General features: G+C 31.8%; 14 protein-coding genes and 1 non-coding gene across 17 annotated transcripts; 9 read left to right on the forward strand and 6 right to left on the reverse strand.

The window, feature by feature from the left end:
• Positions 1-1,986: 1,986 nt before the first annotated feature.
• Positions 1,987-3,780, forward strand: Bm10575 (Uncharacterized protein; the record flags this gene model as incomplete). The annotated part of the gene is made up of 1 exon (XM_001901679.1): positions 1,987-3,780. One exon carries the CDS (start codon positions 1,987-1,989, stop codon positions 3,778-3,780), a length of 1,794 nt encoding a protein of 597 aa, XP_001901714.1.
• Positions 3,781-5,702: 1,922 nt separating this feature from the next.
• Positions 5,703-8,492, reverse strand: Bma-glrx-3 (Uncharacterized protein; the record flags this gene model as incomplete). Its single annotated transcript, XM_001901678.2, has 9 exons — positions 5,703-5,846; positions 6,337-6,416; positions 6,527-6,611; positions 6,709-6,849; positions 7,015-7,094; positions 7,224-7,308; positions 7,531-7,656; positions 7,951-8,131; positions 8,437-8,492. 9 exons carry the CDS (start codon positions 8,490-8,492, stop codon positions 5,703-5,705), a joined length of 978 nt encoding a protein of 325 aa, XP_001901713.2.
• Positions 8,493-11,674: 3,182 nt separating this feature from the next.
• Bm10574 (Uncharacterized protein) lies at positions 11,675-15,413 on the reverse strand (the record flags this gene model as incomplete). The annotated part of the gene is made up of 6 exons (XM_001901677.1): positions 11,675-11,980; positions 12,150-12,332; positions 13,145-13,283; positions 14,347-14,491; positions 14,726-14,892; positions 15,166-15,413. 6 exons carry the CDS (start codon positions 15,411-15,413, stop codon positions 11,675-11,677), a joined length of 1,188 nt encoding a protein of 395 aa, XP_001901712.1.
• Positions 15,414-27,840: 12,427 nt separating this feature from the next.
• On the forward strand, positions 27,841-30,716 carry Bm10573 (Uncharacterized protein; the record flags this gene model as incomplete). 2 transcript variants are annotated; one of them, XM_043082007.1, is made up of 7 exons in its annotated part: positions 27,841-27,943; positions 28,354-28,523; positions 28,589-28,714; positions 28,877-29,023; positions 29,487-29,555; positions 29,873-29,942; positions 30,166-30,716. In XM_043082007.1, the coding sequence occupies 7 exons, from the start codon at positions 27,841-27,843 to the stop codon at positions 30,714-30,716; spliced, it is 1,236 nt and encodes a 411-aa protein (XP_042937941.1). The 2 variants fall into 2 exon arrangements, with proteins under 2 accessions (XP_042937941.1, XP_042937942.1); XM_043082008.1 differs by lacking the exon at positions 28,877-29,023.
• A 1,984-nt stretch (positions 30,717-32,700) lies between these two features.
• Positions 32,701-32,806, reverse strand: Bma-mir-5845. The gene has a single exon (XR_006228204.1). It is a non-coding gene; the product is annotated as a pre-microRNA Bma-mir-5845 (primary transcript).
• Positions 32,807-46,528: 13,722 nt separating this feature from the next.
• On the forward strand, positions 46,529-54,322 carry Bma-lmd-3 (Uncharacterized protein; the record flags this gene model as incomplete). Its single annotated transcript, XM_043082009.1, has 16 exons — positions 46,529-46,633; positions 47,282-47,402; positions 48,335-48,492; positions 48,761-48,897; positions 49,119-49,251; positions 49,488-49,551; positions 49,782-49,849; positions 50,537-50,651; positions 50,770-50,809; positions 50,928-51,035; positions 51,149-51,270; positions 52,069-52,220; positions 52,888-52,991; positions 53,342-53,505; positions 53,740-53,900; positions 54,080-54,322. The coding sequence occupies 16 exons, from the start codon at positions 46,529-46,531 to the stop codon at positions 54,320-54,322; spliced, it is 1,995 nt and encodes a 664-aa protein (XP_042937943.1).
• Positions 54,323-62,691: 8,369 nt separating this feature from the next.
• On the forward strand, positions 62,692-67,365 carry Bm4262 (Uncharacterized protein; the record flags this gene model as incomplete). The annotated part of the gene is made up of 5 exons (XM_001901674.1): positions 62,692-63,784; positions 66,022-66,197; positions 66,316-66,410; positions 66,658-66,834; positions 67,137-67,365. The coding sequence occupies 5 exons, from the start codon at positions 62,692-62,694 to the stop codon at positions 67,363-67,365; spliced, it is 1,770 nt and encodes a 589-aa protein (XP_001901709.1).
• Positions 67,366-69,498: 2,133 nt separating this feature from the next.
• Positions 69,499-76,015, reverse strand: Bm8636 (Uncharacterized protein; the record flags this gene model as incomplete). Its single annotated transcript, XM_043082010.1, has 8 exons — positions 69,499-69,838; positions 69,926-70,098; positions 70,466-70,559; positions 70,725-70,837; positions 71,046-71,171; positions 71,576-71,683; positions 71,930-75,790; positions 75,935-76,015. 8 exons carry the CDS (start codon positions 76,013-76,015, stop codon positions 69,499-69,501), a joined length of 4,896 nt encoding a protein of 1,631 aa, XP_042937944.1.
• A 2,401-nt stretch (positions 76,016-78,416) lies between these two features.
• Bma-cyp-42A1.1 (Uncharacterized protein) lies at positions 78,417-82,325 on the forward strand (the record flags this gene model as incomplete). Its single annotated transcript, XM_001901672.2, has 11 exons — positions 78,417-78,579; positions 79,043-79,247; positions 80,127-80,205; positions 80,347-80,525; positions 80,670-80,796; positions 80,934-81,009; positions 81,085-81,188; positions 81,264-81,372; positions 81,446-81,574; positions 81,831-82,004; positions 82,141-82,325. 11 exons carry the CDS (start codon positions 78,417-78,419, stop codon positions 82,323-82,325), a joined length of 1,530 nt encoding a protein of 509 aa, XP_001901707.1.
• Positions 82,326-84,902: 2,577 nt separating this feature from the next.
• Positions 84,903-88,848, forward strand: Bma-cyp-42A1.2 (Uncharacterized protein; the record flags this gene model as incomplete). Its single annotated transcript, XM_043082011.1, has 11 exons — positions 84,903-85,065; positions 85,529-85,733; positions 86,613-86,691; positions 86,833-87,011; positions 87,156-87,282; positions 87,420-87,495; positions 87,571-87,674; positions 87,751-87,859; positions 87,933-88,061; positions 88,354-88,527; positions 88,664-88,848. The coding sequence occupies 11 exons, from the start codon at positions 84,903-84,905 to the stop codon at positions 88,846-88,848; spliced, it is 1,530 nt and encodes a 509-aa protein (XP_042937945.1).
• A 1,043-nt stretch (positions 88,849-89,891) lies between these two features.
• Bm10571 (Uncharacterized protein) lies at positions 89,892-93,829 on the forward strand (the record flags this gene model as incomplete). Its single annotated transcript, XM_001901670.2, has 11 exons — positions 89,892-90,002; positions 90,106-90,285; positions 90,396-90,540; positions 90,741-90,958; positions 91,066-91,164; positions 91,501-91,625; positions 92,084-92,261; positions 92,465-92,568; positions 92,861-93,113; positions 93,345-93,512; positions 93,695-93,829. The coding sequence occupies 11 exons, from the start codon at positions 89,892-89,894 to the stop codon at positions 93,827-93,829; spliced, it is 1,716 nt and encodes a 571-aa protein (XP_001901705.2).
• A 1,012-nt stretch (positions 93,830-94,841) lies between these two features.
• On the reverse strand, positions 94,842-110,603 carry Bma-soap-1 (Uncharacterized protein; the record flags this gene model as incomplete). Of its 2 annotated transcripts, none has more annotated exons than XM_043082013.1 (44): positions 94,842-94,998; positions 95,249-95,444; positions 95,712-95,937; positions 96,124-96,269; positions 96,490-96,592; positions 96,752-96,814; positions 96,953-97,075; positions 97,368-97,469; positions 97,580-97,704; positions 97,785-97,891; positions 98,063-98,166; positions 98,305-98,394; positions 98,476-98,583; positions 98,701-98,882; positions 99,169-99,343; positions 99,662-99,796; positions 100,114-100,314; positions 100,634-100,810; positions 100,975-101,142; positions 102,278-102,514; positions 102,769-102,893; positions 102,959-103,040; positions 103,440-103,589; positions 103,837-104,031; positions 104,316-104,370; positions 104,451-104,596; positions 104,979-105,162; positions 105,327-105,388; positions 105,900-106,066; positions 106,160-106,269; positions 106,338-106,590; positions 106,680-106,792; positions 106,895-107,008; positions 107,089-107,224; positions 107,435-107,584; positions 107,969-108,120; positions 108,264-108,379; positions 108,472-108,638; positions 108,751-108,928; positions 109,201-109,350; positions 109,717-109,825; positions 110,020-110,123; positions 110,238-110,345; positions 110,475-110,603. In XM_043082013.1, 44 exons carry the CDS (start codon positions 110,601-110,603, stop codon positions 94,842-94,844), a joined length of 6,180 nt encoding a protein of 2,059 aa, XP_042937947.1. The 2 variants fall into 2 exon arrangements, with proteins under 2 accessions (XP_042937947.1, XP_042937946.1); XM_043082012.1 differs by having other exon boundaries at positions 108,472-108,644.
• A 945-nt stretch (positions 110,604-111,548) lies between these two features.
• On the reverse strand, positions 111,549-112,339 carry Bm2176 (Uncharacterized protein; the record flags this gene model as incomplete). Its single annotated transcript, XM_043082014.1, has 2 exons — positions 111,549-111,938; positions 112,280-112,339. The coding sequence occupies 2 exons, from the start codon at positions 112,337-112,339 to the stop codon at positions 111,549-111,551; spliced, it is 450 nt and encodes a 149-aa protein (XP_042937948.1).
• A 577-nt stretch (positions 112,340-112,916) lies between these two features.
• Positions 112,917-114,330, forward strand: Bm10570 (Uncharacterized protein; the record flags this gene model as incomplete). The annotated part of the gene is made up of 5 exons (XM_043082015.1): positions 112,917-113,064; positions 113,238-113,302; positions 113,633-113,755; positions 113,915-113,995; positions 114,145-114,330. 5 exons carry the CDS (start codon positions 112,917-112,919, stop codon positions 114,328-114,330), a joined length of 603 nt encoding a protein of 200 aa, XP_042937949.1.
• A 1,998-nt stretch (positions 114,331-116,328) lies between these two features.
• Positions 116,329-119,932, forward strand: Bm10569 (Uncharacterized protein; the record flags this gene model as incomplete). Its single annotated transcript, XM_043082016.1, has 7 exons — positions 116,329-116,343; positions 116,825-116,990; positions 117,363-117,543; positions 118,010-118,143; positions 118,758-118,953; positions 119,403-119,508; positions 119,804-119,932. 7 exons carry the CDS (start codon positions 116,329-116,331, stop codon positions 119,930-119,932), a joined length of 927 nt encoding a protein of 308 aa, XP_042937950.1.
• Positions 119,933-122,779: the final 2,847 nt, after the last annotated feature.

Raw genomic sequence — 122,779 nt, forward strand, 5'->3', positions numbered from 1 at the left:
CCATCATGGATCATGTAATCACTGAGAAACAAACAAATTTCTCATACTCCACGATCATCTCCTTAGGATTTTGTAAAATTTAAACTCACAATCGACAGTTTCAGCACTATGTCATCACCGTTCTTTATACACAGTTTTTATTTCCAGCTAATATTTTGCAAGTTAAACTGTCAAGTTAATTAGCCTAAAGATAAAGCAATTTTCAAATCATTTTTCATTCTACTTAAAGGAAGTTGGGATAAGCCAATCAAGAGAAACACAAATGGGAGTAATCGCAAATTTTATCGGCTTCTGATAGAGGAGCTAAATGTTTTGCATTTATTTGAACTAACAGCTATTAGTATACATATTTTTATTTTGAACTTAATTTTGTGTCATTGTGCCATAGGTTAATTTAATGTTATTTATAAAGAAAATTAAGTTTTTCTTCACTGTCAACGGTAATTTTTAATCAGTTGATGATGTAAAAATCATTTAAATGATTATTTTTCTTAACATATCTGAATGATTGCAAAACAGTTATTATCGATTCATTTTTTTTCATTTATTTCATTTCAAGTAATTTTTTTTTTTTTTTTTGTTATTTAAAAAGGAAATGAAACTTAGAGATTTACCGATCATCATATTTATTCATTATCACTCGTTATTTCTGATCTCGAAGAAAGGCAATAATTTTAGTCTGATTAAAGCTGAATTGCTTATTTCGTTTTAGCTTATCTTGCTGATAAAAAGTAGAGGAGAGTAAAAGGAGTTCCAAATTAAGAAAGAGACATCAAACACGCTACGATTTATTTTGAAAGAGTCGGAGAAATTTCCATATCTCCTTCGTACCACGTTTCCTTGCAATCACTGTTCATTTATGACCCATAAAGTTTCAGATGATGCGAATTAATGCTGTAGATAAATATCCATTGCTAGTAGTATGCGAAGACATCACTGGTACTGATTTTAGATGTTAAAATCTTTGTCGTTTGAAAAAATCTTCAAACAGACGAGCATTTCCAGTGGCAGATATTGCAAAATTACTTATCTGGAAAGGTTTTTTTGATATTTATTTGGTTATTTCAATTTCGAATCTCTTCAAATTCCGCTTAAAATTTATAACAAATATATGATTGTAATGGTGATGGGAGATTTGTGGTGAAGCAATCATTCTATTCAGTTATTCAGTGACCATATTAGAGTGAAGTTTTAGAAATTGCAATTTTTTTTTTGCATTTGACTCTTTCACAACTCTCAACCAAAGATTAACTTTATATAATTTATAATGCATGGTTTGCTTCCTGAAAGTGGATTTTTTTTAAAGCGATAACAAGATGCTGAATTTTTGGTAAAATCAAATCTGTCAATGCATATTTGCTATATTTACCAGCCTTTGCCATTCTGCGACAGCTTACTTCTTAAGTTTTTCATTTTTCTATTACGTTTGTTCTTTTATCCACAAACATGCCTGAAATTTTTAATTTTACTAAATTCCCATTTACAGTATTATCATCAATACGGCTTTCAAAGCTTGTATAATTAGATTGTCATTCAAAATTTTCAAAAATTTAATTTTCACGATCTAAGAATTTAAAGTCGTCTATTGATTTAAAAAATAAAATTCTCCACGCTTTTAAAATGCTTAATCTTCAAAAAGCTCCATCAAAGCTAAGCGTTTGCAATTCGAGAATTTTAAAATTTTTTACCGAATTTTTTTACCCTTTGGATTGCATTTTTTAATTTCTTTAATAAGCAGATGTAGAATTTCTTATTTGTTAATAATTGCAAGGCTTCATATTACAGTGTAAAAGATATATTTGTTAATGTCTTATATACTGTATCAAAAAATACTTTAATATGCGAAGGTAACAATTTTGAAGTTTTACGCCATCTCCAAGCGGTGCCGTTTCAATGTAAATTTGGAGGAATTTTTAAAACATTAAGCAAATAACTTCCAGGTGATTAAGAATTTCAAGAAAGAAGAAAATCCACAATTAATTGATAATGGACCAAGGCGGCTCAAGTTTACCATTTAAACCACCTTTTATAATGTCACGAAGTGAACTGGATCCGAATCCGTATGGAAATCGAAATCCATCGTTTGGTGGTAATAACTTATATCAGATTTCAATGAATCTGAGAGAACATATTCTTATAGATCCATTAGGTGGCTCTGCATCGAGACTGATGAGACCTTCAAAATGTCATGAACCCAGTCCTGAAATATGCCTTATCAATCCTAAGTTGCACTTGCTCAATGATTCGTTGGTTGTAATCAAACCTCTCCTGTCATCAGATTTACTAAAATCTCAGATAATAGAGAAACTTGCATCACCTTCAAATCTGACAATTGAAAAAGAAGCCATCTTCAGTGGGACAAACATTAATGCTATAAACAATCATATCGAAAGAACAGTACCCAAAAAACCTCTTATCTTATTGGATGGACAAAATCAATTTACTAGTGGTTGCAAAGCGTTTCCGCTGCCGGCTGTACAAACTTCAGGAAAGATCAGTGATAGAAAAGACGTCACATCCGAATCTTCTCTAATAAATAATACGACAAAAACTGATAATGAAATTATTGTGTTAAAAGCGAAAATTGATTCTCTCTATTCAAAATTGAAGGAAATTCAACAGAAACACCACAATACTGTTCAAAATTTGCAAGAAGATGAGGAAGGTAAGCTCGGCAATAACAACAACAGTATCGTCAATGTTAATTATGATGGAAGTGAACATTTGAAAATTAATAATGAAACTGAAGAATCTATCAGCTGTACAAATAAAACAATTACTCAGGTTTATCAGCATCATACAAATAGTAATCAGAATAAAGGGATATTGAAGCAGCAGAATAATGAAGACACGATGAATTCTATGGAACAGAAAAAGTTAGGACTATCGAGACAATTGTGCTGTACATGGGAAAACAATGATCAGTTTGGGAAAACAGAGTTAAGAGTTTCCAAAAAGCCCTTAAACTCGTCTGAAACTTTCCAAGAAAAAACATCAGGTGAAAAGGAAGAGGATGCAGACATCGTTTTGATGGACTATTTTAAAGAAACGATAGAAAAAGAAATGAAAAATAATGATCAAAATCCAATGAGCAACCAAATTGGCGAATTCAATTCCGCAAATCCAGTTGAGCCAAACAAAAACTATGACGTTGGCGGATTGCGATCTTCCGAGAGAACGTTGCAGCAAGCGGATAAATTAAAGGATCATCAGTACAGGAATAGTGCTTCCTATAAGCTGGGAACAAAGGATACGATTATTGCAATGAAACGAATCCAAGAATTCTGGAATGCCACATATCTCTCACCTTGTATCAAAAAAGCAAAGAATCTGGACACCAGTATTCAACATGAAAACGTAGTTCAAAATATTAGACCCTGCTTTCCTCGAGCTAATTATTCCACACAATCACCAACCGTAGGGATTCAACAACCGATGTCCGGTTTTCAACTTCCAGTACGATTTGGATCAATGCTGTGCTTCCCTAATTTATCAATGTCTGCAGAAAACCATTCATATTTTGCGAATCCATACAGTTCGTTCTCACAATCAGAACCAGCTCCGTTCTTGACACCTAGTCAACCATTAAAACAGTCCTTACCAACGATGACTACTCCAATACAGGCTTATCAACAGTATCCAAACCCTTTGCTGAATGTGCAATTTTCATCAGTTGATAATGCAGTAAACGCTATTCCTAATTGTCCAATCAGTTACTTACTGCCACAGAATAACTCCATGAACGAGAATAAACTGTTACTTAAAAATGGGTTAGTTTAATCACTCCAAATTCTTAAAAATGAATCCAAGGATTTCTACATTAATTTAAAGATTCTAAAACTTAAATTTTGAACCATAACTGGTTTAAAAGAACACAAGAATCTATAACAAAAACATATGGAATATAGAAAATAGTAATATAGAAGTTTCCACAGCGATTAAAAGTTGAATTAAAATTGCGTGATAACTTGTAATTTCTTGATTTGATCCTATCTGATCCATTCAAAACGAAGAATATAAATTATCCCAAAACCATCATATCATCAGTTCCGAAAAGACAAGCCTTTCATGTTGACTACTTCAAATGAGACTTACTGCTTTAAAATTTCTGTCTTTTGAATTAGGTCTTAAGCTAATCACCTTATTTTAACGTCGCATTTCCTTGCAACAAATTTAGGAGATAGTAGTTAATTTAAATGGACAAAGATCAAGAGTGTGAAATCTTTTAGAAAAAATCTTGAAAAACTTGCTTGCGGCATTAATTCTAGAACATGAAATTGCTTTTACAGCTCAAGAACCCTCTCCACTCGTTCCAGCTGCCAATATGCCAACAGATGCTGGTAGATTTCATAGTTTAATTACGGAAAACAAAAAGCTATTTGTAACTGGAATTGATGTAATAGAAATCATACCATTTAAAAAAAAAAAAAAGACTTCATCTAAATATGACCTTAAGATTAGAGAGAAATCATTAATGAAATTTTTGAACATTTCTGAAGCTTTAACTTGAACTCCTCAAATGTGGATACTTCACATTCCATAAATTGCGCCAAGTTCATATAAAATTAACTCAGAAGTTACTTGTTTAGGACATGGAAAAACAAAATATTAAAATATCAAACTTGAAAACACTGCCAAGAAACGAAGAATTACAAATTCCGAGTACATGTAATCTTCTCGCGATCCCTCAGGCTACAACGATGAACAATTATAATTCCTATTATTAGAAATGTTACTGATATGCTTTATAAAGTTCTCTTGATAAATTGTTTATCCACCACTTGAGATTGTGTTACAAAATGCTCTGCCTGTATGTTAGGGCGAATACTTCTCGAGATATTGCTACATTTAAAAGTTACTCCAACCTAACTCTGTTATTGCTTATCATATACTATATCCACGATGACCAAATAAAAATTTAAAAAAAACATAAAGTTACTGGCAGAGCAAATGTGCTTTATGCAATACATTTCAGATAAACAATCGCGAAAATCAAAAAGACTTATACCAACGGGTGCTTTTTCCCCTTTCTTTTCCGAAATTACGCAGTAAAAATTGCAAACAATAGAGGGTTGCACAATTTTAGCACTTTCGGAAGCCCCAACACACACAATGGTCAAAAAATGTTGCAAAAATTTGAGAAATACCTCGTAGCCGTGCAAATTCATATTTCTGATATATACCAGCGAAGAGTTATCCTTTTGTAACAGTGATAAGTCAAAAATATCTTATACTTGATGATTTAATTTCTGGTGTTACATGCAGAAACTTTGGTAAGCTCGATCAAGTTGCTAAAAATAATTTAAAACTAAAATCATAAAAACTACTCCAACTCGTGTCATCTTTAGGACAGAATAGGTTCTGTACATATAAATACCGAAAAAGCATGCATTGAGAATCGTTTCGTGTTTTGTGGACATATGAACTTTGAAAGACCAAAAAATGCAAAATTAACGAATCTGTGAAGTGAACGATAGTTGCAGATATTCGCATGTTCCTAACCAACAAAATACAAGGCTAACTACAACAAAAGTGCATTAGAAAAATGAACAGTGTAGAAATGCAACTTTCATTCTTTAAAAAAATAATTAGCAATGAACATACAAAAGGGGAATCCTTGTTATATTTCCCCCATATATAATATAACAAGAACAGTTCATCAACATTAACGTACAGAACTAATCAATCACTTCATTTTTTCATCAGCTCGATTTAGGTATTTTCTCCACAAAATCAGGATTCTTCAACTCCTCTGTAACCACATCCAAACCACCGATTAGTTCACCATTCAAATACAGCTGCGGATAAGTTGGCCAGTTGCTATATTCTTTCAATCCTTCTCGTATCTAATTCCAATATTAGAAAATAGAGGATATTAGAAAATATCATAAGTGATAAATCAATAAATCCTGCTTGCACTGTTCAGTCTAATGCATAAAAAAATCATAACCATAATAAAGTTAGATACATGATTATTATACTCCAAATCGTAACATAAAAGCCAACAAATGAGATGATGCAAGCACTTAAATTTATATTCAAAAAGCTATCGTCCATTTACGAAATTTTTCTAAATTTCCACTTTACAGTTATTACAATTAAAGAATCAGTTTGCTTGACGAAAGTGTCTGCAGGGATTGGGCTCAGACATCGATTTACTTTCGATGAAGAGAGTCTTCAATATTTGATAAAATACGAAAATTTCGAAGCCACCACGAAAAAAAAAATAAAATCATGAAATTTTTTTTTTTTTGAATCAACATCAGCAGTAAAATGTCAAGTTTCTTTTTAACAAATATAACGAAAAATCAGATAACTAAAAGCAGAAAGACGTACCTCATCATCTTTAAGGATATCAAAATATGAATACTCAGCGTTAATCCCAGCTAGCAGTTCAATAATCTTCTTGCTGAATTCTGCAAATCGAAGAGGGGAAAATTGAAACCACAAATGCTCCTTTTTTAAAAATACATCAAGAATAATTTGTCGCGTCAACTATTAGAATTTAGAAAATAACAGAGCTTACTGCATTGAGGTGCTTTAGGACTTCCTTTCATGAAAAGCATTAGAGGAGCCTGATTGATTAATGCTTTTAATCTTTCATTGCTATTCTGAAATAACTATTTAACTTAATTAGAGAGAGAAAATAGAAAAAAAGGTTGCTAAATAAGACTTGGCTTCAGAAATGAATTTGTGACAAAAACTTACCTTCAGTTTCGGCAATTTACTGCGAAAGTCAGGATCATTTAACTCTTCTTTGAGAATATCTAGGCCACCAATAAGTTCGCCATTCAAATAAAGCTGTGGAAATGTAGGCCAATGGCTATATTCTTTTAATCCTTGTCTCACCTGCATTTTTTTTAAAACAAATGGTATATAACTCAATATGTATTATTTTTTTTTTTTTTGTTATAAACTATAGAAATGTTCATAACAATAATAATAATTACTATTATTATTAAAAGACAACTGGACCTAACAAAACTTTTGTTACGGGTTAATGAAAAATATTACCTCATCGTCTTCCAAGACATCAAAACTTGAAAAATCTGCATTTACCGCACGTAAAAGATTAACAATTTGACTGCTGAATCCTTAAATGGATTTTAAATTAAAATTGGCACAGTAGAAAAGTCTTTTCGAAGACTAAAAATCCTCGCGAATATAGATAATCAACACATTTTTCTAAATTCTGCAAAAAAAAATTATTTCTTATAACAAACCGCATTTTGGGTTATCTGGTGTTCCCTTCATAAAAAGCGTAAGAGGAGAGTGATGGACCAGTGATTTCATCCTATTATTCACATCCTGAAAACAAACAAATTAAGAAATGCTTATGCCTTACAAGGTGGAAAATTAGCTAAAAGAATGCTAGATTACAAGAAAGCAACATAAAGCATTTTGGGTCTATTATTCCATATCGTGCTTTTACGAGCTGCAAAGGAAGAAATCTACATACACCATAAAAGAAATGAGAGATGTAGAATACATAACAACTTCTGATAATAGACGAATTTGATGCAAATTTACATTTTTCTCATCATCGATTGGTTTTGTTGTCATGTTAGTAACGCCTTCAACAAAATTGTGCTTAATGATTTTTATTCTTAATTTAGCCGGATCGAATCCTTGTAAACGATCGACTTCCTTCCCTTTCTGAAATTAATCATTTCTAAAAAAAATAACAAGGACAAAAACTTTACCGTTAGGAATGACTATCCCGCTGTATTCTTTATTTGTCACAATGAATAAAATGGAATAAATAAAACATGCAGCAAACTTGAGATTTGAAACTGTATCATCATAATTTGAAATTGGATGCTGAGAATAACAATAGCTGAATAATAATTTTTCAGACCCAGTGTGCTACATTACTAACTCCTTACTGTGAAATAAATCCAATGTATGATTATAAATGGCGAATAAAATCATTTACTAAAAATTGGAAACCTTAAAAAACAGAACGGTTGGAGCTGCGACAATTTTATTCGCAACTGATATTCCGGCAACTTCTTCTGCTTCCACTACAGCAAAATCAAAACACTTTAGTTCATCTTTAAATTCTAATAATAAATTATTGAGTTGCTCACATATTTCACACCATTTTGCAGAGAAATGCACTAGAGCATATCTGAAACACATGCTTATTTGTTTTTAAAAGATTTACATCATTTAGAAAGGAGATCATAAAAGGGATCATAATTTCGTTAGTCAAAGAGATTTGCAAACTTACGATGCTTAGGAAGTTAACAGCATGTCATGTGCTGTATATACTTGATGATATTATATCAGCAACATCATTCCAACAAAGGGAAAAAGTTTAGCTCGCAAAGTGGTTAGAAATGGAATGAAATTTCATAGGTCAAAAAGGCGTCACTTACACCATGTTATCGGTTAGGTATAAAACTAATATCGGAAAATAATGATGGAACGAACTCAGTCATTCTGATGAATTGATTGAATTCATCCTCGTTTTTTAATAGTTTTGCCATATCTTGATCTGAAAAGCAGCATGTTATTATGAAACCATTTCAACGATTAGAATATCATTTTCAATAAGAGAGAACGACACTTCCAAAGCGCATAAAGCGTCTCTGGTCAAAAGGTGATTCCCCCACAAATGCAAGTTCCACAAATCCATGCTTAAACTTGCTGACCGAACCACTCTTGCATGATCGGTTCAATTATCTAATGTCCACAAAGCCGCTTCGTATCAATCACATCTATACGAGAGTATTATCACAGAATCTCGGATGACCAACACTAGCCTCTATCATGTGACCAGAACTACCCGCCCGGCGTCCCCTAATTATACGAAAACTTAGAGGTTTACCCAGACATGCACGATCATCTTGACCCCAAGAGAATGTTCCAACCCACCCGGTCTTCCTTTCCTCTTTCAAAGTAGCATTTGCCACTCTCTTCGTCTGCATTGCCTCATCTCCTTTCGAACTATTTTCATGTTGTCCCCAAGTTATTTGCCTCCCCCATTTCATCTCGATTCTCCCAGCGCAGTGTCCTTAAATTCTTCTCGAAGTTCTTCCATTCTTCTTTTCCCTCTCATCTCTCCCAGAACATTCGTCATTCTATTGAGGAATCGCAAGCAGAGCAGGATGTGCCGGAGAAGAGGGAAGGAGTGGAAATCGTTACCTGTCGTAGGTAAGGAACAGGTAAACCAACGAAGAAATTTCCTTGTCCTGGCAAACACATACTATAGTAGAGGAAAGTTACAGTCAATTCTCGTGCTATAAAATTTTCAAGCCTTACTGCATTACTTTCACTTTCAATTGCAATTGCACGTGTCAGGCGTGGATGACACGAAAAAGTATGCATAACGGTAATTAGGCACCTAAATTAAAATCTTTGTCATTTATGATGAAAGACTAAGATACAGTGGTGAAACATATCAATTACAATAAACCAGCAGAAGTACCATCCAATGAAGTTATTCATTAAAAAGAGTTTTAACGAAGAGGAAGAAGAACTATACTAACAATAAGTATCATTGATTTACTGTTAATTTGTTTCTTCTTATCCTTCTAATCTTTCTGCTTTAAGTTGGATTCAAAGTCGTCAAGATTTTACAGCTATCAACCGATCAATCTATATGCTTTCCTTACTCTGTAGTAATTAAGAATTCAGAATTACAATCATCGCGTCAACAATTTGAATTGGTACATGCAAAATATTAAGATTTATTAATGTTTGATTAATTCTAATATTTTTGGATGCTTAGAACTTTGATAATCCAGTTACTTTTATTGTAGAAACAAACCGAATATTGTTGCTCGCTATTGATATACTCGTTGAAGTTCAAATAAAAGTCCCAAGTTTGACGAACATCATTTTTGTCAATAGATGCAGAAACTTTTTCCGCGATTCCAAAACTCATAATGAAGCAAATATTTGAAAAAAAAGCGACATTTGAAATTCACGAAAATATAAAATATTTATGAGTAAATATTTGAAGTCACATGTGTCACACAACTGGCTTGATGTCTATTACGTTAAATCTTTATCAATTGTTTTCGATATGATGTTTATCACTTTAAATTACTTCCTGTCCCCTTTTTCTTTTGTTTATATTAGATTAACGTTATTACCTTGTGATGATCTCTGAAATTTAAAAATGATTTATGTTTATGAATCCCATATATATATATAATGTAAACACATCAGATATCAACCATTCATTTATTCACTCATTTCCAATTTGGCTAATGTTTCTCCGTTTTCCTTTACAGTAAACTTCTATTATTATACTACTTTATTCGTTAATAAAAAGGTTGTAATATTCCTATGTCACTTTACATTATCGACAACTTTACTCCAGAAACGAGAAACTAAGAATCTCTTCTAAAGAAGCCATTAGCTCTTATAGAAATTCTTGCAAAACAAAATCTAAAACTCTCTACAAATTACTTATTAGAATGACTGAAATGAATGAAAATATGAGCAATTGCTGAGGGACAAAGAAGAGATGCATGGAAGTCATCAAGGATTAAATATCTATGACAGTCTCCTCTTATTCATCTCTTTTCTATTCTCAATTATCACTTGGCCAAATTACCGGTTGGCCTAATTTTACTGATCTCTTCCATTCTGATGATAACTATCCTCACTTTATTAGACCGCTAAAATTAAGCTGCAATTAAGATGAAAAGTAGAAAGTTGAAGTGATTATAAAGTTTACAATTAGACACACACAAACTGCACATATAAAACTAAATGAGCTGATTCATCGGATGAGTTGGATGATAGTTGGCCTATTTCTGTAGCCTACTGTGCCTCTTCGTTAGCTAAATTTTCTTCTTTTTCTTTTCCTCAAACCATCAAAGATGTCAAGAAAAAATATCAAATTGAGAGTTTTTGAAGAAAATATTGTGCCAAAGAGTAAAATTGCAAGAATAGTTTTTATTAGTTTCTATTCAAAATGTTTTGGCATTTTTATTTGCTTTTGATAATTAGACTAAAGAACTATACGCAGTAAATTAAAACGACTTTTACTTTAGGGAATTTTTATAGTGACAGTCTTTCCGAAAAAATCGTTTAAAAGTGGATTTGTGGTCACTGTTTTACACTTTGTTCCATACGAAAATGAGCAGAAATTCTTTATTCCAACTAATTCAAACAAATTACAATTATCTCCGAAAATACAACATTTAAAACGACACTTTATCTAATTGAATTCAAAACATACTACTCATTGATCACAGACAATGGAAAATGTTGCGAAAAAAGAGGTTATTAAATTATTACCCAAATCCATTAAATTCTTTTGATAATCACTGCAGTGAAAGTACCATTAGGCTCATTTTTAGTTTCATAAATTAACAATGATTCCAGCTAATTAAAATCTTCCAAAGCAATGTGTTAGTCAATGAAATTTCAGAAAATTACTCATTTCGAAAAAAGTCCCTAATCGAAAAGACAAAGCTGTTTAAAATCAAACGACAGATACGCTCCTCCATTTTTTTTTTCACTTGAAAGTAAGTTTTTTTTTTTTCACTCAGATTGTTTCAACATAATATAGCATATTATGAAATATCTTTTTCAGATATTTCATTAACAAAATTTGCTTTTAATTTAAACCATTAATTTTTCTTATCCTACAATTAAATTAACTCATCAGTTCCTATTTCGGAAAGCTTTAAAAAACACGTCTCCCGACAGTTCATAAGTCTTTTTGAGAAGAAATACCAAGTTGGAGCCTAATTGAAACTTGACATTTCGTTGTGCTTAAATAAAAATCCTTAGAATTAATGGTAACATCAACTGTGTTTGAAAGGTTGTATGAACGGGAAATATGTGTCACCACACCCGGTATACTCAGTAGTTCGACAATACTGTTGCCTTCATTCTGTTCCGGTAATGCTATACAACCGAAGTCCCAGTCATATACTGTTTTTCTCCAACAACCAACAGCTGCCATGGATTGAACACTATTGGAAAATAACTCAGGATACCGAATTTGTAGTGCCTGGAAAGAAAAAATATTAAATAATCTTGATTTCTTCAACAAAATCTTCTCGAATTTTGAAATTAGTTTATCATGAATTTAAAGTTCTTCCAAGACATGTAATGATTAATTCACAGCTGAACAATTTTTTTATTAAAAAAAAACTAAAAGCCGAAGCTTTAAAATATACATTAATCAAAGTTATGACTCCATCAAATGTGAAATTAGTCCGGATATTGCGAAAAAGAATCTTTTTGGGTAACTTCTCCTGAACGGCCCACCGATGCAGTGAATTATCAGTAAATCGAGAGAAATATACGGGAGTTGCACTGCTCAGAATCAACTCCTGACACTCCGACATTGCTTCCAAAACCTTAAAGAAAATTATCTCGCATATAGCAATGAATTATCAGTAAATCGAGAGATATGCACGGGAGTTGCACTATTCAGGATCAACTCCTGAGGGTCTGTTATATAGCAAGCATGAAAATATTAATTGCAATATTAACGAAATTCTGACTTTAGATTAGGCAGTTTAACAGTCTTCGAAATCTGTTGGAGTGCTATTGCTTAAGTTTCAATTGGTGATTGATCTAATGGTTTGGATAAACATATCAATTACATAAAAAATCGATAAGTCAATTTGTAAGAAATTTAAAATCAAAGCATCTAAGTTAAAGGATAAGAGAGATTTTAGAGTTAATTTCATAGATAACAACACTGTAAATGTGGAAAACCGTTTTAGAACAGTGGATGGCATAGATTTTTTAAACTGACATTGGAATTTACGGTCAGAGATTAAGAAAATGACCAATTGCAGTGGTTATTACATTTAACATTTGCTGTGAGAACAAAAAACAATATTTAAGATAAAAAGAATAGATTAGTAGTTTTCAGACTAAAATATAGTAAATATTTTATATATTCATCGACGAGCAGCTATAAATTCAAAGTTCTCAAAGTTTTTCTATTGGGAATACAATCATATAATTTAAATTTTAAGACTGGAATAAACCGTTTTGCTTTTACGTTAGAATTGGATAGAAATGAGTAATAAAATGAGAAATATGAAAAAGAAACTATTTCCAACCAGAAATATAAATTTCAGATTTTAAATTCCTGATTTTATCTTCTTTTCCTATCTGTGAAATAAACAATTTGAATTTAATCAAAATTAGTACTAACCAGATCATCGAGAAAACACTGCTCGAAATAAGAAAGTTCAATGGTCAGTCGTTGACAATGTGTACGTATCAGTAATTCATATAAATACTCCAGCGGTAATCGAAAATGACATAATGTGAACACTAAACGTGTAGCATTGCTGAAATTCAACCAAGAAAACTTTTCAAAAATACATTTCTCAAATTTAACTACAAAAGTTAAAATGAATGCTTCGTTTCATACAAGCAACGATTGAAAAGTCACATCCAATCTGTTTCTCTCATTGTATTTGTAATTTCGTTTCCTTTTTTCTGTTGGATATCTTGTGAGAATATCAATTATATTTTTGGCTAAGTGAAGAAAAAGAGAAAGCGGAAAGAAAACTAGCATTCCTTTTGGAATTTTAGAAAGGCTTTTTTTTGGAAGATTAGTAAGCAATATTTAGAATGCTTAAATTTCCCTTTGCTTTCAAACAGCTGCAAGACAAGGACCACTTCAGTTATTCAGCAATTAAATTTTTCAATTTATTTACAAATCAGTAGAGCTGCTGGTTGATATATTTTTTTCATCTGGAAAAAGAACTACCATCATGGATGGCTGATATCAGCAATGAACTTACTATCCAAATCTCAAGGCCGGTCTTGCTATAGTCAAATTTATTTGTAGTATTTGTAGGCACTTTGAACTTACAAAACAAGATTTTTTTAAACTGCTTCAGAAAAACATCTGCAAATGAATTTTTTACCTTTTCAAACTCAAAGTTTGCATTTTTGAAGTTCCTCATCCAGTTTTTCAATACTCTTTAGTTGTCATTATGTTTTTGTGTTTATTTTTGTTTACAGATATAAAGTTGCTGCGCAATGCGATCTTTTTTTTTGAATTTTCATTCATTATCTAGTATATTGTTCCTAAACAATTCTTAAAAATATTCTAATCCCAATAAATGGAAGAAAGCGACTTCAAATAAACAACTATTTTAACTTTAAAATTGCAGAAAGTTCTTAAAGGAGAAACAAATAGCAATTTTAAAATTTTCCACAATAAAAAAATGCAAGTAATCCTTTGAAAGTGAGACAATTAGAGAATAGCTTCCTTTCACCTAAATTAACAATGTTTAGTAGCATCCTAAATTCTTTCGATACAAACAAAAATATTTAAAAAAATAATTTAAATTATTAGCTTTAATTAATAAGACAAAATTGTTGAACTAAATATGTACTTACTCAATTCTGACCCAACTTTTGCACAAGCTATTATATAAATCAGTAGTGATGGCAATGCCCGAAAATGAAAGTATGCCATGAATGTTTGCTTCCTTGAACTGTTGATCCAAATAACTTAGCAAATTTTCTGATAAATCGTTGCGGTCTATGAAAGTTTTCATTAAATTATGAGTCAAAATATTATTGATAACTTATCTTTTTCACTTTCTTTTTTCTCTTACGTTTTACAAAACTCAATGTATAATTCTTTTTAATGATTGTTAGTCTTTTTAAGCTTATGAAATGTATGGCTTTCAGCCTGCATGCATCAATAGACTTGCTAATCTTACAAAAATTTTGATCCTTTTCTCTTTTTGATAGTAATATAATAAGAACTAACCACCAGTGTAATCCTCATCCTTAAAAATTTCACGATATTTCACTACGGAAGGTGTCTTCCGAGTGAATTTCACAAATAAACGTCTTCTTCTACTTGCTTTCAAAACCAACGATGTTTGCAACCGTCCAAATGGTCGAACTCGTTTCTCACAACCGCACATGCCAATCCTTAAAATAGTATTAGTTAAGATTAAAACTCGACAATCTATCTAGTAGAAATATCAGTAGATATGATCTAGTAATATCAATAGACATTAAATGACCTGGTCAACCAACTATCATCAAATTATGCTTCAAATTGAGAATTGAAAATAGGAAAAGTAAGAAAAACAAATAAAAAATAAGACATTATTATTACTTAAGATAATAATTTGCTATTATTATTCAAAACTTATCTTTTCTGGTTTCAAACTCAACAAACTTTCGAAATTCAACGCTTACCCCATTTCCATTACTTCCGGTCGACACAGTAAATGAACATTCCGTCTGACCAATCTATAAAATTGTTTGTTGACACGTTGAGCCTGCAACAACTCCGGATGGCTCAAATATGAAAGTACCCGATAAATTACGGATTCTGGAAGACTTGCTAGCTGTATACGGTAAGTGATATTTGCATCTGAATCTGAACTCCTCATGTTCATGAATGCCACTGATGTCGACGGAATTCCTGATGCTTCCGAATTCATCTGAAACTTCAAACTTGTAATTTTTGATCAGTGCATATTAAATCAAGCATCCGTACATCTGAATGCTTCAGAAATAAAATCTAACAATACATTTCCGAAATTACTTTCCTAACACTATAATTTAAATGGATGAAAAATTCATTCAGGAAATCAAAATTCCTGGAAAGAAGTAAACGATTAGATATTTTTTAACTGAAAAGGATATGAGTGGAAGGATGTCACCTGTGTTCAATAGCATGACAGCAGGTGTTTGACTGCTATAAGAGATGAACACAGAGGGAAAGAGATTGTTGATATGTGTCGATAACAAGTGTACTAGAAGAAGACTACGTAGGGACTCTAAAAGTCGAATGTTGTTAACCAGAGAAGTGACCCGGAAATAAAGAAACGGCAGGTGATACATTCGGTTCAAGAATTTCGAGAGCATGGCGAAAAACTGGAAGTTGGAAAGTGTAGTAAGTAGGTCAGGAAGTGATGGAAAAAGAAAAGGTAGCGGATAAAAGTGAGGTAGTATCATACAATTGGTAGTATCTACCAGAGTATTTTAATCCAGAATGTTAAATTTCATTACTGAAATCTTGCTCTCTGCTCTTGTTTTGGGCTTTTCTCTTACTTCCTCTGATTCAGATTCTCTTCTTGGAACAATAAATGAGTATAAGGAAGAAGAATGCTTTCTTTATAACTATGAAGAAATCATGAGGTTTAAGGGAGTGTGAAAAAAGATCTTAAAATTTAGAAGAAATGTTGATTAGACTTTAGAAAAAACAAAATAATTCAAAAAAGATGATTAAAAGTTATCAGTGATGAATAAAAACACATCTTTCCAGTAAGACAAGACAGGTCTCTTCTAAAGATGTTTAAAAAGAAATGATATAAGAAGCGTAGTATCTCTATCAGATGGATATGAAATAGGAGACCCATCAACGGGACAACGATTTCAATGTCAGTTAAAGTAATTTTAGATTGTCAATCAATGTGATTCTGGGAGCACAGCAAAATACCTGAGCTTTAACCGATATGAGTGATGGCTGTGTTGATAGGATCGTAGGAAGAAGTATTTTGAAGTATACAAATCGATCGGTATCTTTAATATTTTATAATTCTGACAATCAAAATGCTAGAAATTGCTTCGTATTTCAAAATTATGTCAACCACATACGGAACTTTCATGAGAATCTAAAAAGTATATACATTCCACTCTTCGTTTAAAGCATGAAAGTTAAATCTGAAATATAAATTAAGATAATACTTAGTATGGTTTTGAAGAATGGAGTAAGTAAATGAAAGAATGAAAGAGTTTTTAAGAAATAATCACTTGGAACAAATGCATTTTTAACGAGTTGTGTTTTGTCTGATAGCTGAAAAATGATGCTTTACACGAACTATGTTATAAGAAAAAGAACTGTATTAGAAAAGACGAAGAAAACAGCCAAGGAAGGCATTTGAAATAATAATGATGTATTTGTAGATATTTCCATTACGGACGTCAGTCAAAAGTTTGGCAGTTCTGAAAATCAGACGTCAATTACAGCTATAAAAGCATAGCTTATGGTCAAAATCACAAGGTGTCAAAAACAAATTCCATTTACGATAGCACTATAAAAAGGATGTAATATTTGCTTAGCAATTACTACATAATCGGTAAATGAAGCAAAACAGTTTTGTCGAGATAAACTGGTAATTACAGTCATGATAACATGGATGTTATGGAAATGATAGATTATGACCTTAAATTGAACTGCTGTATATTAGCTCAAGATTTTCGCATCATGCTGTTTTTTGAATTTTCTCTTCTCTCATATTGAAATTGTTCATTAGGATTCCATTTTATTTATTAGTATATGAATACATAACAATGAAAACTGTCCACAGCAAGAATCATCGCCAGACTAATTTTCAATTTTGAAAAATTCTTGATGTGGAGCTTTGTTCAATGAGGGATTTCAGTTTGAGAGTAAAAGACGAACCGATAAAGAGTCATACCTCTTTTAATACAATGAATTTAACAGATTGCTTTATTTCTCTTTAATATCAAAGCACAAAAGTAGTACTAATGACTGTTTTATTAAATATCTACAAGTCTACTGGTTATTATGTTAATGATAAAGAGGAGAGGAGAAGAGAAATCTTCCCATCATATTCTTTCTTCTACATTTTCCTAATAAATGATCAACGAACTGGCTAATCGACCTTGGCGTTAACAGTGCTTCTGGAGTGTAATCCGGAATGAATGCAGTAATGGACAGAATGAATGACAGGGATAATGGCTTATCATCCTTATCATGCACATTACCCTCATCTACGAGATATTTTTTGTCTGCTGAGAGGAAATTTCCATATTATTAAAGCAATTGCGGAAGTCAAAAGTTGAAAAGATTGAGATGAAATGTAAGTCCTATTCTTTTAGCAACAGTGCTCCTCCATATTATAAATCATGACACATATTGCAAATTCTAGTAGTGGTGCAAAATGTTTACGAAAACTTCAAGTATTCACTTAATTTCATATCCAAATCTACACATATGTCTCAGAAAAATAGCCATCGATAAATTATTGAGTAAGTTGTGTTATACTTACGAATAAAATTAATTCTTCAAATAATATTGCTCTTTTGGTGAAAAGAGAACAAAAAGGAAAAGTGAAGAAAGAAGAAGGAATTAGTTTGCAAAATTTAATTATAAGTCAAGAACTGAGGAAACACTAAGACTAAATGGTTTATAATGATTGGTTCATAATATAAAATTTTATGATTGATGGTCATCTAAACGGTGCATCAGTTAAGAGATAGTTCAATAGTTCAGTAGTCTAATATCTCTCAATCCCACAACACGAATTATTCTGACTTTTTTCTTTTTTCGTTTTTTTTTTTTTTTTTTTTACTCTTAAACGCTTCTATTAACTGAATCGCTTCGGGATACATTTAAGGGAGACAATTTACGAGCTTCCATCAAAATTGTAAACAATAAAACATTTCAAACTAACATACATCACTATCGGCGGCAACTTTTTGAAGATAGAAAAATAATTTGAAGAAAATTTTTCAATGAAATAACGAAATGATGGCGGCAAAGCATTTTCTAACATTTTTTGGTTAGGATATTATCTTTAATAAAAATATTTAAATAAATAGCAGCAAAGAACAGCTGGTGAATGAGATGAGAAGGAATTATTAAAAATTAATAGGTGATTTTCATTGATTGTGAGTTTGCTGTTGTTTTTTAATAATTCTACATTAAAAAAAATTTTTTTCAATAATAATTCTGTGTTGACTAAAAAATTCATAATTCTATATTAAAAAGTTCAGTGTAAAGCTAAAAGAGAGGAATTAAACAGACGATGCTTCTAGCTCACTGTTATTAAAAAAAACAAAGAAATGACACCAACAGTGCCCTCTGTTTATCGAAAGTAATTCACGCAATTTTAGGATGACACAAGCCTTACGAACATTTTTCCAAGACGTTTGTACTTCCAAGGTGATAAAACCGTATCAGAGGTAAACATCAAAGCTGAGTTGAAAGAGAGGCGTAAACGGAAAAACGGAAATTTTCCTATTCAATCACCACCAATGATGAGTGCTAAAAAAAGAGAAATAAATCAAACAGAAAAGAAAATGCAGACGTGACTCCAAAATTAGACTTGAATTTAAAAGATGAAATTTTGGTGGTATCATATTTATTACAAGAAATGATAATGTCTATTTTGATAAATGATATTACACATTGAAATGAACACTCATCAAATTGAGGCATTTAGAAGTTCGAATGATTGTTAATAAATAAAGCTGGTCATAATCAAACTTTACACAGCAAGAATTAAACTTTACATAACTCTAACTGTAAATGAATTCATCCCATAATAATTTCAAAAACAATCTGAAAACTGGAAAAAAAGGGATATATTGAAAACGGTTATGATTTCCTGGCACTAATGGCATCATTTGATATATCACCATCATCTTTAAGAGAAGCGCCAATATCTTGTCGTATTAATCATTTCGATCTAGGACAACCAAAGCTAGATTGTTACTTATTTCTATTTAATTTACGGTTATTAGTCATTAGTCATCAAAACATCAATTTAGTAAAAGGATGGAGGTTAATATTAAAATTGAATAATCCTGTTATTGTTAGCTCCAAAACTTCAAAATCATTCTCATTTGCTTGGCGAAGAAAATGGTCAATCAATAAATACGGAAGAAATATACTGTTATGAATAAAGGAGGCGTTTATAGCAGTAACTAAATAGAAAAAAACGCAAATTTATGTTGTGCGAACCTGAAATTCATAGTAAATTTAGTAGTACATTCTACTTAGGTTGTAACCTTGTTCTTTCAGAAATGATAACAGCCTAAGAAGTTCTAAGCTATAAACCCTGCTTGATGGAGAAAGATATGACGGGAACTGGAAATCAGTAGAGAACGGTTTGGCAATGGTTTCAGGTGTCATTGGTATTAAACAACAATGACATCTCTCTCCTTGTGCTTACCCAGTGCTTACCACCCACCACAATGTTGACGCACAGAACGGGACATCCATCCCCTCTCCTTGCCACCTAACACGCAAATATTTCCTGAACTGTTTTGTAACGGAAATGCCCTTCCTGCATATTTATTGAATCCTTCAGAAAAAAAATAATTAGATTTTGAATTTGATCACCTCTACGGCTTTTTCTTTCCACTTTCTACTAATGTCCTATTGTATCATCGCAAGGTTTGTTACAAAAAAAAAGACATTGATAAAAAAAGAAACACAGCAGAGAAATTTTAGAATAAAAAAGTAATTTGTTGACTGTAATAAGTTAGGGGACAGTTATGGCTGGATTGAAAACTCAAGCATGAAAAAGACAGTTATTTTCTCGTTCCAATGCTGTACTATCAATGATTACCACTGTGCACAAATGCTTAATTGAATCTTCAACGCGTTTATTCTTAAACTACGTCAAAAAATTATATGAAAAAGCTTCCTTTTCCTACTTCTGTTTATTACTTTGAGTATAAGACTAGAACAGGAAAGTCCAGAAATCATGGTCAATCATTGTCATTCTTTAAAAGTCCAGAAATCATGGTCAATCATTGTCATTCTTTTTTTCTCGTTTGACAACTGGGTCCATTCCTGTGTTTGCAGCTAAATTCTGAAAAAAAAAATCCAGTGGGTAAGATGCTGAATTTCTTTGTCAAAATACTTAACAAAAGCTTTATGGGACAAACTTGATTGATTTCGGTCGGTGTTAATAACTCTGCAATAAAAAAGCTTAAATAGAATCTGTTTATTTGATATATGAATGATGGTAGTATTGAAATGCGAGATCAATAATCACATATCACATAACAAATTAATTAATATAAAACGTACTCTTTCTATACTTTCATTCATTCTCAGTATAGCTTATTTAAGAATGTGTTCAATCATTACGCTATCCTTCTTTTCACTTATTTGCGTGTTGACAGATTGAAAATGAAATTAAGTTGTAAAATGATCTAATACTTGAAACAGATATGAAATTTGTGAAAATTCATCTAAAACTTTGTTGAGCTATTCTGCCAAGCGACTGAATGGTGATATTCGGTCGATTTAACTAATGAAAATCAACTACTGCTATTAAAATATAACTACATACAAAATATAATTATTGCCAATTTCGTTTACCAATGCAAATTCATAAAATGGATACTTAACCGAAATTCAAGGAAAGACACCTTAATGACATATTGAAGGGTTTAATGACTTACATCTGATTGTAAAGATGAAGGCTAATGCAAAAATTTTATCGACAATTTCGACATCACCTGTCACACTAACTGAGTAATGGAGAAAGAGCATGAATAGGAAGATAAAGAGAAACAGACTTTTAGTTTGACTAATTAATTATGATGTGGTTGATGCTCTCCAAGAGAATCTTTGTCGAGATTAATCATAAAAAATTGCCAATGCATCCATTATATGAGCATCCTATCCAAAAATTTTTTAGAGTATCTCTAAATTCAAACCAAAACAATGTCGCTCCAATTCTGATATTACTCGATTTTCCATGAAATCCTCAACAATACTAACAAATTTTGCCTCTTCCTGTCCATCTGCAAAAAGTGTATTATTTCTTTATTTATGCTTTTTCACTAATTTCACATTTTAGTTTTCATACTCACATTTAGAAAGGATTAAAATAATTTGGATTTGCAATGAATGAATTAGATTGAACGCAGTTATTTTAACACTGCTCGTTGTTATTACCCGTACCAATGGTACTTGCTGCTTCCTATTAAATAAGATTGAAATTTTTTTTTCCTCTTTTCAACTTTTCATATTAACACCGACATTTGATCCAGCTGTCTTGCTTTCATCTTTTTTTTTTTTTAAATTTTAGAAAGCTCTGAGTTTTTTGAAGCAATATGCAGAGATTTGAAGGAAAAAATTTGAGAAAATTAAAAACTTATCAGGACCAGTCAATCAGCAATCAATCCTAATTCCATCTTATTTCATTCTGAGAGAAAAAAGAGGGTAAAATGTAAAGGTGGAATTGAAATATGGAAGATGAACTTGTCTCTTTTTTCTCAAATTAATGACAACACTGTCGATAAACTAATGAGACAGGTTCTGTTACTATTAATAATTCAAAAATTTGCTCTAAATGAAGACCAGAATGAAAGTTGACTGAACCATTTGACATAGCTAATGTATCCCTGTTTTCCCTGTTTTTTTTTTTTTTTGTATTTGGAGAGCATTTTAATCATAAGTTCAACCCAGTAAAAAAAAAAAAAATATCTCTTAATTTCTTAATAAATTTCAAATATGCCGTTATTAAATTCACCTTAGCTGCTTTTCTGTTTTCCACCGAAAATGAATCGTACTTCTTTTTGTAATAGACTGTTTTCAACTCTATGATACAGTTGTTCAAATTTCAGTTAATTTGTTGAGGTCGGAAGCTGACAAGCAGTGTATTTGAAAATACAATTTAATAACACATTTTCAACAAAAAATATTTACATTCGTAATAAACTAATCTTAATGCTGATATTAATCTATTCTCTACTGGGAAGAGCCTAGGCTTCTATTAATAAATAATGTAATTAAAACTCCAAATATTGGAATTACATGGAAATACGATAAAGTTAATCTCTATAATGCTTCCGACTTTATATTTCTGTTTGGTTTTCATTAAAAAAACATTGAAATTCACTATCAAGTATGAATAGAACTTTATAAACAACCTAACCTACCGTATTCCTGAAACAATTGTACTAAACTTAAAAATCTTTCTGTACCCATGCGATATTTGCTTTATGTAATATTTATTTGTCGTAGAGGGTTCATACCGATATACATAAATGCCAATTTTCGAATGATTTATTTCCTGATTTCTATTGCTTTGCACAATATTCTCTTATCTTAATCAGAAGTTAAACAAACTAAATTCCAGCAATCTGTTAGATTATTATGATAAATGATCTGTAATAGAAGCAAACGGATTTTATTTTCTGAAATAATTCAGAAATGTAAAGAAAATCTAGCAAAAAAACCAGTCGTTATCCATAAACTTTTCTCATTTCAGAAAATTTGCAGAAAATTTTTGAAAATTTTCTTAAAATTGATACTGCTTTCTTATAAACTAAAATTGTAAATGTCAAAAAGGATGAATTTGTTTCTGTACAAAGAAAGGAGAGAAGATAAGAAGAAAGTCGAAATTGCACAATGAATCCATAGAGACAATTTAATTTATGCGTTGTTGGTAGTGAATAGGTAAATTATGGAATTCTAAAATAAGTGCTATGATTTGAAGAGATGGAAGGTGATAAATCGCCGGAACTTATCTGAAATGTAGTTAAAAATGAATAATTTCAATGAGGAGGAAGTAATGGAATAAGAAGAGAGACACTGGATAAGAACTAATGTTGATTGATAAATTAGTTAGGACAGATGGAATTGATCAAGTTCGTTGAAGTATGAAATGAAAAGAGGTACTCATGACATAGGTCGTGCTGGTTTGGTCGCCAAAACATCGTCGAATGATCGTCAAGTTGTCGTGTGCTGTCCCCCAACAATGCCAATCAAATGCCCAGCCAAGCAAACTTGTTTCAACGTATATAACACTTCCACTGTCTATTTCAATATGATCAATTATATAATATATTGAAACATGTCGACTGCCATTTTCAAAATGCAATTTTCACTCAGGTGTCACTCTATTGGCAAGCTTAATAGTACTGAAAATTATTATTTCAAGCTCTTCCTTGTTTAACAATTAATATCGCAATTTTAAAAACAGTGTACAGATTTAGCAGATTTAAACTGTGCTGATAAAAGCAAAAATTAAAGGAAGAATTAAAAAGTTTATGTAACAATAAATGGTTGAGAGTGAACAAAATTCTTTTTTATCTTTCACAGAGAAGAAATTCTTTAAAACATAAATTTGCAAGTATTAAGATTGAGTAATGAAAACTATCAAAGTATCAACTTTATGTTCCGAAAGTGGGAACGGTTGTGAACTTAATGTTTAGCTGTTGAAATAAAAGGTTAAACCTGAAATTTGGAAATGTTTTTTTTGAAATAATCTCTTTCAAAAGAAGTAACATGGTCACTAAAATCGATGATGTGGACTGAACTGATAGTTATAACATGCAGTAAGGTAGGCAATGCTCACTAGAGATTGGTTTAGAAAGATCATTGGCTACTTTGCTGTTAGTCACTGTCCTCTGCTTTCTTCTTTCCTCATTTTCTTCTTCTCGAAGAAGAGAACAGTGAATCCATAAATATTTTCATTAAGATTTTATCAACCGACCACTTTAAGTGCAGTACAAATTTTTATTACTTCCTTCTTCTGTAGCCAGATATTGCGCTCTCAAAATACTTTAGATAACACTTTTTTATCTCTTCCTTATGCTTGCCATAAATCTTGCCGCTTTCAGTTCCCAATTACATTTTGGCATATTCGGACAATAATTAGCACTTTTCCTCTTCCGATCCAACCCATAGGAGACAATAAGTTGGAATAAATTAATTCATAAGCGCCAAAGTTAATTTTATATCTTAAAAAAAGTTGCGCAAATAGTCGTCTGCTCAGTATTTACCTCCTGCTGCTATCGAAACTGCACCACGCATTAATTGGTAATCCTTCTAATCGCAAAAAAAACATATCTCTTTCGAATGTTTAACTTCAAAGTGTTTAGTGAAGCAGTGCCATCTAAGATATTTACTGAACAGTCAGGTTATATACAGTCAGCTTAAAAAATCATATGGATTTCACTAAGAGACAAAATTTAATCTATGCAACCTTCGTTCTTCTTTCCTAATTCTATCTCGAGCCTCGAATGTGGTACTTACGAATGAAGGAAAGGTATATTGTGTAAAGATAATCATATAAATTCATATAAATAATTAGAGCAGACTTTCAAAAATGAATAAATTTGCATATATACTTATCACAAAGCAATGCTGTAAATTGTTGAAGCAGTGATGAAACATTAATAAAATTTTAATTTAATCAGATCAGGAAACCCGAAATCAGAGCAAAGTTTCAATGGAAAATATGACAAAATTATTTTGATTATAACTGACGGTTTTTGCTCGAAATATTTGGTAATTTTAATCGAGATCAAATCTACTTTGCATATATAATTGACTAATATAATAAGCTCAAAATTTGTTTTAAACATTATTTTCTATTTCAAATGAATATTATTTCACAAAATTTTCTGCGTTATGAATACACTTCAGTTGATAACTTATCAAATGAACCGAATTTGACCCATTACAATATTATCTATATATCAATCATCAGCAGAATTGATCTAAAGATAAAAAAGATTTCTGTTCATTTAAAATTAAAAATGATTGGCAGAAACTGAAGTAAAGAGCTGCAAATGACAATCAACGAAGCAGACAAAGGTGATACTACTGAAGGAAGAATTATCAGCAATAATTGATATATTCATAGTTATCCTTGCCAAGCTGTCCACATCTGTCTTCTTACCTTCAGGATTGTCATTTCATAATTTGTTTCCCTTCTACCGTTTCTCTATCCGTCTTATTTAGCTATCATCGGGTAATCTTTTTCATTTAAATATTTAAATTTATCAGCTACTTTACAACAAAAAATCGTTCAATCGTTATATTGGATATTTAAATTGTTCAAATGATAAAATATTATCAATGCTAATTTTCTAAAAAAGAGCTTGTACGAAATATTGTACTTTGTTTTATAAATCAATTGCATGGAAAAGAATAAAAACATAAAGCCTATAGAATAAAAAATATTTTGATATCTTTTAAATATGACTATTTGTATTTATTAATTTCCCTAAATCATTCTAAGCGACTTGATTTTAAATTTTAGCCGAGTATGCATTAGACTTTAAATGCTAAGTTATGCTATACATCCTACTGTTATGGCTTAGATTTTCAAAGTAGCTCAACATATTTAAGAATATTTGATAAGATAGTTCACTATTTTCAAATGAGACGTGAATAACTGCTATTGAAAATGATGACAAGAGATTAGAATGATTCACTAGCAAAGAATTTTACAAAAGTCATAAATTTTGAAAAATGTTTCTGCATTTTTCCCCAACACTCTTGTTCATCGGCTTCAAAAAAAGAGTTTTATGTTTAAAGTGAAAATAATAAAAAGAGGTCAAAGAGAGATGGCGAATTTTTTTGTGGTTTCAAATCAACTTTTGTAAGTATTTAATAAATGGCTGCAACGAAAATATCCAATTCTTAATAATGTTGTTAAAACAAGGACTGATAATAACTTTATTCAGGCATAAGTCTTGATATTTCTCATATTAGCGAAAATTTGGTGATTAAGATATCTTAGAAGTTTTAACAATAGTTTAGTTTGGAATTTTAGCTACAAACAAATTCTAAATAGCAAAAGGGATTGGATTTCACCGGCTGTGAGATCAGAATGACAGCCGAAAAAAAATGATGTGTTATGTTATTTCCTATTTGCAAGGCTTTATAAGAAATTTTCGCTTCTACTATTTAATTTTATTTCTATCCTAATTAGAAAACATAATTCAGTTCCGTTTAAATTTTATCAGTGAACTTCTTTTCATTCCATTAATAATCATTTCAAGAAGCAGTGCATCTGTCAGTGCTTTCATTGCATCGAAAAATGAAACAGTGATAATGAAGGGATGACATATTTATCCATTAAATGACTCTTTCCCACTTTATTGATTCATTCAGTAAGAAAGACAAGTGGTGAGCAGAACGCGAAATAATCGTAAAATACAAAACCTTCTTTATTCGTTAATTTATTTTTAATTTTCGTGAAAAGTAGTTTGAAAATAATTCAGCTTATTTTATGAAACATATTTCCTTGTCATAATAAAAGTTCAGCTCTATCAAGATTTATTTAGTTTTTAGCTACTATTTCAAACAAAGTATATTCACGATTTATTTAGTTTACTAAAACTGGAAATGAAATGTTTCAGGTTATCTGGAAGTTTCCGAAGAAACTTGTATATACCTATTTTCATTGGTATGTCTGCTAACAGAAATAATTAATGAAGAAATTGATTATTTGACTGCAAATGAGACAAATATTTATCAGTAGAACCACTAAAGAAAAGATTCGGTGGGAAGAAACAAAAAACAGTTGTGTGAGAGACAGCCAAACTAATGGTTTTGAATTACTTTCAACCTTAAATTAAAAATCTATTTTGATAATGCTAGTGTGTGTCTTAGTATTTGGATTCGATACCCAACATTTTTAGTTGAAATCACAAAATGAATTACTGATCATTTGTATCATTGAATTAAATATCAACCGCATAGTTGATCAATTAGGCATTTTATTCAACTGTAACTTCAGTGTTTACTTATTCGTTTACTTTTTTCACTAACTATTTAGCATTAATTTTTACTAGTTGAGTAGAAAACTAAACTGAATTGAATTTCGGAAATTTTTAAGTTGTAAATATTATATTATAGACTTCATTTCTGAGCAGTTACGCGATTCCATTGAAAACATAACTGAGGTAAAATTTTTGATTTCTCTTTATTTTTGTTAGCATTTAATTTGCATGAAATCAGTTTTTTTTTTTCTTTTAAATTTTATCGTTATACAATAACCAATACTCAGTTTCATTGGATACTTTGAGAATTTTCCATTGATATTACTTTTGATAAGAAAGACACCGCAACTTTTAATAAGTAAACCCTAACTTTTTTTTGTTGTTCACCTGCTGGTATCCTTGTCTATAACAAAATAAAAAAAGTCATCTACTCCTTTGTCGTAAACCGCAAATTTGCATAATATTTAATTCATAAATTGTTAGAAAGCTTATTCATCATTCCACTGCTTATTACCTTATCATATCATAAAAATGGAATTCATTCTAAAAAATCGTTAAAATTTGTTGGTTTCAGGGACTTTAAGCAAAATCGAAATTTCTATTCACACAAAAATTTCAGAAAAATACCACAAGATGAGTGCTTGTTATATTCTATCATTAAAAGTTGTATGTTTGGTGATCGCAAATGCTGGTTTGATTATCGCAATCATCATAGCTGCAGTTCATCTTGGGAACGGTAATTATATCATTTTTTAGGATTTCCTGAAAAACTTTTTCTGCTCATCCGTTTTTCGCTCTCCAATTACCAATCCATATCTATGATAAAGTTGACTAAGATTTTTTTTAATATAAAGGAACGCAAAGCACGGTTGTGAAATTTACTGATTATCAACGCTCCTTAATCAAAATTGTATTAAAAATACCTAAAATTGGCTATCGTCCTATTTCTTTCTTTTTTCGAAGTGTTAGACTTAAAAATGCAGGCCTTGGTCACTTCTTAATTGTTTCTTTTTCATTTCAGTTCTCATTTCATATTATATGTATCTTTGACATGTATCTTTAAATATATATGCAAATGACAATAAACGTAAAAGATCCGTTAGCATTATCATTTCTTTCGATGTGCTTTCAATGCGAATATTGCAGAGGGCAATTATCGATCAGCAAAAGAATTTCTGCTACAGTTGCAAAGAGTGTATGACACTGCTGTTTATTCATTATTCGACATACTGATATTCTTCATTATAACTAATTTGATAAGTTTTGGGATGCGACTGAAAGTCACCATGGATAGTGTTAATTATATCACTCAACAGGTATACTTTATACAAATTAAAACAGACAAACTAAACTAAACTGAAATACTTAATGATTCATCTAGGTTGATGATCAGCGCAAAGAATGCGAGGAAACCGTGCGTAGATTCGTATGCGATGCCTTTTTCGTTAAGAAATACTATGAGAATAAACCAACAATTTTTGAACCTGTTGAAACGTTATCAATTCAGGTACTATAATGACCGTTCATTCCGGTTCACTCAAAATCAGAAATGATCCGTTCAGAATTTCTTTTTTCTTTTCTTCTGCATTGAGTTATTCGAACTCCCTCGTTTATGAATGAAATGCGATTAGGTTAGTCAAAATAAAATAATAAATATACTAATTTCAAGCAAGCAGTATCAAGACATAAAGAAGTAAGAAAAGAACGAAGCATTGATGAAACAGTAAAAGAAATTAGCAAACAATTAAAAATGCTTAAGAAAATGAACACCGTTATGAACCAGCCGGAGGCAAAGCTATTTGATTCAAATTTTGTGGTAAAATTTAATTCCAAGAATTGCTTTTATATGCTTTCAATAACTAATCGCTCTTATTTATCTAAAATGCTTTATTTATCTGAATAATATCGTTTATTTGTCTTTTAAAGCGCTTAAATTATTTGCGATCAAATGCTCAATTTTAGCTTGTTGGTAAAAAATTTTATTATGAAGTTAAAGCATATGCCGAACTACCTCAGATCACAAATTACTACAGAGAACTTAACTTTGCTAATTGTAGCAGTTATACATTTTATAATAAAATTAAACTTGGAGAACTTTTCATAATTTGATCAGCTACAGTGATAGATCGATATTTTCTCTTATATTTTGCAATATTCCCGAAGGATTGTCGAAAATTTCCATTTAATAGGTTCTTAAATTATTACCAAAAACCAATTATTGTTACTTTTCTCAATAAAAAATTGATGAGTTGAGAAGGGGTAATGTTGATCGATTTCAGAAACTAATTGAAGAATTAAACGGAACTGGGCAAACTATAATAGGAAAAGATGTAAGCAGAATAAAACAGGTAAATCCTACGTGTAATAATTTTTGTTTACGACTTTTTAAAAATATAGATGAAGAAACATATGCGAGTAGACAAATAAAGCAACGATTTCTCTATTATCATGTTGTTGTTCATTTTGTCTAAATATAGTTTTGTTGGAATCTTGGTAGTTATGTTAGAGTTTCATAATTAATTTTATTCAGATTTATTGCATCTGACTTCTCAGCATGAAAATTTTGCAGGAAGTTCGACAATAAACTGATTTACAAAGTAGTTCCCATGGTCATCCATTCTATGAAAAAGTTAATTAAGGTTTTAATTGCTTAAAAATTTTTCAGGACAAGAAATTGTCAAGAACACAAGAAGATAAGTTGCGCATAGTGCTTAGATTAGATAAATTTGTTAGAAGTGTAAAATTTATGAAAGCAATTCCTTCTAAAATATCACAAAAAAAATAATTTAATAAATTTGGGCTATTCATAAAAAGTTAAAAAAAAAAAATAAAAAAATACAATTCTATGACCGCTTCTCAGTAGACCATTTTCTCTATCAAAAGTTTTCTTATTTTCATCATAAAATTTAAGATTTTTGAGAAATTACTAAAAATTTAGGTTGATAAATTGGATTGCAGACTTAAGAAGTATTTCACGAACAAATCAAGCGGGAAGAAAATATAAAAGTGGATATGTTGATTTAACGCAGTACAGTATTAAAGATCAAAAGAGCCGAATGATAATCGACAAAACACAACTAAGTGCTGTGAAAAGCCCAAGTAGCCATCAGGCTAAAACGTCATCTCAAAGTAGAAAATCGATTTCGCCCTTTTCTTCGACGAATCGTGGATTCAGGGCGCCATCTTCAAAGGTAGCTGAGAAAATTCTTGGGGAAGACAAAACACAATCATCATTACATCGCACAAGTCAGAATCAAGTAACAGTGCACTTATCAACACCGAGTAAAAAAGGTGCAAAAATGATGAAACTTTTAAAGCCTTCCAAAACTACTCTACCAAAGTCATCCATAAGCCAAAATAGCCTGAAGAGTTTTTCCGGATACGAATGCTGTAGTACCGAAAGTAGTACCCAGATATATACCGATAGTGTCATTAAGACACCGATAAAAGAAGAGTCGCGAGAAAATATCAATCAGGAAATGACAAAAAGAATGAAGATGAGAAGGTGATAAAATGATCACAATGATGTTCTTGAATTGACAAAAATCTTTCAAAATTTCTAGGTGTCTATAATATTATCGACTGGTCGTTCCCTGTTCATTAGAGCGTAATTAAATTTTTTTGTGTTAACCGACAACTTTGATCTTGTCGATGTCATATCATAGGTAGAAGTTAAATGGTAAAAGCATAGCTGCAATTGACATTTATAAATTTACATTTATAAAATAATAAATGGACAGTAATTTAGCACTTGGTTATTGAAATATTCAATTGCTGCTTTATTAAGTAGTGTAACCATAATGACAAATTTAGAATTGAAAAATTTTATTTATGTCGAAAATTCGGATTTTTATACAGGTGACATAATTATTAGTCCTAATAATTTGAAGTTATCAGAAGTTATTTCATTTAAAATGATTCTGTTCATATCTCAGGTCTTTTTGAATGAAAAAAAAATATATATATATATATATATAATAAAAGCTTATGGTACAATTCATTTCAAGAATATTGACTGTTTACATTCCTTGAAAACAGACATATTAGTGTATAATATTTTCACTTTATCCATGCGTCGTCCGAAAGAAATGAAAATTTAAATCATAATAAGAAATCGTGACAAATTAAATTCAAATTAAAAAATGCTAGGAAGTTGTGAATAAAGAAGTAAGGATTTGTGGTTTGTTTCCATGAAGACATAAATTTCGTCACTGGTGAAACAAAATAATTTTTAGAGCAGGTTTTCAACTTTGACCCTTTCTTTTTACTACATAAAAAACATTCTTCCTATATCACTTAATTTTTAATTCCCCATATTCAATGAATGAAAACAAAAATGTTTAGTATATAATTAAAATGCTTTCTCAGTTTGGTATCCACAACTAACTTTAAAGTAATTTAATTAAGTTGCATGACTAACCCATAATAGCGTTTAAGATTATAAACAGAATGCTTAACATTAAGTATGATTTCCACTTCAAGTAGAGTTAATTTTTTTTTAGATAATTGCTCAAAAATTAAATGAAATGAAAGAAGTGAAACATTCCCACAGAACTACAAAAAGCAATAATTATATTTGAAGAAAGGCTATATTTTTCTGTTAATGATTGGGCAGGAACATTGACGAAAACTTTTTTCATGTTAATTATGGGCTTTGAGAAGAAGAGTGAAAGAGTTTTGGAATTTTTTGTAGTGTAACAGTTCTTCAAAGCGATTTAAATATCTAAAAAAATCGAATTTAGTAGCATACGAAGCTAAAATTTTATTCAGCATAATGTGATAGAACGAACTGTCAGATTACATTGGATAGAATTTTTTTTAAAGAATTTGATCACTTATTCTAAAATGTCCACAATTTCGTGGATTAGAAATAAGTCGTCCTAAGATTTCAAATTTCTCATTTCACCACCGCATTCAAATTTTTTTTAATCCGTAAATTCTAGCAGCGTTACAATTTCTTTTTCAGAGTTAATGAGCTTAGTCCATCCACTACAGTACTACTTGAACTGATTATGAATGTAAAGCTTTAAGACATTTAATGGAATGTATGATAGAACTAAATAAATAAACAACTGAAAGCTGTCGATTGTATAATAAACTACCGTATTCCACAAAAAATACAAGAATGAAGGAAAGAAACTCCACCTCTATCTTTGTTAATATTCGGACACAACACCTTCCTGTTGTAATTTAGACGTTATCCGCAGGTATACATGATTAGGAAAAGTGAAATTTTAAGAATTTTACGGGAACATTAATATTGATTAGTCATGTTGAGTCTAGGAGTCATCAATTAAACAGAGTAATCATTGTAAGCTAAATGGCACTGTGTATTTATAAAATAGAAACGATAAACTGTAAAAATAGCATAAATAGCATAAAAATAGCCCCATGTTGCTACGTGCTTTTCTTTTTCAGTGCTCGTTATTAAGTTAAATTGCGACAATAAAGCTAGAAATAAAAGATTCCTTATGGACAGTCTCGCTTTCTCTTTGGTGGTGAGTTTGTCACGGATAGATTCCGGTTTACTGATACAAAATCATTTCCAGATGCATGGTTTTGTATCTTAAAACCGAAATACATCTGTTCCAGTCATTCTTTGAATAAAAATAAAGCAATTTATTTAATTTCTTAAAGTTAAAGTTTTCTTATCAGTAATCGAGAAATATGCATTGCAAGAAACCTCTCATATTTAGAATTTTCATGCTTAATTATCAATATGAGTAACTAACTGTATCGTTTGAAATATAGTTGGACTACATTAATATAACTTTTTGCAATTTTTTTTACAATTATGGAACTAGTTGACTAGTTATGATCGATGCAAGGCGACAGAGTGGGAATCAAGAAATACGATATTGCTTTTTCAGGGGATTGAAACCTCAGGATTTTCTATTCTTATTTCTAATTATTCTGGAATGAATTTCTCTGAGAACGAAGTTGTGAGGTAGAAAGTAGTGATTAATTCGCTTAAATTAGAGAAACCTTTAAAGTCAACTTTTTATGAAGCAAATAAGTGGTTTGAAATGAGTTAGGTACAACAGTCTAATCATGTATTTATAGGATTATAAAATAGAATACTGCTGAGTATGTAAATTGATGATTCCGCGTGGCAATTTTCTCTCATAACATATCCATCCTAGTTGTTAAGCAGTACATATCAGTGTGTTTCTAAGGATCGAAAGATGAATGGAGGATTAGTACTACTGTATGACGACAAAGAAACCCCTAAATACTTCAACTAATCATAAGACTAGCAGTACTTTGCACTAAACACCAGGTGGACGGGCTTTCTGCTTTGTCAACTACAGTATTCGCCCATTCAGTAATTACTGCAGATTTACATATTCAAATTATATTATTTATGAGTAGTTGTTATTAGTGAAGCGCCAATTGTTATGCTATGCTGGAAAAAAGAGTTACATCAACAGATGCAAACTTTTACGGTAAATGCAAATGAATTTTACATCATAGTAAGTGGTAACAAAGTATTTGTATGAATTTAAAAATTAAATGTAGGAATTAAGCAAAAGTTATAATATTTTATCTCACTGCCAAATTTTGATAGCCTTGTATGTATAAAAGTGACGTGTCGTTTCTTTATTGTGCTATTAATTATTAGTGCAATTAATTTTTGCTTTCTGTCATAATGAAATTAATTTCATTCATTTTACTTTTTTTTTTTTTTTTTTTGATTTTTTTCCACTGAGTTAATTTTGAATTTACCATATGTTTCTAAAACTTTAATTCAATCAGATGTCAGATTATATATTGCCATTTATGTTTCATTGAAGCCAGTTTTTTTTTTTTTTCAAGATAAAACCTTTAGTCGATTAACGATGAAGACATGTTATCGATGCTCAGCAAGCCACTAAAAAGCATTTATAGCGGAATATCAAAGTGATCAGTTCAGCTTCCAGCTGAGAACAAATATGCATAAATGAAATCGCTTTCCAGGCGCTCGTCTTTTGCATCTATAACATTTCATCTTTACAGATTTTATTGGTTATCAAGTTAATTCCTAAAATTTCTAACTGCGTACTTATATTTTTTAAGTTTTACAATAATTTAATAGAGCTTAGTTCATTTCTTGGAAGCTCTTAAATTGATTTTAAGTCTACATCACAAACACAAACAAAAAAGTCCAGTTTTATTTTTGGACTGATTACTGTGTAAAAGAGTTCACAATTATATAAAGCAAATCTTAAAAAAAGTCTACTTCAGGAAGGATACAAATGTATTATTTAAATTTAAAATTATATGGGTGAAAAACTGGACTTGCAGCTCGTTACCACCATATCATTTCTTATGATAATGTATTTCAAATTGTTCTATTTCCTTTATTTTTCATCGCAATCGCCAATGCTTGTTTTCTTATTTGTTTATAAACTTAAAAATAAAAAAGTTTTTACTCATTTTAAATAATCTCTAAATAACTCCGAAAAAAAAAAAACCCAAATTTTATAATTGCTTAATTAACTCTCTAGTTTCTACAGGAATTATGTTTTTCTCAATTATTAATATATGTTTAAATAAGAAGCACTTTTGTCGAAACTTCATGTGCTAAATTAAATGAAACTAATTTGCATAAGATACCGAATTCATTACCAAATTTTTTTATTTTCATTTGCAAATGAGTTATTTAACAAATTAATTTTCATGATATAATTTCGTGGCATAGTTAACATTAATAAATTGTGCGATATTTTAATTTTAATCTTCTTTAGATTAAGTATTAAAGTAAGCAGTTTTATAAATGTGTACAATTGCTTGAATTTCAGATTTTATGGATGAAAGAACACAACGGAAATTAATGCTGCCGTTCTTCCAAAAAAAATTGAAGATAAAGACATGCTCAATCACCAGATGAAAACAACTTCACTCAAATAAAGACGTGTTCAATCTTCATAAACTAATTATCACCAATCGATAATATCGTGATCTCAACGGAGAGCTGTTCAAACTTTTAGTGTAGTAGCAACCGGAAAGTTCTGATAATGCCAATCGCTAAATAATTACTTCAATTTGTCATCAGTTCACGGTTCACGGATTAGCGATTTTATTTTCCATTTGTGCATACAATTTTAAAAGCTGAAGGTAAGTTCAAAAGTTAAAGATCACATTATTGAAAATAATTTATGTTACTCTAGATTTTCTAAAATAATCAATGATTAGCAGCACTTGATAATTCATCGTTGATAGTTAGTAACTTGTAACACACAATGAATTCAACGTATGTTCGATACATTTTTAACTTTTTCATATAAATTGGTTCGTCATTATCAGAATGATTGATTGACCACTTAAAAATTTTTTATGCCCTTCCCACTTCAAAAAAAAAATTGGCTCATTTCGGAAATAGGGATCTTGCTCAAAGAGGCTTAGTCCCATAAAGATTTTAAAAATTTTATCACTTGTCATTAAAATAACTCTTCTAAGAACACAAGTACTTTTTGTGTACTTTGGATTTTATACTCTTGGTTTCTTAAGCATTTTTTGATGCAGCTAAGGCTGGTTTTCTGATCGCTTTTTTAGAAATTAATTTTACAAAAGTGAATGTTTTATTTAAGAAAAAAGCGAAATTATTTTCTAATTAGGATTTTCTAATTAGTGTCATTGTTTTGGTCAAATCAGTAAATTTGAATGCTATTCTGCCGTTTTTAAACTAACATCTAAAAAGCTTTGCTGTTTTTTGGATAATACTGAACTGTTTGTAGTTCGTTGTTTGCCATACCTCAGCAAAAATTGTGAAAAAAAAACAAAAGAGAATTAATCGTTAGAGACGAAAGGAGGGTCCATCTTTTATACATTGAAAAAATATTTCTTTAAATTTAATAAAGGAAGGCAACTTCATTTTTAGTGTTTTTTTCTTAGTCCATACATTGCACCATGAAAAATTGAATTTGCACATGCTAAACCAATTTGCTCTTTTTTCATTCAAGAACGAGACTCCAACACAATATCTTGGATGTTGTAATGTTTTAATTTTCCTAGGAACTTCTGTCAATGGTTTGCACTAATTTCATGTCTGAAGCGGAACTGCATCTAACGTAAACTTCTGCCAAATTATTTATTGTCATTAATTAGTTACAACTTGAATTAATATCTTAACTCGAAATAGTAAAGGGAAAGTGAAATGCATTAACTAAATAATTTGCGTATGCAAATTCTATCGCTGACTTTGTATTTTTTTGTTTCACGTTTACTTTGCATAAATATCCATGCAGATTCTTCGGGTAAAATATGTTGGAATGCTTGATGCATATTTGACAAAAAAATAGATCAATTCTTAAATGGCTTTGACATGGTGCGTCGAAATCCATTACAGTTTTTTGAGTGCAGAAGTGTTACCGAGAAGCTTTTCAAATATTATAATTAGTAGCGTAAAATTTGCATGAGAGATTGAAATTCGTCTGCTGAATAAGTTTCTTTGATTCATCGTGGAATAATTCATAAATATTTAATTAGCGCTCGTTTTTCTTCCCATTCTTTGCAACACTGCACTGTTCTCGTGTGATTATGTTTAACAATGGAAAATTTTTCAGCCATTGCAACTCTCGAATTTCTTGTGAGTTTAGCTTAAGTTATATTCAAAGCTGAAATAAATGTGCGTGCCATTGCCAGGAAACAAAAATCAATATGCCGACTAACGTTGTGGCAAAAATTATTGACATTTCTTGGAAGGAAATCTTCTTAAAATAATTTTTCAACAACTAAACTATATTGTCAAAAGAGAAGCAGCAACTTTACGTCTACCAAATACAGTAGAGGAGATAGCTCTTTTGAGAATTAGACCCTCAGCATTTGTTCATGATGCTGATAATTCAACAACAGAATCTTGCAGAGTATTCGGCATTTATTCGATTTTATTATTGGTTAGTTGTAATCAACATTTGAAGTCCACATGGTGTTGTTTGATTATTATGAAATTTTATTATGAAAGTACGTTGCAAAATGAAATTGTATCATATGAAAATTGTTGAACATTAATGGAAAGAAAATGAGAGCATTCTAAACAGGATAACAATAATCTTCGTGAATTAGATATTTCTCAATTTCTAGTATCAAAAATAGTACCACAAAACAATTCATGATAAATGATGTATTTTAAAATAAGAATGTGATTTATTGTTTCTCTGACTAACTGACTAAATTTCATAAAAAAGGCAGGAGTTCAATCACAAACGAGGATCAGCCATATCTTAGTTGCAGTAGACACGGCATTTCTAAAAATTGATTATTTTCCTGTTCAGGTGACAATTTCTTTGCGACGAAAATAAAATAAATGTCAGAGCTTCTTTATTAATGTCAGAAATAGGAAGAACGAAATGGAATAACGGGGAGAATTGAAATGTGCAACAAATTTCGAATTCCAATATTTTCAGGTTAAGAAATTAGAGAAGAAGCTAATTGAAGTAATTACAAATCCTTGCTGATCGATTTATATTTGAATTGATATAACAAAAGCTCTTATACAGTAAAAATTTACCAGTAACCATTCGGAAATTTCCAGGACAATCTACAAAGTGTGCAGTTTTTAAATAGAAAATATTGACTTGATATCCATAGTTTTTGATCAAAACCTTTGTCAGCTTTATTTTATATCGTTTTACTATTATTAATAGCACTATTCTGTAATAAACTTCGGAAACAATTTTCAGAAAATGAGCTCTTGAATTCCGACTTTCGAATCAAAGTTTTCATACAGTTATTATAGCAAAATGTTATTTTTATATAAAAATAGTTTTTTTTTTTTTTTTTTTCAGTTTTCTACTTTTCGTTTCATTATGAAAGAAACAATTGCCTTCTACAAATATCGAAGGTACATATTTCATCTTTATTTTTATCTTTTCTTTTATTTCCTTCACAACTGCATTTCTGATCACAATTTTAGAACAGTATCTGAATCAGTCAATGTTAAAAATAATAGTATTTCATCGTTTTTTTCTTAACAATTTGTCAGTGATTGTTTCTGACTACTCAAAAGATTGCAAAATTTTTGTTTTGTCATTATTGTACTAATCAAACAAAATGAGATGCCGCTGTGAGTGAAAGAACTGAATTAAAAACAAAGCTATTTGAAATTTCAAAGTTGTAGAAAGATATTTCTTAGATTAAATTTAACATTATTTCAAACAACTGGAAAAAACTTCTTAAATATGCAGACACAATAGCAAATTTTTCAAGAAATATTTGAACTTTATACTAAAATTTTCAAACTGGAGGACTACTGCCAAATTTATGACAATATCATTTGTTGGTATTTTTACTTTTGCAAACTTCAGAATCTTATAAGAAAAAATATTTAAATATTTCTCTCAAAATATAGGTTAGGTCTTTATGTAGTGTTCATATATTTTATTTCAAGTGTTGACTTCATTCTTGTAACAATTGATTAAATTTTCTCATCTTTTTTGTGCTTTAACTGAAATTCTTCCAATCAAATTTTGATTCATCATTTTACAGCGGAAGAAATTTTCATTGCTAAAAACGTAGCGTTTTATCAGTTTCATATTATTAGCCAATTAAGTGGTAAAAGTTTCTACTGATGCAAGCGTAATTGACGTTCCGTTTACATCCCACACGCAGTTTAAATGTTTACGGTTTATGGAAGCTTTAAGTAAACAAATCTTAAAGATTCCGTCCTAACTTCTGTCCAATGTCACTGTCACATATACTGCAAATTTTCTATACCAAACTTAACTTCCTCTAGTTTCATGCATCAAATCTGTTGCGATACACAGAGTTGAAAGAGTTGCATATTGGGACGCAGAAGTGCCGCAAACCGCCTCGCTTATCCAAGATTGTCGTCTGGACCGCAAGTCGAGACTGATTGTTGGGGATTGTTTTTCTGTAGTTTTGCTGGCTTCAATAAAAGGTATTGATTGCAGAATTGAACAATGAAAGCAACAAGAGAGAATTGATGGCAGTCTTTGAGAGGTTTGCTATGTTACTCCATGGATGGTTTGCTTGCACGAAGTGAATAAGTATAGCAATGGATTCTGGAGCATTTCTGGTGATTTACTTCATTTGAATACTGATTAAGACTGATTAAAGGGAAGATTGTGATTGGTTTTATGGCCACTGAATTAGAACTTATAACTGAAGTTACATGAGCCAGGATTCAGTAAGAATTTAGAAATTTCAGTGATGAATAGTTAATGGCTTGAAGAAGACTTCGATTTCATGAAAAAGTTTAGTTTTTCAACTGACATTTTAAAAGATAAAATCTGCGGACTTCAAAGGTACGTGTAGTTCCTTAAAATATTTAAATCTACGATAAATTCTTTGCGTCGAATTTTGATGTTAAATATCAGAATAACAAATTCTCATCCAGGAGTATTTTCTTCCGATTTCTGCAGATTTATTGCTGTTTGAATAAGATAATTCAAGAAGCTGTTAAATTCCATGTTAATAATGACTAAGTTAATTAATTAGTCCCTAAAAATTTTCAAACGAACAATGCACGGAAATGGCTAAATTTTGCAGTAGCTGAATTCTCTATTGTGTTATTTTATAACCTTAGGTTGATCCCACTTCAAAATTGAAGTCATAAGTAAAAAAATCGCTTTTTCATTTCTGCTATTGAGTAATCATTTCAAATCCGGTTGAATCAACATATGTATAAGTAATTGAAGTTTACATAGTATTTTCTTCGAAAAGTTCTTCTGAAATTAATTACTTTATGGTCTTTTGTGAGGAATTTGATTTTGGTTCGTTTAAAAGCAAAGAAATTGGTTTAGTCAGGCCTTATTCACAACTTCAATATATATTCACAGTGCATCCATACATATGTGCAAGTCGGATAAGGTACTTTTCACCATTTTTTATTTCGCTCTTCACATTATAGAGAAGTCAAGAAAGGAAGGGAGGAATATATCGCTGCTTATTTTATAAGCTATTGTAAAATTCTGTGCATCAGATGACTAGTACTCACATACGACAATATTTCATAAAGTTGTGGCTTTTTAACATTACAACAAAATTTTTTAAACTTTTCGTCCTTTTTAATGCACGGTTTAAATCACATGATAGTTCCTGTTGATCTGGAAATAGGATAGGTAGCAGTAAATCATATTTAACTTTTAGCTTTTTTGTGAATATCTTTATAAATGAATCCTCGTTGAGGGATATTATAGTGGGAATTTAATGAGAGTTAATGAGATTTGGTTGCTATTACTAACAGGTGGTAGCTTTCATTTTTTAAGGTAATTTATTTGCTCAACAATGAACGTATTAAGGGTTTCGTTGTATTTGCTTCATTTTCTAGGCATTTCTATTATTTTCTATAATTTGTAATTTGTTGTTATAGCATGTTGTTTATGATCTCATGTCAAATTAAGATCATTGCATCGGATTTAGCTATCTATAGCAAATCAAAGTGTTTGTTCAGGACCGAAAATACTGCACTTTTCAATATATAAACAAAGATGGTTGACTTTGAAGGAAACTCCAGCTGTAGAAGGGAAAGGGAACTTTATTGTAAATGTTTACCAAAAACAATAAACTATATGATAATCATTGTGGTGGGAATTTCATATCCTAGATTGATCTTTAATCTTATATATTTTCATAAAAATGCTCTCATACAGTTAGTTATCTTATAGAGAAATTTAAATTTACTCATCTAAGTACATATCAGCAGCTAACTTCAGTTACTTGCCGTTGATGGTAGGTTATCAATCATTTTTATGATATATAGCTTATTCATAATGATCATCTGGATAAAACCAAGTTTTTTGTATTATGGTCAGAAAAAATGAACCGAATGACTCCATAAAGTACATCAAAGACTGATTATAAAATGAAAACTAATCATAATCGAAATCATTTCCATGTACAAGGCTGGAACTATTTCATTCCCAAGTTTGTTTTCTAGTTGTACTCTATCATCAGGTTTTCATTAGCCGCTATTTTACTGTTTGATTTTTTTTTTTTCTAAATTATTTTCCAATCAGTACTATTCTAAATCATTTAAGGAAATGAATGTAGGACGTTAAATAATAATTAATGGAGCTGCCTTGCTCAGTTTTGATTATTCGTATCAAGATTTATAAAATATCTGAAGTCATATATTTGCAAACAGATGAAAATGATTTTTCCCTTTGGTGAATTTACTTTAAGATGCCAGCAGAATGTAGTTCTCGTCTACGTTATGTTTTTAAGGTGCATTCATTTTCACTATGTTTACATTTCGTTCATTCTATCCTGAAGTTAAAATGAATTGCTGAATTTTACTGTAATATGAATGGTAAGCACTTCTTTTGTAGAGAAAGTCGTCGCCAGATATGTTCTGCAAAGATCTTTTGTTTAGATCAGTGAATCTTCGTCATTTGAGCTTTGAAAAAGAAAATAACTGCTTCAGTAGTGTCCTCAGTTTTCCTTTCCCTTTTCGATGTTTGTCATAAATTCGTAGAGGTAATTTAGAGCATGATGTTGGTTACATTCATTAAGCTGAGGCTAATCGATCAGGATTATTTTGCTTTATGTTATCTTAGTGTCCTAGTCGAAACTTACCTAACACGGCATGTGCCCCGTTTATCAGCTTCTTGCTAACTGTTATAGTTGCATAGAATTGAAATTGGCTTCAAAAATCATTCATTTCTCAAATGTCAAAGTCGTCTTGCCTCCTTTCATGTGAAAATTTAATTTTCTTTTACACTTCGCAAAATTATTTAAACCTACCTTTGCTAGTTTAGGAAATATTCTTCATTTTTACTCATATAATGTTGCTACTTTCTTCTAGCAATCTAAAAAATCGTTTAGTAAAGAAACATTTTGATCTTTTACTTCCTTCACTTTCTTGAGAAAAATAAGCAGAAGTAAATTAATTTCCAAAATAAAAACTCCAATTCCACTGTTTTTTTTTTTTTTCACTTTGTTTTTTTCTTATCGCTTTGGACCTTTTATAGTTGAAATATATGTATAATCATCTTCAGGGACATTTCCATAACACCATTATTTTTCATCGATTTCTTTTGCAGTTTACTTTTTTTGTGCAGAAAACGTTGCTGCAATGGATTATAGAAAATATATATTGTTTACAAGAGATTGTGAAGAAATAGTGCTGAGAACAAAGTGAGGGAAGAAATAGAATATTTGGTGTACGCTGAAGTGAAAGGAGCCTTTCAAGCATTGTTTTTGATGACTTCAGTTTATAGGCATTTATTCTTTTAAATTTTCCGCAAAATGTGATAAATAGTCAGATAAATGAAAATATACGTCGTCATTTTGACGAATCGATTTCTTATCTCATTATCATTATTGTATGGTAATTTTTCTCGGAACTTTTATCCAACTAATAACTCGTTCCGTAGCAATTACAATGTGGAAAAAAGTAAAGTACATTGGAGCAAATATATGTTTTTTTTTTTTTTTTTTTTGGACAGTATTTGAAGAATTCTAAATAAATTACATCTTATACATAGAGCTCCAGTGCCAATCACCCGATTTATTTCATTTTGTCAAGGATGCAAAATTTCGATCATAGCTTTGAGTAGCATGTTCAGAGTGCTAGGTTGTTTTCTTTCATAAAATATACAGGTAAAACAAACAGCATACAATAATGATTTGTTACATATATCTCTAGAAAATCATTTTTCAGTCTTCCAGTGATCATTGTCGCAACTTGCAATTTTCAGCTTGTGTGCACTTCGGTCGCCATCGCTTCACAATATAACAGTTGCAGTTATCCCTTGTTTTTGTCAACGCGGCTTCACTTAAACAGAGTAATGGACCGTACTACACTGAAGTTTATTGTACCATTTGATTTACCCACTGCCTTTGGAAGCGGTTATCAAAGTTTAAAATTTCGCCGTGGTTGAATATCACTTTTCTTACATGGGATTGAGTCGCTCTGTTCAGCCTAAACATTATGAGCATAAAATTTTTGGGGATGTTGGAGTTGAAAATATTGAGACTTCGGACAACTTCTGTAGAATAATCATATGTATGATATTTGCCTTTTTTACACTGAAAGGTGCCATTTAGAAAATCTCCAAGAATCTCAAACGATTTTGATAATGATTTGGTGCTATGACAAGATTTTTCTACAGTAACAAAGGCATTATCAGTATGTTTTGCATTTATTTATTGTTTGTTTAATAACAATTTGTTTTCATCGATTTTCGATAAATAGCAGCCTTCGTCAGCCCTCTTTCTTTGACTGCGTGGCCGATCATCGTATTCTTTTTTTAAAACAAAAAGTTTCGGAAATTTCCTAACTTAAGTCACTTTTGAATTCTCAGTATTTACCTATCCCAGGTTGACATGAATATCTCATGGATATTGACTTGTTACAGCGATCGTTCCAATTGATAGTTCACACCTTAATAATGTTTTGTTTATCTGCGCGTGTGGAATTCACGTGTTTCTGCACTTAAATTTAAATTAAAGACACATAAATTTTGTGAAAAAATTAGTATCACCAGTATGTATTAAGTAATGTAGTGAATAACATTAGTATTTAGCTGGTTCAGTACAAATTCAATACTTCTTTATATTGGTAAAGATACATTAAATTCATTGACCTTCAAGTTCATTTTCATTATTATTTCCTCTGCTTCCACTCAACTTTCGCTTTTTTTTTTTTTTGGTTTCCTTGGTATTTGTTACTTTGTTGACGGTTGTTCCAAACTTATTTCGTTTTATTTTCCTTTACGTCTAATTATGCATTCTTCAAGATTTTGAATTAATTAATTTTTTTTCGCTATCGTTGGCGTGAATTGGATGCTTGAATGCTTGAAATGTTAGTTTGTTTTTTACTGAGTATCAAAGTGAATATTTTCTTTAGCGACTCACTTGTATCAGCCCGATAAGCAAACTCTTGATTTGATTCTCAATGAATGCCTCCAGTATTATTTAGTCGCTTGCATAACTGTTCTTTTAATTGATTTTAAAATTTGTTCCAATTATAAGAGCTTGTTCTGACCGAATGATTCTTAAAACTTTAAGTTCGTTTTTATGCCAAACGTTTTTTAATTGGAAGAAATTCCTCGTTTTAGGAGCAAAAGTTTTCAAGTTGTTTGCAATGATAATATTTTTTATGTAGCTTGATGGTTTTCAATTAATGGTAAACAAATTGTTATGTCTGTAACATCCATTATCCATTACGAGCAGCAATGGTATGCTTACCTTTTGATGAAAAAATGTTCAGGAGATATTAAGATTACCCTGCATTTTGTTTTTTATTATAAAATTGGGGAAAAAGCAGCTGATTTACATACGTTTGAGAATTAGGTCTAACGGTACATGTTATTTTGGTGTATAGAGTCATTAAGCGCCTCTTTTATACGAGTTTTGATGTAATGAGAAGCCGTATGAATTAACAGGAATCCATTCCCAACTCCATTACTGCGTTTATTCAGCCAGTAAATATTTTCTCGATATCCCTGTAGTCTGATGTAGTTCCTCCTCATTTAAACTCCAGAATTATTCATTCAAATTAACTCAGTTAAACTCCAGAATTATTCATTCAAATTAACTACTTTCTGCCATTTCTGAGATAAGCTTGATTCTAAGACAAACTTGGTGATATGATACTTTATGCTAAAACATGATATCGATTGGTAGATAATATACATAAATTCTCTCATGCAACGGCGTGAGATCAGTTTCATGTTCCTTTTTATGTTTTATTCATTCATTTTAATCATTTAATAATTAATCAGATTATTATTTAAGCCTAGTTGAACCTAACAGAGATCTTCTGGAATTCATTGAAACTTGGTCTTTCAACTGATTAAAATAATACAATGTAGAATAAAACAAGTAACTGGATATACACACTGATGATTTTTTATGGACATAGTTTGAATCTTTCTCTTTTCAGTCTGAAATTGTATTTTCATCGTTTGAAGGGCAATGAAATCAATATACATTTGTGATAGTAATGCATAATTTCGTTTAAGGTACCAGTTGATTAAATTTTAAAAATTAGATGTGTGAATTTGTTTGTGGAAACGTGTTTGATTTGTTGCTTAAAAATTGCCTGTATTTATTCATCTTTTGGTAGAGGAATTTTTTTCCGAATTGAATGACTGAAGGATAAAAAATGTTACCTCGTTTTAGTACAGATATCATTCACATTTTATCTTTTATTTGTACTTTAGTTCACCGGGCGCTTGAAATAAGACGTTAAAGTTTAGTTGAAAGTGAGAAAATGAGTAAGCAAAAGCAAATCATTTTCAATATTTATTCCTGAAATATTGGTTTTTATTCGAAAAGGCTCTCTCCTCATGGCAAGAGAAAATTGGAATCTGCTTTGTAGACTCGCAAGCTTTATTTTTTATGTTTTTAAGATGTACTTTTGAGCATATTTGAGTTCCTGTCATCCATAAATGAATTTTCTGTTTTGCTGAGCTTATTATATAGTGTTTGTAGTTCACATGGTGCTCTTCTTTCCTATTATAATTCCCAGTACGAAAGTTTCTTATTAAAATTTGATTTAACAGCACTTACATTTGCATTCCTTAGTCAATAGAAGAGATAGCTAGAATGAATTTGACTTGGCTGGTATAAGTTTCAATTTTAATTACACATACTTTGACACTTTACCAGAATTTGATTTACTAAGTAATAATAAGTATTAGGTATAATTTAGGTTATAATTTTATAAATATATTGCGCTATTCATAACCAGTGAACTTCAGTAGTGTTCAAAAATCCAAAAATCCTTGCATCTGAAGATCAAGGATTATATTTTCATAGTTGACTGAAGTTTGCATTTTTAGTACTTCATGATTTTACTTGAAAAACCATTTTATTTTCAAAATTCTATTTAAAAGCAGTTGGAAATTTCTATAACGAAACATGATCTTTGCAAGTTTGGTAAGTTAAAATTTTCCTCTTTTTCTGCTCTTTTCTGCTTCTGTCTTTGTTACAGGAAAAATTATTTTGATAGTCAAAATCAAGAAAATTTTTTTTGTCTAGCGCGTGGAATAAAAGTCTCTTATTTTCTGTAATTTTTATTTCAGTTACTGAGATATTTTAACAACCTTACTATTGAAATCTTGTAATCTCACACAGCAGTTATTTGTTGTTGTCACTTACTAATTATCGACCAGTTTATATCATTTTAATTCCAGCGATCGTTTTTTTAATAAATTAATATTCCAGTTTCCAGCAAGTAATTGTCTCATTCAAATCAAGTTTAACCTTTTTTTTTTTTATTGCAAAGATCATGTTTCGTTGTAGAAATTTCCAACTGCTTTTAAATAGAATTTTGAAAATAAAATGGTTTTTCAAGTAATGTACCTGCTATTTAACATTGCAGAAGGAAAATTTCTTGTTTCCGGGATAAGCATTCTGTTTTCTTTTACAGATGGAATACACAGTAGCGCAGTCAGACTCGATTGAACGGATTGCTGCAGTACATGATTGTACTGTGGGTGAGCTGATGAAGATGAATCGACTTGCAACACGAATGGTAAATTTAGCATTTTTTTAGAGTTAATAATGTTTTAAAATAAGCATTTGAGTTTGCTGTATCGATTGAGTTTGCTGCAAGAATATAAAAATATCTTTGTTTGCATTCTGATTGTTATTTGATGTCGTGCTTTAACATATTTCATCTCTACGGTATCCAACTTAGTCGTTTTGTCGCATTATTGACGGAAACTTGTCATCAGTGTGAAGAGCACAGAGAGGCATACATGCGAAAAGGACACTAGTCAAAGGTCGAGGTCAGATTTCCAACGTCAGTAACTTAAGCAGTAACTGAATTGGTTAAGTATGGCAATCTTGATTTTCTTGCGATAAAGATGATGCTCATCTCTTCTGATGTGTCAAGCATAATGCATTGAATAGCTGGTTATGTCTATTTTCGATAATAAGTCATGAGGATAAAACAAAAAGAATTCTGGTGTTGTGAAAAATTCAAGAAAGGATTCGGAGTAATTTGAAAGATTGCGATCTAGTAACTTCCAATAACTTAGTGATTTTTTGTTCATGCTCATAAAATTATTGTGTTCATTGGAGTGCATAGGGTTCGACATATCATTTCTCTACTAAGGTTTTTATACAAATACATCTTATAAACAGATAAGATGCTAACTAAGCAACTAACATGTTGAAGGTATTTCCTGGACAGAAGCTTCTTGTTCCTTATCCGTTGGATGAGAATGATGTCTGTAATGCTATTTCGGGAAGTCGTCTCTCTGCGAATCAAGCCACAATAACTGCTGGAAATTCAAGCGGTTAGCAAAAAAAATCTATTTGCCTAATGTTTCAATAAAAGTATTTTAGTTTCGCTGAAGTTTGTAGACATGAAAATTCTGAATATTACATTTTGGGGAACTGAAAGATGATTACATCACAGCATTGCAATTTGTATGTTTCATTCTTTTTTGCATAAATTCTTAAGTGTTATGGCTAGTCATATCTATCTGTTATATATTCGTATATGTCTCTCTGAATGCTTATATAGCTACTGTCGTATGCCAAAATACCTTTTCTATCTTTAATTTCATTTTTTCTTCAATATAAGCGCATATTACTTCCAGTTATGTATTTTGATTTCTCCAATTGTGTACTTTACATGTACGTTTTATGAAATTTAACGTTAGATGTTTGAAATTCTGGAAATAATTTCGAGAGAATGTTATTCATCCAGAATTTCATCGATGTTGAATAATTTAAATGTCTGAGAAATCTAGTTACCTTTATGCTTATCGCAGTCCATTACTAAAAAACTGGAATTCAATTTGATAGTTTCAAAAGGAACTTTTTTCTTCATCCTCGTGATATGGTTCATGTTGCTGGAGCTAGACGTAATATTTTAGAATAAGAAAGCTACAAAAACTAGTGTTTGATTATTTTATTTGTTATGCGGAGTTGGAACACAGAATGTCGAATTTGTTTGTTAAACCGTTTTGTGTTATCACTTATTAAGAAATAACTATATATATATTTCCTCCTGACTTGTATTTATCTCGTAATCTATTTGAACCAAATTAGTGAGCTATGCTTTTATGATAGGACAATGTCTTTTTTATTGTCTCTCTATGTGAAGTTTTTTTTTTCTTCTAGACTTACGGATGACAGATAAAGCTCTTGATAGCTTGGAAAATCATGATTTGATAATAAGTATAACTGTAAGATTTGCAATGTGTTTTATATACTATTTCAGGAGATAGAATTCGACGCGGGCCTGGAATGGCGGTTCAGGTGTGTGGCCCTGCCGCCACACGATCAGATAATTCAAGAACTGCATTGGAAAAACACCGTATATCTTTGGCAGAAGATGAAACAAACACGGACTGTATGAAAAGATTCATCAAGTTAAAGGTAGAAAAAGAAGTTGAAGTAAAAAGAGGGGTAGAAAAACGGTTTTTACAGAAAAACTTTTTTTTAATAAAAAGAAGGTAAGCAATAGGAGTATTTGCTAGGGAAGTAGATTTTCAGTTTTTAATAACATTTTTTTTCTGAACAGTTAGCCTCGAAATGTATGTATTTGTGACACGAAAGCTTGTGGGAGTGAAGTACCTTTTTGTTTATGCTTATTCTTAACTCTTATTCATTCCATTTGTGTAATTCAACTATACTCAAATTAAAGGTTAAACAAATGACTGAAGTTAATGGAACAGTGACAGGCACTTTGCTGGTGACACCTAGTGCTTTAATGTTTGATCCAGATGTTATACATCCTCTGGTTCTTGAGAATGGTCAGGATTTGTATATTATGATGGCTCGGTTAGTTTATATTATGCATTTATAATTTTGTAAATTGCTTTTGTAAATAGTTAATTCAATGCTAGTATGTCATTTGAGACGCTTTTTTTATCAAACGTGAAATGGAGTATAGAAATTGATCCTTTTCGCTCGCTATGGAAAATAATGTTATACTGCTCTTAAAATCTTTGACTGTGTTCTAATTTGAAAGTTTGAAACTTGAAATTAGAAACATTTTACAGGATGGAAGAAGTGATTTCTGTAACGATGTTTAAGAGTGCTGCGGTATTAATTGATACTGAGGGCAATAAAGAATTTCACGATCTCGCTGTTCAAGATCCATCTGCTCCTGAATGTTCTACCGTTCTCGCGGCTGTTAGTTACCTTTTCATATCTAATCAACTGTCTGAATTTATAAACACTATTGCCTTTTCCACTTTCTGGGAATTTATTTTTGCAAGGTTTGTTTTGTTAAGCTAGTGAAATATTTTTGATGTAATTATTTTTTAACTTTATAAATCCAAAAAAAAAAAAAAAAAAAAATAGTTTGAGCAGTAATATCAAAAAATACATAAAGTATTAGATAACGCCTAATCTTTCTCTTTTTCAAGTTCCGGGAGGAAACTGTTAGCAAAATATCGAAGAATTCGACAGATGACATTCATGAAAATACAGGTATTTACTGTCTTTCTTATTTAGAAACATTTTTAGTTTTACTTTCATTTGTTTTTTCTCTTGTTATCAGACTATCATTTTCATTGTCAAACCTTCAACTTTTCTTTTTTATAGAAAAAATTTCCACTTATTTTATGGACTTTAGCATGTTTTAAGTTCGGTTTTATAGTATTTTTCTTAATATTTTTACTATTTCTCTTTAGGGATTGCGCATTCATAATAATTTTCAGATGGTCAGTCGTCAAAAATCTTTTTTGATGATATGGACCTGGAACTAAAGCGGAAAGAAGATAAGGAGGTGAGTTACATTGTATAATTCACCCAGTGTTATCTTCTTTTAAGAAAATTGCGCAAAAATCTTTCCAATTTTCAAATAATAGAAAGTTTTTGTAATCAAAAAACTTTTTGTGTGCTATGAATTTCTCATTCTTTATTTACCGTTATGAAGTAACGCATCTAAAAATTCTCTAGGGGGAAGATGACATTTATGCTTTTCACATGTCTTCCGAAAATTATATTATTTATATGCAACCGTATACATCTTATATAACAATAATTTATACCATTTTTTCCCTTTTCTAAATAGGTTTAAAATCAATGAAAAAGATTCCACAAATAGTATTCATTTAATAGAATACAGAGAAAAAAACCTTTGTTTCTTTCTGCGCATTATTTATCCTTTTTTACTTTGTTGAATTCATTGGCTAGTTTCATGTAGTGATTAGTTTGACAGAAATAATCCAGCATATTTTTTTAAATTTGTGTATGTATAAATTATTTTATTTTGTTTTAAAATTATGGCATGGATGGAAATGATTCTTTTATTTTGAAGCTTCCTGAGGTATTTCTTCTTAAGTTTTTAGAGAGAACTTTACTTGTTTTTTCAAAATTTTAAATGAAAATTTGTTTTTATCATTCTGAAAAATTTCCCTTTCACATGTTGCATCTTATCATTTTAAGAAGATGCAGTATTTCCGTATTACAGATACACATTGGACATGTTGGGTCGGATTTTAAATCCTTGCTGATTACCGACAAAGGAAGTAAATTAGATGAAGCTGCTCGAACTGCTCGGCGCACTTATTCTGATCTGTCGAACGGTTCTGTAGTTTACATAACATGCCATCATGTCCATTCAAGTTTTTAGTTTAATTTTCAAATTTTGAGTTTGAAAATAAGCTTTCTTCTTATTTTTATTACTTTCATTCCGCTTTTCAGGGCGGAAAGGTGATGAAATTGACAGAATATTTATCTCTGGGTAAGTAATTAATAATTCTGGTTTAAAGATTTAATCATTTCTTCTCTTCAAGTTAGCGACATTCATGAATGTTCGCAAAACTAAATACTCTTCGGAAGTAAATACAAGTTTTGAACAGAAACGATAAGGACAAGCTGGAATATTGTTCGCAGCCCTCGACAAGCACAAATGTTGCACGTACTGGATTAACTTGTAATCCGCTTTCTAAACTCGGGAGAACGTTAAGGTCTGTTTAGATTTTATCCGTGAAACTAATTGTCCTTATAATTTTCACTCCTTTGTTCTGAAAATTGTCTTTATTACTTGGCGGTTCGTGATTTCAAGAAAATTATGTTTTAGTTTTCATGCAAACACCATTCGCGGTTCGGTGACCTCTGGAGCTGAACGTATGACACAGTCAGCAATGAGTGGTACAAAGTCAGTTGCTCAGGGTGTTGTTTCTCAAAGCAAAGCTGTTGCAGGTGAGGTCCAAAGTTGGTATTATGCTATTTCAAGTCGTGGGAATTCAATATTGACCATAGGTTAGCTTGCAGTAAGTCAGGGAGATATTACTTCCTAGCATTGTTATTCTTTAACACAAAACTGCATTATTCCTGATACTGGCATTGATTTTACTGTATTGTTTTACTGTTTTTGTCTTTCCTTGATCTACATTAGGATAGGAACAAAACTGGTTTTATTTTTTGGGAAGATAAATTAATGAAATGACAGTGCGATTTAATCGCTGAACTTTAAATGCTTCCATAATTTAAAAAATAACCTATCATGTTATTCGTTGCTCATTTTCTTGTTTTAAATTATTTTTACACATTGGAATCGTATAGTAATTGTGGCTTTTCTTATATGTTTGGTTTTTTATTGTAGAATATTGGATAATAAAATTAATTGAAGAGGGATCGAATGTTGGAGGAATGCGAAGTAGATAATAATATAAATAAGAAGTTAGTATTCCATAAGTATAACAACAAAGAGCTTTTCGAAATTTAATACACTAATGTTGAAGATGATTGAGAAAAGTTGTTGTGAGCAATGTTTTCTTTCATTAGGTAGTTAGTTTCCGTATTTGATGTTTTACTGAATTCTTTGTAACGTATTATTTTTTAACAACTTTGTGGAAGCGTGAACTTTTTTGTTTGAATAGGACGAAATGTGGTCTGGCAAATAAAGCATTTTAGGATGTGTATCTCGATATTTACTGTTTTTTGAAGCTCAATCATGTAGGCAAATAATTTTACGCATAAAATAACAATGTTTTTCAGGCACACTACAAACTGGTATTCAAACAAGTGTTAAAGTGGCAGCAAGTCATGCGAAAACTGCTGTTGGTGTAGTAACTACAGTGCCGCAGGGTATTGCTAGCATGGGTAGTGGTTTGTTCTCTGCATCGCAACATCCTGAAACGTTTCTTGAGGTTAGCATGTTTTTAGTTTTGCTTTGATCTTACTCAATATGAATTTAAATACGCGTAGAAGATGTTCCTTTGGAATGTTTCTGTGTTAGTTCATTTTATATTTTAGAAGCTCTGGGGTTCCAATACAGTTGAAAGTTTTTCTAATACTATATTAAGTACTACCACTAATAATGAAATTGATGTCGTGCTAAAATCATTTGATCGTATTGAAATGGTTTCGGACTTTACTGATTACGCTATTCTCCTCTTTCTAGACTTTATTTTTCTTTCTTTAGATGTAGAAAACGTGGAGAGTTTACTAACATTGTGCGGCTTTAATTCTAATTTCATAACCTTTAATTGTTTGCTGTGGGAACTTCATTTAGATCCAGATTACACTAGTTTGTTTCACTTCTTGAATTTAAGGCCATACTTTAAATTCTCATCAAATCGTATGAAAGTATCGTATGATTTAATTGACTTGGCATTCAGAAATATCCGATATTAAAATATTACCGATTAAGTTATTTGCACTAAATTTGATCTTGGCGTCACAAAAATATATATATTTTTTTTTTTGTGCTCAACTTTTTTTCTCATAATTTATACATAACACTATAATGTTAAGTTTAAATTCAACCATCAAGCATTGTTTTTCACTATAACAGTAATTGGATTCTTAAATCAGGATAAGGCTGTTTCAAAGACACGAAAAGAGCAAAATTTGGCTACGTTACTCTCGTTAAAAGAAAAGGCTCAAAAACTGAGAGAGGAAGCAATGAAAAACAAGCAGTAAGTACTACGAAACCATTGGCATCTTGATCAGCGAGATTTTCGGAAGACATGTTTCCTTTTCAGTTAACCATGATGAATTTTTTCTCTGTTCAGTTAAGTACTATAATTATCTCCAAGATCTAAAATATTACCACTTATCAAAAGTGACAAAATGACAATGATCCATCAACGTTTGGCCAGGAAATTAAATATCATGATAGAATTTTGGAATAAGAATATTTGATATTAGAAAGAGAATTAATTAGTTATAAATAAGACCAGTGAAATTAAAACATCAGTGAATATTTTGATTTGTTATATATTTATCTGCTTTTTGTGAATTTATATTCCTTTTATCCTTTTTACAGCTTCTTTTGCGCTACATCAACGAATGAAATGATAAACCTGTTCAAACCAGTACACGAACTTCCTTCTGCTACACAAACATTTTCAGCAGTTGAAAAAAACACCTTGACTGACTTACCGTACTATATGGTTGTTCGTCTGAACAGAAAAAAAAAGTGTGACAAAGGTAATTACATCTGTTTGAACGTTATGAAAAGCGAAGTAAAGAAAAGCTCTACCAATTTTTTTTTTTTTTTGTATCGGATGAGTTGTCTGAAATACTATCATATGGAATTTCCTGTATTTATTGTATATACTCTAATTTCTTAAATTTTAGTTTTATGTGACAGCTTATCGAAACCGTGAAACCATGTATTTCACTCTTTCAATCAAGTTTCGATTAATAATTTTTGGTTTTGAGAACGATTCTCAGCAATTGATACTGTGCGTTCATCATCAGCAACTACCGAAGATGTGATTGCTAACGATGCAAGACAAGAATTCTGGTTTGCTATACCAAAGCATAAAGTTGATGCTATTTATCACTTTCTATTGCAGTGGAATCCAGAGAAATATGGGTCTGTAAGTTTTTGCTGTTTGAATATTTGTCTTTTTTGAAGAATGAGGCATTTCAAAAAAATTTTTTCAGTAGATTTAAGAATCAATTAAATTGAAAGAAGCAGTGGAAATATATATTAAGTCTTTTTTGGATATTTTTTTTAGTTTCTTTTAAAATTTGTAACCTTTTTTGTCCTTTACAGAGTATAAATGAGTCAGTTGATCAGCAGGAAATATGCGAGATGTTTGAAGACTGTGAATTTGTGGTTCTGGACTCAGAAACTAGCGAGAAATTTGCAAGTTGGTTATTATTTTGTTCTTTGAAGTATTTATTCATAGATTTCATTTTAAAAGTATTTATTCTTAAATTTCAATTTTTTACATTTCTTACATTTGTCATGTTGCTGTTAATATATTTAACTTATTTTTATTCTTTTGTTATATAACATTACTATTAATATTTTTTAGTAAGTATCATTATTTGGACAACAATTAAAAATACTCATTTTATTTTCTGGAAAAGTTTTTAGACAATTTTTACGTGTTTTACTTGATTAATTGCTAGATTTCTTTTCTCTAATGTATCAAATTTCTAAAGTGTTCAGCGATGTAATTTTTTATGAATCGCTAGTGTATTTAATTTATTTTTATTTTTTTGTTATATAATCATTAATTTAGCAAATGCCTTCTTATATAAGGTTATTATAACGAAAGATCGTGTCATCTAAATAGGTCACTGAAATAATATTATTATTCGTAATAGTACTCATGAAATGCTCATAGTACATCAGATGAAAATAGTGCAAGGAAGGACATACAGACTGATTTGATGTTCTCGGTTGCATGTTTCGAATATTATGATAGTTTCGCTGTGGTATTTACGCAAAGCAAGAATTTCTTTGCCGATTCGGAGACAGCTGCTCATATTAGTATGCATAGCGAAAAGGGGATAGTTCCTTGTTCATTATTACCCACCTTGTCAGTTGTAATTTTTATAGCCACATTAATTATCCAACTTAAACTCACTGATTTTTATGCTTTTCAATGTACTCCTGCCATAATTTTTATTTCTTCTAGGAAGTATATTCTCATTAATCTCACGCGGCTTACCTGCTGTTCATTAGTTTTTATGGTTTCTTTTCTAAATTGCATAGAGGATGCCGCTAATTGAATACCCTGATTAGGATTGAAAGGGTTTATCTTGTAGTTTTACCAATCATGCATATCCTGAATAGAGTGTTTTACAGTAAATGGAAGAAAGATTTTGCTTAATAAAATCCAGTTATATCTGATTTGGTATTGTTCTTGTTTTTTGTTGAAATCGGAAGCGGTTCGGATTTTACGGTTTTTTTTTTAAAAAAAACATCATGAAATTTTCCACACACTATCTGATTTTTAGGGTGTTTTCTTCGTATTCCTCCACTCTATTACTGTTGTTACGTATATTTTTTGCTCCATACAGTACTATTCAGCTAGACTATGCAGAATTCAACTAGAACCTTGCGTATTATTTTTTAACATTAGTCTTAAGTAATTTCTAGAACATCTTCAGTAAAATCTACATGTATTTACTTTTTCTCTGCTTGTTTATTCTATAATAATCGAATTGGTTAAATTCATTAAAATTCTGTCGGAAAGTGATTGATGGAATATGCTGTTTGTAAGCTAGAGAATTGTATTCAAATAAAACTAAGAAGTAGATATTTAGAATACGCTTTACATTTTTTAGAGATTTCTTGATACTTGTAGTTCTCATAAAGGTGATCCTTTGTTAATCTTATGTCTGACAATAAAGAACATTTCGACTTTTTTCTCTTCTAGTTGAGAAAATTGAAAATGTAAATTCTGAAAGCAATTTCAATATATCATAGTTGATATTGCTCACTGATCACTTGTCTTTTGTTACATGTTATTGAAACTTAACAGATGCGTGATATCATGAGTTATAAACCCCTATTCGTTGCTGCCGTTGTTATTGTGAACAAATGAAATGGAACAGGTTGAACAAATCGCCGTTGTTCGATTCTTCCATTCATTGCCCTTTCATCGTCGTTTCATATGTATCAATTATATATTTGATCATTTCATTTTTGATGTAGGAAGCACTTTTTCCACTTAAAAATCTTCGAAGGCTTTTTTAGAAATAAAAAGTTAGTTTATCACAGCTACGATGAAATGTAATCTTTTTTCACAAAGTCCAGAATTTCGCATAACTGATTCTTATTGTATTCTAGATGAGGACCGTGCTATTAACCGGTTAGCAAAATACTTCGACAAAACACTTCCGTGAATTATAATGTGAGCATCAAAGAGAAAAAGATTAGCTTAGGTGTATATATATTTTTTACATTGCTTATATTGGAAAGTCCTTAAACGAAATACTTGAGCTAATTCCACTATTTTTTATTGCTATTTATTTTATCCTTTGCATTCAATGTTACTATTTACTTAGCAAATGTTCGCTAAATTTTTGGAAAAGGAGGCATTTGTTGAACAGACATGAGCTTTGCATTTTCAAAGTTTGAGACAACGCGTCTGCTGCAACAATTCTTTCCTGTTCCTGTTTTTAATGCCACTCGCTCCGCTGCTTGGAAAACAGTACCGCTTTTCCATTATCGTTTTTGTTGTTTACAAAGGACATTATCTGAAAGTCGTTTAAATGCAGCAAATGATGACTAATAAATGCATTTGCTGAGCAAGTCGTACAAACATTAAGAGGTATTGATTTCTCCATCAGTTAACGGCTAAAGATGTTGACTGAAATATAGTTCCTTGAAATTTTAAGATTAATGGAATTCATTCATTTTTTCAATTTTTCGTTAGTATCAATGTGGTTTTTTTCTTTTTCGTTGTATCATTAGTATTAGGAAGAACTCATTTCGTGAAAGATGTCATTCTCTGGATAAGGATTTTCAAGAATTTACTCTAATACAAAATTCACCTCTGAGATCATGTAGTGTGATATCTCCAAAGCATTCCATTTCTCAGCCATTCTGGAGTAATTTTAGGGAAAAAATAACAAAAAAGCAGTGCTGTACAAAAATTCCCTACTATTTTTGGAGTAAAATTAATTTTTGAATCCACTATTAAAAAATAATGATGCATATCACAATTTTTTTTTAAATTCAAGTTGAATTCGTGAGTTTTTTCAAAATTATTTATTTTCCACACGCTTTTCGAATGTATTTCGATAAGAAATCTTTATAAAACGTTTCTTCACTTTGTCTACCATTCCCAGTTATATCATTTCACATTGTGAATGAAGTGGTAGTAGCCTTATTTTTCGAAACCTCTTGCCTTCATTTGTTTTAGTTTATGTCTAACTTTTTTCAGATAGTAAATGTATTAAGAAGTTTACTTTCTTTCAAATTTATATGGACAAAAACTGTTTCTGTAGATGCAGTTTCCATACTGAAACGGGGATTTAGGGTTCTGCATGAAGATTTCCAGTAATGACAAAAATTGCGTAGAAATTTACTTTCAGTAATATTTGCTTATTTAATCGATTTAAATGAGTAAATGAGGTGTTTAAATGGGTAAATGAGACAATAAGCTTGATATATGATTTAAAGGAAGCTTTTTTTCGAAAGTGACGAATTTAAATGTGATTTTCGAAAACACGAAGTTAGCTCATAGTTAAATATGTAAAAACTTTGTGGTGATCTTTGGTGAAAAATTTTATGCATTTGATAACAACCTTTGCAATATTTATGCTCACATAATCTCATGCTCATGCAGACTAAAAATCACATTTCACAACCATCTATAGAAGCTGTCAAGAAATCAGTGTTTTTGTCCTAAAATCAACAGGTATCGCAAGTAGTGAAGTGATACTGTTGCAAATACCTTATCTAAATTTATTTTGAAACATCAGATTGGCTGGTTTTCGTAATATGTATGAAACTTGGCTTAATTTCGATATGTGCTCATATTCTCTTGTTCGGAATATCGCAATTATTGCAGAAGAAGGCTGAGCAAAATTTAAAAAGGAAGAGACCAAAACTAATTTTAAATTCAAAAAAAGTTTTCTTTTTTCCGAATGCGCTGCTTTCCTTCTCTTCCCTTAGTATTAAATTTTTCGTTGTTTTTCATAGTTCCGCCCTTTATTTGCCGCAGAAATTACTTTTCACATCATCATAAAAGAATTTTGCTTCCTTCATTCTACTTCCATTTGTTCATATGTGCACTCTGGAATGGTTTTATGGATCATTATTGATGTGTCATCATTTCATAAAAACATAGAAGTTCTTTTTAATGTCTTGGACGGTTATTTTTAATATTAAATTGTCCATTGAAGTTAATCTAAGCTTCATTTTTCTTGATGAGTGATGAAAGAACCTATGAAGAAGTAGCTGCTGTTTGTGGATGCATGCTGTCATCTTCCAGGGTAAAATTGGTAATTTAGTACATCTAAACTTTTTTTTAGTACACGTAATTGGTATATTATTTTCCGCGTCTAATTTCTGTTCAGATATAATTCAAGATAATGCATTTTTCAACAACATTTATATGGAACTTTTTGGCAGTTTCTTTTTTTATCTCCCTTTAAAGTCTACTTATGTGAACTTCAGGTTATTGCCTTAACCTTAAGAATGTAATTGGTTATACAAGTGAAACCAGTTTTTTTTTTGATCAACTTCTTATCTGTGTAGAATTAATGGGTTTTACCTCCTCCTACCGTTCAGTCTCTCTTTTGGCGCGTTGTATTATAAAGAGCAGGTATTATAGGTTGCAAAATAATTACGAAATCTACGGAAATATCAGAAATGACTCATCAGTAATGATAATTCAACTTATTGAATATATGTGTGTGTATGTGTGTTTATATACATAAGTATTGTATGCAATATTAATCACAGTTTTTTCAATTTGCTAAGATGCTAATTTTATTAGTTTTGATGCGTTTCAGAGGTACACTTGCTTGATTGTGATTGTGTGCAAATTTAATTATGACTGCAACAATTTATACTTCAGCACAATTCAGTGGTTTCAGTATATATTCTTTTTTTGTTCTACTGATAAATACTATACTATGACGATACGCTCCAATTTTCAAATATTATCATGAGATGTAAGACTTTAAGGGACTGATTTTATATCCGTCATGTCGAACAATTTTTTCATTTTCTATTTAATTAACACTTTTGATTGTATTAATTTTGGTTATTTTAGATGCTTAAATATTTCAAATCTTGAGCACTTCTCTGTGAAATGTTTCACAACTGACAAATTTTTATACAGTTTATCATTTGTCGTCATTTTTTTATTTAATGGATTTAAATGAATTTCACTTCAATGTATTTATGAAAAGATTTTTTTTTCTAATTCGAAACGCTTTAAATAAAACTGCTAATTTGAATTTAATGGAAAGTTTTTGGAACGAATATTGATCTGTTTTATTCTATGTTTCTGTAGGGCAAATTTTTCTTTATCGGTAGTTTGTTTCAGTGATGCACAAAAATGGTTTGATGGTATTTCAGTTATGAAAAAAAAGGACTTTGTTTCCCTCTTCATCATAGGTCAGATGACGATATTTTTTTGATTTCATGTGATATTCTCGTGGAACAAAAAAAAAATCAAAAATTCTATTATTGCAAGTGCAGAAATTTTCTTTATTTTTTTCTGTTTCGTTAAATTACTATTGATGTAACCCGGCATAAAATTCTTTAAAATTTTTAATGTTTTGAGAGAATCATACCTTCCAGTGACCACTTTTATTTGGCTAGGAAACATAAAAAGTCAAGATTCCAGTCTTAAGTTTGCTGTTGTTTTGGCATTCACCGGTATTGTTTACGAAATAGAATTCTTTGTTGCCCTTTTAATTTGTGGGTCAAAGAATTCTGTTATTTAAAGATTATTAGTTTATGGCCTTCACGTTACAAAAAGGAGAAATCTTTACTTTCAAACGAGGGCAGTTATGTTTCATGATCTTCCTAAGGAGAATTTGTTTTTTGTCCCTTTCTTTGCTTTTATTTCCATGTTTTACCAAACAGTTTCTGTAATAAATGAAGTATATTTTTATTTTTTTAAAAGTATGCCATAATTTTCAAGTGGGACGATCTTCTTGTCTTCAACTGAAATTAACCTATAGAGGATCTTCTTGTTTCAGTCCATTGCAATGGTCCAGTTTTTTTTTTGTGATTTAGAGTTTTAGTCTGTTTATCCTAGAATATTCTGAATTTGATCTTTACTCACACATTTTTCTGTATATAGAACTTTCAGAATCAGAATTACTGATCACTAATGTCTGATATCTGCTATAAAAACTTGAGTAATATAGAGTAAAAACAGAAGAGAGCTGGAACTTCGCGAAAATTTCCAAATTTTCAAAAGAATCGTTCGAAGATCTTAAATGACATCGAAGTGATTTTTGATATTAATTTTTCGGATTTTGAGACTCTCACTATAGAAATTAGTCTTATATAACCTTAATAAAAATCTCATTGGAACCTTATTTGGTTAAAAATTGAAAATATTTCTAGAAAAATCTATGATGTTCTTGCAAAACTTTTGAAAAAATAAAATTTCCTATTCTTGATATTGCACGGTTGTTTTTCCATTTTTATTAAATCAGATTAACACAGTAAGTCTGGCAACAAAACAAAAATATTCTATATTGTTTGGTAGTTTTTTGAGCTTTCAGTTTGCATCTACTATGGTGTTGCTACTAATGCAAATAAATACATGTTGACGAATTACATATTTTCTCTTTGCACAATAGTTGTGTTTCTGGATGTTTGATTGTAAAAACAATTTTAATTCCCTCGCATAGTTGCGAGGGAATTAAAATTGTTTTGATATGATGGGATCCTTCCATGAAATTTCTAATTAACTATTAAAGCTGTGATCGAATAATATGCTTGATGCGATACATGCGATGTTCTTTAAGCGATAAATACTGAATTCCACCTTCTCATTTGAAATTTACCGTATCGATTTATACATTCCAGATTTCCCCTTATAATTTGTGTAATGTTGTACTTATATTTTTCTTATGTCACGATTACTTTCCAAACACAAGTGCGTGGACTTTTTAGAATTTCACCGAATTAATTTTATTTTAACTGGATTGCAAAAAATCCTATACCTCTTATAAAGATGAAAATCGAAGTTTTTGTTGGAATTAAAAATACTGCCATAGGTGGAATTGTTGAGTGGAAGACAATGTTCAAAAGCATTTAAAATTTTCAGTTTTTGAGGAATTTGTTTTTATTTCTGTTTATTGGAGGTATTGGTCAGACGGTTGGATATGTAATTTTTTTTTTCTTTATTTTTCTGCTTGGGTTTATGGAAGACGCAAGATTCGAATCACTATATTTTTCGCTCTTTAGCAAACTGTAAAATATTTCCTGAAAGTTTAAAAATTCAGATTTTTTTATTTTTTGAGGTAAGAATATTTTTTTGGGCAGAGAAATTAATAGTAATCTGATTCGTTTTAATTTTGTAAGCAATGGTTTTGATGGAAATGAGTACTTCTCGAATAAAGAAACAACTAATATTTCTGGATTGAATTATAACTGTTATTTGTCACATTTTAATACCTCGTAGTTTTTCAATTAAACTTGAAATATAATAAAATACTTTTGATCTTTCTGTAATGCCTCTGCAGTAGGACTTCTGATTATCAATCATTCTGGTGGAATGTTCCTTATTTGTTAGAGTTTAAATGAAAATGCTTAAAACTGTCCCTGTACTGAAAAGACTCATAGTTTTCAGTTGTAACATTTAGAAGTAAAAAAAAAAATGAAATATATTAAAATTTTTTTTGTTTGATTCAGGATATATGACGTTATACTTGTTCTTTATTAAAAAAAAACTGTACTTTGAAGAATAGAGATTGGGTTGCTGGAGATATGATTACTTAGAAGAGTTTGAATGTGGGGCGGGAGTTATGTTAGATTCTGAGTTTACTAATCCAGAGTGAACTTGAACTATTCTCACCTGAAATTTTTTGAAGTAACGCATTTTTCATGCCTCCAAATTTCCTGAACTTTATAAGGATTCCACATTTTATTAGGAACAAGAAGTTGAATCATTTAAGTATGTTTTTGTTGCTGCTGCGGTATGAAATATATTAGTGAATTCACTATCATGTATAAAATGAACAAATGTTTAAACTTCTTTGCTCGATAAAACATTTACGTCCAGTATTAAACTATCGAACATAGTTTAATACTGAATGAAAATTAAACATTTACTTTCACTCGCATACGCAAAGTACAATTGCACCATGTAATTGCCGTATTTCGTCACGTATTTTGAAAAGCCCAACTTTTTTTTTTTTTTTTGAAGTGTTTCTCCTCCCGTTACCTCATATTCTTTCTTATTTTATAATAATTGTTCTCTTTATTAATGCAGTTTTTGAAGCAGATTTAATGTAGATGGAATTCTCATTCTGTTTTTTACTAGAACTGAAAAGTTTTTGCTGAATATAGATGGAATTCTCATTCTATATTACTAGAACTAAAAAGTTTTTGCATCCAATTTCGTTATTCAAATTCTACCGAACCTTCTCAGTGAATTCATTAGGGTGTTTTAAGTGATGTGAAAGAGGAGTCCTTTTATCGCCAAAACAGTGCTAACAAAAACTCATGGTCGTTACAATCTTATTCCATTGAATTACATGTAAAATGTGGTTCATAAGTTAAACATTAAATAAGGAGATGCGCCGTAAAATGATTTTGGCTTGTTTGACCAGCTTTGTTAACAACCTGGTTGTTTGATTGTCGAATAGCAGATCAATAGCTTCACGTTGCAGAACGCAGCTTTTTTTTTTTACAATTTTTGAATAGCTGGAATAAATAGGTATTGAAAAATGATTTTCCGACAAAACAAATATTGGCAACTTCTGATGACAGTGGCATATTTGGCATTAATACGCCTCGTTCTACTTTTTCAATCTTCGTTATTTTCTCTCGATAATCTGATTTTTTTAAGATTGTCGAAAAGGTTTTTGATCAAAAGCGAAGAATCTAGGGAATCGGGTCTTTTGGTTTGGATTCAGATTTGCGATTTAAAAGAAATGGGCATCGCAGGATCACATCCACATCTTTATCATCAATCCATGAACGGTTCAAAGAAATATCGTCATATTCTTTGTCGTCATGGTGTACCGAAAAAGTATTCACTGTCAGCCCATTTATCTTACAAGCCTTGTACGGAAGAAAAATTCTTTCCACCACCTATTTTGCATACTAAGTTTCATGAATTGAACCTTAATTGTTCATTCATAAGTATTTTTAACACTGCTGATATAAACCAGATATTAAGCCAGAACTCTTTACCGTTGAAGGGTGATAAAAGAAGAAAATGTTCTCCGTTCCGGGAACTCCCTGACACTTCGACGCGTAAACGCAAGAAAATTTCCTTTCCGGTTTCGAGTTCCTGTCGGAAATTTTCATCTCCAAATTCGCTTGATCGGAAAATCGGCACCAGAGTTTTACCAACTTCGAGTGTATCATCAGGAGTTGATTCTGTTTCGGAAGAGGATTCAGAAGTAGATGTCGAGGAAGAAGATAAGAATGAACAATGTGATAAAGAAGTTAATTCAAAACATGAAAATGAAACCTCTGAGTCAATTAACAAACAGGCTGCTGAAACAGATCATATCGCCGAAACAGATTTGCACATTCCTCGTTGTTCCCTAGATTCTGGTGCAAGTTTTGATGAAGAGGATTCCAAAAATGCAATTTTCGCTGGCAGTTCTGCTGGCAAAAATTTCGAGACCGTATTTGAAGAAGAGAGAAGCGATGACAGCCTAACTACTGACAAGTCACAAGGAATGTATTCTAGGAAGAAGTTATCCAAACGTAAGAAGAATCGGAAGTTTTCATTAGTGAAATCTTTTCGGAAAATGAGTAAACGAGCCATTTCATTACCATCCGCATACATGGCGAGCTCTTCAAAAAGTAAGTTTTTATTTTCTGAATTTCACCGTATAATCCGTAACATTGCAAAAAAATTCATTGCAATGAACGCTTTGCCAAGAATGTCAAAATGCAGCAATACCCATCTGTTTCTTCTCTCATATCTCACTTAAAATTTATGCTGTCGAAATTGTAACGTCCCCGAAGCTTCCCTACAAGATTTGAATAAAGAACTTTGATAATGAAGTCTTTTGAGGTATGGATTTTATGGGCCAAAAATCTTTTCTTTGTTTCTCAGATGAAAAGTATAATGAACAAATAAGTCAGCCTGAAGAGAATGCTTTCTTTTTTGTCGAGCATCTTTTTTATCTTTTATATCTTTCACATGTAATAGAGAACATAACAGCGAAAAGCCAAATATGCAATTGGATGGCATCTTTGTTTAAAATTTGAAGCTAAGAATTAAGTACCGTAGAAGGTGCTTTAGAAGACTACTGTATGTTTTTTTGCTGCGTGCATTTGATGTTGTAAGTTCTTAGTATTTGTGATTATAAATCTTTTCTGGTTTGATATTACAGTTAGTCACCCCCTTATTTTCACTTCGCAGCAGTTTGCAGTGCTATTATATTCCATTTTCCCTTATTAATTCTTGTTTTTATTTAATTTTTTAATGCCAATGATTCTAGAAATTCATGTGCTAATTTACAAGAAGGCTCTTCAGCATAACTTTTTATTATTTTCATATTTTAACAAGTAAAAATCTCACTTTAATCAGTGATTCTGAGCCATCTTATCGAATTATTTCATGTTTTGATTAATGAAAATTGATAGTTTTTCTTTATATCGTAAAATAAAGATTTTGCATTACTTTTTGTAAGAGTTGGACTTCAGAATTTTTTTTTTTTATACCATATATATTTTTTGATCGAAATGGTTGGCATTTAAAATTCTTTTCTCCTACCGTTTTATCCTTTTTTGGGTGCTTCATGGCAAAACTTTCTCGCAAGGCTGAAATTATTTTCTGTATGTTGTATATTAGCAGATGAAGTCTCTGGAATTTTGTTGGATAAGTAAATACAGCTTCAGAAAAGAAATACATTGGAAACCTAAGTTTTTTTTATAACACTCTCATTAGAATGTCTTAAATGATTTTAAGTGATAACTCCCGAAAATTTGAGGATTTTGAAACCTACTGATATGAAATAATCCAAATTATAACTGTTCCAACCATTGATAGATTAAAAAGAATAATTTTTAGAGTTTTTACTGTAGATTGTTTTTCATCCATAATACTGTTTTGATTTTTTTTTTTCTGCCATTAAAGTGAGTATTCTACTCGACATGGAATTTAGGATTTCTAAAAAACATGAGTTGTTTTGTTTCTTATTCTTCAACAGATTAGACTACAAGTAATAATTTACATTTCCAAATGGTCGAAATGTTTTTCTTTTTTTTTTTAATTTTACTGATCTGCTTCACATTTCTCTAGCTTCTTTTTCCTTTTCTATGAATTTATAATATCCTTGGAATGCTGATTTTAATTCATCAGTATAAAATTTAGAATATTAAACTGGAGTATTAACTTTGACCTCTTTTTTTCTTATAAATCCATCTTTTCAATCAAAAACAGAAACTAAGCACATTTTCTTTACTGTTTTTTTCTTATATTTGATACTTACATATTCTGCACAATGTTTACATTTTCAGTTTTATATTTACGTTTATTTATTGGAATACATTTGGAAAAGTTTTTCCTTTCTGGTTTGTGTTTTTTATATTTTGCATTTTTTGATGAAAATCGGCCTCATCAGCAGAAAATTATTTTTCAACTTTTGCGAATGCTGTTCATGCAATATAAGTTATTGCCGTGGATTCTGAAAGCTGTTTTAAAAACTCTTGTATGAGTATTATTGTTTTCGTGATGTTGTCAGTAAATTTATGAATTAAGATCTTGGTAGAATACCTATTTTATTGAATTCAGCTGCTGCTGTTATGCTATGAAGGCGATAGTTTTCTTCATAATATAATTCTACATTGTACACATCTTCAACGATTAGACGGCTTAGCGTGGATTTATTCTATTGTAAACATGTGTAGAATTTGTTAAGCACATTTTGCTAGTGCTACCTCATGTTCTTTTTCAGATTGCATTAACCTCTACTTTTTCAATCAGCTGTTTATCATTTTTGCCTTGATTAAAAAAGATAAATGAAGGGGAAAACTCTTAATTTTCACCGCTCACCTCTCAGGTCTTTAATAGTCTCATCAAAAAATTATAGCCGAGGCGCCACCTTCTCGAGTGTTCGGTAGCACATATCTGAATCGGGAATGGGAGATTGTGACAGTGCAAGAGATGTGCCAACGGATGTCGTTAGATCAGCTAGACAAAGTTGTCCTGCCTCTTCCGGATGGTGCCACTTTTTCGCAAATTCTTGATGAAACTATGATTAGGCAGGTTGGTATTGCGCTTGTTTTTGCCCTGAGCTATGTTTTATTTTAGAAATGTGAGACATTGTATTAGAAGTCTCCTTTTGGATATAAATTAGGTTTGAAATGAGATAAGTTGTTTGCAGATGGTAGACGTGCTTCCGGCCCGTGCTGCAGGCTATCCATGGATCAACATTTATAATTCTGAAAAGCATGGCTTTTCATTACATACTTTTTATAGGTCCGGTATTCAAGACTATTTGCTTTTTCATATTTTGGCTGTAAATTCAGTTAGTTACAGAGAGTCTCATCCATTTCTTTTTGAAATAAATTAAATTCCAACTCTATTTGAAAAACTGTCTTTTCGGAACTGGACAACGGAATATTTCGGAATATTATTATCTTTTAGATTTACTTAGTCTAGTTTATTGCTGGAGATAAGGAATTCAACACAACTAGAATAGTTGACGCAACATTATTTTTTTCAGGAAAATGATCGACTGGGACGAAGAAATGTCACCCATACTGTTGATAATTCGTGATTGTGAGAAAAATGTCTTCGGTGCAGTAGTTAGTACTACAGTGCGTCCATGCGAACACTTTTTTGGGACCGGTGATTCATGTTTCCTTTACAAATATGTGAACGACCTCGAGTTGAACAAAAAGTAACATCCAGTTTTCTTCGAAACTTTGTTAATTACGTGGTTTTTTTTTTACCTTAAAGGGAATACCTTACATGTCATACCACCAATCATGTGGCAGAAGTTATGACATATAAGATAGATAATTATCTGTGGACAATGTTTATGTTAAGAGCCATTTGTGTTGGCTAAAAAAATTAAATTATTAAATGCAGTTTCTATTGATACACAACACTTATTATCAGTATTATGAGATTTCGAATTCTTGGGAATTTTCTACAACTCTCCCACATTTTCTGTTATATTAAAATTTTGTAATCATACAGAGTGCTTCGTATTTATTCATGGAGTGGTTTAAATCAATTCTTCGTGAAAGCAAGCATGGATTCACTATCGATTGGTGCCAGTGGTGGTCATTATGGGCTATGGTTGGATGCGGATTTGAATCACGGTTGTACACAAGCCTGTGAAACGTTTCAGAACGAACCGTTAGCTGGTGAGAGCGAAGATTTCGCTATACAGTTTGTCGAAGCTTACGGTTTTCGTATGGAATAATTTCTTTTATGGAAAATTTTTTCCATATATTCATTCGGCGCTGTTACTCGCTTTTCAATTGTAATATTGTTGTTCGCGAGTGATAAATGTTTTGAATACGAAGTGTCAAAACATAAAGTTTTACTTTTGGTATTAGTTTGGAAATGTCTTTTTGAAATTATGTGATAGTTGTGTGAAACTTGATCAGTTACTGCAAACCATCAGCTTCTCCATTTTTGTTAGTGTAGCAAATATGTATTGTTATTCATTCTGTCTTCAGTGTTAAATGATAGAATTTTAAAGGAATAAGTGATAGGATCTACTGCCATATTTTCACACTGTCTGTCTATGTGTTGTACTTCTTTATCTGTAGTAATACGCTTAATTAACTTCTTAATTACAGAGAGCTCATAGTTACTCAGGACCGCAGTATTTGAACGCATATATTCAAAGTTTTTCATACTCTAAATCCATAAGTTTGCGATTAAAAAATTTGGTAAAGACATTTAAAGTAGATTAATAGCATCAAATTCTATCTACCCCGTATACTTATGACTGAATTATTTTCGCGATTATGGCAACGGACCCGCCCAGATCCTATATTTAGATGTGACGTCAATTCATTTCTTTGCTGAACACTTCGTATCTGTGAATAAAGGTTTAATCATTGTCCAATACAAAGTAGGAGTAATCTGCTGCTTACAATATGCGAGTGCTTAATTTGGCTTTGATGTCATTCATGAAGAGTCTCTTCGGAGTGCTTCCTTAGATGTATTGTCCTCTTCAGCTTATTGCTTCACTTTCTCTAATGCTATTACTTGTTGTTAATGCTATAAGACTTTCCTCATTTCATGTCCTTTATTCCCTCTTGTTAAGCGCCACTTGACACTATTTCATTTTTTTAGTGAGCTATCTTCAAAAATATAGGTTTATTAGCCTCAGTAAAATTTCCCATCTGGCCCTTTTGTTATATTCGTCCTTTACCATTTGATTTCCAGTATCTCTCATAGTTTCTATATACAGCGCACCATTTCAGGTTCACACAAAAACACGGCATGTGCTTCTTGGTTCAATTTTCTATCTTTTCGGTGCATTTTCTGCTCACTTATTTTCTTCCCTTTTTGCTGCTCGCACTTATATTTTTATACACGTGATCTTTATTGTTGACCTTTATAGAGATTCCGGAAACGGACGGATTATTCAAGAAGTCATCTTAAAGAATAGAAGTAGCAAAATACACAAAAAGGAAACATAAATCTCCTCATTAGCAGTTGTCAAGTTTGATTTTCTGCCTAAATTTCCTTGCCCAAAAAAGTTGCTGTGAAAGACATCAGTGAAAAACGATATTTTATTTATAAAAGAATAAACAGCGAAAGAAAAAAAAACCAGGGAATGTTTAAAATTGCTTACTATCTAGCTGTTATTGCATGGAGATGTATGTATATTTACATCAATAAAGACCGTACGTAAATGAAGAAAGGTATTTACCATACCGTACGTAAATGCAGAAGGGAGTGAAAAATTAACTTATTTGTGAAACCCACAAACACTTTTGAAAACTTTTAAAAAACGTGAAAAAAAAGCTAATAGTACAGCTAATAAAATGTGCACGAACTTCCAGGCAAAAGTTCATCATATATTCCTAATATTCATAAAATCTGGCCTCTGAAGGAGGGAAACATTTGTTTTGAGAAGAAAATCTATTGAAACAATTATTTCTAAAGGTTAGAGTCTCATCCTGCTAGCTAAAAATAATGCTCATGATATGCAAAATGTCAGGAAAACATACCATCATTTAAACAAAGTTGCACATATCAACAATGTTATCATCCAAAATAATAAAGCATTTATTGACATAATTAAGTCCGCTTTAGGTTTCACTGCATAATGTCACACAGAAATAATTGTATTAGCAAAGAGCATAACAGTCTCAAAACAAATCAGTGCAAAAGGAATTTAACTAAGAAATTTATTAAAAACAGAAATATAAAAATTGAAATCAGTCACATTTTGGAAATTTGTTCATTCATATTAGTAATTTGAATGAAGCAATTTCAAACTAAATTATATGTTCGGAAAATTTCCGTTTTTGAGAAAAAATTAATAAAGAGGGCACATGAATCATAAGCAGTTATAAATGCTGATTTGAATTTCTCAAGCATTTTTCTTTTGAGGATTACTTTTTCCTGTTGTTTTGCTCTGAATTTCTGTTTCATTTCGAATTCTTGTTTTGCTTTGTGTTCTTTCTTTACTTTGAACTTCTATTTTGCTCTGAACTCTTGTTTTGCTTTGATCTCCTGCTTTGTTTCGATTTCCTGTTTTATTTTGAATATATCTTGTCTTACTTTGAATTGCTTCTTTCTTCTGAACTCTTGCTTTATTCTGAACTGCTGCTCTCATTCCAGATCGTTTAATTCGCTTTTTTCTTTTGTATTTCAATCGTTCTATCATACTTTCCATATCTTTTCGCGTAAGAATTCCATTTCCACGCTCACTAAACAAGTTAAATTTGCTTTTGCAAGGAAATAAGATGTAATGTAGCTATAGATAATAATAGAGGAACTGTAGAACATGTGCGCACCTTCTCTGCATTTGCATCACCACTTGACTATGATCAAGGCCAAGTTCACTCTCTTCATAATAACCGAAGAACCACAGATCCAACAAATTGGGAAACTTATCCAAAAATGTGCAAATTCCACTTTCAGGAGTAAGATTGACCGAACTAATTTTAGAAAAGACTATTTTTTGTACCTTAAAAGAGTCATGGAAAGAATAAAGTGCAAAATTTCAAACTTCTTTTTGAATATGCAATTATATCGACTTTATGCGTTTTACTTGTCCAGTAATGAATAAACTCCCACTTACGGCTATAACTATAATTACGACTATAAATACGAAGAGTAAAAAAGGATAATACAAAAGATATAAGTTATTTATATTTCTAGTACAAAAGATGTAAGTTATTTATATTTCATTCTAATTTCGCAGTTTCAATCAATGTCAAATATGCTATTCTAAATATCTCAATTCCTTTTGTAATCATAAGAAATAAGCAACGTTACATTTTGCGACTTATGAATTCCTCATTTTTTTTTTTTTTTCTTGTTCTTTAACTTACATTTTCAGCATAAGTCAGTTCATTCAACGTTATGAAGAGCCTATCTGTAAGTTCCATTTTATCTATGTATATAAAGCCATTTATTATGTCATGCCTAAAATAAACAACATGAGTGAAGAATTTTTGATTTTTTATTTCTATTAATTCCGAGTACAAACTAAAGTCCTTCACTGCTCAGCATTGTTTAATAGAACCAGCGTTATGATAATGACAATTCAATGGAGTTTAAACGATGTTGCTAAAATTTATATTATCTCACCTCAAGAATGATGGAATATCAGTTAAATCCAAACAAGCGCATGGAGGTTCGAAAGCACCTGTACCGTAACGATAAACCATTGCAAAGTAGCCAAGGGGGCCTACTTTTTTTGACTAAAATTTATAGCAGTTGGGTAAATAACTACTGATCCTTGTAACCGAATTGTTACCGAATAGGTGTAAGATTACAATGCAGCATAAGAATTATGCGGAAAAACTCGCCTTTAATTTAAAAAAAAGCAATTAAAGACGGGATCAGAAAGTTTTCATAAATCAATTTCTGAGGAAAATTCTCTGTGAACGATTGGACAAGCGGGCTTACCTGTATCCGAAGTCCACAAACTTCATATCGTGGTAATACCTTCGTATTGTTTTCCAACACATCATTAAATCGTCTGCATACCAATTTTAATCGATACATATTATAAACGCTGATGTTTGGATTATTCTAAAAGATTAATCTTAGTATTACATGATATATTGTCATCGAAGTCGATAACATTAAAATCATTTGTAAACATGATGTTTTTGTTGTTGCAACTTTTGCGCATTAACTCTCAAAACTGTATGCCAATCTTACTGAAGCGACGTTTAAATTCGGCAATAAGACCAAATTTAATCCTTTTTAGACAATATGTTCATTCAAGAAGAGCCTTCTCAGTCAGATTAACTAATAATCGCTGCATTCATTCATCATTTGAGATTTAATCACTGTTTCATAAGTATCCACGGAATGGGACACAGCAGTATAACGCTATTTGCACACACGTCATCCATTCACGCAAACGGTAGTTTTCAGTGTTGCTTTATCGAAGAGCATAGATCAACATTTCAAAGAACACCTGAACTAACATTTTGCTCTTTAGCGATAAGTTCGAAAATTTTAATCAAAACTTTCTGTGGCATATTTTCCAAAGATGCCTCTAATTTTTCATCTGAACATCCCACTGCTGAATTCTTCTGTAAACATAAATTGTTTGATGGCACAATTTCATAACTGAAGAGAAAAATGAAAATTTGAAGTCGTAAATATGAACAAAAGCAAATTAATCATATGTATTGTAAAAGATATCTTTCAAATATAATTCGATCAAAGTTCTGACGAAGACTAACGGAAACAATGTTCATAATTAAATAATAAACATTTTTGTACATTTTTAGACTGCGCAAAATGAATAAAAGTGTAAAACACATTTAATCACTAACCAAATCAGATGGTCCGTGTAGAAAAAGTTCTTCAATCATTTGAGCTTGGTGTCTAATTACCAATTTGTCTCGGCGATGCTTCCTAGAACGTGGCCATAGCTTGATTTTCGGTTGTTGCCAGGTACCCTCTGTTCCGGGTACTTCAACTCGCATCATAGAATTCTGACCATAAATGAACTCGACATGGGTTGTTAGCTCCCTCTCTGTTTTCTTTTCTGTTCCATTTTTCTTTTCAGGATCTATTTTTGGATCTGTTGGCTTATCGCGCGCTACAGAGAGAGTGATTGTCGGTTCACACAACTGGAGAGTTACCTCGGTAACCACAAGCCCGTCAACCTTATAATCATGCTGCTTGTGCTCTTGCTTTCTGGAACCATTGCTTTGATGTTGGATTTGATCAAGAAACTGCTGCGCATCACTTTCAGGAAATGTTCTAGATGATGATGTCTGGAAGTTACATTGAGCATATCCCGAAACCGGAATAAATGGTCTGGTTGCTGGCTGAAACTGCCCTGAATGAGATGCACCAAATTGCTGTAAAACTTGACCAGATTCAGAAATTCTTGCCATGGGCTGTGCAGGTAATCCAGGAACTGGCTGGGAGAATTTCGACACTTGACCATGTAATGGCTCTGTTCCTGTTATTGGCTGTGTAGGCATTCCAGGAACTGCCTGAGAAAATTGCGGTACGACTTGACCAGGTAATGGCCCTGTTCCTGTTATTGGCTGTGTAGGCATTCCAGGAACTGCCTGAGGAAATTGCGGTACGACTTGACCAGGTAATGGCCCTGTTCCTGTTATTGGCTGTGTAGGCATTCCAGGAACTGCCTGAGGAAATTGCGGTACGACTTGACCAGGTAATAGTCCTGTTCCTGTTATTGGCTGTGTAGGCATTCCAGGAACTACCTGAGGAAATTGCGGTACGACTTGACCAGGTAATGGTCCTGTTCCTGTTATTGGCTGTGTAGGCCCAGGAACTGCCTGAGGAAATTGCGGTATGACTTGACCGGGTAACGGCTGTGCGGGAATCCTTGTCATTGGCTGTACAGATAAATTAGGGACAGGATGAGGAAATTGCGGTATGACAGGAAAAGGTCCATATTGTTGTGGCTGTAGAACTTGGCTGTATAGCGGTCCTGCACGAGTCTCTACCATTTGCATTTCGGGTTGTGCTGAATATGATTGGAAAGGCACCGGGTCATACTGTTGTGGAACTTGGCTGTATAGCGGTCCTGCACGAGTCTCTACCATTTGCATTTCGGGTTGTACTGGATATGGCGGGGCGGAAAGCGGTCTATACATAGGAGCTTCTACAATTTGTATCCCAGTTTGTTGCGGAAATGGAACAACAGGAATAGATCCATATTGTTGAGGAACTTGGTTATGAAGATGTCCACCAAGACCTTCTACAATTTGCATTTTGGTTTGCATTAACTGTGCTTCTTGTGGAGGGAAACATTGTGCCATTGATGGTTGCACGTAACTCACGGTCTGTTCAATTTGCAATAGACCTGCGGTAGACACTCTTTTAAATTTCTTATTTTTTGAGGTATCCGGAAGTTTTTCATCTGATTCTTGCATTTCCGCAGCATTTTTAGTTGCTCCTTGTATCTGTGCAGGAGTCTCAGATATTTCTTCCTTCTGCACCGGAATTCCGAGTGATGTTTCTTCCTTCTGTACTGGAGTTCCGAGTGATGCTTTTTCCTTCTGTACTGGAGTTTCGAGTGATGCTTTTTCCTTCTGTACTGGAGTTCGGAGTGATGTTTCTTCCTCCTGTACTGGAGTTCCGCGTGATGTTTCTTCCTTCTGTACTGGAGTTCCGCGTGATGTTTCTTCCTTCTGTACTGGAGTTCCGAGTGATGTTTCTTCCTTCTGCACCGGAGTTCCGAGTGATGCTTTTTCCTTCTGTACTGGAGTTCGGAGTGATGTTTCTTCCTCCTGTACTGGAGTTCGGAGTGATGTTTCTTCCTCCTGTACTGGAGTTCCGCGTGATGTTTCTTCCTTCTGTACTGGAGTTTCGAGTGATGCTTTTTCCTTCTGTACTGGAGTTCGGAGTGATGTTTCTTCCTCCTGTACTGGAGTTCCGCGTGATGTTTCTTCCTTCTGTACTGGAGTTCGGAGTGATGTTTCTTCCTCCTGTACTGGAGTTCCGCGTGATGTTTCTTCCTTCTGTACTGGAGTTCCGAGTGATGCTTTTTCCTTCTGTACTGGAGTTTCGAGTAATGCTTTTTCCTTCTGTACTGGAGTTTCGAGTGATGCTTTTTCCTTCTGTACTGGAGTTCGGAGTGATGTTTCTTCCTCCTGTACTGGAGTTCCGCGTGATGTTTCTTCCTTCTGTACTGGAGTTCGGAGTGATGTTTCTTCCTCCTGTACTGGAGTTCCGCGTGATGTTTCTTCCTTCTGTACTGGAGTTTCGAGTGATGCTTTTTCCTTCTGTACTGGAGTTTCGAGTAATGCTTTTTCCTTCTGTACTGGAGTTTCGAGTGATGCTTTTTCCTTCTGTACTGGAGTTCGGAGTGATGTTTCTTCCTCCTGTACTGGAGTTCCGCGTGATGTTTCTTCCTTCTGTACTGGAGTTCCGCGTGATGTTTCTTCCTTCTGTACTGGAGTTTCGAGTAATGCTTTTTCCTTCTGTACTGGAGTTTCGAGTGATGCTTTTTCCTTCTGTACTGGAGTTCGGAGTGATGTTTCTTCCTCCTGTACTGGAGTTCCGCGTGATGTTTCTTCCTTCTGTACTGGAGTTCCGCGTGATGTTTCTTCCTTCTGTACTGGAGTTTCGAGTGATGCTTTTTCCTTCTGTACTGGAGTTTCGAGTGATGCTTTTTCCTTCTGTACTGGAGTTCGGAGTGATGTTTCTTCCTCCTGTACTGGAGTTCCGCGTGATGTTTCTTCCTTCTGTACTGGAGTTCCGCGTGATGTTTCTTCCTTCTGTACTGGAGTTTCGAGTGATGCTTTTTCCTTCTGTACTGGAGTTCGGAGTGCTGTTTGTTTCTTCTGCACTTGAGTTTGAAATGTTGTTTCTTCCTGCTTCTGAGCTACAATTCCAATTGTTGTTTGCTTCTGCATCAGAGTTTCAGTTGTTCCTCCTTGCTTTTGCACCAGGGTCATAGTTGCTTTTCGCTGCTTCTGCGCAGCTACCCTTTCCTGCATTGGAGTTCCTCCTTGCTTCTGCACCGGGGTTCCAGTTGTCCTTTCCTGTTTTTGTATAGGTATTCTTCCTTCCTTATGAACTGGAGTTTCAGTTATTCTTTCTTGCTTTTGCCCCAGAGTCCCAGCGGCACTTTCTTGGCTCTTGACCGAAGTTGTAGGTATCCTTTTTTTCTTCTCTTTCGGAATCCTGGTTGCTAATTCTTGCTTCTGAGCATCAACTTCAGGTACTTTTTCTTTTTTTTGTATTAAAGTTTTAGTTACGGTTTCTTGTTTCTGCACAGAATCTTGTTTTCGTGTCAGAGTTCCGATCGTCTTTTCTTGTCTGTGCGTAGGAGTTCTTACTATTCCTTTTTGACATGAAGTTCCAGCTCTCAGTCCTTGTTGCTGATCTGAAGTTTCAGCTGTTCCTTGCTTTTCCCGTCTGATAGTCTCACTAGTTGCTTCTTTCCTCTGATCGGAAGTTCTAATTTTTCTATCTTTTTTCTTTATAATACTTCCTCTTTTTTCTAGTGCGGAAATTCTAACTGCTTCTTCTTGCTTTTGCATAGAATATCCAGCTACTTTTTCTTCTTTCTGCACTGAAATTGTAACTTTATGTTTTTGCTCAGGATTTAAATCTCCTTTTTCCGGTTTTTGCCCTGACATCACAGTTATCTCCTGGTAAGCAGTCTCAGAGAGTTCCTCTCCTTTCTCCGTGGAAGCACTAGCCTCCTGCAATGAAGATATTACCGTTTTTTTTTGCTTCTGAGTACTACTTCTAATTATTGCTTCTTGTTTCTGGAAAATAGTTCCGGTCTCTCTTTTTTGCTTTTGATCTGAAATCGCTCCCGTTTGCCTATGTGTACAAATCCTAACCATTTCTTCAGAAGTCCTCTGTTCTTGCTTCTGTTCGAAAGATCTAGTTGCCATTTCTTTTTTTTCTGATGTTCCAGCCATCTATGAAATACTGGAAAAAATGAAAGTATTTGCTTGAGTATAAGAAATCATGAACATCATAGCACTAATTATCACTTGCACACATTACTGCCTCAACTTTGAAAAGTGAGCCGCATCGCATTACTATGTACTGCATGCTACATCTTGCTCTCCGTTATTTCTGGGAATAGATTATCCAAGTTCTGCACTAACCTGACATACAAGTTAGGCCAGACTACGAACGAACATTTGTTTTGTCAGAAAATTGGAGAAAAGAAATATGATTTATGGTCACATAAGGGCTAGCATTTTATTGCTTCTCACTTATCACTATGAGGTTCTTATCAGCAAAAAGTATCAGATACTCGCAAACTTACTATTTCAATTTGCAAATCGCGGTAAATGCTTCCGAAAAGACACTAATCACTGAAGAAAAGAAGAAGTAGATGACATTACCCGCTCTAGATGCAGTGCATGATCCCGCAATGACCGCACCATTTTCATTTTATATTGACAGCATATAAAAAAATGATTGCAGTGCGAACGTTCACTAGCAGATCAGGAATAAGGGGATGAATCAACAACGGTAGAGTAGCATATTCGGAATAGTCTATATAATGACAACATTGTGCTTTATAATCAGTAGTATAATGATCATAGTGAGAACATATCCATTCCTTTGATAAGTATTTGAAATTTTTTTTTTGAAATGATTTTGATTATTGAAAAACTTACTGAAAGATTAAAAGATTATTGCAAGATAATTGATTCTTATGAAAAATTGGAAAATTTTGTACATTTGCTATAATATCCATTTTAAATTAGGTACTCAGTGATTTAGTAAATCCTAATACTCTAGTTTCTTAAATGAATTATTTGTCACTTCATAACTGAATTACTTCTCAAATAACTGACGTGTTGTACGAAAAATGATTTCTTCATCTTACCTTATAATTTCGATAAACTGAACATCTGTTTTTGATTGTGCTGAAATGCTTCTAAGCACTTTCACAATATATTTTTAATTACAAATTAAATTCTCTTAATTTCATGGCAGATGATTGAGAATTATCATTTTAAAATCAGTCCCTTTAGTACAAAAGTAAATCATATTGAACCTAGCTCGAACTTAGCTTAATGAGTTATTAAGTACGAAGGTTATGGTAAATGAAAGCAAGATTAGGAATTAATTGTATTAACTAATTAATTTGTAAGCTAAATGGTAATTTGTTTAATCCACTTTATCAGTTGTTTGAACTGTTTGATAATTTTCTTGTTGTTCTCTTCTCTTAAATCAACTTTTATTTGTTCATTTTATACTTTTGTTGTGCAAGGAATAGTTTTTTAAACTTCGGTCCATGTCATTCAAAGAATCACAGTGTTATCATTTGGTTTTTGTCTTCGCGGCAAATCAACAGGGAAACTCGTTCTTTTGATCAGTGTAATAAATTTAACGAAATACCTCTGCAAAGAAATGTCCAACTCTTATAATTCTGTGTTGCTTTCGTCGGTTCATTAAACATTTCGTAATTAAACTTATTTCTCTCTGATCTTAGTAGTCAAAAATGGGGTTTTGATCAGTCTTTCAGAAAAGTAGTTTGGTCTCATTGATTTTTCTAGAAAACTGTGTTTAGTAAGTTAAACTGTCCAAAAAAGAAAGAATTTGATTGAAGTATTTTGGGACAAGAAATTTATTTTTTTAAATAGAATATGTACCAGAGTTTACATTTCGGATTTCGGAAATTTATCTATCAGTATATTTTCTTATCTCATTATTTCAATTCGATTTTGGACATTCGGATTTTTAACTACAAGTGCATCAAAAAGCTTTTGCTTCTGTTTGCTTCACCATGACCTGACTTACGCCAACTGCATTTTGTGTGTGGAAAATAATGCACAGTCTTGTTAAGCAGCTGAAGTTCAATTTATGTTAGAACAAACACGATCAAGCAGATTTTTCCTATGACCAAAGTGACAATTCTTTAAATATTGAGAGAAAATTTTTTTACACAGTCGAGAAGGAAGTTCGTGATAATATAATATGTAAAACAAAGATAAATGATCATCACCACATATATTCTAATCAAAAACTGAGTTACTGCAACTCCTGAGTGATTGCAATCATAATTACAAGAATTAAAAAATGAAAAACAATGATTAAAGTTTCCTTGAACAAGAACTATCGACAGCTTAGAACAAAAATTTCAATATCTCAAAATTCTAGCTTTCTTCATTTCTTCCCCATCATTAACAAAACCATATGAGAATAAAATTGTTGTGCAATTTTTAAGTTTAACATCTACTACAAAAAGAGAAAAAGGAATAAAGAAATGTAAATTTCTTTTTTGGAGTTTTCTTACATGTCTGTTTGTTTGTAAAATTTTACTTATTCCAAATTAACTATGTTTTTCAGAGTACGACGATGGGATTAGTAAGTGCTTCACTGATCACATTGGTACTCGTTTGGATCATTCACTTCGTCATTAAAAAACTCAGAACTATACTGAAGCAAATTAATGCGGTACAGGGACCACCAACTTGGCCACTTATAGGCAATCTACACCAGTTTCATTTCAAACCAGATGGTACATATTTCAACTTTTTTCGTGTCGTTGCTATTTGAAAAGTTGGCTCTAAAATTAGATTAATTAGTTTGGCAATAAAAACTAACTTCTCGCAGAAATTACATGCATATGACATTAAATTTGAACAGAAGAACCAATTAATTTTCCTTATTTAAATTGGTTCGAATTTAAAATTAGATTCAAGATCTATAAATTGGGCAAGTTTTTAAGAGTAAAATTCTTAATCAGTTGTTTCCTCATTGTAATTTTCAAAGTGCAGTGAGAAAATTGATGAAAGTTATAGAAGCGTTGGAAATATCACCTGTTAGAGAAGAAATTAGATATGAAATTGAAGAGGGAGAAAATGTACTAATTGAGAAGAAAGCAAATAACAGAGGCCATAAAGTTTTAGAGAGAACTGCAACATTTTTTGTTCCAACAAATTATTTTACACTAAAATATCAAAAATGAAAGTATATTACAGAATTCTTCGAACAAGCTCAGGGTATAGCATATATGTTACAAGCACGCGGTGAGCGCATGTGTCGTATTTGGTTCGGTCCCTGTCCATGGATTTTACTGTACGGAGCAGACGAGTGCGAAGCTATTCTTGGAAGTAATAAAATCTTAGACAAACCATTTCAATATGGCTTTTTAAGTGGATGGATTGGACAAGGGCTGCTGATCAGGTCGTGTTTTCTCGAATATTTCCTAGCTTTGAAATTTGACGATTTAAAGAGCTTTTAATATATATAAATTTTTTTTTTTTTGATAAGTACAATAAAAAAATCAGTCAAAACTGATTCTCTATCAGTTGAAAGTGAAGTATTACAAAAATTAGAAGACCAAAAAATATTAATTATCTTATGAAGAAAACCAGCCTATTAATATTTACTGGTGCTTAAAAATACATATATATCACTGAAAAATCCATTTTCTGGAATCCATACAGATGGAAACTAGAAGGAAGACTAACTGCGATTTAATTGCACCTGTTTGCTCATTTCTTCATAATTTTTTAGAAAAAACTTCGGAAAATTGACAATTCCCTTTGGTGCAGATTATGATAATTAAATCCCTTAAATTTTTATTCAAAAACAAGATTTGAAATTTGAAAAAAAAGAAGAAATCGTTTTATTAAAAGGAGGGATGAACTAGAATTTCTATTTTGCTGTATCACCAGCCAAACAATCGTTTTCGAACAGAAACGTAAAAATTCTCATAAGTGATGAGAATATTTAGAAAGCTCTAGACTTTTCGACACAGTTCTACTTTCGAATTTGACAATAAAGAGTAGGTAGGAAGTGTTTTTGAACAGGTCGATTGTGATTAAGCTATTCAATATTGGCACGAGTGATAACGATTATCTTGAGTTGACTTTTACTATCGGACTGTTTTTATTTTCACCTTACTATAATCACTGTCGACTTTGTTCAATGTGCAAAAGATTAACTTAGGAATCAAATTTAACTAATTAATTAGGCGGAGATCAATTAGTTTTATTTGCTTCTTATTTTTTCATATTTTAGCTGTCATTTATTGTTATCTCTGATTCTTGATTATTTCAGCGAGCCAAAAAAGTGGCGATCGCGACGAAAACTTCTTACACCGACATTTCACTATGACATATTGAAAGATTTTGTTGGTGTAAGTAAAAACACTTTACTGGAGGCTTTGTAAATTGAGACTGATTTTAATAGTATATGTTCTCTCTACAAATTTCTATTAACACAGAGTTATAGCGCGAAATTTTATATAATTACTGCTCTCCGATAACTAGATCTTTAGGTGTATAATAAGCACGGACAAACACTGCTACAAAAATTCCACGCTTTGTGTGGTAATCAGTACAACGATATATTTCATATGATATCGCTGTGTACATTGGATATTATCTGCGAAGCTGCTCTCGGTACACATGTCGATGCCCAGAACAAATCGTCTCCATACTTGGATGCTGTTTGCAAGTTTGTTTATTTAAATTATTTGAAAGAAAATGCTTTCAATTCAACGTCTCACACTCTTTGTAAAATTATTTTGTCATGATTTTAATAGCTTAAGTACTATTTCATTCCTAAAATTAAAAATGAATGAAAAAACATAGATTTAAGGATAAAATATATTATTCACCAGCGAACACTGAAGGCACATTTTTACTTCGACACCATTTATAATATATTTGGCAGCGGGAAAGATGAGAGCAAATGCACTGAAATACTTCACGAATTCACTGGCGCGGTAATTTGACGGCGTTATCTAAGTTCTTTTGCTTAAAAACATGACTTCCCGTTATGCGACTTATTCAAATACCAATATTGTGAAAAGTTTTGAGAAGCTCTGGTTTTTGCCTTTATAAAATTAAATTAATTCTATAGGCAATAGCAAATCGTAAGAGATTAGTCGATGAAGCTGGTGGTGTCAGTAGCCTAATGGAGAAAGAAACAGTATCAGGTACGATGAGCTTATTGCCGAGTATGATTCTGTAAGCTGTTTATTAATCAGTATGACCTAAATTTTCATTTTCAGGCAAACGACGTATGGCGTTTCTGGATTTCATGCTCGATTTAAATGCTAAGGGTGAATTACCTATGGAAGGTGTACAGGAAGAAGTGGACACATTCACTTTCGAAGTAATTTTTTATTTTGTTATCCAACAATTATGCTTCCTTTATTCCTCATTGAAAATAAGCTTAAAAACACTTTAGGCACACGATTCAACTTCAACAAGCATGAACTGGTTTTTGCACTTGATGGGTACCAATCCAGAAATTCAAGCGAAAGTTCAAAAGGAAGTCGACGAAGTTTTAGGGGAAGGTATGTGGCTTTAAAAAAATATATATGTGTACATACATATATATCCAGAAACAGCTGTGTCATAATTTTTCAGAAAATAGATCTGTGACGTATGAGGACCTCGGACAACTAAGATTCTTGGAGGCCTGCATCAAAGAAACATTGCGACTATTTCCTAGTGTACCTATGCAGGCACGATTATTGACTGAAGATACAAAAATCGGTATAAGTTTTCCAACACCGGAAAAGCTCAGTGCATTTTGAACTTATTGAAGCTTTGATTACTGTCTGCAGATATTATCAGACTCATATCTTAAAATTTAGTAAATAATGCAAAATATATATAATATTTGACCATACAGGCGCATTCTGACAAATTTCAGTTTTTTCTTATATGAATGTGTCAATGTTCAGAGTAGGATTCCTGATTTAAAAATCGTTTTCAATGGGACTATTGTCAATAAAGTATTCGGCTTCAGGAAATAAGCTGCTACCATGTGGTATGAGCGTTGTAATTATTGCATCAATGGTGCATAGAGATCCACGATACTGGCCGGATCCAGAAGCATTCAAACCAGAACGATTCATTGACAATCAGCCCAGACATCCGTTTTCATATATTCCTTTCTCTGCTGGACCCAGAAATTGCATCGGTATCAGATTTGTTGAAAAAAACTGTTTGACTTGAGGAATGGGAAATATTTCAAAATTACAAGCATAATAGTATGATACAAAGAGTAAATACATAAAATTAATATTCTTAGGATAATGGACAAACATCTCTTACAGGACAACGGTTCGCACTTATGGAAGAAAAATGCATCCTAGCGCTGCTAATGCGGAATTTGAAGGTGAAATCGAAACTACGTACCGATCAGATGCGTGTGTCCGCTGAGCTTGTAATTCGACCACTATTTGGCAATAACATACGATTTGAAGCACGTAAATTTGGGGACTACGTGCAAATCGCATAGATCGATATTTCAGTTTGATTGTCGCGAGATATTCAATGAAATAATACCTAATGGTGCATGCAATAATGTTTGTCTGAATGGTTAATAATGTGTTGGGTTAAATGAAAAGTTTATAGCTAATCATATTCTCGCCCTGTCCATTTATTATTTCATATGATCCTCTTTCCTTTAGTCCTCTCCATTTTATAAACCGTATCACTATTCAAATGCAGTCATCGTAATCGGAATCATTTGGAAGCGAGCTTTGTAGGCTCAAATTGTTACTTAGTCTGCAAAACATAGATAGCCATCTGGTTCAAGGCTAGATCATGTTAATTCTATCATAACAATGCCGAATCATAATGGTGTGTGTTTTCATTAAGTGTGTAATAAATGCTAGTTGAAGTAGTAATGTTTCTGAGCAATTTGCTTGACATCAATATCAGCTGTATAATCTGCAGACAGGATCTTCGCTACAACACTAGATTGTCATTAAGTTCAAGTGGTTCGATAAAGAAAGTATTGGAATGTTACTTTCAGTAAAGAAGACATATGCAATAATAAGATAGACTGCGGAATTTGATGCATTATGTAATTAATTCACTTGGAATAAAGCGTTAAGTAATTAACTTACAAGCTATGTTTCTAAATGGTAATCCACTTTATCAGTTGTTTGAACTGTTTGATAATTTTCTTGTTGTTCTCTTCTCTTAAATCAACTTTTATTTGTTCATTTTATACTTTTGTTGTGCAAGGAATAGTTTTTTAAACTTCGGTCCATGTCATTCAAAGAATCACAGTGTTATCATTTGGTTTTTGTCTTCGCGGCAAATCAACAGGGAAACTCGTTCTTTTGATCAGTGTAATAAATTTAACGAAATACCTCTGCAAAGAAATGTCCAACTCTTATAATTCTGTGTTGCTTTCGTCGGTTCATTAAACATTTCGTAATTAAACTTATTTCTCTCTGATCTTAGTAGTCAAAAATGGGGTTTTGATCAGTCTTTCAGAAAAGTAGTTTGGTCTCATTGATTTTTCTAGAAAACTGTGTTTAGTAAGTTAAACTGTCCAAAAAAGAAAGAATTTGATTGAAGTATTTTGGGACAAGAAATTTATTTTTTTAAATAGAATATGTACCAGAGTTTACATTTCGGATTTCGGAATATTCTTCTGTATGCTTCTAATAGACAATTTGAAATTAATATAAGCTATAATTTTTTTGCAAAAAAACAGTATGCGGTTTTGTTACATAAGTGGGATTTAAAGCATGATAGCAGTGAGCAATTATGCAATTTTTTTCTGGGAGACTGATTAAAATGTGGCTCACTTTTCTTACTGTACTGAAAAACAAATTTTTTTTAAAGAAACTGATCAAGATATGGCAAACAAGTTTCCCTAAAAGAGCTGACGAAGATATAATCAGAAAATATTTTCCCAAACTAACTGATCAAAATATTTGATGTAACAAATTTTTCCGGTTTGTAGCACTGATTGCTTTGTTATTTTCTTTCTTCTATTTCATAGAACTAATAAAAAAAATTGCTGATTTTTTTTTCCAGCTTTAATATCACATTTTGGAAACATTCTGAAAGACAGCTATAAAGAAAGAAACGTATCCGACTTAAAACAAATTCTTTTACAGTTTATAACAGGTATCGCTTAAAGTTTTTAAATTCACTTTTAGATGTATAAAACAGTAATCTGACTAAAATAATTAATTAATCCGACAAAATAGAAAGACGTTATAAATCAATTAACACTGTAATTGATCAGACAGCACACTTCATCATCAAGTTGATTTTTATGATTTGATATATATATATATGCGAACAATAAGAATTTCGTGAACAAGTGAACAATAACAAAAGTCTGGCAATTTAAGTATACCTAGCTGTTACTTCAAGGAGAGAAAATATAGATGCTACTTCACTGATCCGATAATGAAATCTCGCCAATAATTCAATAATAAAAAGCAGTCGAACTTAAAATAGACTTTCTTTCGTGAAATCGAAGATTCTCAACTGAAAGTAGTCAGCAGGAGATAAGAATCAGATATGGGCAGGATTTGGTAAAGTGCCTAGCACAAGATTGTTATCACCGCATGGGTCTATTTCTTCGAAACTTCTTTTCCATTATTTATTGTGACACCTTCACTGAAGGGCAACCTGACGTAATCTTTTATTTACATTCAAAAATGTCATATTCGCTTGTTTCACCTATAATATTTTCGATTTTTTATTTTAGCCTAACTTCGTCAAAATTTCAAATAAGAATAAAAATTCTTTTCAAACCGAAACCTTAGTCTAATGTTGAATATTGATCAGGAATTGTTTTCTTCATAGTTAAAAGGAACAATAGTTTAAGTTTTTCCGAACAAGAATTACCTACCGACGATTATTTAAAATTTTAACTTTATGTCATTTCCTCCCTTTTATTATCAAAACAAGAAGACGATAAACTTTTTACATAAATTAGTAAGCTTAATATATAATCCAAAATGAAGTCTGAAGTATTTTTGTAAAGAAAAATGTAATTGTCTTTCGTGAAACTTTTTATCTGCTTGCTTGTTTGTACCATTTCACTTATTTCAAAATAACGATGGGATTAGTAAGTGCTTCACTGATCACATTGGTACTCGTTTGGATCATTCACTTCGTCATTAAAAAACTCAGAACTATACTGAAGCAAATTAATGCGGTACAGGGACCACCAACTTGGCCACTTATAGGCAATCTACACCAGTTTCATTTCAAACCAGATGGTACATATTTCAACTTTTTTCGTGTCGTTGCTATTTGAAAAGTTGGCTCTAAAATTAGATTAATTAGTTTGGCAATAAAAACTAACTTCTCGCAGAAATTACATGCATATGACATTAAATTTGAACAGAAGAACCAATTAATTTTCCTTATTTAAATTGGTTCGAATTTAAAATTAGATTCAAGATCTATAAATTGGGCAAGTTTTTAAGAGTAAAATTCTTAATCAGTTGTTTCCTCATTGTAATTTTCAAAGTGCAGTGAGAAAATTGATGAAAGTTATAGAAGCGTTGGAAATATCACCTGTTAGAGAAGAAATTAGATATGAAATTGAAGAGGGAGAAAATGTACTAATTGAGAAGAAAGCAAATAACAGAGGCCATAAAGTTTTAGAGAGAACTGCAACATTTTTTGTTCCAACAAATTATTTTACACTAAAATATCAAAAATGAAAGTATATTACAGAATTCTTCGAACAAGCTCAGGGTATAGCATATATGTTACAAGCACGCGGTGAGCGCATGTGTCGTATTTGGTTCGGTCCCTGTCCATGGATTTTACTGTACGGAGCAGACGAGTGCGAAGCTATTCTTGGAAGTAATAAAATCTTAGACAAACCATTTCAATATGGCTTTTTAAGTGGATGGATTGGACAAGGGCTGCTGATCAGGTCGTGTTTTCTCGAATATTTCCTAGCTTTGAAATTTGACGATTTAAAGAGCTTTTAATATATATAAATTTTTTTTTTTTTGATAAGTACAATAAAAAAATCAGTCAAAACTGATTCTCTATCAGTTGAAAGTGAAGTATTACAAAAATTAGAAGACCAAAAAATATTAATTATCTTATGAAGAAAACCAGCCTATTAATATTTACTGGTGCTTAAAAATACATATATATCACTGAAAAATCCATTTTCTGGAATCCATACAGATGGAAACTAGAAGGAAGACTAACTGCGATTTAATTGCACCTGTTTGCTCATTTCTTCATAATTTTTTAGAAAAAACTTCGGAAAATTGACAATTCCCTTTGGTGCAGATTATGATAATTAAATCCCTTAAATTTTTATTCAAAAACAAGATTTGAAATTTGAAAAAAAAGAAGAAATCGTTTTATTAAAAGGAGGGATGAACTAGAATTTCTATTTTGCTGTATCACCAGCCAAACAATCGTTTTCGAACAGAAACGTAAAAATTCTCATAAGTGATGAGAATATTTAGAAAGCTCTAGACTTTTCGACACAGTTCTACTTTCGAATTTGACAATAAAGAGTAGGTAGGAAGTGTTTTTGAACAGGTCGATTGTGATTAAGCTATTCAATATTGGCACGAGTGATAACGATTATCTTGAGTTGACTTTTACTATCGGACTGTTTTTATTTTCACCTTACTATAATCACTGTCGACTTTGTTCAATGTGCAAAAGATTAACTTAGGAATCAAATTTAACTAATTAATTAGGCGGAGATCAATTAGTTTTATTTGCTTCTTATTTTTTCATATTTTAGCTGTCATTTATTGTTATCTCTGATTCTTGATTATTTCAGCGAGCCAAAAAAGTGGCGATCGCGACGAAAACTTCTTACACCGACATTTCACTATGACATATTGAAAGATTTTGTTGGTGTAAGTAAAAACACTTTACTGGAGGCTTTGTAAATTGAGACTGATTTTAATAGTATATGTTCTCTCTACAAATTTCTATTAACACAGAGTTATAGCGCGAAATTTTATATAATTACTGCTCTCCGATAACTAGATCTTTAGGTGTATAATAAGCACGGACAAACACTGCTACAAAAATTCCACGCTTTGTGTGGTAATCAGTACAACGATATATTTCATATGATATCGCTGTGTACATTGGATATTATCTGCGAAGCTGCTCTCGGTACACATGTCGATGCCCAGAACAAATCGTCTCCATACTTGGATGCTGTTTGCAAGTTTGTTTATTTAAATTATTTGAAAGAAAATGCTTTCAATTCAACGTCTCACACTCTTTGTAAAATTATTTTGTCATGATTTTAATAGCTTAAGTACTATTTCATTCCTAAAATTAAAAATGAATGAAAAAACATAGATTTAAGGATAAAATATATTATTCACCAGCGAACACTGAAGGCACATTTTTACTTCGACACCATTTATAATATATTTGGCAGCGGGAAAGATGAGAGCAAATGCACTGAAATACTTCACGAATTCACTGGCGCGGTAATTTGACGGCGTTATCTAAGTTCTTTTGCTTAAAAACATGACTTCCCGTTATGCGACTTATTCAAATACCAATATTGTGAAAAGTTTTGAGAAGCTCTGGTTTTTGCCTTTATAAAATTAAATTAATTCTATAGGCAATAGCAAATCGTAAGAGATTAGTCGATGAAGCTGGTGGTGTCAGTAGCCTAATGGAGAAAGAAACAGTATCAGGTACGATGAGCTTATTGCCGAGTATGATTCTGTAAGCTGTTTATTAATCAGTATGACCTAAATTTTCATTTTCAGGCAAACGACGTATGGCGTTTCTGGATTTCATGCTCGATTTAAATGCTAAGGGTGAATTACCTATGGAAGGTGTACAGGAAGAAGTGGACACATTCACTTTCGAAGTAATTTTTTATTTTGTTATCCAACAATTATGCTTCCTTTATTCCTCATTGAAAATAAGCTTGAAAAGCATTTCAGGCACATGACACAACTTCAACAAGCATGAACTGGTTTTTGCACTTGATGGGTACCAATCCAGAAATTCAAGCGAAAGTTCAAAAGGAAGTCGACGAAGTTTTAGGGGAAGGTATGTGGCTTTAAAAAAATATATATGTGTACATACATATATATCCAGAAACAGCTGTGTCATAATTTTTCAGAAAATAGATCTGTGACGTATGAGGACCTCGGACAACTAAGATTCTTGGAGGCCTGCATCAAAGAAACATTGCGACTATTTCCTAGCGTACCTATGCAAGCCCGACAGTTGACCAAAGCTACGAAAATTGGTAAAATTTTTCTAGCATTTGAAAAGATACCATCAAATTTTAAGTCAGTAAAACATGTTGTGACTTTTTTCTGATTTTGCTTTCTTTCCCTTTTTCAGCTCTATAGAAATTGCACCCCCCACATTTATAAGAAAAAGTCTTTATACATACATTGCAAGTATCCGTACATTAACCAAATCCGCGTATTTCGTAAATAAAATTCTATTGTAGCGAAATCCCTACTTAAAATTTTTGTATAATTAAGGCTGATTGATTGATCATGAAGAAAGCTTTTGGGAGCTTCTAATTTGAGGGAATAAAATACTACCACGTGGTACGAGTGTTATGATCATCGCATCAATGATTCATAGAGATCCACGATACTGGCCGGATCCAGAAGCATTCAAACCAGAACGATTCATTGACAATCAGCCCAGACATCCGTTTTCATATATTCCTTTCTCTGCTGGACCCAGAAATTGCATCGGTATCAGATTTGTTGAAAAAAACTGTTTGACTTGAGGAATGGGAAATATTTCAAAATTACAAGCATAATAGTATGATACAAAGAGTAAATACATAAAATTAATATTCTTAGGATAATGGACAAACATCTCTTACAGGACAACGGTTCGCACTTATGGAAGAAAAATGCATCCTAGCGCTGCTAATGCGGAATTTGAAGGTGAAATCGAAACTACGTACCGATCAGATGCGTGTGTCCGCTGAGCTTGTAATTCGACCACTATTTGGCAATAACATACGATTTGAAGCACGTAAATTTGGGGACTACGTGCAAATCGCATAGATCGATATTTCAGTTTGATTGTCGCGAGATATTCAATGAAATAATACCTAATGGTGCATGCAATAATGTTTGTCTGAATGGTTAATAATGTGTTGGGTTAAATGAAAAGTTTATAGCTAATCATATTCTCGCCCTGTCCATTTATTATTTCATATGATCCTCTTTCCTTTAGTCCTCTCCATTTTATAAACCGTATCACTATTCAAATGCAGTCATCGTAATCGGAATCATTTGGAAGCGAGCTTTGTAGGCTCAAATTGTTACTTAGTCTGCAAAACATAGATAGCCATCTGGTTCAAGGCTAGATCATGTTAATTCTATCATAACAATGCCGAATCATAATGGTGTGTGTTTTCATTAAGTGTGTAATAAATGCTAGTTGAAGTAGTAATGTTTCTGAGCAATTTGCTTGACATCAATATCAGCTGTATAATCTGCAGACAGGATCTTCGCTACAACACTAGATTGTCATTAAGTTCAAGTGGTTCGATAAAGAAAGTATTGGAATGTTACTTTCAGTAAAGAAGACATATGCAATAATAAGATAGACTGCGGAATTTGATGCATTATGTAATTAATTCACTTGGAATAAAGGATTAAAAATAAAGGCAAGCGGGAATAACGTACACTTCCGCTCTCCATGTAACGCATCATAGTGTAGAAGTTGGAGGCAAGATGACCGTGCTGTCTTTTCGTTCGTGAACAAAGCTGCATGGCGTAGTTGGAAGGAGATTGCGGGTGAGGAGTTGAGTGTCGTTTTGTTTGTTCAGGATATCTCGGTAGCTGTTCTGATAGTCGTTTAATGCATAATCGAATCTAACACTACATGTGCGGAAATGTGGGGTAAGCCTGAATTAAGCTGAAGTTTGGCTTTGCTGGTGTGGCCATGTCCCCCTTTCATGTTTCTGTCTAATGTAAAATGTGAAGTGTAGGATGTGATTGAGCCTTATTATCGGTGCTGTTGTTATCAGCATCACTTACTTTATTTTATCCACTAGCAAAATGTTTGATTTTGAACCACATGAGTAGGTATACAGAATGAGATGAAGAGTGCAGCAGAAGTGAGTTCGAATTCCTTCAACGGCTCATCGTCATCTTCATCGTCCACTTCATCCTCCTGCTCAACATCAGATATCAATGAGCTTTGTAAAGAAGTGAGAATTTGATAATTTTAATCTTTATATGTATTCCTATGAAATTAGCATTCATTTCATTTATTATTTTAATTTCAAACTCAATAATGTCTTCCTATTACAGGCATTTACAAAACATCATTTTACAAAATGTGCGGAACTGTTAAAAAAAGCACTGGATGGGACTAAAAGCGAAACAGAACGACGACGTTTACATGCAAATTTAGCTCTTTGTGAAGCGAAGAGCAAAGCACAGTTATTTAGTGCTGCATACCAGACTGCACTCCTCAACATTTTTCCCAAAGTATATGTTTCCGTTTAGTCCTATAATTGACTTTATATTAAATATATTGCAGTGCTTCATCACTACATCTGCAGTTTTAAATGAAATGATACTGCTATTCAGTATTTTAGCTGAAACCTGGTGAGGATCACAATTTAGATGATCATGATGAAGCAATTGCTGCATTCAATCTAGCACTAAATGCTTTCGTTCGAGGGAATCGGCGAACTTGTCTTGAGATTCTACAGTCTGTGATGACTGTAAATACTTTATCAGGTCAATTCTGTTTTTGCATGAATTATCAATGATTCAATAAGTTATCGTTTAAATTTAATAATTTCTTTCGTAACAATTGTTTTAATTAATTAGTTAATAACAAATTATGTTAATTAATTATATTACTTTAAACTAACTTGTAATAGCCAAATGGAATTCCTTATTTTACAACTTCGAATTATTTAACAAATGGGTTACAGATACGCTTTTCTGTGCAGTTTCACTATTGGAAATTGACGTAAGCTTAACATTATGTCAGCCGAAATTAGCATTGAAGCAAGCAGTCAAACTTCGTGATAGCATTACATGGCGTCGGGCAAACGTTGTCCAACGTGATTACCTTGATTGTTTGGAGTGTCGCATCCGGTGTCGTCTTGCACAAACGTCATCTTTGATCGATTTTAGTTTGAAACCTGAGGTTTTCATATATATATATAAAGCTTCATCCTGAAAAAAAATATATATATAAGCTTCATCCTGAAAAAAAGACTATTTTCAGTTCTTTATAGCAGTTTTAAGTTACAGTTGTTGCACTGGTGCCTTATACAGTCAGAACTTGATGTGAAAAACGGTAATGCAACACGTGCGGTAAATCGACTCTTAAAATTTCGCCCTTCGCTTCAGGTAGTTTGGGTGTTTTATTAAGATATATTTATTGTTAATACGTTTGGATATGTTTATGCTTTAAAAAAAATAAAAAGAAAGTTTGGCCGAATTATATTTTTTATTTTATTTTAGAACAAGTCTCCTTTTTATTCTTTATAATTTATTAATAATTTTCAGTTACGGTTATTGCAGTTATTTTTTGTTTAATAAATATTTCATCCTTTGTCTGACTGAACTATTTCAAAAAATGCACAATCTATGTAGTTTATTAATCTAATTATCCCCATAAACATAGTATTTGTGGGCATTTCTTTGCACCGCTTTCTCATATAAAGTCATATAAAGTAGATACAGGATGAAGAACGCAGACTTGTTGATAATGCGCTTGGATGTGTTTATGCTTTGTCGCTGAAAAAGATAAGTTTGGCAGAGTCATATTTTCGATCAGCAATGTTGGTGAAACAAGAAAAAAGGAAAAGGTTCGTGTTTGCGGTAATGACAAATAAATATACTTGATAATGGTTATTCTGATTAGTAAAGAATGAAGTTAGTTGAACAGGCTGTTTTTTTTTTTTTTTTTTTTTTTTTTTTTTTTTTTTGTGAATCGGGTGTTTTCTGCATGTGCTATAGCGAGTATGATGCTTAATCTTGTAAATTCAATTTGTTATCGATCTGATCATTACATTTGAAATTAAACCGCTGTAATAATTTTTTACTGATGCAGAATATATTCTCCACTATGCAGTAACATTCTGATTATCTTGATATAAGTTAATATTTATAACTCTGAAGTCTGAAAATCGAAATAGTTTTGATGCACGAAAAGATAAGTTTTGAATTCTGTTTGTTTGTTGCTAGATTAAATTATATGCTGGAGAAATTCATTAGTTCGGAAACATTTTTTATTGATATGAAAGTTTGCACTTTGTATCTGCAGTTGGCAGGAGTCAACAGTACCTAGGCATTGTTTGATATATCACGCAGCTTTGGCTCAGTTACACTGTGGACATGCAGAATCTGCTTTTACACTCTTCCTTTCTGTTCTTCCATTTTATCCAAAACAGCCTCGAATTTGGTTGCGAATTGCAGAATGTTGCATATACGCACTGACAAAGGTTCGTTGACAATGTTTTGTTAGCATCATTTTTCAGAGTGTTTTTATCAAATTAATGAAAATCCCAGAATATGGTATACGTGTTCCTTATACTGTTATTCATAACTTACGTTTCCTATATTTATGTTTATTGCTTTTGCAGTTCTTATCCGTCTTCTCTTTGCAAATGTTCGTACTTCGCAGAATTTTTATGTTCATTTGCAGAATGGAAATGATAATGTGGATACTAATGGACAAACGATAGAAATTGTAGGGACAGCGCAGAATGGATATGTTATCTTCCCATCTATATCTGTTAGAGAAGACAAGTAAGTTCCCCGCATTCATTTAAGCTTCCTCGGAGAATTAATCACATTATAATGTAATAACCCAAACCTAGATATTTGCTAAATGAGGACAAATTTGTCCAATTATCTTTTTTTTAGATGAAAGTATTTTTTTTTTTTGTATTTTTTAGCGTTTTATACAGGTACGTTTTTATATATATATGGAAGAATGATTTCTAAATAAATATCGGTCGTTTTAATCAAATCAAAATTATTCATGCTGGTATATTGGTGGATTTTTCCTAATTTGATGGAAATTGTGATTACTTTCCAGTTTGAATAACGAAGTTGATGAGATACGTGAAAATCATATTAGCTGGGAATATGCCGCACACTGTATTCGAAATGCACTAATTCTTACTGGCACTGAACGAGATTGCATATACTTGCTTCCATGGTTATATGCAGCATCATCTTTCATTAATCTGAATCTTGGTCGCTATAGTTTAGCACTGAAGGCAGCTTGCCAGCTTGCCAGCTTACAGCAAGTTTCTCCTCATCACAAGCTTATGGCGGTGCTTTTTAAAGTAAACTTTTGATTTTTTGTATAAAACCATGTAATTTTTATAAAAGTATAGATACATAAAGTAGAGAGTCCTGCATACATAGCGTACGTTTTATTCCTGTATACATACCGTCGTACGTTTTATTATACGATTTGAAGTGTATATGAATTAACCATCTTACTTTTTTTAAAAAATAATTAACATTAGTTTATATACAAATAAGCATCTATCCTCAAACTAGAAATTTTGTAGGCAGAAGCACTTATGTTGCTAGATCGCTTACCAGAGGCTGTTGGTTGTTTGTCACAGGCTGTACCACTTCAATCCATGCCGAGCACGATATCAGCTGTTATTTATAATAGAGCATTGTTACAGGCGTTGAGTGGCAACCTGCATAAATCATTAGCGACCTTCGGGCTGGTATGTTCCAATTTCCTGTGTTTTTTGGCAGTGACATTCTTTAAATCTCTCACCTCATTGTGTCTATCCTTCCCCTATACACTTGAAATTGCTTGGTGTCCCTACCACTCGGACATTTCGTGGATTCTTTTCAGTAGTATTCATATTCACGTGAAATGTATCCAGAAATCTTTCCATTTTAGCTTGGAACGCAGTGTGACGTAACAACAGTTCCAGAAGCGCTATCTCTTGGTGTTTACATTTATATGAAATCAGATAAGGGCGATGAAGCAAAACATCTGATAGTGCAACAAATAGAGAAAATGAAATTACGTTAAAGTCGTGCAAAAATCGCTTCCACCGAATATTTTAGGATTAATTTGTTGGCTGTAAATAATTATATTATGTCATCATCTAATCATTTCCCAGGCAGTTCAACTTACCTTTTAATGCGTCTCAACAAAATTCTAAAATTCTGTGAATGATTGATATGCCAAGAATGTAAAACATATGCTTTTTTATTTGTGGAATCCAGAGTTATGTTACGATGCATTCCACTCATGACTTAATCAAGATTATTGATTTCCTAACAACATTGTCCATTGCATTCTCTCTTTATTCAATCTTTGAATTTATCTTATCTATCAGTTATGTAAATACAGCATTTAAGAGCAAGATTTGAACAAATAATTTATAAATATAATTACGCACTGTATCCGAAAATTCATTTGAACCATTAATTTAAATTAATGAAACAATTAAATATATAATGTGCTGCCTAACTGGTTAAATCTCAATAACAAATGGTAAAAACAGGAGCTTGTGACATCATCATAAGCATTCTATATAGCATGTATCAAAAAGAAAAATTCGTTCCACCCTTGCACTAATTGAAGTGATTTCCTTAACCGAGAGTCACATCTGATTTAAATTTGTTTTGAAAGAAAAGGGTGGACTTGAGCAACATTTGTTTTACAGGAAAAGTGCAAATACAATATGTGTACAAGATGCAAATAATGTAGGAACTCTCAGCTTTTAGCGTCCCACTTTTTTGGTAAGTTCTCGAATACAGATCACAGTCAATAAAGCCTTCAAAAAATGTTGCAGGAGTGGAGAATGCTCAACTTGGCAACTGAGCATGTATATCCATCACTGGCAACTGAATCATCTAGAAGCCTGAAGAAATGACATGTTTTAAAAAAACAAGTGTTTTGGGGGATACAGTTTCTCCATTCTTACTATCTTAATTGACCACATGCAAAGATGTTGAAGAACAGCACTAGAAACACACTTCCCTCACAGAGGGTCATATTTATCTCAGTTTCGAAAGCCTCTTACTTCTGATATCAGCTAGTTAGCAGGATTAAAAGCTCTGAAATCCAATTTTAATTTTATAGCTGCCGATTTTGAAACTGGTAGCGGCATATGTTCGCATTTTCCCGCACCGGTGACACGTTGTGTTTGCTGTGTAGAACGACTACTGTGATATCGTATGGATTCTTCAATCCTGTACAAAAGTATTTTTATCTATAAGAAACATCGAAAGTTTCAATATTATGAACATAAAAGCTGAAAGCTTACAGCGAGCATGAAGTAATGACGAAGAGAACTGGAGATATCGTTGCTAAAACGTTGAAAGAATGCAACTTTGAGATGTAAACTTCGATTTTTAAGATTACACAAAAGCATACAACAAAAGATTCGACTAATCATAAAGAAGCCTGATGGGAAATATAAAGATTTTGGAAAAAACGTACTTCGATTTGAGTGCTGGAAAGGACAACAATACTTGTTTGAATTCGTCTGGGTGGGAAGGACCTACTGCATTTAATCTATCAAGTGCATAATCATGTAGTTTACGTGCAGATATTGGTAGCACTCGATAATATGTAACTGGATTATCACACAAAAATGTACCCAACAGTTGAACTATAAGATTTACAATTGCCAATTCTGAAAATTGAAAGATGTTTAAAAGGTAGTTTGAAATTAACAATATATAGTTTTATAGAAAATAATTTTTCCTGGAAAATGCATATGAATAGTTCAAATAAAATAAAATAAAAAATTAAAATAATTTGATACGCACAGGTCGTGCATATCAAATTAAGATGCACAGGCCTGAACAATATCCTGCATTTTACTTTCGAATATTTTTGTTCAATGTCTTTCTTTACTTCATGTGTCCAATAAATATAGAAGACAACAATTGAAACCAACGTTTCTTTTGGTTAGCGACCGAAAGGGCAATCTCTAAAATGCGCACTGCTTCTTGAAGAATGACCACGTCTTCTGCCTGTGGAATTTCTGGAATCCCTTCCGCATTACTTGTCACAAAAGGTCGAATTCTTTTCAGTATTTTAGGAACAAGTTCTGCGATAAATGGATAACATATTTCACGTCGACCAAAAATGGAAGCCAGACTTTGCATGCATTTAACCACTACCTTTAATTCATAGTTTCGAAGATTCTGATTTATTCCAGTTTAAAATTTAACTAAATTGTTGCCACAACATCATTTTCTTCTAAGATTTAAATATAAATAAAATTTAAAGTACACGTAGAATAAAACGTTCCTGTGAAAAACATGAGTTCTACAAAAAAATGCAACGAAAAAAAACATTCCATTCACCTGCTTATGCTCACTTTCCAAATATGTTTGGAATAATTTGCATATTCTTTTCAAAAGACCAGTGTTGCCCATAACTAACTGAGGAGGTGATGAAGTGATGAATACTGCAACTGCTAACATTATCACTGCACCGTCAATTTTTGAATCTGCAAAAAAAGATTGTGTGTTTGCACAAATATTTGAATTTCATATAAGAATGAAATAAATCCTTCCGAGTAAAGCAAATACTGAAGGACAAAAAATATTTGAAATTTAATTACAGCACCCAAACTTTACGAGTCTCTGAAATGGGATGTGTGCATTAAAGATGATAAAGAAAATGGTACAATAAAACATTTCGATGGTGTAATTTTCTTAAAAACATACCTTCAGTCATATTAAGCAGTGAAATTAAAGTACTTTTCATTACTGATAACCATTTGGGAAATGTTGAATCATTTGGAGTAGTACTCAGCAACGTTTTCAATACCTAAACAAGCGTACTCCAAAAAAATTCTGATAATCATGAATAGCAACAGCTATAAGAATTTTGTAGAAAGGAAACGAAAAGAAATCGAAAATACTAAGGAACACAATCTCTTTTATCAAATTGAAATCAGTCACTTTCAATAATAATGAAGAATATAACCTGCATGGCTGTAGCAGCAGCAATAGAGACATGCCCAAATGGAGCGTCAGGAACTAACTGCTCCTACAATAGTTAAAGTATACAGCAGTTCACTACAAATAAATAAAGACAGCAAAAATGAAAACCGGCAATTACTATTGTAAATTTATTGCATAGAATTAAACAATAATTCAAGAAGGAATTAGATTTCTTCAAAGAAACCCTGTCAATGAGAGAAGATTCATGCAAAACTCCTAAAATCAGGTACAGAATGCTTGGAAGAACCACAACGACACCATCGGATGAACATAGCACTGGAATACGAGTGAGAATATTGAGACCAATCTGCAAAATAATAATTTCGTGATTATGACATAACTAAAATACACCAAAATTATCCATAATGAAACAGAGTTTTAGTCAAAAAGAAGAAATGAATGTTAAAAACAGAAGTTCTGGAATCCAAAAAAAAGTGAGAAAATAAAGAAAATAATCTATAAGATTCACTGAAAACGAAGATTGTGAATTTTAAGTGATGTCGTTAAAAATTAAAGTCATACATAGAGCAGTCTGTTTATAATTTACGAAAATCATATAAAAAACCAAATCCAAATAAATGTTCATATAAAAAACTTACTTTTATAAGATTGTTCGATTCAATGGGAAGGCGGGAATATCTCCGATAATGAAGTGGCGCTGCTGATTTACTTTTCATTAATGCTGAATTGATTTGGGGAATCTGCAACTGATTGAATAATTTTAAAAAATGTACTGGAATTACTAGATCGACGATATAAAAAAAATTAACTGGAAAACATGAAGAATTTTGGAAGTGGTTCAAGAACCCACCTGTCTAACCAAAAGGCAAAGAGCAACTTCCAAAACAGCAAATGCCAAAGAACCGACAGGTCGTAGACCATCAGACGTCCCTTCCGCTCCTTTGTAACCATCCTTAACAGTACTTTTCTGTTGACCTGAAATGCCATTTTTAGTATCTGAAATCAATCAGAAAATTATCAGCAAATTTGGATAAAACTCCAAGAAAATCTTAAACCTTTATCATTATCAAGTGTTATTGAATATTGAGCAGCATCAAGAACTATCATAACTACGTCCGCACAAAGCTGCTGAGTTCGTAAATTTTCTCGAGTTAAAATAAGTCTGGAAATAATAGTTTCACTATCAAAAAACCAGAAATAAGTAGTGAATTAACAAAACAACGTTAGCAAAACTTCTAGTCCTTTCACCATTGCGAGGATATATCGATTTATAATTTTTGGAGAATTTTTAACGGGGTAAGATGTGAAAAATATACTGCAAACTAGTAACTACCTGTAAAGTACATTTATTACTTCTATTGGTAATTGAGCATTCCTCATCAAAACTCTTTGCGACCAATTGCAGGCCAAAAGATTCCTCAATGATCGCAGACAAAGCTAAAAAAGTCAAAAGGCAAAACATATTTTGTTTTGAATGTAAAATTTTTGATAACATTGAGTAAACTACAAACAAAAAAAATGAGAAATGGCGTTCTCATAACTGAATCAACTTGCCTGAATAGTTAAATCTCCCACAGAATATGTACGATTTGAACAAAGAGTTTCAATGCATATTCCGAGCATTATGTGAAAATGAGTTTCCCTTGTCTTATCTATCGTGAAATCCTGCAAATTTTAAGAAAAAGAAGAATATAAAAATACAAGTGATATAAAAAATATCAACCTGTTTATTTGCTGAAAATGAACCTCTGAATCATCGGACTTTTGTTGAAGTTCGAAATCGTTCTGCTTCAACCATATGCAGGCAGCCAGCAGTATCGGAGGCCAACTGACTCGATAATATTCCTTGCAAAACTGCAAAATTTCATATTCAAAAAGTGGAAAAAGCGAAAAACGCTTTAAAATAGTGATGTGTATCGCCAGTGACGAATAGTAGAATAGTATCTTAAATTTATTGGCGATCGAACTCACGTCAGCACATTCAGCAGTATAATAAGCTCCACCTTCAAGCGGTAACTGATTTTTGAATTCAGGTGGAAGTGAAAGAAGAGCAGAGTCACGTAGGGCTGCTAACCAACAGTTAATCAACGAATTGAGCTCGGGAGAAACCAAGCTCAATAAACTTTCTTGTAAAGAGCTGCATTTCTCCTCATCTGTAAGAATAATTTCTTAACATAAATTAAAATATTTTTTGACTATTTCCAAGCCTCTGTTGTTCAAACATTAATAAATGAAAACAAACATTTTATAAAAAAGTTAGAAAACTAGTATCCAGTAAATTTGTGGTTAAGCTTGAACACATACCAGCAATCTTTTCTAAAAAAATTTGTCAATCATGCGGAAGATCACATCCGGTTATAATAATTTTGAATTCCCTTGTATACATTAAAAAAAAAAAAAAAAAAAAAGACTATTTATGGAAAATGAACGGAAGCGTACTTTTCACCGCAACAGCGTTCACAACTTTTTTCTGCTTTTTCTGATCTACAGCAACAATGTAAACTTCTGCCCAAGCCTTAAGAATTGCTAATTTTTCCAAAGTTGCAGCACTTTCGCTATAAAGTTGCGTATTAATTGATCCATGGGTCAGTTTGCCAAGAGATGAAACTAGAAGCTACAAAGAAAATAAATTTCAGGACGGTGTTACATCTGCCAACTATCAAAAACGGCTTTTAGCGCTATAACACAAACATAGCAAATGATTTCCGCTTGATTATTTGCTTTTAATGAAGCTTATGAGAGAAAGAGTTGCTCGGAATTTATGAAATATACAAAAATGACAAGTGATTGCAATTCTGACACAATTTCTAAGTTATGCTGAGAAAAAAAAAAATTTAATTATTAGAAATATGTTTTTCATGAAGAAAAACAAATAAAAGTTGATTTATAGTTTTTATGTAAAAAAAGTCGGATTATAAATAATAAATGTGACCTGATGAACTCGTCGCAGATCGTTTAAATCTTGGGCAACACCACTCCCGATCCAAGTACTGCATACTTGACAGGCAGCAGCAGTAACATCACTAGGGGTATCGGCTGTAAATGCCGGTCGCAAAGCTGCACCTACCTAAATAATGGTTGGCCTGTGCAGTGCTTTTCGGATAAAAATTGGAAATTTATGAAAAATAATCTTTTGAAGAAAGGAAATAGGCCTGTATTTTGAAGGAAAATGGAACTTTTGATTCGTAATTTTTACACGGAAAATTGGCTCAGAAATAAGATATTCAAGAATTTCTTATAGCCTAATTTATATAAAAATCTGATCTTAACAAAAGAATCTTCACAAAAGCCAGATGACTAAAATTAGAGTTTCATCCCATCAAAAATGACTGAATTAAAGAATTAAAAAAGAAATGCAAAAAATGAATGCTAAAATATTCAGACCTGTGCTTGAAATTGTTCCAGGATAACATGACCAGGAAATTCAGGTTCTGGTATCGATGAGAACCGATTGATCACATCCTGCAAGCAAGCCAGTCCGGCAAGACGCAAACTTGTATTATCACTGGTTGCTCCCATAAATGACATCCTTACTAAGTCGGATAAGTGAAGGACCAAGTAATCAGCTCGACCACCAGAAGAAATCTAAAAATGTTTTATATAGGACAATTTGTGCATTTCCCCACATTCCTTCAAGGAAAAAACACTAAAATTACAATAAAACTAAAACTAAATATTTGAAAGATCTATATATGATTCCTTATCTGCCTCATCTGAACATTTGTTCATCTCATTTGTTCCATAAAAAACTCAACGAAAAAAGTTTTTGGTAATATTTTTATACCAACAATACATGTTAGTTAGAAAGAACAAATCATACATAACTGAGAGTTATCATCTTATATTTATTTGAATTTCTCAATTCAAACATAATTTTCATAACTATATTGTTTATTAAACCTACTTGTAATTCTTTAGCAAGAGCAAGATCAAAATGCGCCCGTTCGGTCTCGCAGACAGACATCACTCTTTGTACAAGTTCTGTAACAAATACTCGACTTGGCCAGCGGGGAATCACTTTCATTTTCTCCTCCCGACTTACAATACTTGCTGATTGCAGCGTTACATCGTCATCCATATTCTGAAGACATGCAAAGATAATACTTGTCCTCAACTGCTCTGCTTTTAGCACAGTATCTCAAAAATAAACAAATCTGTTCCAAACCAAAAACCCAGAATAGAATATATAAAATAATAAACTCTTATAAATTTCCCGAACTTTTAACAAAAGTTAATAAACTTCACTTCATGCTCATCCTCCTCATCTTTGACGTTACTGGAGCCTTTTTCTTCAGCCTGTATGGCACTTCGCACATCTGCACCCATAGATGATGCTAAGATATCTTTACATAAAGATAACCAATAGCTTAAAAAATCTGTGCTTACTGCTTGCACAAGCGAAATCAAAGTTTCCTGCAAACTATGATTTCATTAATAAAACCTTAACATTTGCGATTTACCCTAGAATGATAAAAAACAGCGAAATAGTACGCTGCTATGTCAAAAATTTCATGACCACTATAAGATTGGAAGATAATGTAAATTAAACCAAGCTAGAATATGAATTAAAACTTTTCTAAAATTACTCAAAAAGACTGAAGTCTTAATTTTTTTCACCGGCCCTTAGCTTCACCGATTTTCCCATTTCTTTATAATCTTCATGCACTTCATTAAAGTTGTAGTTTATTCTTTTAGTTCCATTTTAATCCACTTAGCCCTTCTCTTCCCTACTTTTCTTCCAATATTTTAATAAATAACTTTAATTCCAGAAGTTTCAAAAAACATCAATTGATCTGAAACAACAATAGCATGAACATATGTACTCAACATAACTGACGAACATTAAGCAGAAATACTTGAACACATAATATACTTACAGTAGGTAAACGACAAAGAATGAATTCGGAAAAATAATTAGAAGGCATACTAAATGATCAAACTAATTTGCTGCGCACAGTATCTATCCTACCAACTTATTTCATGTGCAGAATGCTCATCTTGTTTGGAAATATCTTAAATTTAAAAGTTGAAGATTTGGTGCATGAATAAAGTTTTACAGCGATGTTTTATATACCAAAGAGTATAATCTCATAATACAGATGAGCTACTTGTTTGTTAATCTAATCAACTATAAAAAATTTCCCTAATGAATACTGTACTCTGGCTATCTTTTATTTTCCAAATATAATTTATTCATGATTCCCTGAGAAAAATACAAGAGTTAGGATTGCTCACGATTTCTTCCGCTTCTCGTTACGCAAAATTGTATGGATGTATATATATTTAGGTCTCAGACATGAAATCCATTCATATGTTTATGGTTTTGCATAAATTTTTTTTTTATATTCTTATCAAATAATGGTAATGTCCCACATAGGAATGCACTGAATACGAAATAAATTAATATTATATATACAACGCTGTTATGCAAAATTAGCGCTACATTTAATGAGCATATTGCTCATAATTCATCATTTAATGAACCCATTTTATAATAATCAATTAACACAAAAAATCCCATTTTAATAATCAATTAACACAACCTTACTTTAATATCCTGCTTGAGTTTAATATCGGTTTCAACATCGAGCATAGCCAGAAGGGCCCCTTCTAAACCAGTTTCTGGTAACCCTGATTCCACATTTCGTCCCATATTATTCATGATTCCCTGTGGTACGAGAGTCTGAGAGTGCTCACGCACTTCTTTCGCTTCTCGTTGAACAAGCTGTCTTAGGCAACAAACAGATACTTTTCGCAAAATTAAATGTGGGCTTGACAGTAATTTCTGCAATAATTCTGTAAAGTGATTTTATGCTTTTCAATATCAAAATATTAACTGTCCGTGTATTGTGGTTATTCAGTCATGGAAATCACTTTACTACAGAAGTTGTAAAAATAAAACGTGATGTCGATGAATCACAGATGAAAGAGACTTGACAACAGTTTCTACAATATTTCCATCAACTATCATGCTTATGATAGTTGTTTTAAAAAATTTAATCTAAAAATAATAATTTATACTTAGTATAGATAACTAACACAAAGTCGAACAACAAGCCGATCAAGATGTACGTGTCTGGGCGTAAAAAGATGAAGCTGTTGTAAACAGGATATTGCTTCTGCTTGGACCAGAGAATCACTGCTATTCAACATCATAACACTTCCTATAAAAAACAAATAATATAGAAAGAAAAACAAGAAACGAACAGCAAAAACAAAAAAAACAGACCTATCAAGAATGATGTTCGCGTTCCTTCCACAGCACCAACAAGCTGTAACTCCGGTCCCATCGTGCTGATCAGTGCAGACACCTACAATAGTTTGTTTAGCTCGAATTGTTATCGCTCCGTAATTGAAGTTTGTTAGACATAACACTCAGATACACTGTTACAAGATGAAACTCATAATCAGAAGCCTTGTGCTTGTGCTAGTATTGTGTTTAAAATTCTACAACAAATCATCAGCATGAATAACATAAAAAATCCACGAAAAATGAGCTTGACTCATTATACTTATATTTAACCTCAATCATAATCAGTTAAAACTCTAAACAACAAATATGAGGCACCATAATGCTGTTTTTCGTTTATTCTTAAACAAAATAAAAGTATTCCTTTTTTTTTTTCACAATCCATCTACGCTTAACCAAGAAAAATAAAGAATTAGCAAATTAAAACAGAACTACAACAGAACTAAAACTTGAAACTTACGAATTTCCCAGTACACCGTATTACATCAACATTTGAAGGTGGTGTATCCAGTAACAACTTCAAGCAGAGGCTTAAACTTGGCTCAACATAACCACGAAACATTCCACCACCGGTATCAGCGATCAAACCCAATGCAACCAGCGACCATGACTTGAAAAAGTGTACATGAGAAATATGATAAAATAAAAAAATCTGAGAAGGATGAACAAACAAAAAATATTGAGTCTTTTTTTTATGAAAAGAAAACCAAGATTCCGGTTATCATTAAAAACTGTTGTAACTTGAAGTGTGTTAACAACAAGGCCAAGATACAGCAACAGTCGTTCAGAGGAACCATGTAACGATACAGTGATACAGAAGTAAGATGTATCTTCCCTATATAACATAAAATATGTACCTGTACTAGAGACGAAGTAGTATCTTGTGCCAAGGCCAATAAGATCGAAACACTAGTATTTAAGTGTTGACCACTGCCCAGAGACCCGACGTAACGATGCAGTGATCCAAGAGTTAGAGCATAACCTGTCCTGTTATTAGCATCGCGACAACTTTTTAATTTATCGAAACTATATTGTGCCATGCTCGCCACAAACTGCACCTCAGAGAGTGAGTTATTTTGATTGTCATTTCGTTTCAATTGTCATTTTTTTTAATTATTTTTGAACTTAATTATTTAATTGCTTTTTGACATTTCGTTATTTGTTACTTTTGTTTAAAAAATAGCACACTCGACGATAGGGGAATCTACATTTCACAATCAAAATTTGTTCTTCATTCGATTTGAATTAACGTGTAGTTATTTTAACTAATAACATTTGAACTCAGATCTAAAATAACATCACTAATTTCCCAACAAATAAAATTAAAAATAACGACCTGGGCATCACCAACAACCTGTGCTAAACGACCCAATGCTTCCGCTGCTGCACACCTGAAAAAGGAAAATAAAGTAGCTGAACTGAAAAAAACAACATTTGTAAGTCAGTGGTATAATACAAAAGAAATAAAAACCTTATTAGGGGGACTGCATGTGAGAGACACGGAATTATTAAATTGATGTAGGCTTTTTGTAAAGCTTGACCCTCCAAATGTAAACCTTTTTGTTCCGAAACAGTTTTGAATGATGCAAGCAAGGAGCCAAAAACATTCTTTTGTATCTGAAATCAATAAATTGAAGATAAATTGAAGGTGGATCCCAATTTTTAAATAATTTCTAATAAAATCTATGCTGAAAAAATTCAGGTCCTCAGATTCCCAATTTTTACAGAGCATAAGCATTTAACGAATTCGAAATTTTTATCCTTTGCAACAATCACATTTCTAATTTTCTGATGTTCCAACACATCATTTACTGCAAAAATGCAATAGTAATAATAAAGATTTGAATTTCACTTAGTATTCCAATAATTTTGCACGCTTTTTATTTGTGAAATATAAAAATTCAAAAGAATATTTTGAGAGCTTCATTCCTGTCTGAATCGTTTTTTCATGAAGTAGTAAAAAGTGCTGGAAATCAACCCTAAATATTGGAAATATTACTGATTGCTGTCGAATTATATTCTTGGTTCCTTTGATACACTTAGCAAAGTGTTCAGTCATTTGTAGTTGATGTTTCGATGGTACAAATGGATATATTCGACCATACACACTTATCGCTTCATTTATCACTGTTACGGTATGACACAATGGTTCAGGCCACCATAGAGCGTCATCAATAGTAACTCTAAATGTTATAATCATGATCAAGTAAAGGAACCAATTGAATGATGTAAATGATATATGTCAATAATTCGTTTCAATAAATATTTGATGGACCTAAACGGAGAAAATATATAATGAATTAAATTAAGCCATTATTCCCTCATATTTATGTGAACAAAGCCTTACTTTACAATACAAAGAGGATCATTATCGATGGTACCACAAATAATGTTCTGTGAGGGATGCATCTAAAAGAAGAAAAATAGTGTAAAATAAACATTTTTAGTGTTATATAATACAGCACTCTTCAAATTTTATCTGCTTACAGAAATGAGAATAAACAAAATCTAGCGCAATCTGTAACTCATATAGAAAAACGTAACAACCTTGTATATATCAACTAAAAACTTTCATTCTGCAATTATGAATATAGTTATTTATATCTAAAAGATCTCTCTCTCTCTCTCTAAAAAATAAAGAGAGCTCAGTATTCAACTGAGTGTAGCTTTTAATTGGATGCCATTTCACAGCAGTAAATGTTTACCAGAAACCAGAATTTATATCTACCAAACACCAAGATTTGTTAGACATTCCAAAACCAAGCATTTCAAGCCTTCAACCTCAGCCTCAGCCACCTTCAAAAGTTATGGAGAAAGATGAAAATGATACATGAACGTATCCAAAAACAAAAAAATAGATCAAATCTGCTACAGATGTGACTGTCGTAATCTTTATTGCTTCATTAAACTGAATGCAAACCTCAAGTTCAATAAAGACTTGATCTGTGTCATTAAGCCATGCACCGAGTAATGACTTATCTACACCCGGACAAAGTGATGACAACAAGGATGTAGTAGCAGTTGACTGTCCATTATCCGAAAGAGTCAAGTCTGCAACTAATTCACGCAACAACAAAGCATAGGTATCTGCAAAAACAGTTTAATGAATAGTTCACAGTTGAGAAAAAAATAATGCTGGTACAAATTAAGAATATATAAAACTAAATAAAAAAAACCTACGTTCGTAATATTTTGGAGATATATGGCTGAGCAACTGATATATTCGAATACGCACAAATGTCATCAAAGAACGTAACTTCGTCCCAAAAGTTCTGATAAGGGCAGATATACTACAATGCAAATATGTTATATTTTGAATAATGTAAGAATTGGAAGTAGCAGAATTGCGAATAATTACTGTGAAATTGTGATCAGCGAACATTCCACAGCTTGAATAATCGTTCTGATAGTGTGATCGGTCATTAGGTTTGGACTGTATTCTACGAACATAGTCATTGATGTTAAAGCACCATTACGAGCTTCAAGAGTACAGAACCATGTAAAGGCATCTCCACGATTTTTCTCAGCTTCTGCTTCCTTTACTGATCGTGGAAATGAACTTTTCCACAACGGTAAAATACGTCCTATATAATCATGTACAGTAGTTCCACCTGGAAAATAGAATGTTAAAAAGATAATTCAATACGATATAATCCAAAACGAGAAACATGTTCAAATAGTATTTAGGGAAGCAAATTACCAAGTCTGAGGACAGCAGAAACAAGAATCCAACCAGCCTGCGATTTAACTTGAGCCAAACTACTTGCTTGTGATGCTGTTTTTATCATATCTTCAGCGATTGTAAAAACCTGCCTGAAATTCATAGAAGTATACAGAAGAGTAAAGTGAATTTATTACAATACTTCGGGAAACTAAGCAAATATGCTGTAGCAAAAAAACAAATGAAAATACAACCTAGACTTTGCATGCGGGATGCCGAGCTTACATTCCACCGAACTTACAAGAAGAGCACTCAGTGCAAACGAATAGCCGCTAATTGCATCACCACAGCTCTTCATATGTTCCAATCTACAAAAAGAAGCCGACAATACTTTAAAATTTTTCAAAAAACCATTTCTACTTTAAAAGTATGATGATATAAGAAGTACCTGCTGATACATCGATCAATTAGGGGAGTAAGCTGTGATGGAACGCTAACAGTAATACACCGCAAACACCATGAAGCAGCTATTCGAGCAGTTTGCACTGGATGCAGAAGGCAAGCAAATACAGGTTCCATTATACCTATAATAATATTTATAATCATAAAGTTCCTATCATACCTACAAATGAAAATTTTAACTATAGAACCCTTGGATTCGATCTTTCGATCAAGTAAAATTAGTTGTAATCAACTTTTAAAATTACTGATGCATTAAATACAAATTTAAAATGAAAATTTACAAGTTGTTCTTTTTTGATCTTAAATATTGAGTTAAATAATAGTTCAAATACCTGATGCCTCGGTAAAAAGAGGTGTCACCGCAGTACCAATTTGACGAACTAGACACGAAATCTCCGATAAAACGATGATCGCTGTTTGCGCATTAGCATATGATTCAGGTCCAAGCATTCTTTCCGTTCCAGAATCCAGATTGTAATCAGCTGATAATTTGAATTAAAAATTTGGCTTATGGAATTAACTTCCTCACAAAATTTAATAACATAATCGGACCAAGCAGTTAGACAGGACGAAACTTAATATCTTATGACTATGTGGTGTCTTGAACACACAGCTTCTGCAAAAGTGGTCATGGTTTATAATATAGTAATGATAATAAACTTAATAGAGTAAACTAAAAGCGTAGTTCAATTTTATTACTATTAGCAGCTACAATTTCCTTACTAAAAGCACCTACTTTATATTTTGCAATTTATCTGCTCTACGAAACATGTGATGATGAAATTCACATGACATTAAGCCTTTCTTAACACAGTTACTAAAAGACTGTAAATTTGTCTGAGATTAAAGCTAAAGCAACTACTTACTAAAAGAACTAATACAATCGGCTAAAACAGCGCCCAGCTGTCGGCAAACCGCAATCTGTGCTTGCTCACCCAACACTATGCCAACAGTACTCCGTAATATGTAACTAATACATCGTCGCATATAAATCACTTCAGCAGTTTGGGTAGGGTTGCTGAAAGTAAAAAGAAATGAAGTTATATTTAAAGTCCTCCCATCATTTTTTCAAATCCTTAGGTAAAAGATTTACACATAAATAAAATACTTGAAGGGAAATACATAATTATTTTGATGATCAAATAATCAATAAAAACTCACTTAGTATAGGCTAATGGCCCACATTTTGCAATGACATCCATCAAATGTTTGATAACAAATACAAGATTTTTTTCCAACCATAGTGGGCCAAGTTCTCTCAGTAACGCAACATAAGCCTAAAATCTCTGTTAAAAAATTTGAAAAAGTAAAGTCCAATCCAAACTTGAAATTTCAGACTGTTCTTCCTAGAAAAATTATATTAACATACAAGTGCAACTCCAATGCGTATTTCTTTCTGTCCACCGGTAACTGCGACGGCACCAGTTTTTAAAAAGCCACCAATCCCACCTTTTAAAAAACCATGTGACAGCATACCGAAACAATCCTCAATTGCTAACACCTTCAGGGAAGAAGCATTGTGCTGATTTTTACTGCCTGGAACTGCAAATAATTTCTACAACACCTAATACTGAACAAACAAATTTCAACAAGATTTAAAGAAGTGACACATAATTTTCATCCTCAATTTCAAATATAAACGACTCACCAGATATATACCGCCTTGGAGGATTCATAGCATTACATAATAAAGCAGCGAATAATTGTGCCACTGCGTGACGTACTTCATAATTACTTGATTCAAGAGCTTTGAAACATAATGAACAAACATTTTCCACTTCATTCGTGTATAAAAATGGATACTCCAGGATTAATACAATAAGACACTAAAATTACGAAAATATCTCGATGGAAATGCCTGGATTGCAAAAAAAAAAAAAATATTAAATATATTTTCTGCGATATCTGCATCGAAATGCAATCCAAAACTGGTATGTCCATATTTGGAGATAAATTAAATCACAATAAAAAACGGCACCAAATATTTTGTTCTCTTTTGATGAAAAATATAAGACAATTTGAGACTAATCAATATATTTGAACAGTCATAATAGTTAAGCTAATCAGAAAGTAACTAATATAAAAATATAAAGCTAACATTAACTGCAGCCGTTCTCACTATCATGACTCGATCTGATATTTGAGTTTTCAGAATTTTATACAAATCTTTGTGAATGGAAGAAGCAGCAATCCCCAGGCCTCTCACCATTTTAGCAAATGTATATAATAGTTCAGCGCGTCCTTGTGACTAAAATTAGATTCTTTTTCTCATCATATCGTTCTTGAAAAACTCAAACAGCACATTTTACTCAAGCCACTAATTCATAATTATAGTATAACGTTATTTCCCTTATACTAGAGCGTTCACATAACATTTATATGATGATGAATATTTGACGTACATAACCTCAGAATACATTTAGGTTTCCTCAAGTGTCTTTCGGAAGACCGTCGTGTTTTTCCTCACAGGTTATGAACAGAAACTACAATGAAAGACTCGATTCTGTATGGATGTCGAACTCTTTACTAATAATCGGACGCAAACCAATCCAATTGGCCACGCCTGACCCTTCGTCGTGTTGTTTTAGTGGTATAACCATAAATAAACTTTAACCTCTGCATTTTTCAGCCACTTCGCCATATGATGGAAAGATTCTTCATAACTCCGACCTACCAATCTACCCAGTGTTTCATACATTGCTCCTAAGCAATGCAAAGCAGCCCTAAAAACATTTATTTTCACATTATTTATAATAAAACGACACTACCTCTTCTACTGCAGAACTCAGAAAACATTTGCTTTTCTCAGATGTGTTTGAAATTTTTGAACCTGATACTATGTAACTACGAAAAACCACTGCATAAACAACCCGAAACAATTGTTTTACGTTCGTAACATTATAACTCAAAAAATAACAATTTGACTGGGAGATGTGTTGGCGAATCATCTCGTCCTTTTAGGATATCGTTGCAGGTGTTTATTGTTTCAAAAAGACTATATGTATCTCCAACTGAGTATACCTGAAAAAAGAATCTTTATGTAACTTTCCCAAAAAATAAATCTATATAAATTATATAAACTTAAAGTACACACTCTAAACAGATATTTTTGAGTAAGAGATGTAAAATGAATACCTGTGCGATACATTTTGCCAGCAATTCTCTGATAAGCGGCCCCGGTGCAGCTAAAATTCGTGTCGTCAACTGCTCAATCAGCTTCTTCTGTACAGATTTTATATCAGCCTGAAATCACATTAATATCTAAACAGAGAATCATTGCCAAAATATTAGAAACTTAATATTTAATATAAAAAGATATTTGATGACAAATTCATCTCTTAACAGAAATATGTATATAAGTGACGCAAAAACCTTTTGTGTAGCGGGTAGTATGCGATCAAGATATCGTAACCATTCATACACAAAAACAGGTTTTTTGGAATCTGTACAAGAACTCAGCGCCTCTTCATTTAAAAGCAATGAATTTGAATGTTCCATCATCTCGACCAAAAGCCCAAAGTTTCATATAATACATACAATAATAATTCCTATATATTAGGTCGTGTGCTTCTGCAAAGTAAACTAAAGTGCTGCTTGTCACAATAATACCATGGAAGCAGAAATACAGCACTGTCTGCATTAGTAAATTCAGAAAATAAAAGGACCCAAATGGCTTGTAATGTTAATAATTCTTATACAGAATACGATTTCAACACACTTTCTCAGTTTGATATCAAAACCGTCCCTAAGATAAAGAAACTACAACATCACATGTTTAAGAGATAAGCAGCAAACTAGATAAAACAGCAAACGAAATGTTCCAGAAAAGTCAAAATATTTTATTTGAAAAGTAAATGAAAAAGTAACCACAGGCTTGGAACTTATGCATGACAAAGGGGAAAAGGTCAACAAAAAAATACATTGATATATAATCTCTTACTCTTACATTGTTAAAATATATATAATCAAAGCAAAACAGTCTTTAAATCGCCACGCTTCTTTTCGGTAAAGCAGTAAATATAACAAACCCTAAACTATAACAATCAGCCACTGCATTCCGGATATGTATTTAACATGTTTCACTGCTTTTAACTCATTTAAATAAACAGAATTTTTTCCAAACAAACATTCATTCTACCTGAACATTTGGTAATGTTCTTTCGAAAAAATCTTATATCAACTTGGATAAAAATACTGAATTCGTACATAATAGAAAGACAGAATCAATCAGAGTAGTAATAAAGAATAAAAATGTGAGTAGAACAAGACCATGTACATATTCTTATATAACTTCAGTAAGTATAATCAAAAAAGAAAAAAGTGATAATGGAAAATTATAAGCTGACGCATTAAAAAGTTTGATACGGATAAATACCCCAATCAGTGTAGCTAAGATCTCAAGATTATATTAATCTCTCCTGAAATTCCAACTCTGTTTAAAAGAAACTATACACGCAATATTTTCCTCTTCAACAAATCTCTTTCAAAATGTTCAGCTGTCAGTGTACCAGGCAGTCGTTCGCAGTGAGGATTAAATATAGAATAGGCGCTCAATTCTCCCGATTTTCGTTTTCCTAAGTTGATAAATAAGAAAACAAACAGCGAAAAAAGAAAAAACACAAGACCAAATTCAATGTAAGTGAAACACCACTGCGCTAAAAGCCATGACAGAACTGTAAAAACTATGCATGAATGTGGGTAATGATAATAGAAGCACGACCACAGCCGGACTGGTTTTAGCAGAATATTTATAAAATTATTGATAGCAGTGAACTGAATGGATACGTTCTCACTACTCCTAAACTGCTTTTCATGAATCGCATCGCGATTTGGAACCTGAAATTCAGTGAAATTAAAGTTCCCATAATTTCTCCCAAAATAACGAAAACTGTACGGACACTTCTTACCATAAAATGTATTCAGATTGATATTTAAATGAATTGTACTGCTCTGAAAATCTATAATTACCTCTTTTCAAAGAAACTACGTGATTTTTGCTGCTACATATCAAAATAGTTCTAATTGCATCAACTAACAAAAATTAATAAATAACACAGTTAATTTTATTTGACTTTTCTTATTACAGACTAACAACTTAACCAAATTAAGTCTTAATTCTTTAAAACAATTACAAGAAATTACAAGAACTTTGTTGTTGATAATAAAAACCTAATAACCTTACTGTTACCATCTCCTTTTCTTCGGTATTCAGCCAGTCTTCCCTCCACACATTTCATCCTTACTGTTCTAGCAAAAAATCGCTGTAACCAACACTGCTGAAATCATTCTACTCCTGCAAGCAGCACAGTTAAACACTTGCAATTAGTAAAATAGCTCAACGTTCACTCACGAGTAAACTGAACGTAACTAATAGAAACGCGGTGACAACATGAAAATTTCCCATTCTCTTCACCGACTTTTCTCTAAGTCGGAGTTAGCCACTAATGAGGAGAGTGAAAGGTCAGTTGAGCGAATTCTTTGTCTGCAAATCACCTGTAAACACAAAGATGTGAAGATCAGGTGAACAATAGTAAGATGATAAATACACAAAAGTCGGTTATGACGTATAGATTATGCAAGCTGAGAATTGTTTTTAACAGTAAAAGTTTAACGGCGATGTTTATTTCTGACGTTATGATTCGTAGCAGACGGCTACATTTGGTGAGACTTGTGTTATAACACTGGTTGATGTCAATCGGACGGTTTAAATTCTAAATTTACTCACTATTGGCTTTATTAGCTGTATTTATTATGGTTTTCAAATTTACCAATATTACTCCGTTAAATCATCAATCTATATATCAGAACTAAAAAATGCAAAATGTACGAGGTCGGGCTCGGATGCTGGGACGACGTCATGCTCGAGTGCATTTCAATCTGGGTGGTAGACTTAGACCATCGACATCACATGAAACTTTCCCGGAAGATACAACCCGTGACTGTATTTTAAAGCAAATTTTAGGTAGATGCTTGGAAATCTCGAGTCAAATACTTTATAGATTGAACTATAAGTTCTCCGAACTAGAAGGTATTTGGAAGAAATAAGACAGATAATTGAAATTGAAACGAAAAACTGACGTTAATAAATATTCCCAATACACTGATCAGACGAAAATTTAAAACTGCTCATTGCAGCTCGTATTAAAAAGTCGGAAGGAGAATTATCCAGTTGTAGAATTCGAACAAACGAACTATTAAATGTAACAATTTATCACAAAAAATAAAATCCCTTCAATTTTCGATGCTTCAAAGTTGCTGATCATTGTTGTTTTGCAGTGTAGTTTAAGACTCGAAACTCATCTTTACTCGAATAACTTTTGATAAACTCTTTCCAAGCATGCTGTGGTTGATTTCGTTTCTTCGCTATCCGACCTTTTTATTACTGCTGTAAATCTCAGACTGGTTGATTTAATGTGATTAGATGGTTGATTATTGCTTGTCAATTATTTATTGGTTGGTAGATGGAAAAATATGAAATGTCTAAGTTATTTAAATAATTTCTATCAAAATGAGATTTGAAATATCCGCAGATCCCAGAGGACTCATTGACTGCTGCTCGAATTAATCACGAGCAATATCTGCTCGATGATCTTATTGATTATATTGAATCTTTGGCTAGCAATGAAATGAACTTCCAAATTATCACAGATAAAGTACTGTTATTTATTGTTTTGATAATAGAATATAAAAGCAAATTTTTTTTTTTTTTAATGCATTGTATCGATAAAAAGAATATACTCATGTAGTCATTCTTTAGCGGAATATGCAATTTATTTATAAAATTAACATGCGGACCAATTTTTGAAATTCAGGATAATCAACGATGGTATGCAAAACGATTAAAACGTAGTTTGTTAAACTGGATTGCACGCAATGAAACAGAACTTCAAGAGGTACTGGTTATTGGACTTTATTATTCATATTTATAGATTAACAGCAATTATTTAGCGAATGAAAGTTCCTTTTGATCTTTCTTTTTTACTGTAAATTTCTGAAAATTGTTTGAAGCTTACACAAAGATAAAATTAATTTATAATTGAAGATCGATGCATTGGAAAATCGAATAATGAAGCGTTATTCGCAAATAAGCTATGAAAACAAATTTCTGCAGCGCATGTTCAAAGATATGAAATGTTTCACAAACAAAATTAGTGATAGTTTTAAAAGTATGGAAATATCGTCCGAAGTGACATCTATTGACACAAGCAAAACACAAAGCTCATCATGAAAGTGAAGAAAAAGGGTTTTAAAAGTGATAAGTTGTTTTGATGAAAATTATAATATTAGTAGTAAGAAATGTGCAGAGTGGCAATGACAAGTGATATATATATATATGGCTAACCGTTATTTCCATTTTAAACTGTGAGGAATGCGGTAATTTATAAAGATAAATTAAATGGTAGCATTTTATTGAAGACAACCTGATAACTGGTATTTGCTAGCAAGGAATTTCTCTTTTTCTTATCGACTTTTTCAGTCTATAATAGAAGTCTGAAATGAAAAGACTATTGTGTAGGCAAAGAAAGTTGTGATTCTTTGCCTTCGAATACCAAATAATGACAAATAATAGACAGTTTATCATTTCGGACCTGTCAGTGCAATTTAAAGAATTTGGGGTGTTTGCCCGTGTTAGGATTAAATTGTATTTAGAGAATTAACATGGAACATTTTCTCATACAAAACACGGAAAATGATATAAGAATGAATATAAATAAAACAATCTATCTACTTGAAATACCGATCGAGAAGGATTGGTGAAAAACTTTAAATGCCGTAAAATAAGAGCTGACAATTGAACGTTAACCTGTTGTTGTGAATTTTTGTTCATTTTTTCTAAAGATCATTATTTGTGCATATCTGAGTGAATTAGAAAATGCTGCTAAGGATGAAAGTGTGGCCATATTTTGTTACTCAAATATACATGATTGCAGAATATTTTGTGATCAGTACTGCAGTCGATCATAGCTCACAATATTTTTAAAATTGATGACGAAGAGGAAAGATAATTCATTTCATGCAGAGAAAAATGACTGATATGTGATATACATTTTCGTTTTGTTAGCAATAATTTTTGGTCTGAAACACTCATTTTACTTTAATACTGACTGAAATTTAAAAATTGCAAAACTAATAACACTTAATTGCTTGTAAATAGCGTCAACTTGGCTACGACGATTCCACGTTATGATTGCAGACGCATCAATTAAGTGCATTAATGTTGCTGCATAAATATAATATTTCGTTGGAACATTTATACAAGTTTTTTTTTTTTTTTTTTTCATTTTCTCATTTTGCAATTTTAAAAATATCCTCTTTATTTTCAATATTCTCACCATGTTTTGTACCATTTCGGATTTTCTTTTGGCATTCTTTATTGAGCACGAAATAGAAGCTAAAATGGGATGACGGATCTTAACTTTCTCGATTGAGTCAGTGTTGGTTTCTGCTGTTTTCCGTTCTTGCAAAGTGAAGAGACAGAAATAAGAAGTCTTTTCTTCAACTATTCTGCTTTAATAATAGATGAGCATAGATCTCTAAATTTAATTAAGCTCTCATTAACACTAGCAAATTAATTCCTTTGTCCATTTCAATCACAATACGACTTTACTTATTTCTGGTTCTCTTCTCCTTCTTGATTCATTTGATGACTTATTCAATTTTGCTAACAGTACTCATTGATAAGTTTATTCATCGCTTTCTATTCTTGTTCATTTTTTTAAATTTCTGCAAGGACCATGAATTTCACTCGCACTGATTGATACATTAACATGGAATTGAGATTTTTAGCTAAAAATTCTATAATCATTCTAAATACCTTTTACAGTATCATTTTGGGAGAAGAAATGAAAAGGTATTATATGATATAACATTGCATTCATTTTACTGCAACAGATTAGAACCAATCGCAGTACTACAACAACAAACTTCACTAATTTACGCATGCATCCGAATTAATTTCATCGGAAACATTTTGGAATTTTGTTTTTTCCTCCATATATTTAGTGTTTGACTTACCAAAATTTATATCAGCATTGATAAATTAGAAATTTTTAAACTATATTTTATGAAAATTTGGATAGTAATGCACGCCTCATTGTTTGCATATGAGATTTGGAAGTGTTTTGCATATTCTCTGCAAATTTTTTGGATTGATTTCTGAAATATAAGTATCGAAAGAGTTCCAAAATTTTGCATTTGTTATTTAATGAAAGTGTGGTGTGCTTAGATGTACTGCAGAAGGGTTGGATGTTTCGTTGCATTTTTTGAATGAAATGACAGTACCTATTAGAATGTAAATATACATGTTGCTGATATGGAAATTTTGCAATTTCAAGCTCAGCTGCAAATATTTATGTTATTCAGATTACAAAATAACAATAATTATTGTGTAAATTCCAGGAAAAACTAAACTTTGAATGTTTATTTGTTGTAATAATGTTGCACTTACTTATTGTTATTCAAGCAAGGGATTGCAATATTAGAAATTATCTCGATGTTAATTATTTCCATGCAAGCAATGATAGCTCCAGCATTGTGGGAGTCACGAGTGCTTGCACAGTATTCATAGTGCCCGATTCTCTAGTGAGATTTGAAATGATTGACAGTTCTGTTAGTAGGTTATGATGTTGGCATCACAAATAAAGTAATATTCTAAATCTCATAATACATACAAGTTTTCTGTACTTCTTTCTTGTCTGATGATCTTTTTCGCTATTTTGCAGATACCAAATTCAAATTTTCTGGAGGAATTAAAACTGATTGATTCAGATAGAAGAAAAGTTTGCTATGATGTCAATGTCCATATTTTGCAAAGTAGACAGCTAATTGTGCTCTTTTTGCGTCAAGCGCACTTCGCAGTTGCTGTTAGTTGCGATTGGAAATTTAGTGGTTTGTAGCTGACTGAAAATGTTCTAAATCGTTGAAAGATTTTAGTACGTCTGTTGCTAACGCTGCAACATTTTCAGAGAAATAATTTTTTCTAATTTATGGGTGCAAAAGTATCTACAATTATATATTATTAAGCCGCCATAGTTATTAATAACTGGTTCCATAAACATGAATCTCTGCCACTATTCATTAAATCATTTGCAAATCAGTTATCGCATTTCAAATGTTTTATGTATCCAAGCATATCGTTTCTGATTTCATTAATACTACTACAACTACATTGACGCATTAATATCATCGTCACTTTATTAATGGATACATCCATTCTTAATTATGATAGAAGAATATGAAAATTAATGTGGCATTTTGTAGGCAAACTATTCTACTGTAATCCAGATGATGTCAGCAAACTTTTATTCATTTACGAACATCAAAAAACATGCACCAATTTGATACTATTCGACAAAGGCATCAGCTTTTTCTGTGCCTTATCGGATAACATGCTTGAAAAAATCACATACTTCAACAGTGAGTCTCATATAAAGTTTATCAGGTTAATTTCTTAAAATATCTGACTTACAACCTTTGCCTAGTTTCCTTCATTGTTAGTAATCAGATAGCAATATTTAAAAGTTAGTTAAATCTACTGTAGTTGATCGTCAAATACGCTTAACATTTGTAAAAATTTTTACGCCATAACATTTAAAACAGTCTCGATCTTGCGTTTAGTAGTTATGGATTTTATTGACGAACCAAAATAGGCTAAGGTCCTGATAAATTCGAAAGACTTAGTGTCTTGTCACCAGGTGAGTTATTAGAAAATTATTTCAGAGATTAGGAAATGAATCTAGAAATTGACAATCTAGAGTTTTTATCTGAAGCATCTCTACAACTTATGTTTATTCAGATATATTAGTTCAAAATTAATTGCAACAAAAAAATTTGCTAGAACGTTGCAGAACACATTTTTCATTGGTAGCGCAAAATTTTATTGCATTAATTACAATTAAAAATTTCAGGACAAGAAGTACATCGTTATTCTTGAAAGAGAATAGTAATATTGTTCTTGTTACCAATGATACATCCAGTCGTGCCGGCTTTTATGAGATGAATATTTTCGACAATGTTTATGTAGAGCAACTTGCCAATGACGGTTTGCTTAAGGAATCTTAATCTAATCTCTCTCTCTCTCTCTCCCTCTTAGCAGCATTTCAGCTTCTTCTATTACAAGAGGACTATTAGACGTTGGACGAGTAAAATCTTAAGCAGCGAAATAAAGAATCTATCAGCTAGCCAGTGGGTAACGGCATGGTCACTTGGTCAGGGTATGAGATGGAAAACCAAGTAAAGACAAAAAGTTTAAGTGTCTTTAGTGGTAGAATCACTTATTATCAACAATTTCATTTCCGGCTTCATACATAAAGTCTTCTTCTTGTATTTAAGAAACGAAAGAAATAAAAATATCAGTTTGAATTAAACTTGAATTAGAGAAAACAGATCTCTTCTCTCTTTTGCAAGAATTAGCTTTTTAGTCGCTTTAACGCTTTAACGAACCAATCTGGGGAAAATAAACACAAAATTTAATAAACATTTGTTGCAGTTAATTTTTCAGGTTTTAGTTATTTTAATATTTTTTGTAGTTACTGGTTTTTCGTGATCAAATTGGAATATGCACGAATAATATGCATAAGATACTGAGAACATCGCTCGATCTTTTCCAAAATCGTTAGCGATAGACTGGTTCAATAGTCAGATATCTCTTTACAGATATCTACAATAGCAAAGCTCAACTCACTATTGGATTGCTTGAATCCAAGAAATACGCAGTGACTTTTACGGAAATCCATAAAAAAAATTCCGAAAATATCTCTTTACAGCGAGACTTGGCTAATTATATTACTATGTATCAAACAAAGATAGTCAATCAAACGAAATGGTACTGTATCGCGCGATTTGATGAAAGGTAAGTGAAATCTTCAGCTGCATCAACTCTGGATCATTTTTAGCTCTCTGTTGACATCAGCAGAATCTTCAAACACTTAGCAATCGATACAATGATTGTGATATATTATTTATTATTATTATATAAATATTATTAGTAATAATAATTCATGTAATACTGTTACGTACAAAATATATTATGCCAAAAATTCTCATATGTACATTATGAGAATTTTTTTTTTTTCGAGCTGTTTTTCAAATAATTTTCTGTCTGTGCCATCAAAAACATCACCAAAGAAGTCTTTCAAGGTTTAAATTTTATCATGGAACTTTTTTATTGTCAAATTTCATTCAGTTAGTCGAAACTTTATTGTGGTGAGAAAGACAATTAGAAAAGGATAAAGGTTTGAATCTGAAACGATACCAAGTTTTTATCATCTGGCAAACTATGACTTTCTTTTTAAATTGCAGTGGTTATATGGATGCTAAGAGACATAAAAACCCAAATTTCAAAAAATTTGTGCTAACGTTGTATGAAAATATTGTTGAATCAAAGAAAGGAATGAATATTTTTAAGGTATTAGATTGCAATTCCAAAGCTTATTCGATTTCTGTAATTAATGTTGTGATACATAAATCCAATTTAGTTTCATTGAAATTTTTGCCAAATAATTAAATCTCAAATGTTAATTATAATTCAAGAGATTTAGAAAACAACACAAAGTTTGATAACAACGGTCTGGCCGGGGAATTTTAATTTAAATGTTTTGTCATGATGATCAAAGAGATGACATCAGTCGATATTTCCCTTACAAATAGCTTATTCAAGTGAAATGTAAAGTCCAGAAGAAAAAACAAAGAAACTTTTGCAGGAGTCTGTGGTCAGGTATGAAACAATTGATGAAGTGCACTTTAATTATGCTATCAGAGCAGTGATACTTATGATACCGATTTTAAGTGTACTTTTAGCTGCTATCATTTTAATCGGTTCGTACAGATGACACTTTTTCGGCTATTTCACGGATAGTAAACTAGTGTCCCTCTTACTTTTCGAATCATTTACTTCAGGAAGCTAGCACTACTTTAGTACAAATAAGTGCAGAACAAAATTTCTTTTAGTAAAACTCCTGAAATATCATAAGATTGTTTAATTCCTAAACAGAACAAACTGGGTGCACAGTTACGTTAAGATCATTTAAGATGTTGGTTTCTTTTGTGAAGTAAATTTTAGATAAAAATTTCAAACTTACTGTTATCTGTGTAGGCCGAAGATTTTTTATCGAATTTTCCCCTCATGTGAGGGCGAGATTATGATTTTCATTTCGACTTCAATAGTTGCATAAACTTCATCGTTGTTATTCAACGATACGGAATAGATTTTAACAATCCACGCACGAACCTGCGGTTCGAGCTGCGTCACTATGATTTAATCGTTGTAAAACTTCCTATCCTACCCGAGATGTGAATAAATTTCCCGCAGGACTAGGATTTGGGGACTCTTATAAAATTTCCTGAATTTTGGTAGTTAACATTGATAACTGTTCGAAAAGATTTGTAAAAAAAATCGAGATGCAATAATGCGTATTTTGACCTCGATGTAAGCATCGTTAAGCTTTAAATATCGGCAAAGGAAAAAGACCAGGAAAAAAGAAATAAAAATCACTTTCTTTTTAAACTATATGCTAAAAAAAGAAAATTCTAAAAATCAAATAATTTCGAAACATTGCAACAAATATTCTTCGTGAATTAGTTCAAAAAAAATAAGTGTAAATTATGACTTTGCTCATTACCATTTGATGTCAGATGGCATTGTTACTTTTAAATGATATGGACAAGATGATAGTAAGAGAAAAGGAAGAAGATAAGTAAAAAGAGGATGATGAAGTTTTACTTATCATTATTTTCTTTCTTGAGATCACTAACTGAGACGATATACTGCCTTAAGGATATGCTTTAAGCAATTGAAGATTGCCAAAAATTGCTGCGTGTAGATTTAATCTTAGCGCTTAATGTTAGCTCATTGTCATTTGAGGGAAAAATGTGGAAAAAAATTGAAATAAATTTATGATATATCGAAGTAATTCTGTGTTAAATCTTTAAGATAGAAATTTGTAGACTAAGGATAATATTTATTAGAATAGCCCTTAGCATTTTAGATCTCAAGTAAGAAATCATTTATCTAATACTCATCTTAATTTACGCATTGTCTAAAATGTTAGAACCTGTAAACTGCTCTGACAGTCAAACTTATATTTGATGGTTAAAAGGTTATCAGCTCTTTGTCTTAAAAGGTTATCAGCTCTTTGTCCAATTAATTTTCTTTGTGATTTTTGTTGCAATGTTGGAATATTGCAGAGGTGTTCCAGCCTGACAGTCACCTCTAGAAGTTAACCTCTAGAAGTAATGTTATAGATCAAATTTCACTATAAAAAGAGTAAATGTTATCACCGAATGACAACACTTTACTCACTCTAATGCGCTTCGTTGCAAGTCACCATATAAGGAGCTAAACTTACTAGCTGAGCCCAGCCTTGATACATAGTGCAAAATGTGAGTAGTTTCTTTCTGTAGATCAAACAGAAATATAGTAATGAAAATTTGCTGAAAATTTCAGCGGAATATTAGCTTATTGATAATATTGCAAATAACTAAATATAGAGTAATAGCTTAGAAATATATGACAGAATAAAAGTACAGTAAAAGATAGCGCAGCAAAATCTGAAAGATTTTTGTTAATGCTCAAAACACTTAACTAGGATATTTATGTATTGCAGACAAGAGACAATTGGGCTATAAAAAAAATACAATTTTGGAATATGTGTAAATATCTAAAATAATGAATAGGACTGGTAGAAAAGATAAAAATTTCTTTTCATATCGGATATGCATTTGGGTTTACATGATTAGCACACCAAATGTATGTAACTACGTCATACGATTTACATTAGATAATATATTCATCGATGGATATTGGAAACATTGTAGTTTATTCTTATTTAATGTGAATAATTCTTTATCTTAAGAAATAGTTTGTACAAAAATCTTTACTGCAACAACATATTATGAATTTCTTCGGTTTTCCGACAATCTCTGAATGTACTTAAGCCTTCTCATTGATATTACCAAGTATATTAATTCGATCACAATACTATTTCTATTTCACACATTTCAGGTTTCTGGCTTATTTAGGTAGCTTGTTTATAGCCAATGTAATTCTGTCAATATGACTTACTTTGTACAGGGGTAAACTGCCCAGCGTAATTTGGATCGTTAACTTATTTCATTTTTAAATAAGCATACAATGAGTAAAAAAATAAAGCGTTGCTGTTACTTTTTGAACTTTATGTTTGTATTGAATGTCAAGTTTTGATTGCTAAGCCATTCATTTATTGATATTTGATTGGCTATTAGATTTTTTTGCTTTCAATTGAATTTCTTTTTAAAAGATTTTTTCATCAATTCATCTGAAATTGTAAAGATTTCAAAAAATAGGCCTTGAATGAAAATTAGTTTTAATCTTTAAAATGGTTTTTCTTGCTTGTAAATAGCCAATCCAATAGAATGGAATGTCTTAACAAAGCCAGGAATCTGATAAAGTAATTCTTAGATAATTTACTATTGATATTTCTCTTTACCTAACAACTTGCCATTTTAAAATTATGCCTGCATCAGCGAAAGTTGAGTGATGAAGAGATATCATTTATGATAAATAAGCTAATCAGTAAAATGACGCTTACGTTAGCAACAGCACTTATGTTAATTAGAAAATATACATTCAGATTAACTAATCATCATCATCTTAGCAATAACGATAGCTGAAGCAGTGAGGAGAAAAATTTTTTTTTATT

Source organism: Brugia malayi (assembly GCF_000002995.4).
Source record: "Brugia malayi strain FR3 genome assembly, contig: Bm_v4_Chr4_scaffold_001, whole genome shotgun sequence".
Taxonomy (NCBI): domain Eukaryota; kingdom Metazoa; phylum Nematoda; class Chromadorea; order Rhabditida; family Onchocercidae; genus Brugia; species Brugia malayi.